Source organism: Pteronotus mesoamericanus, unplaced genomic scaffold (genome assembly GCF_021234165.1).
Source record: "Pteronotus mesoamericanus isolate MK-2021 breed Mesoamerican mustached bat unplaced genomic scaffold, CSHL_Meso_final scaffold_36, whole genome shotgun sequence".
NCBI classification, from domain to species: domain Eukaryota; kingdom Metazoa; phylum Chordata; class Mammalia; order Chiroptera; family Mormoopidae; genus Pteronotus; species Pteronotus mesoamericanus.
The window spans coordinates 7,716,177-7,851,421 of record NW_026555313.1 but is presented as its reverse complement, the minus strand read 5'-3'; the positions used below and the strand labels follow the sequence as shown (position 1 = coordinate 7,851,421).

The 135,245-nt window shown below is 37.0% G+C and overlaps 1 protein-coding gene and 2 pseudogenes across 3 annotated transcripts; 1 reads left to right on the top strand and 2 right to left on the bottom strand.

Moving 5' to 3' along the window:
• Positions 1-13,775: 13,775 nt before the first annotated feature.
• Positions 13,776-20,715, bottom strand: LOC129086107 (kelch repeat and BTB domain-containing protein 3-like; annotated as a pseudogene).
• Positions 20,716-38,778: 18,063 nt separating this feature from the next.
• On the top strand, positions 38,779-108,647 carry DCUN1D5 (defective in cullin neddylation 1 domain containing 5). Of its 3 annotated transcripts, XM_054592497.1 has the most exons (10): positions 38,779-38,840; positions 39,428-39,529; positions 54,873-54,997; positions 60,089-60,161; positions 86,858-86,928; positions 87,319-87,410; positions 103,507-103,615; positions 103,703-103,807; positions 105,378-105,480; positions 106,887-108,647. In XM_054592497.1, the coding sequence occupies exons 5-10, from the start codon at positions 86,887-86,889 to the stop codon at positions 106,940-106,942; spliced, it is 507 nt and encodes a 168-aa protein (XP_054448472.1). In that variant the 5' UTR covers positions 38,779-38,840; positions 39,428-39,529; positions 54,873-54,997; positions 60,089-60,161; positions 86,858-86,886; the 3' UTR covers positions 106,943-108,647. The 3 variants fall into 3 exon arrangements, with proteins under 3 accessions (XP_054448472.1, XP_054448471.1, XP_054448473.1); XM_054592496.1 differs by lacking the exons at positions 38,779-38,840; positions 39,428-39,529; positions 54,873-54,997; positions 60,089-60,161 and adding exons at positions 79,699-80,285; positions 82,331-82,422; XM_054592498.1 differs by lacking the exons at positions 38,779-38,840; positions 39,428-39,529; positions 54,873-54,997; positions 60,089-60,161 and adding an exon at positions 80,226-80,285.
• Positions 108,648-126,413: 17,766 nt separating this feature from the next.
• LOC129086106 (PAT complex subunit CCDC47-like) lies at positions 126,414-127,762 on the bottom strand (annotated as a pseudogene).
• Between the last annotated feature and the right edge of the window lie 7,483 nt (positions 127,763-135,245).

The following is a 135,245-nucleotide window of genomic DNA, read 5'->3' as shown; positions in this document are numbered from 1 at the left end:
TCCTCAAGTTTGCAGGTTACCCAGAGGAAGAGCCAGCCAGACAAGGGCCCAGGTGACACTTGCGGGCACAACCCGTCCCCGAGGAACAGCTTGAGTGCCTGTGACAGGCCCTGAAGGCCGAGGTTTACTCTGCTGCCTAACCGGCGAGGGGAACCCCTGAGGCCGCCAGCAGCTCCTCAGCCGGGTTACAGCGTCATAGCCGAAGACATGGATGCAGAGCGAGCACTGTGGCAGCACATCAACAGTGTTCTGTGGGCCCTCACGGAGGCCACCGCAGGCTGCGGTGCTCCAGGGCCCCTGTCGTCTTGCCCGCAGCCTGCTGCCAGAGCTGCTCCCATGGCCATTGCCAGGAGCCCTTCACCTACCAGCCTGCCAGGCTCCTCCGTAGTGAGTGCCGGCCCCTCGGCGTGCACGTGGCCCGCAGGCATGGCTCCCAAGCCTGCTTCCAGCATGGAGGTCACCCCCATGGACACCACCCCACCTCCCTACACTCTTTTGGCAGGGACTCACCCTGAATCTACAGGTGCAAAACAGGCAGCTGCAGCCACAGGCCAGGCCCCGTCATCGGCCCGAGACCAGCCAGCCCTGGGCAGCACCACACAGGCTGCCCTGGGCATGCAGGCCAGCACCAGGCCAGCCTCTGCTGCCATGGGTCCCTCTGGCACAGACACTCAGCGCTCTGGGGGAAGCTTGGGCCGGAACCCCCAGAAGGGCTCTCACGAGGGGAGCCTCCTTAGGACCACAGGCTCCAGTCCTCAGCATAACCCAGTGCTTGGCAGCACCGCCTCCCCTACTTTGAGTCCCATCCTCGGTGGGGCACCCAAGCACAGCCTCCATCAGTCTAGCAGGGGGCTCGGCACCATCACCAACAGCAAGGCTTCTAGGGGGGTGTCCATCTTGGCCTCTGCCCCCATCTACCCTGCCTCTGCCGTGGGCATGGCATGGACTGGTAGGACCACCAGCTCACCACACACTTTGGCAGTGAGTGTGGGCCCGTCAACGAGCACCTCCGCAGGCTTGGCTGCCCAGCCTGCTGTGACACCAGGGTCACCCCCGTGGATACCACCCCACCTAATTAGCTGTCCTCTAGGGGTTCTCATTGCCTCCCATAGGGAAAGTCTTGTGGTCAGGTCCCCGCCATTGCACAGCCACATCATCCCTGGGCAGTCAATGGAGTCTTCCCAAACAACTGAGAACTCTGTTGGAACCCCAGTGCAGAGTCTTTTGCCTGCGAGGCGCTGCAGAGGCAATCCTGAAACCCGAGACAGCGTCACGGCACAGGCTGCTTTCCGTGACCAGGGTTGGCCAGGAGGGAGTTGAAACTCTCAAGTCTAGTTCTCATTGTGCTGTGAAGGGTCTGAGAGGTTGTACTACTTGGAATAGGAGGTGGGAAATAAAGGGGAGGTTTGGGCCAATAAGAAGGAAGAAGCTTCATGGTCTTCCCAGGAAAGAAGCAAGCTGGCAACTGCAGGAACAAAGAGAGAGAAGCAGAATTGGTAAGAATCTGGATCAATGCGATGGCCTGCTTTGTCCTCTTACCTTATGCATTTTATGTGTGGCTTGAAGAGACCAAAGAGGACAGCACAGTCTCACGAGTGCTGATGCCAAAGCTGCCCCCGGGGTCTAGTGGCTGGGACGGGACCCCTGATCCCCAGAGCTCCCCTTCAGCTTGACAGGCCCTTCCCCTCTTGAGCGCGGCACAGGTCCTTCTGCTAGGGTTGCGGAGCCCCCCAGGGAAACAGGGGAACAGTTCCTCATTGAGAATTGATCCTTAGGGAGAATTGAGGATCGTTTGCTGAACATTCTTTCATATTGAAGTCAATAGTGTGTTAACTTTGTATTGTTTAGTATTGTCCCATTGTATGGATATACCAGTTTGTTTATTAACGTGCCATGAAAGATCCAACAGTTTTCACAATTTTTCCTCATGCTAACCACTCTAATAAGCGAATGTTGGTGTCTCATTGGGGTATTAATGTGCAGTTTCCTTATGACTACTGAGGACTTTCTTATATGCTTAGTACCATCCATATCTTTTCTACCTTACTTTAGAAAAAACAGGTATTTGGGTTTTGGGGATTTTTTTGTTTTTTGTTTTTGTTTGTTCATTTGTTTTTAATTGAAGAGTGAGTAACGTATTCTGGGCCCATATTCTTTATCAAAAGTGTGAGTCCTCCAATTTTGTTCTTTTTCAACACTGCTTTGGCCATTTGGGGCTCCTTGCAATTCCATGTGAATTTGATAACCACCTCCTCTATTGACGTAAAAGGGTGATGAAATTTTGACTGAAATCCCATCGAATGCATACGTACTTAGACAGTATTGACATCTCTATCATTTGTCTTCTGATCCAAGTCATTTGTCCAAATAAAGAGGATGTCATTCACTTTATTTGGACATTTTAAATGTCTTTCATCCATTCTTTCCCATTTTCAACATATAAGTCTTTCATATCCTTGGTTAAGTTCATTTCCAAAGATTTAGTTCTTTTAGATGCGATTGAAAATGGAATTGCTTTTTCCTTTTCTTCATGGATGGTCATTGGCAATGTAAAGAAACACAGCTGATTTTTGTACATTGAACTTATGACCTTCAAATTTGCTCAACATGTTTGTTGTTACCCCTAGTATATTTAGGGTGGGTTCTTTGGGTCATTATCTATCTATGGAATCATGCCATCTGCGATAGAGTTTTCCTCCTTCCTTTCAGACTTGGATGTGTTTTTATTTCATTTTCTTGTCTAAGTGCTCTGCCTGGAATTTCGTATCCTACTGAATAGCAGAGACGAACATGGACATCCTCATTCTGTTCCTGATCCCAGTGAGAAAGCTTTCAGTCTTTCAACATTGATGACATCATTATCTGGGGCCTTTGACAGGCTCCCTTTCTTACGTTGAGGAAGTTCCTGTCTATCCATGTTTTTCTTAGCGTTTCTCTTCTGCAAGGGTGTTAGAGTTTGTTAAATGCCTTTTCTGTATTATTGAGGTAATCAAGAGTTAATTTCACTCCATTCATATATCTCTAATATAGACTGATTTCCTTGTATTGCCCTCTTCTTGCATTCCTGGGATAAATCCTACTTACTCATGGCACATAATCTTTTTTCTACGCTTCAGACTGAGTTTGTTAGTGGTTTGTTGAGTCGATTTCCAACTATGTTCATCATTGGAGATTATAATTTCCCTGTGGTGTCTTCATCTGGCTTTAGCATAAGAGAAACACTGGTCTAACCAAATGAGCAAGAAGAGTACCGTTCTCCTCTCTTTTGGAAGAGTTTGAGAAACACTGGAGCTAATTCTTTTCAAGTGTTTGATAGTGTTCTTCAAGATATTTTCCTCTCTTCTTCATGCTAATTTGATTTTTGTTTTTATTGTTGCTCAAGGAGAGAGGAAGGAGGAGAGAGAGGCATGGATTGGAACGACGTACTGTCCTCACTGTGACTGGGGAAGAAGTCGCCACCTGTGCCCTGGTATGTGCCCTGACCAGGAATCAAACCCATGACCTTTCAGTCATGGGATGATGCCCCAGCCAACTGAGCCACAGAAGCCGGGGCTCCAGCCCTTTTTTTCCATCTAAGTGTTTACTGCTCAGTATTATTTCTCAGCACAGCATTTCCTGCATCCTGTCACTTTTGGTATGCCATGTCTTCAGTTTTCCTTGGCCTCTAAGCTCTTCCTGCATATTTAAGACAGGTGTATGATGTCTTTGACAAATTACCTGAACTTTCTCAGGAACTATTTCAGTCAGTACATGCATTCCTATGAATGGGCTATACTCTCCTATATTCTTTTGTAATTGGCTAATGCCTCATGATAGTCTTCTTGAGAACAGGGTGTTTGACTATCATACCTTAACTGTGGCAATCAGATTTTCCCATTGTCCAGGGTTTTACTAACTTTTTTGTTACTCATGAAGGCTCTAGGAGTCCATTCATTTCATGACCTTGATCATCTGTTTTGATGGAGAATGTATTTCTTGTTATGCCTGGTCACTGAAGACTTCCATAACTGGGATTCAGGGAGTGTTTTGACAGAGAATCCATGAGTACCAGGAGTCAGGGGAGAAGAGAGGAAACCTTTCTGAATCTTTGCAGATTGGCTGTGTGAGGTCTCTCTGTGAGCACTTAGCCAGGTTTGCCCTGAGCCTTCAGGACTAGCCCAAAGTGGAAGCTTGTGTTTTCAAAGGTAATGTTTGAGCAAGCATCTTCTTCTAGGCATGTATGTGACCTTCTAAAGTCCTCAAATAAGTGGGTGATTTTGAGTGCTCTAATTTCGCTCAAAATCTCCTTCCCCAGCTTCTCCTCCTAGGCGTTAGGCAACCTGCTGCGTGTCTCCACAGTAATCTTTGGCTCCCGGCAGTCGTGGTTTGCAGCCAGCTTAATGGTTTTAAGCAATGCCTGTAGCTTTCCCAGGCTTTCGGTAGCTTTCCTTTTTCCTCTTGACTATTTTCAACTGTGTGCCTGCAAGGATGCTCTGAGAGAGGAGATCCGCTGGGGTAGCAAGCTTCCCCAGACTTCCTGGGGAAAGCTTTGGTTGGCTTCTCCATGGATGCCACCTCCTCCTGAGACAGGGCCCTGCCCCGTGCTCAGGAAGGGCAGTCCATGTCGCTGACAGTGCTAATGGGTATACATATGGCTGGCAGGGTCGTACTGCACTGACTCCGACTCTGCAGTCACCAGGCGGCACAGTTTCCCCCCCACCCCCATCCACTTCTCTCTGTCTCTCTCTTTTCTCTCTCTTCCGGCCTCCGTGTGTCCTCCTGGTGAGTCTCTGGTGGGAACTTCATTTGCTCCTGATTGAGCCACTGCTTGATCTCCTCTAGAGCTGCCTTCTTCCGCTCTACCTTGTGCATTGGAGGCCTGTAAGTCAGAAGCATTGTGTGACCTCATGGGAGCTGAGCATCATCAGCGGTGGTTGCCATCTCAGCTTCTTCTAGTTGCCGTCTCGCCTTCCTGTTGCCGCCCATAACTGGGAGGCCTGCGCCGGGCTTCCACTTACCCAAGATGAGGAATGCAATGGATTTTTCTACAATGACTTGGTATGTTGAAATTCTACTTTATTGATTTCTTGTTTCTAACAGTTTTTTGGGTGGGGCCTTTAGAGTTTCTATAGAAAGGATCATATCATCTGCAAAAAGTGACAGGTGCACCTTTTCATTCCCAACTCAGACACCTCTTATTTCTTTCTCTTTCCTGGTTTCTGCAGCTAGGGCTGCCAGTAGTGTGTGGAATAATAGTAGTGAGAGTGGGCATCCCTGTCATGCTCCTGACCTTAGCAGAAAACCTTTTCGTCATTGAGTACCATATTAGCTGAGTGTTTGTCATATATGACCTTTATTATGTTAACATGTATGTAGGAGGGAGAAGCTGGGGAAGGAGATTTTGGGCGAAATTAGAGCACTCAAAATCACCCATATATCTGAGGACTTTCGAAGGTAACATACACGCCTAGAAGGAAATACATTCCTTCTGTAACCATTGTATTGTTTTCATAATAAGAGGATGTTGCATGTTATCATGCTTTTCCTGCACCTATTGTTACAATCATATAATTTTTGTCCAATGTGGTGTTTTCATTCCCAACTCAGACACCTCTTATTTCTTTCTCTTTCCTGGTTTCTGCGGCTAGGGCTGCCAGTAGTGTGTGGAATAATAGTAGTGAGAGTGGGCATCCCTGTCATGCTCCTGACCTTAGCAGAAAACCTTTTTGCCATTGAGTACCATATTAGTACCATATTGAGTATCACATTGATTTCTTTGCATATGTTGAACCATCCTCGTGCTCCTGGAATGAACCCCACTTGATCGGTGTTGCAGTGAATGCTATCTTTCGATAACATTCCTGTTGTATTGGATGTGCTGGTATTTTGTTTAAGATTTTTGCATCTATATTCATCAGAGATGCTGGTGCCTAGTTTTCTTTTCTTTGTCCTTGTCAGGTTTTGGTAGTGGGGTTATGTGGGCCTCATAAAATGTGTTAGGAGGTATTGCCTCTACATCCCATTTTTGGGAAAGTTTGAGCAGGATAGGTATCAAGTCTTCTTTGAATGTTTGGTAGAATTGATTAGTGAAGCCATCTGCTCCTGGACTTTTGACTTCTAGGGAGGATTGTGATGGTCGTTCCAATTGTTTAGTGTTGATTGGTCCCTTTATATTTTCCAGTTCTTTGTGATGCCTTCTCAGAAGGCTATGTTTTTCTAGGAACTTAGGCATTTCTTCCAGTATATTTCATTGGGTGCCATATAGATTTCATAGTGTCCTCGTATAATCCTTTGTATTTCTCATGGTTTCTGTGGTAACTTCTCTTTCATTTCTGGCTTTGTATGAGTCTTTCCTCTTTTCCCTTTTGAGTGTTGCCACAGGATTCTCAATTTCATTCATCTCTTCAGTGAACCAACTTTTTGTTGCCTTAATTTTTTGTACAGTCTTTTTGTTCTCTATTTCACTTAATTCTGTTCTAATTTTTCTTTTTATTTTCTTCCCCAATACTCCCCTGAGGGTATGCCTATTGGAGAGAGAGAGAGAGAGAGAGAGAGAGAGAGAGAGACATTGGCCAGTTGGCGGGTAGCAACTCCCTTATTCGCCATTATCTGGGGACTGTTCCTACAACCGAGGTTTATACTCTGACTGGGAATCTAACCGGTGACCCTTTGGTGTACAGGATGCTGCTCAAAATTATCAAGATGCTCAGCTGGGCTGCTCTAATTTTTATTATATTTCCTTCATTCTGCTAAATTTGGTCTCCTTTTACTCCTTTTTCTTTGTGGTTCTCTTAGACACAATATAAGCTTGTTTACCTGGGATCTCTAATTTCTTGATATAAGCCTGTAATGGTAAAAACTTCTCTCTTACTACCACTTTCGGTGCATCTGCAAAGTTCTGATATGATGTCACTTATAAGAGGAATAAAATGAGAAAAATATATTAATAAGGAAAATGGAGATGAGAAATGGAAACAGGGAACAGGCTGAAGGTGCCAGAAGAAAGCGGGTAGCAGGATTGATGGAAAAAAGTGAAAGTGGTTAGTCAAAGAATATGTCTGAATGACCCATGGAAATGGACAACATTGTGGGGAAGGTATATGGACAAGGGCTTCATGAAGGAGGCCAAAGGGGAAAAGATAGAGAAAACTGTAAGAGAATAAAGAATTAAAAAAAAATTAACAAGCCCATTCAAAACTTTTGAAAAGTCAAAATATTTCATAAAACGTATTGTCAATTTGCATTTCCTTTTAAATACATTTTGATCTCAACTTTTATTTCTTCTTTGATGTAGGTGTTTTTCAAGAGCCTTTTGTTAACTTTTAAAGTAGAGAGGGAGGATGCGTACATTATCAGAAAGGAAAGAGGAGTTAGCTCATACTCAAGAAAGAGAATGGAGCATACAAGCATTCTAGCAGAGACTAGGCAGCACCCAATTCAACAACCTCGAAGAAATGCACAAGTTCCTAGAAACACATAACCTTGCCACGTGGAGTCACAAGGAACCGGGAAATCTAAATAGGCCAATCAACAATGAGGAAGTGGGAACAACCATCAGAAACTTCCCCGAAACTGAGAAGTCCAGGACCAAGTGGCTTCATGAGTTGATCATACCAAACATTCAAGAAGACCGGATTACTATCCTCAAACTATTCCAAAAAGCTGAAAAAGTGGCAATACTTTTAACACATCTTAGGAGGCCAATGTAATGCTCCAACAATCACCTGCCAAGGATAACACACAAAAGAGAACACTGCATTTCTCTTTTCTGATATCTGATGAATAGAGATGCAAATTCAAATATAACAATACAATAAAAAGACAACATCATTGCAGCAGTGATCATGTTATTTTTGGGGGGTCAAAGATGTTTCTACATATGCTAATAAATCAATGTGATAGAACTACTTCAATAGCAAAATAAGGAATGAAAATTATATGACCATATTAATAGATGCTGGAAAATCATGACAGGATACCACATCCACTTATTATTAAAATATGCAATGCAATGGGTAGAGAAGGAAAAAGTACCTTGACAGAATAAAGCTCATATATGACAACCCCTCAGCTAACATCCTACTGAATGGTGAAAATGTACAAGATTTTCCTCTAACATCAGGGAGAAGACAGGGATGCCCACTGTCACCACCATGACTCCATACACTGCTGGAAGGCCTTGCCACAGAAATCAGGAAAGAGGAAGGAATCGATAGCATCCGCATTTGGAATGACAAAATGAACTTGTCATTTTTTTCGTATGATATAATTCTTTCTACTGGAATTTTAAAGACCCTGTCAAAAATCTCCTAGAAATTATTAATATAGTTAAGCTGCAAGGTACAAAATTCATGTTCTTAAATCCATTGCATTTCTTGTCTTTGGTGAGTGGGAACCTGGTACAGGCCCCCGGTTGTAGGCAGTTAGAAGAAAAAGCAAGATTAGGGACCACAGTGGCACATTCTCAGCTCCCAGGTGGAAAACTTGTGCCTTGGAGTAACTGCTTGGCTTCCATAGTGTGAGGTAGAGCATAAGTAAACAGCCCAGGAGAGGATCAAGCAGCAGCTCAATCAGGAGCAGAGGAAGCTCTGAGAAGAGAGTCACCGGGAGCATTTGCAGAGGCTGACAGAAAGCGAGTGAGGAGGTGTTGAAGTGGACCGGCTGGTGACCACAAAGTCATAGTTGGTAAAGTATGACCATCCCAACCACACAGTCATTGTGACCACTGTCAGCAACCAGGCCCTCTCCAGCTGGCTTCTCAGACTGGCTCCAAATATTGTGGTTACTGAGAAAATTCAGTCAACAAATAAAATATCTTCTCAAGGGGCAAATAGTGTGAATTACCAATTTAGCGTCTATTTCAAATTGCAGAAACTAAAATATAATGTTTTGACGGCTGGTTACAACATAAATGGTGAATGGTGTAACCAGAGAGTTTGTTAGTCCAGTATTAGTAATGAATTTTCTATATGGCTTGAAACTAGTAGATGTGTTTCCTGTAGTTGACGATGATGTATATATCTTTAGTTGCACTAAATGTTGCTTATGATGGATTATAAGTGTAACATTAATGAAAACAGTTGAATTGTTAACCATATGAGAACTTTGTTCTAAACTTCTGATTCGTTGGTCTGTTAGCACTGCTTGTATTTAGAGATGTTGGAGTGGAGGCCAGGTGGTTACCTGGGCAGGCCCCGCCTTCGGCGCTGCAGTGTGTCGGTCAGGTTAACCAGTACCTGTTGCAAGTCGGGTTCTGGAGTCTCAAGCCTAGGACTGAATTCCAGAACCACCACTCACTTGGCTTGATATTATGGAAGTCTTTACACTTCTTAAACCTCAGTTTTCTCAACTTTTAATTGAAATTAATACTACCACCTATTTGAGATTTAAATGAGATGTTGTACAGGCACATAAAAAGTACTCAAAAGATACTTGCTGTTATTACTATAAGGTTTTGTTCCTAAGAATTTATGTATCCAGAGACTTGATAATGTCATTTTGTTAAAAGGAGAGTGTGGTACTGGGAAAAAATAGATGTCCATGGGTATTTAAATTATGGTATGATTTGCCCCTGCTGTGAGTTTTTAAGATTGTTTTTAAAGTTCTCTGTCATTTCATTTCTGTTTTAGTAAACTAGGCATGTGGTTAATTGATTCAGATACAATTTTTGATATATGGATCCTGTAAATCACTTTATCTACTTTTAAAACTGGGAGGGAAGTAGGGAGGGGGCAAGGGAAAGTGGTGGGGGGTTGGCAGAGACAAATGTATTTGAAAAAACAAATTAAAATAAAATTTAAAAAAACAAAAAACAAAAAACTGAATATTGGTTTATAGAAGTGGCTTAATAAATTTTAAGGTAAAGTTGAGTTATTTTATAGAATTTTTTTACTCTAGCAAAAATTTGTCTACCGTCTAGCATATGACCATGCATGAATTTAATAGATTCTTAATAAATATTAACTGATATGATGATAATGTATAAATGATTTATACAATTTTAAAGCTATGATTTCTAAATTTTATTTTGCCTACTGCACATTTCCAAGAGGTACTTAGAGCTTTCTATTCTAAAAAAAATAACTTGAAGTGGCATACCAGTGGCGATTCTAGACAAGTATGCTTCTTCTTTTGATTATCTCAGAAGCAGATTGAGTCTTTGCAGGGATCATGAAACATCATGGTTAGTCACAAAACTTCGAAATAAATTAGAAAAACTACCGTCATAATTTTTTAATGAACTAGCTGTTTACAGTATGGTAAAAGAAGTTATTTTGCATTGAAAGTGATCCTGTTTTAATTTCCTTAAACTTGATATATATTCCAGGTTGAAACCTGTATTAGATTCCAAGGTTATTTTCAAGTTTCAATATGATTTAGAAGAGTTATCTTTTAATGTGTGTAATAGTATCATCCTCTGTTTATATCCCCTATTTAGATATTAAATTTGATTAAGCATCTTAGTGTCATCAAATATAACTTATTTATAAATACATCCAGATTTGTAAGAGATATTCTTTCAAATCACATAATCTTTAACTAGAATCATGACATGTAGCTACATTTGCAGCTATAAGAACAATTCAGAACGAAGTTTTAGATACTGGTCTTTCAGTTTTTAATATAAAACAAATCTGCACCTATGGTGGACAGAAGGAAAAATCCTTATTAACAGTTTACCATAAATGTCAACGCCATTTATAGACTTTCTCCTGAGTAATGAAAACAAACAAACAACAAATTTCCTTCAATAAGAATAATCCTGAAATGATGTGGTTCTAAGACTCAAGTCCTACTGAAGTCTTGAGTATGCAGACCCACTGAAATCAAGTTACAAAAATGCTGAATAAATTGGTGGAGGGAGCAATTAATCTTACATCAGAAAATTATTAAGATAAAAATGTATAAGTAAAATGTAAAAGTCTTTGGTTGTATAGGAATTTATTAGACTAATAATCTGCCACATGCCAGTTTTTGATAATTTGTCTCAGCCTAAATATGGCTTTCTAAAGTGGAGTAAAGTTGTTTTTGACATTGAACAGAAATCTGTTTCCTACAAATTTCAGCCTTCGTTTTTAGTTTGCCTTCTACTGGAAGACATATTTGAGTCTTACATATTCCATTCCAAATATAAGAAAAGATATTACAAACACTGGATCCAATTAAACTGAGAATGATGATCTAAAAGTAACATTATATGTTCAACAGTATATTTAGTCATTACATTTTTTTGCTTCCAAATCTCAAAATGCAAAATGCTTTCCTCTATTCTTGATTCTGATTCCCAAATGGAATAACTTGAGCTAGGTACACTCAGCACATATTTAATTGCTCTTTTTGGTGTCTGGGAAAAATAGAATTATATTGCAGGATGTGATCGCACTTTATCTGTGATAGAGACCTCTTTCCATTCCTAGACTAGAGTTTAGTGTTATGGGAATGTAGTAATTTTGATTATTCAAATATTCTTCATATGCTCAGTCTCCCATGCAATAGGTGAAAAAAAGGTACTCCACATTTTAAATCAAGTTTGAATATCACTCTAGGAATGCTCGTTAACTTTGAATTTATTTCATAAAAATGTTGAATTTAATCTTTTTTATTGTATATTTAATAATGCCATATACCTACTTTTAGTTTTAGAAGATATTACAATATTATAATTTTCTTTGTGTGAATAGTGCAAATGTAGTGGAGCAAGACAAATGATAAAGGATTAGAAACATTAAATAGAGTTTTTCTACAAGCCTGAAAGCAATATGGGTACAGAACACGGTCACTTTTTCTCTCACACTGCAACAATAGCTGAAGGGTGATAATGAAAGGAAATCAGACTTGAAAGAAAAAAAATACAACTTAAGGAAGATCCCAATAATAAAAGATTGTTCCCTCTTCCCTTGCCTCACAGGCAGGAAAAATAGTCCCTTTTGGGGGTACTGAGAATAGATTACTGAAGCTTGCATGTCAGAGATCTATGTATTAGTTTTTCTTTTCTGGAAGAGATTAACAATTCCTAGAGTCAGTAATTAAAACAATACTTTAAACATACTTTATTTATATATGCCTAAATTAACAGTTCAATAAATCCACATATGTATAGATCATCCAATGTTATGGTCTTAATTGTTTTCAAAGTGAGCAAGAGAGAGAGAGAGAACCAACAAAGGTCAGCAGGGAGAAAGGCTACTAGTTCTATAGGACAGTTTTTATGCAACTGTCATCTGACTAAGGACAGTCCCTGATTTTGTAATTGCATGATAATGTAGTCTAATATCCTGTTCTATATTGAAAAATATCTTGAAATTTATTACTGCATACATTTATATGGTAAAATAAAAAGATCCACACTTATGTGTATTTCCACTTTGGAACGTACTTCTAAAGAATATGTACATTTACAACACATTAACATTTACTACAGAGTGTGGGAAACTACAATTGATTCCAGAGACATCCAATCTGCACATTACCTGAGCTGTAAATAGAGAGTATTAAAACCTAAAATGCTTATATCTTTTAGGCAGATTAAAGAAACATCCTTTTGCAAAACAGAATCATCCTAGCTAAGAACATTGTTTGGATTTACAGTGATTAAACATCTAAAAAGAAGTAGGTTGTGAGTATTACTATCAATACCAAAAGCCCAGTCATTTGTTTTAAATTTAGAAAATAATTCACTATGAATAATTTACTAAAGTAATAAATCAACATGGTGCTTCACAGTTCATATATATCATCACAGAAAACTGATATGGGACTAATTTAAATGCTGAAATTCCTAATTGCCACACAAATTTGGACATTTGCTAATTTAAGAAATGCAACAAAAATGATCCACTTACCTAGAGGTCATGCTTTCTATAGCCTTAGTTACTTCGGAACCTGGCAATAATACAGAAAAAGTATTTTAGCATTACCATCTAAGAATCCAAGAACTTCACTCAAATGGGCTACATGTTAAGATAAACTCAGGTCAGTGTAATGTAAAACTAATAATTAAATTAAGAATGTTAATTTGTTGAGGTTGAGTCAGAAAATAAGAGAGATACGACACTGCTAGAAATTGAAGCCAACTAACCCTGCAAACTAATAGAAACAGCCATTTTGAAGGTATTTCAGTAACCGCTGATAGCATTATGAAACTATTACATGATGCATTATGCTCTTAATGAAGAGTTGAATCATAAAAAAATTTAAACCATGTTTAGTGTGCAGTTTTAAAGGCTGGGGAAACACATTGCATATTAGAAAAAACTTGTGAAAAAACTGGTGAAAGAAAAGGATTTAAAAGAAACTGACCATGGTCAGAAAGGATAGGAATTCTACAACTCATACATGTAGTAGCAAGGTAGGATTCTCACTCTTTATAATTTTTCACTTCATATAATATAGAGTATACATAATTCATTTTTACTACCTAAAGAGATTTCTCCAATCCATATAGTACTAATTTGTGAACTGTGTTTTGTTTTTACTAGTCTTTCATGAATAAAGTGGTTTAAAAATTAAAAGGACATTGAAGTCTAAGAGTTTTATTTACATATGAAAATACGAACTATTCTGGATTATATTCAGTACAATTTTTTGTAAAATGTATGTTATATTTTAAGTTTCTGGGAACTGCTGATTCTTATATAGTATATATTCACAGAAGATATCTTCTCTAATAGAAGATACAGTTTTAATTTATTAAGATATGAAGACCTTTTTACCAACTATTAATGTTAACAAATTTATTGTAGATTTCTGGAACTGTAATATTTTTTACAATGTCTAAGCATTGTAAAATGCTACTTTTAGAAATGACTGGAAAACCATGGGTCCCTGTATTTATTAAACTGAATCGCCTGGCAGTAAAATTCAATTAAGGCTCTTGGCATTGGTGAGAGTTTTTCCTACTCAGGCTAGACCTACACTGCATCTGTGATTTCATCTAATGTGATAATCACCACCTTATATATAAATTTTATCTTCAATTCCAACTGCACCCACATTAAAGCCTGTACATTCTAAAGATCCTTCACCCTTCTTGACACATGTACCTGGACAAAAACTATAAACCTTATAGGTGGAAAGGTCACATATATACAGTGTGCAGTTTATTGGGAGAGTTTTAATTTGTGTTGCATGGAAAAACTGTCCAAATTCTGCGACAAGTTCAGACCACTGATCAGTAGTAGCGTTGTATTTAAAAAAGCAATCAAGTGATGGGTTAAAGGCATCTGTAATCTCTACCTCGGATCCGAGAACATAAATGACATTTTGGCACGCACTTGCTTCGGGGTAGTATATGCCCCTGGGTAACGGGCTAACAGACGTCCGTTCTTTGGAAAGAGGGTTGTAAGATTCAACATCTAAGAGACTTTTAATGTCCTGAGATCCTGTAGTCTTTCCACCTATGACAAATAACTGATTAAGAGCCATAACTGATGTACGCATGGTTCTTGGTGTTTTCATGGTTGATACCAGGAAGAAATCATTTTTAACTGGACAGTGGCACCAGGTTTGATCAGTGGCATCATGATGTGACTCTGCAATATGAAGCCGAACTGTTCTACAACATGACCCTTTGCAGCTACGTGTCAAGAATATTTTTTTTCTCCATACCTCGACAGACTAGATCCTGGCAAATCAATCAGGTGTGATTGTGGCAGTTTTTTCCACAAATCAGTTTTAGTATTATAGCAATTTGTATGTTGATTTTCTTCATTTTTCCTCAGTTTTGTGAAAAACATGTTTTTTCAGTTGTGAATGGCCAAGCATCAGGGAAAAGTCCACCAGAGACTTGCACACACTTAACTGCATCCAAGACTATGTTAAAGCAGTTCGTGCTTTTGAGTAAACACTCTTCATTGATCAGTCTTGAAGTGTCTCCTCAGGTAATTGATATAATCTCACTTTTTAAATCAAATATGGTAGATGCTCCACACTAGGACTAAGATAGTTTACTGCTTTGTACAGTAACCATGAGCCACATATAGCTATTTAATCTTATATTACTTAAATAAATTTAAGTGATCAGTAATGATACATAGTGTGATGACTGCTTTTATGTGTCAACTTCACTGAGCCACAGGGTACCCATATAAAGGGTGGAAAAAAGTAGGTTTACAGTTGTTTGTATGGAAAATAATATAATAATAATAATACAAGAATAAACTGTGTTTCCTGTACTTGCAACTATAAACCTACTTTTGCCCCACCCATATTTGGCTAAATGTTATTTGTAGGTTTGTCTGTGAGGGTGTTTCTGGATGAGATTAACATTTGAACCAGCACACTGAGTAAAGAAGATTACCCTCCTTAATGTGAGTGGGATTCATCTAATCTACTGAAGGCCTGAAGAAAACAAAAGGCTAAGAAATGATTCTTTCTCTCTGCCTGATTGTCGTTGAGTGGGACATCAGGTTTCTTCTACTTTAAACTAAGACTACAACTACAACCTTACTATCAGCTATCCTGTGTTTCTCAGCTTTCTAACTGCAGATTTTGGGACTTCTCAGTCTCCATATATGCATAAGACTACTCCTTACAGTAAATCAATCTATCACTCCATCCATCCAGTCAGCCAGCCATCTCTCCAATTAGTTTGTTTCTCTGGAGAACCCCCAACTAATGCATGTGGCTAATGCCTACTGCAGTTTAGGGCACAAGTACAGCAAGTTCCACTCGATAGCTGATGTACTATAATATAAACAGTATGCCTGTATAGGAGTGTCTATGTGTATATGTGTGCATGCATAACAGGATGTAATCAGCAGGATTATTGGGAAAATAAGTTACCTGCAGTAACTTTGCGAGCATTGTTCTGAGTAGCTGTAAGTAAGGAGAAATGTTAAGAATAACAGTGGGTGTCATGGAAGGAAAGTGATAATGAGAGACTTGGGGGTTGTTCTAAAGTGGGTGTTATTACTTGTCTATTTCTCATGTCTAGCATTGGAACGATCTGTTACAGCAAAGTAGGACCTTCGCTCCATGGCCCATCTCAGAATGTAACTATAATTTAAAATTTCAATTAAGCTGCATTTTTTTCATGGCTGTGGCCAATTTTCTATTTCCTTAGAGTGTATAAATAAAACCCTGCGTTTTTACCCCTTTATCTAGCTTTTTTTTTTTTTTTTTTTTTTTTTTTTTTTACAGCTTTGAGAAGTGTTCTTTAGGGCAGAAATGATGGCTTGGTACCAGCATGAAAATCTATAGGTGCATGTACCAATCCTGTCTGAAGAGAGATTGCACTGAAATGAGGGGGGAAGTCCTCTCCTTTTTCATGCTCCCCCTTCTCAGAAGAAGCAGCACAGCCCCTTCCCCTTGATCTCTTTGTTCTGCTTTACCTCTATAGCTTTATAAAAACTGCTGCTTGCACTGTTAAGATCTTGGTTTTTTTTCCTTAAGGACATAAGTTCTCCATCTTCTTGCTGGCAATTTGAATAAAACTCTTTCCATTTTCACCAGCACCTGCCTCATAAGTGTGATTTTCATCGCTGCAGGCAGCTGAACCTGGGTTTGATTGCCAGAGAACCATAGAATTGGTTGGGAGACTTGGTTTCCACTCCCACCCAAGTCAGCAAAAGAATTCCACCTTGCCAGGGTGTAATGAGGTGCCTCAATTCTCCTCCAATTCTCCTGCTGGAGTAATGTCAGAGAAGGCTGAGTGGAGAGCCAGGACATTAATCTCTACAGAGTGGTAACAGTGTCCAACAATCACCTCCCCCTCATCATAAGTTGAAACCATGTGGCACATGGGGAGCCTGGACTTCTGCTCCCAGCTGGCACTAATGTGGGATTCCTCCGTCTCCTTGCTGGGGTCAAGTCAAAGGCCTAGTGTACAGTCAACAATTTCACTATCCCTTAGCAGCAACAAGCCACCCTCGCACAATGTAAGTGGTGACCACACGAGGAGTAGTAAGAGTGGTATCAGAAGATATAGAGAGGGAAGCCCGAACTCCCAATTCTGCACAGCAGTAACAAGGAGCCCCTCCTATCACAGATGACATCATAGGTGAGGGAGAAAATCTAGACTTCCACCCCAACCTGGAATTAATGAAGTGGTGACTTTAATTAAAGCAGTCACAGAAAACACCTGTTAAAATGCAAAATTTAAGTTCTAGAGTCTTACAACATAATATTCTATATATCCAAGAACCAGAAATATATCAAAGTTAATAAGAAAAAGTAATCAACAGATACCAACACTGAGATAACACAGATATTAGAATTATCTGCCAATAATTTTAAAACAATCATTATAGAAATGCTTCAATGAACATTTTTAAACAGAAGGCAAATGAAAAAATAGAAAATCTAAGTAAAGAAAGAGAATATATAAAGAAGAACCAAATGTAAACTTTAGAACAAATACAATAACCAAATATAATAAAGGGGGGAGGGGAAGAATCACTGAACTTGAAGAAAAACCAGAAACTGCACAATCTGAACATTGCGTGACAAAGTGAAAAAACAGACTAGAAATAGAAAAATCAGACTGAAAAACAAATTAACAACTTGAAGAACATGTGGGACTATAATAAAAAAAAGATAATACCCATGTCATCAAAGTGCCACAGGAGGAGAAAAAGAAAGTAGGACTAAAAAAGTACTTGAAGAAATAATGACTGAAAATACCCCAAATCTGGCAAAAGACATATACCTACAGCTTCAGGAATCTGAGTAATGCCCAAACAAGATAAATCTAAAGAAACCTATGCCAAGGAACACTACAGTCAAACTTTTAAAAACTAAAGATAACCCCCCAAATCTTGCAAGCAGTGTGAGAGAAACTCCTCACCTATAAGGGAAAATCCATTTGAATGACTGTGAATTTATCATGAAAAAAATACAGAGGTCTTAAGGAAGTGGCATAATATTTTTTAAAGTGCTGAAAAATAAGAATTGCCAATCCAGAGTTCTATAACCATCACAAATATCATTTGGGACTGTAAGAGAAATCAAGAAATTATAAAGTGAGGGAAAAAATAAGAGAATTTCTATGAGCACACTAATTCTAAAAAGGTGGATAAGAAGGTTCTTTAACCAGCAGTTTAATGATAAAAAGAATCTTGTAATAACAAGAGGGAAAATATAGAGTAAGATCAATAATATGATTAAATACAATTGAATTTGTATCTCTCCTTCCTTTTTCTAAATTATGTTTGATGGTTGAAGGAAAAATTATAGCACTGCCTAATGTACATATCAATGCATATAAAGAAATTATTTAAAACAACTATATAGTGTGTACATGAGGGAGAATAAAGGGAAGTAAAAGAGCATAAAGTTTCTACACTTTATTCAAATTGGTAAAATGTTTACAACTAGTACTGTAAAAATATATGTTACATATACACACATATTATATATTTATATGAATGATTTAATGCCTAAAACAACTACTAAAATGTTTATACATAAAAGTACACTCATAGTCACTATAGTTAGATCAAAATGGAATTCTAAAAATGGTTCATATAACCCATAGGAAACCAGAAAAAGAAAAAAATAGAAATTAAAACAAGAGAGACTAAACAGAAAACAACCAAAAAGCACTCTTAAGTATAACAAATTGGTAATTGCAATACATGTAAATTAATAAGTGTTAATGGTCTATATACATTAATTAAACAGCAAAGATTAGCAGAGTAGATTTAAAAAATAAAGACTCAACTTTAATTCCCTCAGGCAACTCACTTCAAATGGAATGATATAAGTAGGCTAAAAGTAAAAGGATGGAAAAAGAGACTGCAAGCATTAATTAAAAGAAAACAGGTATGGCTATATTAATGTCACATTGAGTAGACATCAGCAAGGAAAATTATCAGAGACAGAGAGAAATGTTACATCACATCAGTCTACCAAGAAGCAAACCTAAATGTGTAAGTACTAAACAAAAGAGCTGCAAAATATGTGAAGCAAAAACTGACAGAATTGAAAAACATACACATATACCATTATAGCTGGAAACATTAATACCTCTCTCTCTAAAAATTTTTAAAATATATTTTATTGATTATGCTATTGCAGTTGTCCAAATTTTTCCACCTTTGCCCCACTCCACTTGGTACCCCCATTCTCTCCAGCAGTCCCCTCCCATAGTTCACGTCCATGGGTCAGGCACATAAGTTTTTCGGCAACTTCAATTCCTATACCTTTCTTAACATCCCTCTGTCTGTTTTGCACCTACCAATTTGTACTCCTTAATCCCTGCACCTTTTCCTCTCTTCTCCCCCTTCCCCCTCCAAGCTGATAACCCTTCAAATGATCTCCATATTTTTGATTCTGTTCTTGTTCTGCTTGTTTTCTTAGATTGTTTTTTAGATTCAGTTGTTGATAGTTGTGCATTTGTTGCCATTTTAATGTTCATAGTTTTGATCTCCTTTTTCTTTTATAGTTCCCTTTACCATTTCATACAATAATGGCTTGGTGATGATGAACTCCTTTAGTTTTACCATGTTGGGGAAGCACTTTATCTGCTCTTTAATTCTAAATAATAGCTTTGCCGGATAGGGTAATTTAAGCTGCAGGTCCTTGCTTTTCATCACTTTGAATACTTTTTGCCAGTTCCTTCCAGCCTGTAAAGTATCTTTGAAGAAATCAACTGAACAGTCTTATGGGAATTTCTTTGTAGATAACTCTCTGCTATTCTCTTGCTACTTTTAAGATTGTCTCTTTATCTTTAAGCTTTGGAATTTTAATTATGATGTGTCTTGATGTGGCACTCTTGGGTCCAAATTGTTTGGGGCTCTCTGTGCTTCCTGGACTTGCATGTCTATTTCCTTCACCAAATTAGGGAAGTTTTCTTTCATTATTTTTTAGAATAAGTTTTCAATTTCTTGTTCTTTCTCTTCTCCCTCTGGCACATCTATGATTCAGATGTTGGTATGTTTGGAGATGTCCCAGAGGCTCCTTATTCTATTCTTGTGTTGTTGTTTTGTTTTGTTTTTTAATTCTTTTTCTTCTTGCTGTTCTGATTGAATGCTTTTATCTTCTTATGTTCCAAATTGTTAATTTGAATCTCGGCTTCATCCCCTCCACTGTTGGTTCCCCGTGAATTTTTCCACAGTGTTTTGAACTTTGTATCTGATAGGTTGCTTATCTCCATTTCATTTAGTTCTTTTTCTGGAGTTTTGTTCTGTTCTTTCATTTGGGCCATATTTCTTTGTTTCCTCAATTTGACAGGCTCCTTGTGCTTGTGTCTGTGTATCAGGCAGAGGTGGTTTGATTCCCTGTGTTAGTAACATGGCCTGTTGTAGAAAAGGCACTTGTAAATTGTGTGAGGTGCAGCCCAAGGTAGTCCCCAGGGTGGGGCAACCCATTTTACAGCTCTGTGGCTCTGCTGGGGGGTGGGTTCATAGAGGAGACAGTGATGCTGCTTGGCCTCTAGAGATAGCCTGAGAGGAAACTGTCTCTCCAGGACTTACTGTCTCCCTGTCTCCCTGTATACCACCTGTGCCCTTCCAGGTGTTGCCCTGGTGTGCTGAATCCCAGAGGGGGTGGGTCTGCGTGAGTCCTAAGTCCATTGGGGGCCACTAGATTTTGCAGACAGAAGTTATGGAGACTTATCTTCTTGTCACTGGAACCCTGGGCTGGGTGGTCTGGTCTGGGGCTAGGATTGCTCGCTCCCGAGTTATCCCTCCCAACTTTTATCCACCTCGTGTGAATGTGAGACTGCCCATTCTGCTGCCCCTCCTCACCTCTCTGCGCCTCCACATCTCTGCCCCTCTTACCCATCCAGATGAACATGGCTTCTTAAATCATTGTGTAGGGTAAGTGGAGTCAGTCTGGCTCTCTCACTCAGGTGTCTGGGTCACTAAGGGAAGTAGTTTCTCACAACCTTGAAGAGGTCTAATAAAGCAATATTCTCACAGCCTTAAGATCGTGTCTCACATCCTTGAGTCTGGGTCTGATAAATCGTTCCCATAACATGAAGTGGGCTTGCATGTGCAGTTCATGCTATGTTACCTAACCATTTGGCCTGTAGCCTGCTTTGTTCCTTCTAGAACTTAAGAAGGTACAGGCTTCTTAGTGTATGTGCAGACATAGACATGGGTTTGTGGCCTGCATGTCTCCCTCAAATAAAGGCATATCAAGGCATCCACACGGCTCTGCACATTTTCTTTCATCTACTTGAGTCTCAATTGGACCTTCCTGGCCTAGATAGGCTGCAACACAATTGGCATAGTGGGCAGGATTCTCGCCACAGTACGGAAATGGAGTCCCTGGGCTCTTCGGAGGGCAGTCTTGAGGGATGGCCCGCCACGGGGACGTGGCAACTCAGTGGCAAGCCTCCTGGCATTATCGGCCCTACCCAGGGAGTTGCCTGATGTCAGTGGTGCACCTTACGCCGTGGAGAAAGCCCTATGGAGGTTGGGGAGACCCTGGAGCAGGCCAGCACCCGTGCAGCTGTGTGGGCCGTAGGGTGAGTATTTCTTTTAGCCTTGCAAGCTGAGATGGAGGCCATGCTTTGCGATGCAGTGAAACTACGGGAGCTCCAAGGACAAGAGGAATCCCTGGAAGCCAGAATCAGTGCCCTGGAAGAAGGCCTGCATGCAGCGGAACAGTGATGCGACTCTCCAACTCCTGTCACTGCTGACGAGTCTGAGTCAGAGGAAGGTGACCTCGATGTGGAACCGAGTTCCCAGAAGCCTGCCCCATGGTGGTACAGAAGATGAAGTCACAATAGCCTATGGCACCTGGCGGTCAGCCAGCTGGTCCCCTGCAGATGACAGAGCATAACACGTATAGGCTCTATACACAGGCCGAGTTGGTTGATCTTTGAATTGCCAGCGACCCGGGGAACCCTTAGCTGCATAGCTCCTGCGCCTGTGGGACCTGGGGGTGGATAGTGTCATGTGTACTGATACAGAGGTGGAAAATTTAGCTTCCATCATGACACACCCTTCCCTGTGCTAGCGGCTGAAGAATAGCTAGAGACATGGTGGGGAACAGGGCTCACATACTTTGATGGAGTGGGTAATGGCGGCTATCCATACTGTCTGGGAAAATGCGGGTGACCTGCTGGACACAGTGAGCAACTGGCAGTCCATTAGGGACTTAGTGCAAATCCTGTGGGAGTTGGGCATGTGCCAGGCCATGTTCAATCCCAATACACAGGGCCCTGATGCTGACTTTTTCACAGCTGGAATGTGGGATCTTGTGCTCCAGCATGTTCCCCCTGCCTCCTTTGGCTCTCTGATGTCAATTCTCATGCCTTGTATCAGCCGACTTGTAGATGACATCATGACAATGGTTGCCAGTCTGGGAGAGGCAGAGTCTTGTCACCAACAAAAAGGAGTTCGTCTGGTTTCTCAGAGTCCTATTGCTCCTCAGTTGAACAGTGCCCCTGTGCGAGTGACCGGAACACAAGTGCGGTCAGATCTTATAGGGGCTGGAGTCAATGGCACTAAGATCCCTGAGTGTATCCTGGGTATTGATATACTCCAGGGTCTGTGGCTACACGAGACTCTAGGAGAGTTTCACTTGCCAGTGCCAGAGGTAAAACCCATTTTGCAGGGACACGCTAATCATCCCCACCCCCTGCTGTACAATTGCCACCTCTATGACAGGTGACTGTGGTGAAACAATACCGGTTGCCCAGGGGACATGAAGAGATTACTGCCACTGTGCAGGGCTGCTCACAGTCCTTTTAACTCCCCCGTGTGGCCAGTAAAAAAGGCACATGGAAAGTGACAGTTGATTACCGAGAGCTCAATAAGGTCATCCCCCCACTGCATGCAGTGGTCTCTTCTGTGCTGGACTTGGTGCACGGACTAACTAATGAGCTGGGAACCTACCACTTTGTAGCTGATTTAGCAAATGCCTTTTTCTCCATTGCTCTTGCTTGGAGAGTCAAGGTAAGTTTACCTTGGTCTGGGAAGGCCGACAGTGGACCTTTACAGTGCCCCCTCAAGGGCACCTGCACAGCCCAACCATCTGTCATGGGCTTGTGGCAGAAGACGTGGTTAAGTGGCTGTGACCTTCAGAAGTATATCTGTTCCATTACATTGAGGATATTTTGCTAACCAGTGATTTTCTTGCAGAACTAGAGAAAGCAGTGCCGCAAGTACTGTTCCATCTGAAGTCCGGTGGCTGGGCAGTCAACGAAACCAAGCTGCAAGGGCCTGGATTATCTGTCAAATTCTTGGGGTTGTCTCGTTGGGTAAGACAAAAGTCATCCCTGATGCAGTGATAGCCAAAATTCAGGTGTACCCGACCTCTACCACTGTGAAACAACTCCAGACATGTTTGGGCCTGTTGGGGTGCTGGAGAGCTATCATGCCCCATCTGGTCCAGGTAATCCATCCGTTGCATGCTCTGGTGAAGAAGGGGGCAAACTTGGACTGGACCCCAACCTCAGAACAAGCGTTCCAAGGAAGAAAGCACATCATTAAGTGTGCTCAGGCCTTACATGCTCTGGATCCTGCTAGACCCTGTGAGCTAGATGTGCATGTGACACAGAAAGGCTTTGGATGGGGTTTGTGGCAGCGATTGGAAAGACTACATCAACCCTTGGGTTTCTGGTCCCAACTAAGGAAGGGAGCAGGGGTACGGTACTCCTTGATTGCAAAGCAGCTGGCTGTGGTCTATGCTGCCCTGTTGGCCATGGAGGCTGTAACAGGAACTGCCCCATGGCAGTCAGGACCATGTGTCCCATTGCAGGGTGGGTCCGGGACTGGGTGACCAAGCCTCGTAGTGGGATGGCTCAGATGCCCATGTTGGCTAAGTGGGAGGCTTATCTGCCACAAAGAAGTACTCTGTCCAGTAGCCCCTTATGCGCTGAGCTACAGTAAGTGCTAGGTCCTGTCACTTCCATAGATGAAAAATCTACTCTTCCTGTTCTTTAAGAAGAAATGGAGCTAGTTCCTTCCACGAGGAGCAGGAACCTATTTCCTCAGATGCTTGATATACTGATGGGTTGAGTAGGGGTCAGCCTGCCATGTGGACAATAGCCGTAGACATTCAGTCAGACAGACATGATCTGGTTTGACACTGGTGTGGGACAGAGCAGCCTGTGGGCAGAACTCTGAGCTGCGTGGCTCATGGCTACTCATGAGACACCATCCCTAACTATTTGGACAGATACTTGGGCAGTATACAGGGAGGGGGCTAACGCTATGGATTTCTACATGGCATGCAAATAAATGGATGGATATGCACAGGCCATTGTGGGGACAGGCTTTGTTGCAAGACTTATAGGAGTTAGGCCACCATAAACAAATCACTGTATATCATGTTACTGGACATGCACCTCTTCCTTCCTTCCCCTGGGAATGATGGGGCTGGCACTCTAGCCAAGGTGCAGTGACTGGAAACAACACCTGCCAGTCTCTCAGGAAAGGAAGTAGCTCAGTGGCTACAACTTTGCCTCTTACATGCTGGACAAAAGACTATGTAGTCCACTGTTAAAATTTGGGGCTATTTGTCACCTTAGCAGAGGTACAAAAAGCTTGCAAGACCCATGTTTTCTGCTCAGCGGAACATCCCCAGAGGCCTGTGAGAAGCACCGCTCAGGTGGTGGGGGGATGGGTACCAGTGACCTGGTGGCAGGTGGATGTCATAGGGCCCCTGCCCAGTTCAGAGGGATATAAGTATGCTATTACAGGTGTGAACACAGCCACGGGACTCTTAGCTACTTATCCTGCGTGACACTCAGATCAGAAAGCAGTAGCAGCTGCCCTTGAGAGGTTATGTGCTGCTTATGGGAGATCCTTCATCATTGAAAGTGATCAGGGGACGCATTTTACTGGAGCCTTGGTACAGCAATGGGCTCGAGACCTGCAGATTGACTGGAAATTCCATTTGGCCTATCATCCTCAAGCTGCTGGGATGATTGAATGGTATAATGTCTCTTAAAGCAAGGCCTGAGAGCTACAGCTGCCACCTCTACATAGAAGGGATGGACAAAATGCTTATGGATGTCCTCTGGACACTAAATGAAAGGAGCCAGAGCAGGCGGTGGAAGCGCTTCTCCACTGGACTACAGCTCCTATCCAGCTGTAGGTGCAGACTAAGGATGCTCTGCTGAAAACAGGCATGGGAAAACAGGGAAATATCCTCTTGCCTGTTCCAGAGAACCTGGAGCGAGGGCAAACAGCCACTTGGACCTGGCCTTGGGAAATAAAAACCCCTCACATGCGTTGGGTGGCTTTTGTTGCTCCTTGGGGACAAGGGGTGGAGAGGAACTTGCAAAGTGCCCTGGGTGATTGGGACCTGGCCCCGTCTTAAAGGTGACATATCCAGGGCCAGCAGATGATGAAATGCTGCTTCGTGGCACCTTTGTAATTTCCTCATGGCCCAACATGAGATCTTCCCTGTTACTGCAAGTAGACGCTGAGCCCCTAGTTGAGACACGGAAGGTCTGGTATACACGCCCAGGAAGACCTCCTCTGCCAGCCACTGTCTTGTCAGCTGACCAGAAGCTTGCTTGTATATTACCTGATGGTCGTGACTTACCCTTACAGGTGCCTATAACTGCTCTGTTTTTCTGCCCCTAGGGTGCAAAGTAACACCTTAGTGGATTGGGTTCATACTTATGCCTCAGTGGCTAATCAATCAGTGTGCTGGGTCTGCACGGAAATTCCACTGAGCACCTCTTCTGGGCTTCCATGGCGTATTGCTCCTTCTTCCATTGCAAACTGGACTTGGCTCCAGAACCAGTGGAACAGCAGACATCCATTGTGGAGTGCCACCTGGACTGACATTTTGCTGGGGCAGAGCAGCAGCATGACTGGCCCCAGCTTCTAAGTGGCTACTCTGTATGGGATGGTTTGGGCTGGCTCACAGCTGAAGCTATGGAGCTGGCTGGACTAGCTCCCATGTGTTGAGAACCCCAAAGGACAAGCCCAGGTGGGCTGGACTGCGACAGGTCTGTGTCAGACTCTGACTCTGGAACATTTCTGGGACCCAGGGGAGAACGCATGGGCTGCAGTTCTAATGGAGCCCTCTGGGTGTGTGGCTCACATGGTGGCCTTACCTGCCTGGAAACTGGACTGGTCATTGTACATGGGGATGGTCCTATTTGCCAGCTCGAGTTCAGAAGACTCTTGTAAGCTGGCCAACAAATAGGGAAGTGTTTAAAGCGTGACACCAGGTGAAGCATACTCCTGAGTGGTACTATCCATTAGCTATTTTTTTCTCCTCAAGCTGCTTCTATAGTTGCTGAAATTGACATAACTGCTTTGACTTTGCACACTGCTCATGCACTGAATGCAACATGATTCATTAAGTCTGTTAAATGAGGAAATGGATCAATTAAGAAAAGTAGCCTTGCACAATTGTATGGCTTCAGGTATGCTCACTGCATCCCAAGGTGGGGTATGTGCCCTAGTAGGAGCAGAATGCTGTGTATATGTTCCTGATGTTCACCACAACATATGCCAAGCTTTTCAAGCATTAGCCTCTGAGACCCATACCATTGAATGCCTGATAGGTGATCCTTTGCAGGAATGGTTGGCATCCCTAAATACTGAACGGCAGTGAATCCTTGCTGTCTTGGGTGGCAGCACTTTTGTGTTGTCTGTTGCTGTGGCTTATATTGCTGCTGTGGTTTATTGGTACAGGGCTCTGCCCTCCTCGCCAAGGGAACTTTGTGGGAGATATCCTTGCATAGATTTTGTGGTAGGAACTCAGACGCAGTGGATTGTAGGGTAAGTGGAGGCAGTCTGTCTCACTCACCCAGGTGTCTGGGTCACTAAGGGAAAGAGTTTCTCACAACCTTGAAGGGGTCTGATAAAGCAATGTTCTCCCAGCCTTGAATCTGGGTCCGATAAACAGTTCCCATGACAGGAAGTGGGCTCCCATGTGCAGCTCATGCTATGTCACCTAACCATTTGGCCTGTAGCTGGTTTTGTTCCTTCTAGAACTTAAGAAGGCAGGGGCTTTTTAGTGTGTGTGCAAACAAAGACATGGGCTTATGGCCTGCGTGGCTCCCGCGAATAAAGGCATGTCAAGCAGCCCCATGGCTCTGTGTATTTTCTTCTGTCTACCTGAGTCTCGAATAGACCTGTCTGACCTAGATAGGCCTTGGTCGTCGGACTGGGTGAAATTTGGTTTGTAATTTAGTTGTAATTTTCACTGTAGTTGTGCATGGGGGTGAAGTGTGTTTACCTATACTTCCATCTTGGCCAGGAGTTCTCTCTCTCCAACATTAATAGAACAAGAAGACAGTAAGTCAGTAGTGATATAGACCTGAACAACACCATCAACCAACATAATCTAATCAATGATTATAGAACCTCTACCTAACAACAAAATACCCATTATTTTCAAGTGATCATAAAATATATACTGAGTGACCATATTTTTTTATCCTCAACTGAGGATTGTTTATTTGTTATAGAGAGAGATGAAAGGGAAGGAGAGAGGGACAGAGAGAGAGAGAGAGCGTACAAGACAAACACTGATGTGAGAGAGAAATAGTGATCTGTTGTCTCCCATATGCAACCCGATTGGGGGCTAACCCTGCAACCTATGTATGTGCCCTGACTGGGAATCAAACCCACAACCTTTTGGTGTATGGGATCATACGCCAACCATTTGATAAACCTGGCCAGGCTAAGAGTGACCCTATCTTGACCCACAAAACAAACCTCAAATAACTTAAAAGAACTGAAATCACACAGTCTATGTTCTCTGACCACAATGGAATCAAAATAGAAATCAATAAGAACAAGATGAGATAAAAATGTCCATAATAGGAAACTAAATAACACACATCTAAATAATCTATGAGTCAGAGAAAGTCTTTAGGGAAATAAAAAAAATACATTAAACTGAATACAAGTGGAAATACAACATATCAAAATGAGTGTGATGTAGCTAAAACAACACAGAAAAATTCATAGCACTAAGCACTTACATTAGAAAAGAATAAAGGTATCAAATCAGTAATCTAAGCTCCTACCTCAAGAAACTAGAAGAAAAAAACAACAAATTAAACTCAGTGCAGGCAGAAGGAAATGATGAGCAGAAATCTATGAAATTGAAAACAGAAAACTGCATAGAAAATAAATGAAACAAAGAGCTTATACTTTGAATTGTTTAGTAGATAAATCTTGAGCTAGATTGACAAAGACTGAAAGAGAGAAGATACACCTTACCAATTTCAGTAACGAGACTTCAAAAGGATAAGGGAATACTATAAACAATGCTACACATAATAATTTGATAGTATAGGTGAAATATACTAATTCCTCAAAACACACATATTATCACAATTCGCTCAAGATAAAATATAAAATTTGAACAACACTCTTAACTATTAAGGAAATTAAATTAATCAAAAGTTTAAAGAAGAATTAATACCAAATCTATATAGTGTCTCCCAGAATACAGAATAGATGGAAATACTTCCCAACTAATTTCATGAAGTCAGCATTATTGTGGTACCCCAAAGACAGAGAATACAATAAAATTCCTCAAACTCCAGAACAATATCCCTCACAATATAGGTATAACATTTTTTAATTAGCAAAAATAATTAAGGAATATATAAAAGGAATTATATACTATGACCAAGAAGGTTTATCTGTGGATGTAAATGTGTTTTAATATTTGAATATCAACCAATGTTATCCACCACTGAAGCAAGCTATAAAAGAAAAATTACATAATCATATCAACTGACAGTATTGTCATGTACAATTTAATAATGATACATTCAGAGAAACAAGTTACTAGGTGATTTTGTCATTGTGAAAACATCATAGCATGTACTTAAATAAACCTAAACGATATAGCCTACTACACACCTAGGCTATATGGTATACTATTGTCATGTACACAGTCTGTTGCTGACTGACATGTCATTATGTGGTGTATGACTATCAAAGCATTTAAAACTACAATACAATGACTGGCCTGAAGAATTCATTGGAGAACTCAAACATCACACTCAATCAAGCAGAAGAAAGAAACAGTGACTAAAAAGAGGAGCTCAAAGGAAAATAAAGAACGAAAATGAGTGAATAAAGCCTACAGGACTCATAGGACACCATCAAAAGAACAATATATGCATTATCAGACTACCAGGAGGAACAGAGAGAAGAAGGTACAGAAAGTATTTTTAAAACAATAATGGCTGGACTTTCCATGCCTGGGGAGAGAAATTGATGTCCAAAGTCATGAGGCTCAAAGGATCCCAAGTAGGTTTAATCCAGAAAGGGCTACACAGACACATATTACTGAGGTATAATGACATTGTCAAAAGTCAAAGACAGAATGCAGCAGAAGAGCAAAACATCAGATACATTCAACCCCATAAATAAATAAATACTTATTTATTTAAATATTTAAATTGATATATTTAAAATATTGAAAGGAGAAAACTTTATATATTTTAATATATTGATATATCTAAAATACTGAACGGAGAAAAAAATGATCAGCCAAGAATACTATACCTGGCAAAGTTATCTTTCAGAAACAATAACAGATAAAATTTTCCCCCAAAAAAACAAAAGCAGAGGGAGTTCATTACCGCTACACCTGCCTAACAAGAAGTACTAGAGTAAGTTCTTCAAGCAGAAATAGGATGCTAATTAACACCATGAAAACATATGAATATAAGAGTAACACTAACTGGCATGGGTAAATATAGAATCAAAGTCAGATTCTCTAGTACTGTAATGGCGATACATAATTTAATGACAACTCTAGTTTAAAAGTTAAGCAGCAAATATATTAATAACCATAAATATGATAATTTCTTATTGAATACATAATATAAAATTTATATCATTTGAAACATCAATAACCTAAAATATGGGGGTGGGTGTTGCGTTGCATGGCAGGGAGTGGGGGGTTGCGGGGCAGGCGGGGGTTGGGTGGAGCGCCACTCCTCCCAGGCAGGAACTAACTGCTGCGTTGGGGGGCGTTGGGAGGGTTGGGGGGGGTTGGGGGGGATGGAACACATCGCAGCGGGCGCGGTGCTCCCCGGATCTGAGGGCTACCATTGGAGGCCAGCTGGGAAGGGAGTCGGGCTCTGAATCCCACAGAGCCCATCCAGGGGTTGTCGCGGATGAGGGGGATAAACACGAGTCGTCGGAAACACTTCTCTGTTTGCGGAGAGAGGGGACATGGCACATCCCTCTAGTGGGGAAGGCCCGAGTCCCTTTGTTAAAAGGCTTTTATTGAAAAGGTTATCAGTGGGCCTAGGTTAACAGGAATGCACAGGTTATCTCATTACATCAGTACGTTAATATGCACAGAGAATGGGCGATGTTTTGAAGAAAACAAATGGCAGGAACACACCGATTTACAAGGGTCCAAGAGGAGACTAGTAAACAGGAGAGACGACTAAACATGAGAGCGAGGTAAACAAGAGCGCCCAAGGGTATAGGATTAGGGTCTGTGAATAATGTAAATTTCCTTTCCAGCATGAGCTGGCTAGAACTTTTGACAGAAGAACAAAGCACACTTTAAAGAATTTACCTGTAGGCCTGATTTCCCCAGGAACTGCCAGATCTGGTTCAGAACTAATTCGTGGTACTGTTTCAAGCCTGAGCCGGGCAGAGGGAGGGAGCTGCCAAGAGACCAGGAGACTTTTTTCTGGTAGAATGTGGGCTCCAGCCATGTTGAAGATGAGCCGAGGGGTGCGGGCCTTTTTGCCCTTTCTCCGTGTCCCCCAGTTTCTTGTCTGTTGCCAATATTTGATTGACATCTGTCTTAGGTTGTATACCCCAGCTTGAGCTAACTTACCCATTCTTTGATAACTGATCATCACATGGCAAAGCAGAGAGGCAGGAGCTACGCCCCTGCCAGGGAGGACAGGTCATGTCTCCTCAGGAGCCTGTTTCTCCAAGGCCTCTCTGATTATTTCCCTCCAGCCTGTCGGGGGGTGGGGGAGGGTTGCAGTTCCTGAAATCAGACAAGGTGTTTCCCAACAGGTGGGAACAAAAATGTCCAGTTTATATATGTTATCAAAATGAAGATAGTAGCTTAAAGGGTGTTATATTTTACATAAGCCTCATGGTAACCAATAAGGAAAAACCTGTAGTAATTATACAAAATATTGTTATACAGGAGCCTAACAATATTGCTACAAAAAGTTGTCAAATCACAAAGAAAGATAAAAAACAAGGAACAAAGGATCTACAAAACTGTCAGAACACAACATGGCCATAGCAAGACTTTACCTACCAAAAATTACTTTAAATGTAAATGGATTAAAGTCCCCAATCAAAAGACAGAATGCCTGAATGGATAAAAAAATTCAACAACAAGCTGCAAACATGAGACTCATTTTGGCTACAAAAAACATGCATGGATTGAGAGTAAAGATGTGGGGAAAGATATTTTAAGCAAATAGTAACCAAAAGAAAGTGGAGGTAGCTATACCTATAGCAGAAAAAAGTAAATCTTATGCTAAAACTTGCCAAAAGTGACAAAGAAGGTCATTATATAATGATAATGGGGTCAATTCATCAAGAAGATATTAAAATTATAAATATTCATGTATGCAACATCAGAGCATCATAAGATATAAAGCAAATACTAACAGAACTAACAGGAGATACAAACAGCAATAGAGTAATGATTGGGGACTTTAATACCCAACATTCCACAATGGATAGATCATCCAGACAGAAAGCCAATAAGTAAGCAGATGATTTGAACAACATTATAGACCACAGAGAACTAAGAGCTATTCATAGAACATTCTGTCCAAGAAGAGCAGAATAGTCATTCTTCTCAAGCAGAAACAGAACGTTTTCTAGGATAGAAAATATGTTAGACCACAAAGCAAGTCTGATCAAATTTAATAAGACTAAAACCACACCAACTCTGTTTTATAGCCACAATCATATTAAACTATAAATCAAAAATATCTTGAGCTCTAGCTGGGTGGGTCAGTTGGCTGGAGCATCGTCACATACACCATAAAATTGCAGGTTTGATCCCTGGTCAGGGCATCTACCTAGGTTTCAGGTTCAATCCCTGTTGGGGAGCATACAGGAAGTAACCGATTGATGTTTCTCTCTTACATTGATGTTTCTCCTCCCCCTCCACCTCTCTCTCTCTCTCTCAGAATCAATAAACATATCCTCAAGTGAGGATTTAAAAAAGTAAATGAAGTATAATCCAATTTTTGAAAAAGAATACATACCAAATGTTTACTGTCATTATCCTAGACCATTAAACTATGGGTAATTTTTAAAATTATATTAATTTTTCTATACTTTTCACAATAAATATAATTTTGTAACAAAAAGGCTGATTTTAAGAAAATGAATCAGTCAGAGCTTTAATATGAAAATTCCATCATATCTCCAACACAGTACCTATACTATGTGGCTGCATATTTGTCTGTTTTTCCCTTTGGTAGAATATAGGACGTGCCTTGTTCACAGTCCTTGACATAGTAGTAGAGCCACAGTTCACACCCAACCAGTCAGATTTTAGAGCTTCCACTCTAAACCTGAAATTCTCAAGGACAGGGGCTGTACCTTATTCATGTTTGCATTCCTGGTGTCTACCATGGTACCTAGCACATAAATGCAAAAATAAAAAGTGAAACAAAACTGCATTTTGAATTCTGCTAAAAACTTTAGGAATTTCAAAAATGACTAAGATCTGATCCAAAGAAGTTCATGACCTAGTGGGGCTGGGGAAAATTAGTGGAATACTCCAGTAATGAACTGAAGGGAAAGTAACTGACAATTGGGTATCTTATACTGAAACATTGGTATTAGAATGTTGAGAACTCTCTTTAGAATCTTGTATCTGCAGCATAGACTAGAATCTTCCTGGAACTCATGGTTATATGAAAAACCAAATCAAACTAAACAAATGTTGACCAATAAGGTACTGGAACTCAATCTGGCAGATGTCTAATGGCAATCTTTAAAATCTGGCCCAGGCTTTGTCCTATTTACCAGTTTACCAATCTAGTCATGAACCTAATATGAGGCATACACTTGTACTAGGAGAGGAGATATAAAACATAATGACTGCAATAAAGATGCAGAAGGTGTGCTGGTGGAATCTGTGGATGGCTAACAGAACTAAAGATTAGTTCATATGATAGATGCCAGAGTGAAGAATTAAAAATTATTCTATTATTTGAAACAATGAGCAAAACCAACAAGATGACATTTTCACTATCAGAATTTCCATTTATATTTTTAAAAAATCAATTGCCTAAGAAAATGATAACAATGATTGTTATTTTGAAAGACTCAGGGGTTTTAGCTGGCCTGAATCAAAGGAGGGACTGGTCAAAGCAAGCAGTAACCAGCACTGTTTACACTATATCTGGGCTACTGCATTCAGTTTGGGGAATAATACTTTAAGAGAGCCACTGACAAATCAAAGACCAGAAATGCACAAGAAGAAAGGGTAAAGAACTAGAAACATAGTCAGCTTAACAGTGAATTTGGGAATGTGGTGTGCCTGGAGATCTGAAGAAAGAATATGACAGTAGGTGTGTGTCTATTATTTGTAATGTCTCACACCAGGAATATAACTAAAACTACGGACAGGAGTCAGAAAGAAGCAGACATGAGGTCAGTGTGAGGACGCATTTTCTACTGATATGAACTGTCTCACATATACTACCTGGGAGATGTGAAGTGAAGCATGGAGCAGTAAAACAAGGTTCGATGCCATCTGTGAAGTGTCTAGAGATTACTGTACAAGGTGGGAAGATGAATTCATATGAAACTAAGATCCCTCTCAAATTTAAGATCCTAAGACAATGTGATCTGAGAGAAGATTAAATTATTTTCAAAGTTTAGCGAGGATCATGCTTTGTTCATTTAAAGAAGATCCATCACAGCTAAAACTAAATGTAAAAAAATTAAAACCAGAGTATGGTTAACCGATCCTTTATAAGAACTAAAGAAAGTTTTCTTTAAATTACCTCAGTCCTCTGGTTCATTTCCATAATAGTATCTTAAACACAGTGGCACCCACATGATCATTGACTTGATAGGTTAGTGCATGTATTTAATTATTCAAAGAAGCACTTCTAATTGACATTAATCAGCGGTGTGGATTTTTTTCATGTACTTTCAGCCTTTTGCAGAATAAAAAGCCAAGTATTCATTCTAGCTTTGTAATCTGATTTTTTCTAAGGAAAGTCACCTAATAAAGAGTTCCCCAGCCCTGTCTGCTGTGGCTCAGTGGAGTGAGTGCTAGCCTGCGAACCAAAGGGTCGCTGGTTCAATTCCTAGTCAGGGCACATGCCTGGGTGGCAGGCCAGGTCCCCAGAAGAGGGCGTGCCAGAGGCAACCACACGTCGATGTTTCTCTCCCTCTTTCTCCCTCCCTTCCCCTTTCTCTAAAAATAAATAAATACAATCCTAAAAAAATAAAAAAAGAAAAGATTCCCCAATATTCAATCTGAACAAAATCTAAATCCAGGTCTAACCCTCCTTTTGTATTTACTTTCATTCAGTCCTGAAATGATAAAAATGTAAAAGTGTACACATCGTTCATGATCAAAGAAACATATGGTACAGACCTCGTTTTTTAAGTTCATGGGCTTTCTGCTTCAGCAAAGTATGTATAGCACATGAGCCATGAAGTTTTCTTTCCTCACATTTCAAATTATTCTTTCATTATCTCTTTGGCAACTGCTCTCCTCATTACATATTTTTGTTCTAAGTTCATTTTATTCTAAGAATGCTATAAAATTCTTATTTCAGTCTCTTACAATCTTCTTAATTATTTCTATTAATTTTGCCTTTGAAAGTGTTATCTAAATATTTTTTTAATCAACTCAATGGCAGTTTTATAATCACAGCATTAAAAGTTGCATTTTAAAAGTCAAGCAATAAGAAATCTGATGACTGCAGTACTCTACCTAAGTAATACTAAAACCAGAGATGAAAAAGATAGTTTTTTTTTTTGTTTTTTTTTTTTTTTGCAGTCACATTTTTGTTTTATTGGGCAGATAAAGAGAGGAACCAAGCAAGTTATGTCCAAAAGCTGGGTAAGGCCTGAATACTTCCCAACTATCTGAAAAGATGTTGTACTTGAGGAAAACTCCATGTTCCAAGCTGTTCAACAGGGTGATGTCTCTGTTCATGATGTAGATTCTGTCATTATGGAGCACGCACATCAAGTTGAGATCCAGTCTGGGTGTGTTCTCCTTGAGGTAGAGCCACTGCTGGGTGACAGTGTTATAGGACTGCAGGGTGAGCATGTCCTCACTGGCTGCCCCTCCAGTTGGGCTCCAGTTCATGGAGATGATTCTCTTTTCTTCTCTTTTTGAGGAGAAAAGACTCTCTCTTCTCCCTCTTTTATTCTTTTTCCTGAGGTGGGGTGGTGTGTGTACATGTGTCAAGGGAGAGAGAAAGAGAAAGAAGAGGAAAAACAGGGAGAGAGAAAGAGCAAAGAAGAGCTGGAGTTGGATAATACTAAAACTGTTAAAATGTATTTAGCTAACATTTAATTAATGCAAAGGCACATAAGAGACAGACAGGGTTGAAATTGGAGAGGGAGAAGTAGATCTTTTGGGTTGATCCATGGATTCCAAGGTTGCAATACTCTTAACAGTCCATATTTACAACCTACCATAAGGCTCAGCTGCACACCCACTGCATTTCCGAGTCGGCAAGATTCATTTATGGCACAGTCCCTACTACCTCTCCCCAGTCTCTGGCCTTCCTTTATCTAACCTCTAGGCACTCAGCACCCGCATAGTGAACTCTAGTTTGCCAAAACCTTTTGGTCCTCCCCGCAATTCCCTTCATTCTTGCCCCAAATCAAATCTTACTCCCAGACTGTGCAAGTAGGTAGTTGGCCTGTTTATCTGATAACAATAATCAGATAGATATGTCCTAATTTCTGTTTGAAAGACATATTTAAAGAAGGTGTTTGTTAAGTCTAGTGGGCCTCTACATGCATTTTCTGGTTCTTGAGTAAATAGCTTTCTTCAGAGTTCCAAAGGAACCCCCAGAGCAATTAAAACACATTAATCTATCAGGCAAATATATATGGGAACAGTTTTTTAAAACTGGGGTACATATGTGAGTTCTTCCTGGTCTAGTTAGATGAACCCTAATATACTACTTCCACCAATCTAGAAATATCACCAGTCTTAAAGCCTCCCCCCCACTTCCCTTATAACTTTTGCAAACAATAAACTCACCGTAGAATAAGGGATTGCTTGGGGGAGTGAAGTGTATGGAGGGCTCAAGAGCCAGTAAATATTACATGTACACAAAAAAAAATACAACAAAATAATAAAAATAAAGTGTATACATATACATTATTTCATTTAAAAAGTTAAAACTATAGAAAAGTTGCAAGAATAATACAGTGAACTATCATATACTTTTTACGTAGATTTATCAATTTAACATTTTGTCACATTTACCTCATCTGTCTATCTTTGTTAAACAATTTGACAGTAAGTTGCATATATTGAAACCTTTTATCCTTAAATGTATGTGTATCTCTTAATAACCACAGCACAATTATGAAATTCAAGAGGCTTAACATTTAAATAATACTATTGTCTAGTATAAAATCCATATGTAAATTTCAGCAATTCTCCTGAAAATATTCTTTCATAACACTTTTTTCCCAATCCAGGGTCACACATTGCCTTTAGTGGCATGTCTCTTTAATCCCTTAAATCTAGAACAGTTCCTCAGCCTTTCTTTGTCTTTGATGACACTGAGATTTTTTGAGGGTACAGGCCAGTGGCTAGGTAGCATGTTTTTCAATTTGCATTTTTCCGATTATTCCTCTGTGATTAAATTCAGAGTTTGTATTTTTAACAGGGATACTACATAAGAGATATTGTGTCCTCAGTATCTCATCTCAGGAAGTGCATCATGTCATTTTATCCTGTAACTGGTGACATTAACTTTGATCATTTTGTTAGGGTGATGTCTGTCAGATTTATCCATGATAAAGGTACTATGTTTGTCCTTTTGAAATGAATAAATGAATATGAGAATACTTTGAGACTGTATAAATATCCAGTTCCCCAGCAAACACTCACTTAACCATTTTAACATCTATTGATAAATCTGAGTCAATTACTACTACAATGGTTGCAAAATGGTGAGTTTCCTACTTTCATTTCTTCTGTTAGTTCACATTGCACTGTCAGAAAGAATTGTCATCCTCCCTTTAGATTTAAAATTTTGAGAACTATGCACAGTAGATTCTTTTAAAAATTTATTGTGTTATACTTCATTTCTATCATTCATTCATGATGCTCAAATTGTCCCACATTTAGTAAGTCAAAATATATTCAAGCTAGCTCCTATTTCCTTTTATTCCCAGAAATACTTATGGTTAATTATTAATTTTAGTCTTTTTTAGGGTTATGTGTTTTAATTTTTTTCAATGAACTTACATTCAATATTATTTTGTATTAGTTTCAGGTGTACAGCATATACAATTAGACAATTAGATACTTTACATAGTATATAATTAGGCAGTTAGATACTTTACATAGTATTCCCTCTGATATTTTCAGTACCCAACTGGCAGCATACATAATTACAATATTATTGGCCGTCTTTCCTATGCTGTAATCTATATCTCCCTGTCCTATTTCCTTTCAACATGTCCTCATCATTCTTTGAAAATCTTGCTTTCTTGCACAAGATCTTTCAAAGGCGTTTAATACTTTCCCTTTCGCTGCCTTGGAATCAGTCATTTCTCCAAAGAGTTTGATTCTGTTTGGTGGAGAATGGCACTGAGAACCTAAGATCCGGAGGCACGTAATATACTTCAAAATATTCAAATAACACTCTAACTGTTTCCTTGGGTCACCATATGGAAGACTGTTGTGAAGTGCAGTCCAAACTCTAGCATTGCCTGAGTGACCCTGGCAATTCCTTTCATTCCCTGGAGTTTGATTCCTCATCTGAAAAGAAATTGGGATAAGTACGGAGTTCTTAACTTTGTGGGGGTCACCGACACGTTTGAGAATCTTGTAAAAACTACAGTCCCAACTCCCAGAGACAAGCTCAAGTAAGCAAACATTTGCATACGTTTTAGGGGGGATTGGGGCTCCGAAACCCAGATGAGGTTATAAATCCCTGCATTAAAAGATCTCTAAGTTCTCTTCAACGCTAACGTTCTGTTACGACCATGCTGCTGTCAGGATGATTACTCAGACACCAAATTGTGGAGGAATTTATATGGAAACAAAATGGGAAAAGGATACATAGAAAGAAGCCTGTGAGCCACGCATTGCTCAGCCACAGTTCTCTGTCCTTGCGAAATTTAGGACGTACTGAAGTCACAGGTGAGAGGTTTTGGCTGGAAGGTCCGGGGATGGGCAGAGAACGCAGGAACTGGGGAAGAAGACCGTAGGCCGGGTCCAGGTCGCTTCACGCCCTCCGCTGCACCCACCAGGGCTCGCGATTGGCCTTAGGCTGGGAGGCCGAGAAACTGGACGGGTCGGAGGGTACCCCAGCCCGGGGCGGCGGCCAGGCGGTAGGCAGAGCGGAGAGAGCCGGAGCCCCGAAGAAACGCGCTCTCCAGGCCCGGTCAGTCTTTTCTCCCTGCCTCCTCCAGCCGCCGAAGTCCGCTTTGCTCCGGTCGCTATGGTGACCGGGGGGGCACTCTCGCCCCCGCCCCTTGCGGCGGCCCTGTGACGTAGGCGCACGTCAGCTGCGGCGCGCGCCCGGCTGGGCCCGACAGGGCTGAAGGGACCGAGCGGAGGGAGCTAGTCCAGCAGCAGTAGGCTGAGCTCAGCCGCGCCGCCAGTCCGCCCGCGCTCTGGTCCGCCGAGCTTAGGAGCAGGGCCCAGTAGGGCCCAACATTGTCATGGCGGATAGCCGGAGGCACTTGCAGCGCTGGCGGGTCCCGGTTAGGTTCTTCGACATCGAGGGCACGCTGGGCAAGGGCAACTTCGCGGTGGTGAAGCTGGGGCGGCAACTGATCAACAACGCGGAGGTGCGGCCCGGGGCTCGGCTGGAGCGTCCGAGGCGACGGTTCGGGAGAGAAACTGTTTATCGAAAGGGGCGGATGCAGCGGGAGCATGGGGAGACCAGAGAGGCCGGGTCACTAGGTGAGGCGCGAGGGCCTGGGACTATGAGGACCCAGAAGGTGCAGGGGATCGGTGAGCGCCGAAGGGATCGGGGCCCGGTCACTTGGACCTGAGTGTCGTGAGATTGGAAGCCCGACCGCCGGGACTTTGCCTTCCCTACGCTACCCCGGTGGCCACGCGGAATTTCATCCGGAGCCTTCCACCCTTAACACTACCTGGTCTGCGGCCTCCGCTTGGGAGCCCAAGTTTCGCGACTTCCCTGCTTTCGACTGAGAGTGGGATGGGAGGGGAAGTCTCGGTGCTCCTGGGTTGCGCGGTAAGAGACGTCACCAGGCCCCTTAGTGGAATAGTCCGCCCTCGGACTCGGGAGACGGGGCATCGCGTGTGCCCGGTGACCTCGGCGTCCCACACAGCCCCGCGAGGAAGGGACCCCAGTTGCCGATAATGCCCGGACGGCCACTGCCCATCTTCTCTCCCTCCTTGTGCCCCACAGGGTCTCTGATTTGGTGTCGGGCTAGCTGGATCTCATGCCTGAGGCATTTTCATCTAACACTCCAGACAATAGAACTGGTTTGGCCATTTCTGCATTTGCACGGTAGGTGGGTTGATTTTTCTTATCCTGTGTTGTCCCTTTACCAGGTGTGCCTTCTGGCTGCGAATACGCGTTCCTTAACCCGCAGCAGATTACACTCTGTACTCATAAAGCCCTTCCAGACGGTGAGTTCAGCATCCCCCTCAATTGCACATTCTAATGCATCACACCCATTTTCTCACAAGTCTCTGTTCTTTCCTACCTCCTCCCCTTCCTTCCACTGCCTCAAGCTGCTTTCTTTAGGGTCTCTACTTTTAGACGTGCAAATTAAACACTTTAGAGAAACGGTTGAAACGAAACTATTCTTTAGAATAAAACCTTGTGTTTTTTGACGTACTCTACTTTGCCTTATTGTATTTCTGGAATTGCATCCCTTTTCAGTTGTTTGTTTCCAGTTTTCATCCTTTTCAGTTTTTCCCCATGTTAGTGTGGATGTCCTTGAACGTGGAATAAAATAGGACCTTTTTACTTTTCAGAATGGCAGTGTGAGGTAAAGGACATTTGAAAATTTGAGTGATTTTCGTTGCTGTTTTTTGTAGAGGTTTTGCTTAACTTCGTTTTTAATTTGTTTTTGTTAAGAAATCCATTTCCAAAAAGAAGGGGCCTATGTTAATTGCGTCATCTTCACTTTCCCACCTACCTTACTGATCCTGAAGTAACCCACATAGGACATCTTTTTAGCATCAGGACTAAGGTCTCAGGTTTTCCTCTCACAAATTTTTGTGTTCGCAATTTAGATTGTAATGATAAATAACGTGACTACAGTGAGATTACTTAAATCTGATCCTAGCATTTTTAAAGATTTAACTTACTTACATTTTTAAATTAATTAATTACTTTTTAAAGAAAAGGATAGGAGGGAGAGAGGGGGAGAAACATCGATGTGAGAGAGAAGCATTGATCTGCCACACCTGGAAACCCAGGCACTGCTCTGACCAGGAATCCAACAGGTGACCTTTTGCTTTGCAGAACGACACCCAAAAATAAAACAAAGCCCATGTTAGAGAGAGCTCCTGTAGAATTGTTGAACTATATATGGGTTGAATTCCAAACCCATCAATTCATAACATTTTTTCTCAGCAGTTCGTACCAGCGTTAGTAGCAAGATTTCATTAAAAGTCAGTTATTATTTATTAGGTGAATTTAGGTAATACAATAAGTACCACTTAAGTGGGACTGATACTGACATTTTGTTTTTTCATGTTAGATCTCTGTGTAAATTTTACACGCAAAAGGGAAGGCACGTGATGGTGAAATCCAGCTTCTTAATGTAATACTTCATAAAAGCTTTGCAGTATTGGTTTGTGATTTATGAATTAGAGTAGCTATTTTATAAAATAAGCATGATGGGAAAAGAATAATGGGATTTAGAGTGTAAAGCTATTTCAGGCAGTAGTGGTTGCTAGTTTGCCTAGCTACAAGTGTCCTTCAGTAGTATTTTATTTTACTTAATTTATTTATTTAAATCTTCACCCAAGCACATTTATTGGCTTTTAGAAAGAGGGGAAGGAAGGGAGAGAGAGGGAGAGAAACCAGAGTTAGTTCTTCCTTAAATGTTGGGTAAAATTCACCTGTGAAGCCAGACATCTGGTCCAGGGCTTTTGTGTGCTGGGAGTTTTTTGATTACTGCCTCAGTTTAACTAGTTGTTAGGATCTATTCAGACTCTCTGCTTCTTCTTGATTCAGTCTTGGAAGATTGTCTGTTTCTAGAAACTTGTCCATTTCAGCCAGGTTGTCCAATTTCTTGGTATATAGTTGTTCATAGTAATCTCTTACCATCCTTTGTATTTCATTGGTGTCGGTTGTTACTTCTCTTTCACTTTGATTTTATTTGAGTCCTCTCTCTTTTTTTTCTTTATGTGTCTGGTTAAAGGTTTGTCAATTTTGTTTATCTTTTCAAAGAACTAGGTCCTGGATTTATTGATCCTTTGAAGTGTTTTTTTAGTTCCTATGTCATTTAATTCTTTTCCAATCTTGATTATTTCCTTCCTTCTATTTGCTCTGGGCTTTGTTTGTTGTTGTTCCTCTAGTTCTTGTAAATGTAGGGTTAGGTTGCTGGAGGTTTTTCTCTCTTTTTTAGGTAGGCTTGTATTGCTATGAACTTCCCTCTCAATACTGCCTTTGCTGTGTCCCATAGGTTTTGGGTTGTTGTGGGTTTATTTTCATTTGTTTCCAGATACATTTTGATTCCTTCTTTGATCTCATTCTTGACCTGTTTCTTATTTAATAACATGTTATTCGGTCTCCATGTATTTGAATGTTTTTGGTTTTTTCCCTTGAGATTGGTTTCTAGTTTCAGTCCATTGTGAAATGAGTACATGCTTGGTATGATTTCAATTTTCTTGAATTTGTTGAGGCTTATTTTGTGTCTTACCATGTGGTCTGTCTTTGAAAATGTTCCTTGTGCATCTGAAAGAATGTATACTCTGCTTCTTTGGGTTGAAAGCTTCAGTATATATCAATGAAGTCCATTTGATGTAGAATGTCATTAAGGGTCACAATATCGTTGTTGATTCTTTGGAACACCTATCCATTGTTGACAGTAGGGTGTTAAAATCCCTTACAATGACTGTGTTGTTATCAAAAGCTTTCTTGAAGTCCTCTAAGATTTTCTTTATATATTTAGGCACTACTATGTTGGGTGCATATATGTTTACAAGGGTTATATCTTCTAGTTGTATTGCTCCCTTTATCATTATATAGTGTTCCTCTTTGTCTCTCTATGGCTTTTGTTATGAAGTCTGTTTTGTCTGATACAAGCATTGCCACCCTAGCTTTCTTTTCATTTCTGTTTGCTTGGAATATTTTTTTCCATCCCTTCATTTTCAACTTTTGTACGCCTTTTGTTATGAGGTGAGTCTCTTGTAGGCAGCATATATGCGGGTCATGTTTTCTTATCCATTAAGCTACCCTATGACTTTTGATTGGGGCATTTAATCCATTTATATATAAGATTATTACTAATAGGTACTTATTCATTACCATTTTTTCCCATACCTATTTCATTCTCTCTCGCTTCTCCTTTTTTTCCATTTTTTATTTATTTTTTATGTAATCTTTATTGTATTTTTCCCCATTACCATTTAGTCCCCTTATTCCTCCCTTCCGTCAGCAATCACCACACTGTTGTCCATGTCCATGAATCTTTTTTCCTTTTTGCTCAATTCCTCTGTCCCCTAACCTCCCCTGCACCCCCACTAGATGTCATCTGCTTTCCGCCTATGAGTCTGTCTCTGTTTTGCTTGTTAGATGAGTTTGTTCATTAGATTTTACATGGAAGTGAAATCATATGGTACTTGTCTTTCTTTGACTGGCTTATTTTACTTGGCATAATGTTCTCCATGTCCATCTATAGTGTTGCAAAGGGTAGAATTTTCTTCTTTATGGCTGAGCAGAATTCCAATGTATAAATATCGCATAGTTGTTTTATCCACTCATCTGTGGATGGACACTTGTGTTGCTTTCATATTTTGGCCATTGTCAATAACACTGCAACAAATATAGGGGTATTTGTGTCCTTTCAAGTTAGTATTTTGGGATCCTTAAGATACATTCCAAGAGGTGGGATCACTGGGTCAAAAGGCAGATCCATTTTTAATTATTTGAGTTATCTCCACACTGCTTTCCACAGTGGCTGCACTTGACTGCATTCCTACCAACAATGCAAAAGGGTTCCTTTTTCTCCACATCCTCACTAGCACTTGTTGTTTGTTGATTTATTGATGATAGCCATTCTGACAGGTGTGAGGAAGTATCTCATTGTGGTTTTAATTTGCATTTCTCTGATGATTAGTGACTTTGAGCTTCTTTTCATATGTCTATTGCCATCTGTATGTCCTCTTTGGAGAAGTGTCTCTTTAGGTCCTTTGCCCCCATTTTTAAATTGGGTTGTTTGGTTTTTTGGTGTTGAGTTTTGTAAGTACTTTATAAATTTTGGGTGTCAACCTTCTATCAGATGTATTGGTGAATATGTTCTCCCAGTCTGTGTGTTGTCTTTTTATTTTGTGGATGATTTCCTTTGCTGTGCAAAAACTTTTTAGTTTTACTGTAGTCCCATTTATTTATTATTTCTTTTGTTCCCTTGCCTGGGGAGATATAGCCAATACAAATGAACATTGTCTAAGATTTTGCTGTCCATGTTTTCTTCTAGGATTTTTATTGTTTCTGGTCTAATTTTTAAGTCTTTGATCCATTTTGAATTTATTCTTGTGTGTGGTGCAAGAAGGTGGTCTAGTGTTATTTTTCTGCATATGTCTAATTTTCCCAACACCATCTATTGAATAAACTGTCTTTAGCCCATTGTATGTGCTTGCTTCCTCTGTTGAGTATTAATTGACTCTAAAGGTATGGGTTTATTTCTGGGCTCTCTATCCTGTTTTATTGATCTATGTGTCTGTTTTTATGCCAGTGCCAGGCAGTTTTGATTACTTCGGCCTTGTAGTATAGGTTCATATTAGGTAGCGTGATTCCTCCAGCTTTGTTCTTCTTTCTCAAGATCTCTGTTGCTCTTTGGGGCCTTTTGTGGTTCCATATAAAGTTTTGAAATATTTGCTCTAGATTTGTAAAATTCAACATTGAAATTTTGATAGGAATTGCATTGAATCTATAGATTGCTTTGCGTAGTACGGACATTTTAATGATGTTAATTCTTCCTATGTATGAACATCGTAAATGCTTCCACTACTTTGTATCTTCATTTTCGTTCAGTGTGTTTTAATTTCCCAAGTATGAGTCTTTTACATCCGTGGTTAGTTTTATTCCTACGTATTTTATTCATTTTGAAGCACTTGTGAATGGGATTGTTTTCTTAATTTCCCTTTCTGTTGGTTTATTTTTGAAATATAAAAATGCAACTGATTTCTGGATATTAATTTTGTATTCTGCTATTTTGCTGAATTCATTTATCAGTTCTAGTAGTTTCTTGGTGGAATCTTTGGGGTTCTCTGTGTACAGTATCATGTCATGTGCAAATAAACACAGTTTTACTTAATCCTTTCCAATTTGGGTGCCTTTTATTTCTTCTTTTTGTCTGATTGCTGTGGCTAGGATTTCAAGTACTATGCTGAATAAGAGGGGTGAGAGTGGACATCCATGTCTTGTTCCCAGTCTTAAGGGGAACACTTGTAGTTTTTTGCCTGTTGAGTGTGATGCTGGGAGTAGATTTTTCATATATGGCCTTTATTATGTTTAGGTATGTTCCCTCTATTCCCACTTTGCTGAGAGTTTTTAATCATAAATGGGTGCTGGATTTTATCAAAAGCTTTTTCTGCATCTGTTGATAGGATAATGTGATTTTTATTCTTCATTTTGTTTATATGGTGAATCACATTTATTGATTTGCAGATGTACCAACCTTGCATTCTCAGAATAAATCCCACTTGATTATGGTATATGATACATTCGGGCTGCTAATATTTTCTTGAGGATTTTAGCATCTATGTTCATCAGGGATATTGGCCTATAATTTTCTTAGTAGTCTCTGGTTTTGGATTTAGGATAATTTTGGCCTCACATACTGAGTTTGGGAACCTTCCCTCTTAAATTTTATGAAATAGTTTGAGAAGGAGAGGTGTTACTTCTTCCCAGAATGTTTGGTAAAATTTTGTGAAGCCATCTGGTCCAGGAGCTTCTGTTTGTTGGGAGTTTTTGATTACTTCAGTTTCAGTAGGAGTTTCTGATTACTGCTTCAATTTCAGTAGGTGTAATCTGCCTATTCAGATAGTCTGATTCTTTTTGATTATTTTTGAAAAGTTGTATGTTTCTAGGAATTTATCCATGCCATTCAGGATGTCCAGTTTGTTGGCATATAGTTGTTCATAATATTTTCTTTGTATTTCTTTGGTGTCAGTTGTTATTTCTCTTCTTTCATTTCTGATTTCATTTATTTGGGTCCTCTCTTTTTTTTCTCGATGAGTCTGGTTAAAGGTTTGTCAGTCTTGTTTATCTTTCCAAAGAACCAGCTCTTAGATTCATTGATCTTTTGTATTATTTTTTGACTCTGTTTTGTTTATTTCTGCTTTGACCTTTATTATTTCCTTCATTTTACTCACTTTGGACTTTGTTTGTTGTTCTTTTTCAAGTTCCTTTAAGTGTAAAATTAGATAGTTTATTGGAGCTTTTTCTTGTGTTTTTTGAGATAACACGGGTAATACTATGCATTTCCCTTAGGATTGCTTTCCCAGTGTCCCACACATTTTGGGTTGTGTGTCCTCATTTTCATTTCTTTCAAGTTATCTTTCGATTTCTTCCTTGATCTTGTTGTTGACCCATTCATTGTTTAATAACATTATTTAGTTTCCACGTCTTTGCGTGTTTTTCAGTGTTTTCTTGTGATTGATTTCTAGTTTCCTAGCACTGTGGTCACAGAACATGCTTGATATGATTTCAGTCTTCTTAAATTTATTGAGACTTGTTTTGTGTCCTAACATGTGGTCTATCCTAGAAAACATTCCATGTGCACTTGAGAAGCATATATATTCTGGTTTAATGCTCTGAAAATATGAACTAAATTTATTTGAGCTAGTGTGTCATTTAAAGGTGTTGTGTCTCCTTGTTGATTTTTTGCCTGGAAGATCTGTCTATCCATTGAAGTCAATGGGGTGTTAAAATCCCCAATTATGACCTCATTACTATCTCTCCCTTTATGTTCATCAAGGTTTGTTTTTCATATTTATGTGCTCCTATGTTGGGTGCATAAAGGTTTACTAGGGTTATATCCTCTTGAATTGTTCTCCTTATCATCATGTAGTGTGGGGGTGTCCAACCTTTGGCCTTTCTGGGCCACACTGGAAGAAGAGTTGTCTTGGGGCTCACATTAAATACACAAACACTGATGAAAACCGATGAGCAAAAAAAAAGGTTTTAAGTAAATTTACTATTTTGTGTTGGGCCACATTCATAGCCATCCTGGGCCGTATGCAGCCTGTGAGCTGCGGGTTGGACACCCCTGATAGTGTCCTTGTCTCTTACTATAGCCTTGGTTGTAAAGTCTGTTTTTTCAGATATAAGTACTGCTGCCCCAGCTTTTTTTTTCTTTTCCAATTGCGTGAAATATCTTTTTTCCAATGTTTTACTTTTAGTCTGTGTGTATCTTTCCATCTGAGATGGGTCTCTTGGAGGCAGCATGTATATGAATCATGCCTCCTCATCCATTCAGCTACCCTCTGTCTTTTGTTGAGAGCATTTAAGCCATTTACAGTTAAGGTGATTATTGACAGATACGTATATAGTACCACTTTAATGTTAGAGTAATTTTCCTCTCCTTTTTTTTTTTTTCTCTTTTTCCTCTTAAAGCAAGCCCTTTAACATTTGTTGTTGTACTAGTTTGGTGTTAACAAAGTACTTTAGCTTTTACTTGTCTGGGAAGCTCCTTCGATTTTAAATAATAGCCTTACTGGGTAACATAACCTTCATTGTAGGTCCTTGCTTTTCATTGCCTTGAATATTTCATGCCACTCCCATCTGACCTGAAATGTTTCTAATGAGTAATCAGATGACAGTCTAATTGGTACTACCTTGTAGGTAACTCCCTGCTTTTCTCTTACAGCGTTTAGGATTTTCTCCTTGCCTTTAAGCCTTGTCATTTTAATTGTGATGTGTCTCGGTGTAGGCCTCTTTGGGTTCAACTTGTTTGGGACTCTCTAAGCTTCCTAGACTTAATGTATCTTTTTCCTTCACCAGATTAGGGAAGTTTAAGGTCATTATTTCTTCAAATTCTCGATCCCTTGCTCATTCTCTTTTCCTTCTGGTATTCCCATGATGCAGATGTTGTAATGCTTCATGTTGTCCAAAATGTTTCTTAAGCTCTCCTGATTTTTTAAAATATTCTTTTCCTTTTGCTGCTCTGCCTGGGTGGTGGTTTCTACCTTGTTTTCCAAAACATCCTGTCCTCAGCTTCATCTAAACTACTGTTTTATTCCTTTGGAGTATTTTTTGTTTCAGATATTGCATTCTTTAATCTGACTGGCCATTTTTTATGGTTTCTATGTCTTTACTTGCTGTTGAGTATCCTTATGATCATTAATCTAAACTATCTGGTACTACGTTGTTTGCCTCCATTTCATCTAGTTCTTCTGGAAAATTCACTTTTTGTTTTATTGGGGGTCTGTTTCTTTGTCTTCCCATTTTGGCTGCTTTGTATTGTCTGCCTTAGTTGTTAAACTAATCAGTTGTTAAACTGACAGAGTCTGGAACTCCACTCTTTGCAGCCTCCACCCTGCCAGCTGCGTTGGGCTGAGGTCGAGAAATCTTGCTGTGCACCTTCCTGATCTCTCTGCCCCAGTACACTCAGTGGGAGCAACCCGTGCCCTCAGTCCTTTCCCCTTGCTGGCAGGGCAGATGCATGCACGGTCCCTGCCCAGCACGCCTCAGCTCCCATTTTAAAAAGTCTCTCTGAGCACTCCCGCTGCAGCACTGAGTCACTGCCTGGCTTTTGGTACACACTGCCTCTCCAAAGAGCCAAACGTCTCACAGTCACGGCTGGCCACGGCCTGTCTCCTCCACCCAACCCAGGTGCAGATAGAATCCCTGTCTCTCTCCGACACTCTTCCAGTTGTTTGCCAATGAAGCTATGGATGTACTTTTGCGGGGGGAGGGGTGTGGTGGGTGTGGTGTGTGCATGTGTGTGTGTGCGTGCGCCCTGGATCTTCCCTACTTTGTGTGTCCAAGTCGCTCCCAGCCTGGGTCTGGGGGTCCTCTGCCTGAGAAGGGAGGGAGCTGCAAAGCTGCTATCTCTGACCAGGCTCCCTACAGCTGCAGGCACTACGCATGGAGTATTTCCCTGTCAACCTATAAAATCTCTTTACCGCCCATTGCGAGGCATCTTCTGTACTCCTCAGCTTCCAGACTTTCATATCAGCTAAGATTCCATGGCATGTTCAGTTTATTTTTTGGAAGAAGAGCCAAGTGTCCAAGTTGGTGCCAAGAGCAAGTAGACTCAGTTTCTTCCTACTTGGCCACCATCTTTCTGAATGTAGTCATCTTTTTTAATGCATTTTTCCATAGATGTGATAACATGGTAGGTCCACATACATAAATTGCAACTCTTTTTTCACTTATAGCCTGAGCATTTTGCTTATTTTATGTAACTTTATAAAACATGTTTTATAAAAACATTAAATATGTTTTATAAAGTTCTGTCTTACAGATAAACCATATTTTACTTAATAAGTTACTTATTATTGAACATTATATAGTTTATAGGGTTGACTTATGGTGAATAATTTTTTTTAATCCTTACCCAAGGTTATATCTATTGATTCCAGAAAGAGAGGAAGGGAGAGAGAGAGAGAGAAGGAAAGAAAGAAAAGAAAGAAAGGAAAGAAAAGAAAGAAAAGACAGAAAGAGAGAAAGAAAAAGAAAGATCAATTGGTTACCTCCCACCCCTAGCAGGGACCAAACCTGAAAGCTAGGTATGTGCCCTGACTGGGAATTGAACCTGTGGCCTTTTGGTTTACAGGATGCTGCTCCAACCAACTGAGCCACACCAGCTAGGGCTGCAGTGAATAATTATTGTGTATGTAACTCTGCATTTTTAATTTTTTTAGGAGGAAAGAATTGAGATTAAATTCCTAGAAGGGAAATTACCAAGAGAAGGTTATTTTTATGTTAATGAGTCTTATATTTTTAATCAAATTTATGTTTATTGAGAAATTTTAAACCATAGATAAATGAAAAGAATTACCCATAATGTGACCACCAGTAATAACTATCATTAGTTATTTTCAGATCTTTTCTATGACAGATAATTTAGTTTTCCTCAATACCATTCTTCTCTATTACTTAGCTAAAGAACACATAAACATTGTGGTCCATGGAATCTTAGGATATTTCACAGAGGTTCTGAAAATTACCTTTTTGAAATGGTACCTAGATGCTGGCTACTTACTTATCCATAAGAGAATGTGGAATGTAAAACTGATACCAAGGATATTCTGAACTCTTTTTTTTTTTTTTTTTTATTCTTTCACTGAAAAGCTCTCTGTGTGTATTTGGGGGCTCTTATATTTAGGCATAACTCTTTACTATCTTAAAATTGTAAGTATTTTTAAAGCTTTGCAAATAAAATATCAAAGTTGTATTTTTGGAACAAGGGTAAAAACAAGCGTAGGGTGTATTATTATACCTTGCAGTATTTATTGAAGAAGAGAGCTTATTTTTTAATACAATTGCATTTTATATTTTGCTTTAAAATTTTAAGGCTCTTCTTAGTAGACTTGGCATTAATCTTGTGCTGTGAAGTAGCCAGATTTCAAAAAGCACTGTACTATGTGTAACAGAAGGACTTGCTACTAAATAATTTATTCGCCAATATTTGTATCTAGGCCTGTTTAAGATCTTTGAGTGTTGAAATAAAAATAAGAGGGACAGTGTAGAAGTAGTGTGTTAGTAGTAAATAACACTGAAGCAGATGTTAACTGAGGCAGAAAACATGTTAATCCGTTCTGATTTGTTACCAGAAGAATAGCTCTTATTGTATAATTTCCTTATAAAGTTCCTCAAAGCCACTTTTGTTTGTGTAGTTTCTTTAAATGTATGAGATTATTATTTCTTTTATGAGAACTGAAATAATTTTTTTATAAAATTATTAAAAAGGGTAACATTACCATTAAATTAACATTTTGAAAAATGAAAATATTCCTTTTATCCATCAGCTACCACTATCTGATTTCTGCTCTTAACATGTAATCCCTGGTCTTCTGTGTAAATGTATATTTTATACAGTTGTTACTTTAGTATGTATCATTTTTTACTTAACATTGAAAACAATTTCTATGTATATAGTTTTAACTAATATTTAAATCTTATACCTTTTTTTAAATAGAACTTAGAAAATAAAAAAATCAAAATAATATTTCACAAATGGAGAAGTTAGTGTATTTGATAAGTATAATTCCATTACATTTTTCTTTTTTCTTATTAGAAAAGTATTCATGCTCATTGGAGTAAAATTGCACAATTAATAATGCAAAAAAATTTCTGATTTTTGTACCTACTGATAACATTTCATTATATTTATATCTAGTTTTTCCTAGTATTTTTCCTTGTGTTGAGGATGTACTGATACCAATTTTTAATTTAGTATTTTAGTATAAGCATTTCTCTATTACTAAAAGGAACCATTTTAATAGCTGTATTTAATAGTCATAATATAAACTTACAATAATTCATGTAATTATTTCTCAAATATTTTCTGTTTTTAATATTATAAGTAGTACTTTATTGGATGTATTTACACATAATTATTTATCATTTCTGATTATTTTTTTTTCAAGTAATTTCTCTGAAGTAGAATTCTTAGGCTAAATGTGTTGAATGATTTTTAAAGGTTCTTCATGATGTCATATTCCTTCTAGAAAAATTATGACATTTTATATTCCTAGGAGCAACTGTAAAAGTGGTCATCTCAGTGAACCTTAACTCGCAAAGATGTTTACTTTTTAGTCTTTATCAGTATAGTAAGTGAAAATGGCATTTTCTGAGATATAATTGACGTATTAGGTATTTTGTTGTTTTTAAGTCACATTTTCCTATTTCTGAGATTAGAATATTCAGTGTTTCTACTTTTTGTGGGATTTAGTTTGATAGTAACCATTCTAGCTTTTCCAATATGCCCTCCAAAGCTGTACAGGAAACTTTCCTTGTGAACTCTCACAGAGGAATATTAATTTTTCTATCTCCAATAAATTCACTGATGGCTATTTAAAATGCTTCTTAAGTGGGAATTAGAAAGTTGAATAATTTAGATAAACAACAACACAGGGATCCTTCAGTTTTGAGAGTTCCTTGCTTGACTGTCTACTACCATGCAGATTTTGTCTTAGGTACTGTGTTGGGAACTAAGTAAAGAAGAGATGCAGAGAGTAAGTTCCCAGAAATCTAAATTCATAGTTAACTTCAAAATGAACTATTGGAATACAATTCTTTCTCAACTGGGACTTTTGTACACCATTGGGGAAATCTCCAAATGCAGATCTTTGGTGGATGAAAATTGTTTTCTATAATGTGTTCTGTTTGTTCACACAGACCTGTTAAGTTCCGTGAGGGTAGGAATCAGATCTCATTTTTGTATCCTGGGCATAATTCTAGGCACACTACAGGTGTTCAGGAAATGTGTGAATAGTAGGCTCTTTGAAATAATGAAAAAATTGAACTTTAGTTGGAAGGCCTGCAGTTATTTCCCAATTAATTCACTTGAGCTTTAGAATCTTTGTAAATTGTATAGAACCTTTGAAACTCAGTTTTATCAACTCATGAGTGTACTGCTTTTTCCATTTACTATACAAAGTTCAGAAATAAATGACAAGACTTTGTTAAAATATGTTAAAGTATTTTATTAAATAGTGCTGTACAGTTGTGAAGGTCATCATCATCATTATATTTCTGAGTACTTTGTAAAGAGTCCCATTGTTAAGGAATTACCTAGAAGAGTATGGCAGAGAGCCGATTACCCAAAATCCACTGTCTCCTCTTCTTCCTGGACCTAAAACTGGACTGTTTTTGGTGCTTCTGGCATTTAGGTGCTTCTGGCATCTGGTCACATGACTGAGTTCTAACTAACGGAGTAAACAGAAATAATTGGCCCTAAAAACCTCATTTGAGGGATCTTAGTTTTTATCTTCTGTCTGTCTGGAATGGAGACAATGTTGAGGGGAACCAGGGAAGCCAGCCTTCAAAGGTAGGAGGCCTCCTTGAATATGCCTTCAGGGAATAGGGCCACCTTCTAACTTTTCACCGATTCAGTTTTGCTACATGAGCAAGAGATAAGCTGTCATGTTTGAATCATTACTTTTGGGGTCTTCTTGCTACTCCTACTATTATAAACAAGAAGCATGCTAACACACGCTCTATTTTTTTCTTTCGAGTTACACCTTTTTCCTAACATTATAGCAGCCTTGTAAACAAAGGATAACAATATAAAGATATCAATACATAGACTTGTGGTATATATATGTGACCCAAGATAAAATTGACAGAATTAGATAATTTATATTTTTTCACTTTTTTTTTTTATTTGAGGCTGTGGTTCCAAAAACATATAAAAGATGAGCTATCTCTTGGTAATACCTTGCTTTAGTTGGTATTTAGTATCCAGATTTTTTCTTTACCATTGAATACGATACTCGGTATAGAAGAGAGGATACAAAAAACCCATGTACTTATAAAAAATTGTGTATGTATTCTTACATGTTTAAACTTCATTCACCTTCAAAGTACTGTCCGTTCAATTCAATACACAGTTTTCGAACTCATCAATTTTGATGCCTTTTAGTGCTTCTGTTGCTTTTTTTGTTTGTTTGTTTCACCTTTTCCACATCGGCAAAATGTTTCCCTCTGAGGATTTTTTTCATCTAGGGAAACAAAAAAAGTTGCTTGGGGTGAGGGTGGGACACCAGGGTCATGCCATTTTTGGTCAAAAACTGCTGAATACTCAACGTGGTGTGGGCAGGTGTGCTTGTAAATCACCCATCATGAAATGGCAGATGCATTGAAAGAATCTTAAAAAAAAATTCACTGAGGCCAAACACAGCCTCTCACAACAGCACTATCTGGTACGCTGATATAGATGGGCTCCTGGCCTGGTAGCCCTCTATAGTAAGTTCTGAAGAGACTCTAAAGCTACTATAAGCACTCACCTGGTAGGGGAAGCCTGTACTACAAAGGTCCCACTGTCTAGAAGATAATTCTGGGTTTTTTTTGGGTCCCTCTTCATATGACATATAATAAATTTTCTTAATGACAGTAGTCATGCTGCAATTTTAAAAACCATAATCCTTTTCACTCCAATTCTTTTTCCCTTTTTACTGTATTTTGCTGGGTATATTGCACACTTTTTTGCCCGAATTTTTGAGGGAAAAAATAAGGATGCACATTATACATCAGTAAAAGTATTTCATACCATGGGTATAATAATAGGCATAATAATTCTGTGCATAATGCACACAAAAATGTGGGTGTGCATTATACACAGGTGTGCAGTATACACAGCAAAAGAAGGTAGATGGTTTGACTGATTTTGTTTTTAAAGTTTTTTGTTGGAGAGAGGTTAGTGGTGTGCACTCCAGAAATTGTAGGGCAGCACGTTTTCTTATATGTTTATGTTACCTTCCTAAGGAATATTGAGGAGATTCAAGTATACACTTTATTTTTTTATCTGTCAAATTCTAGTTATTAAAGTAAAAGATAATAATGTGCTGTATTCTCATTTCCAGCAAAGTTTCACACTTATTACTTCCTAGAATATTTTGATTTTAGAAGCAAGATACTAACAAATATAATCAAAATAGCTATCACAAAACCTGTGCACTTTACTGCCTAGCAAAAAAGATATCATCACTTTTCTTCTTAGGCAAAAAATTAATTTTACACATTATGTTTGGTAATCTGATTTCTTTGGGAACTTGAGTTCTTGTGGGAATTACAGTTAATTCAAATCAGGAAACAAGCTGTGGTGGCAAATTAATAATAGAAGTAAGGTAAAAAATAAACCTTACAGTGGATATAACAGCAAAGTACAGAGTAACAGTAAGGAAAGAAGAAAAAACTAACTGTATAAACAAGAGTCTGAAGGAATTGACAAGCTTAGTTCTATTTTCTTGGATAGCTCATAAGAGTCTTGAAGTGTTATAACACATACAATAATAAATATTAAAAATTACCCTGAAACAACATAAAACTAAATTATGTTCAGAATATGTACATAGGATATAAAGTACATTTTAGAGTCTCTTCAGAACTTACTATAATTAAATTTGGGGGTCGTCTAATTATCTGAACATTTTGTTTAAATCAGAATGGCTTACTACCTAAACAAATATCTATTATTTTTTTTTAATTGGGGTTTTTTGGTTGCATGAAAAAAAGTACATGATTGTTGATTTCTGATTACCCAGTCATTCACCTTGAAATGCAGTTCCTTCAAATTACTAATTTTGGAGTGGTTTGGGTTCCTATCTAGTTATGACAGGAACAGGCCACATTTTTAAAAATCGGATTTCTTTAAGGAAGTCAAAATTTAGTGTAATTACTAACATTTGAGTTTTTGCACTTTGATTTTGAAAACAAAATTTAATCCAATTGGCTCTTTTTGTGTAGAAGGATTTTAATACTTTATATTTAGCTTTTTACCAGAAAGGTCTATGATCTTGGGAACATATCACTTGCTTTTCAAAATCTACTACAGTGTCTTAAACAGATGTTTCAGAAGTATTTGTAGAATGAATGAGCATTGAATTTACATTGTTATCATAGGAACCTTCAGCTGAAGTCTCAGATGTCATTTATTTGAAAGATTCTAACTGGAAAATGTTAACCATTATATACAACTAACTGGATTTATTTGTTTAAGGGATCCAGATGGTGATAAAAATTATTGAAAAATCTCCGCTGGATGCAGTGAACCTTGAGAAAACCTACTGAGAAATGCAAATAATGAAAATGTTAGGCCATCCTTATATAACCAAACTTTATCAGGTATGACTTAGCCTTACAACTCTTCATGCTTCTCACATTGTTTTCTATTTTGCATCGTCATTTTTCTCTTTTATATTTGTTTTTTTAATATAAAAAGAGGATAATGTCATGCTTTTCTTAAGCTGCAAACATCTGTCTTTCTATATTTAAATTAAAAAAATTAGGAAAGTAAAAGCTACTAGTAGCTTAATTTTAAGTTGTCTCTCAGACTGAAAGTTCTTCCTTCCTTCCTTCCTTCCTTTTCTTCCTTCCTTCCTTCCTTTTCTTCCTTCCTTCCTTCCTTCCTTCCTTCCTTCCTTCCCTTCCTCCCTTCCTTCCCTCCTTCCCTTCCTTCCCTTCCTTCCTTCCCTTCCTTCCTTCCCTCCTTCCTTTTCTTCCCTTCCTTCCCTCCTTCCTTCCTTCCTTCCTTCCATTGTATATTTGTGATACCGTGCTTACACCTGCTGGGTTTGGGTGGTGGTACCATTAATGAGGACATGGGAGTTTTGCTTATTCAAAAAATATACCATTATTATTTTATGAAATACAAAGGCCAAAAATAGTATATTATCTAGTGACATACTTTGTAATACCATGAGCCAAATCATTCAATTTGTTTGGGTTATTTTATCAGACAGAGTACTTGAGTCACTTTTTTTAAAGCAATTTTATTAAGATACAATTTTTGTAAAATGAAATTGCACCTATTTTAAGTGTAAGTTATGTTTTCTAAAAAGATTTTCTCAGATTTTTAAAGAGTAATTCATATTTAGGAATGGTAATGTAATACCAAATGCTTGTAATATTTTTATTTATTAATATGTATAATTTTTTGTATTGAAAAGCTAGTTTTGAATTTCCTAATGTTGGCTTCCTGTCAAGATGGTGGTGTAGCCAGATATGGCTCTCCTCTGTACAACCGCATCAAAATTGCAACTAAGATATAGAATAACCATCACTCAGAAAAGTCAGAAATTGAGTTGAATGGAAGTCTGACAACTATGGAATTAAAGAAACCACATCCATCCAGACTGGTAGGAGGGGCTCAGACATGGAACATGTTTTATCCCATGTGTGGTGGATAAAAATTCAGTAGGGACATCCTGGGAGTGAGGAGTCCCAGCCCCACACCATGCCCTCCAGCCCAGGGTTCCAGTGCCAGGAAGGTAAGTCCCCACGACTTGTGGCTGCAAAATCTAGTGGGGATTGAGTCAGTGGAAGAAATTGCTGCAGTCCCAAGCAGTTTCTCTTTAAAAAGCCACATATGGACTCACCTATTCAGACTCACTCCCTTTGAGCTCCAGTGCCAGGGTGGCAGCCTAAAGGGTACCAATGGCGTGTAGGGGGAGGCTGAGGTGTCTGGCATCAGTGCAAGCAGAGGCCTTTGTCCCTTTTCTAAGCCCTCCTCTTGCAGAGCCACAGAACCAGCAGGCTGGTGCCATATTTGAGACTCCATCAACCTAACTAACACTGTTTGACCCACCTTAGAGATTCCTCAAAGACTGAGTCCCACCCATTTTTGGGGCCTAACTGAGCTGCTTTTCCATATGAATAACTGGTCTTAGCTCATGCTTCACAGCTTCCTAAATCCTATCAAACAAGCAAGAGCTGGCCTCTGTGAGCTCCAGGTCCAGCATTAAGCAGCAGCCAGATTAGTTTCACAGCTTGGCTTTGCCTGGGAATCTCCAAGCCCAGCACAAGTAGCAGCTTTGTCAGACTGCTTTATAGCTCAGGAAAGGCAGCCCCAGGCAAAACACAGGTGGGGGCTGACCTTGGCATGCACCACCCAGGAAACCCCAGGGCCAGCGCACCTAGTGGACAGCTACAGACCACTTTGGAGCACCGATGCCCTGCCCCCTGCACAGCTGATCCTCCATGGAGGGCAGAGGTTGGTGGTCAGTGGTCACAGCCAGTCCTTGTACCTGACTCGTCTGGGTAAATCCCTCCCACTGATAGGCCAACAGCAACCAAGGCTCAACTACAAGAGGAGGGTGTACTCAGCCCACACAAAGGGCGCACATTGAATACCCAGCTTGGGTGATAGGGGAGACTGTGCCACTGGACCCTACAGGATACTTACTACATTTTAGGCCACACTACCAAGACACAGAGTCAAAGCAGCTCTACCTAATACACAGAAATACACAGGGAGGCTGCCAAAGTGAGGAGACAAACATTGCCCAAATGAAAGTCAGATCAAAACTCCAGAAAAAGAGCTAAACGAAATGGAGGTAAACAGTCTATCAGATGCAGAATTCAAAACACTGATTATAAGATGCTCAAGGAACTTAGGACCTCAGCAGCATAAAAAAGATCCAGTCAGAAATAAAGGATTCACTAATTGAAATAAAGAACAATTTACAGGGAAACAACAATAAAGTGGATCAAGCCAAGAATCAAATCAATGATCTGGAACATAAGGAAGCAAAAAACAACCAAACAGAACAAGAAGAAGAAGAAAGAATCCATAAAAATGAGGGTAGTATAAGCAGCCTCTGGGACAACTTCAAGCATTCCAATATTCTCATGATAGGGGTGCCAGAAAGAGAAGGGAAAGAGCAGGATTGGAAATCTATTCGAAAAAATAATGAAAGAAAACTTCCCTAATTTGTTGAAGGAAATAGACATGCAAGTCCAGGAAGCACAAAGAGTCTCCATTAAGATGGACCCAAAGAGGACCATGTCAAGACACATCATAATTAAAATGCCAAGGGTTAAAGATAGAGAATCTTATAAACAGCAAGAGAAAAGCAGAGAGTTACCTACAAAGGAGTTCCCATGAGACTGTCAGCTCATTTTTCAAACTGCAGGCAAGAAGGGGCTGGCAAGAAGTATTCAAAGTGATGAAAAGCAAGAACCTATGACCAAGATTTTTCTGTCCAGCAAAACTATCATTTAGAATGGAAGGGCAGATAAAGGGCTTCCCAGACAAGGTGAAGCTAAAGATACTCATCATCACCAAGCCATTACTGTATGAAATGTTAAAGGAACTTATTTAAGAGAAAGATCAAATTTATGAACATTAAAATGACAACAGATTTACAACTATTAACAACTGAATCTAAAATATAAAAACAAAAACAAACTAAGCAAACAACTAGAACAGGAACAGAATCATACATACGGAGATCATTTGGAAGGTTATCAGCTGGCAGGGGGAAGGGAGTGAAAGGGGGAAATGGTGTAGGGGTCAAGAAGCATAATTGGTAGGAATAAAATAGACAGGTGGATGTTAAGAATAGTATCAGAAGGGGAGAAGCCAAAGAACTTCCATGTATGACCTGTGGACATGAGCTAAAGGGGTGGGGGCATTGCTGGAGGAAGAGGGTACCAAGAAGAGGGGGCAAAGGAGAAAAAAATTGGGACAACTGTAACAGCATAATCAGTAAAATATACTTAAAAAAAAGAACTAGTTTTTAACTAAAATGTTAGAGTATGCTAGCATATGATTTTGATCTCTCAAGTATGATGTGTGCACCTAGTGGTATGCTGGGGTCTGCCTGTACTGGCTGGTGAGAGTAGAATGTTAAATTATCATAAAATTGGCAGGTTGATTAAGTCATCTTAGTACCTCAAAATCAGTGATGGTAGGAGTATATATACCACAAAAGTGGGTTTATAAGTGAGGGCCCTTTTTTTCCCTCTCAGAGATGTAACTCTAGTACTACTGTGGGCACAGTGTCCCTTGGGGTTTAAGAAAATGTTAGAACTTCTAATTATGTTTATTTTTTAGATTTATCTCCTTGTGTGCATTTTTTCATATACATAATGTATATACTGTGGCACAAGTATGTAATTTGTCTCTTAATGTATATATTCATAAATACATATACATATTTTTATGTACCTGTACATGTACATGCATAAGTACATATATATCTATATTTGACTAGACAATATTTTATTCATAGAAATTTCAGTTAAAATGGTGTGGGACTATTAGCATTACTGTTAGCTAAAAATCAGAGACTGTGGGGTGCCACTCAGAACAATTCCTGAAGTTCTAAAACTATAGAGGACCTCTTTGGTCAAATTTATATTAGAGTATTTCTTCCTTTTAAGTTTTTTTAATAAAAAGTTCCTAAAGAGGATAGTCAGAAGAAAGTAATCACATTCTTAGAGGTCTCTGATGAACCATAAGCTAAACTAAAGTTAAAATTACCAGGCTTCACATGATAAGTCTGTGTTTATTTGAACTCAATAATCAGTTAAATGATTTACTGTTTGATTTGTTTAGACCCAAATTGTAGGTAGCTCTCAGTTTGCTGGTCTGATAGGGAATAGTCCTACACCTGCATGTGAGAGCAAATTTATGTTAGCCTCTTAGTACCTAGCAATTCAGTTTTATGCTATTAGCATGTGCCAGTATATAAAATTATAGTGTTACAGAGAAGCAATTTAAAAGTCACTCCTTTTGAATCTATAAATTCATTTCCTTTTGGTTCAGCATAGTTTGAAAAATCAAGTTTATGACCATGACAGGATTCCTTTCTGAACATGGAAAAACTAATTCAAATAAAAGGATATAGCAGTGGGGTTATGAAGAAGCTTTTGAATAGTGTTTTATAATAATAATTCTGTTACAATATTAAAGTATAGTAGGTAATAATCACATTCTGCCATACGAGCTAGGCTACAGGCCGAATAAACTGAGCTGTATTTTATTATCATTTTCTTAATGAGAGCCTACCATGTAAACAAGGCTAAAAAAAGTCAGCGAGGAAGTGGTAAAACATTGATCTTCAAAAGTCCTGTTACCTGTATTGATATTTTTCAAACTTGAATGTCCATAGTAATCACCTGCAGATTTTGTTAAAATGTAAATTCTGTGTCAGTTGGTCTAGGGTGCAAGCTGAGATCCTACATTTCCAGCAGACACCTGGGCAGTGCTGTTGCTGCTCGTCTGTGGACATGCTTGGAAGAGCAAGGATCTAGATTTTTCACCAAAGTGTTAGCATCAGGATGTTGTGTTTTGTAAATTTTGCCCGCTTTCAAATTATTTATAACTTTTGACACTTTTATTAATAGTTTTAAAATAAGTAACTCAATAGAATGTTGTGTGGTAAATTGCAGTTCTTTCCTGACAGACTAATATGGAATTTATATCAATAGGTAATGGAGACTGAAAACAGGAGACTGAGAACATGTACCTCATGAAGATGTGCCAAAAATGGAGAAATTTTTGGTAAGCACTTTAATTTTCCAAAATTTGAAAATGTCACTAATCCATGAATGGAGTTTTTTCTCTTCTTCTCCCTGTTTAAGAGTTAGTTGCATGAATTATAAATTTGTAAGGATTAGAATATAACAAAATACCCAGTAAGCTAAAAATATGGAGTATAATTTATTCTCTTATAGTTATGATATTAAAGGTACTGCTTAATTTTCTCATCTGTGTAACGTTTAAAGAATCAAAGAAAGGGAGAAACCTTGCCATACTACAAGGGAGATTTTCTCTTCTCTTTTTACCCACCTTTTTAACAAATATATATTGAGCTCTTACTATGTCCCAGGCATTGTACTGTGTATAAAAGATACAGTGGTGACCTAAATAACACAATCCCTGCCATTGTGAATCTTTAAACAGTTTAGTTAGCCCTTCACTCCAGCTGTAAGACCTTGGCCAAGTCACTATACTTTTCTGGGACTCTTAATTCTTTTATCTCAAATAAGAAAGTGTTTGAGTAGTTGGTTTCTCCAGTCCATCCCAACCCTTAAATATTATAAATATTTTATTAGTTCTAGCTTTCATGTATTTTATTTTTACTCTGTGGAGCCAGAGCATTCTAGGTAATTAAATATTTCTGGTTTTTAACCTGAATTTAAGTTCAAAATTGTTTTTTAAACCCTTTATTGAGGAATAGTTTATGTGCAATAAGTTGCACATATTTCAGTGTGTAAAGTTCAATAAATTTTACATATGTAAAAGAAACCATCACCACAATCAAGATACACATCACTCAAATGTTTCTTTATGCCCTTTGTAATCTATCTTGTCCCACCTCACCACCAGGCAGACATTGATCTGTTTTCTGACTCTATAGATTAGTTTGTATCTTCTAGAGTTTTATATAAATATAATCATATCCTATGTGCTCTTTGGTTTATTCCTCTCAGTATATTTTAACATTCATCCATTTCTTTGTATGTATCAACATGTCATTTTTTATTAGTATAGTAGGTCCTATTATATGAATGAACCTCACTTTGTTTATCGATTCATGTATTGATAGACATTTGGCTTGGTTTCATTTAACATAATATTCTCCAGTTCCATTTTTGGTTCTTACACATGAATTGCAGTGGATATCCATATACAGGTCTTTAATTTATAGTCTACCTTCAAGTAATATTTAGTACTTTGCATTTAGTAAGTGTAATAACCTTAAAATAATATATTTCTATCTTACCTCTCTGATCTTTATGTTCTTGTCAAACATTTTTCTTACACCTGTTTTATAAAACACAAAGTGTAGTGTTGATATTTTCATCTAAAAGGTCAATTATATTTTAAAGAGATTTCAATAATTTTTAAAAACCGTATATATTTAGCAGTGGAGTTATCATTGCCACATCCCTATATGTAGATGCATGTTTTCATCTTCATTCCTTTGTGTATATTATTTTCATCTGGTGTCATTGTTTTTCTGCCTGAAGGATTTTCTTTACCATGTCTTGTAGTACAGGTCTGTTGGCGATGAAATCTTTCAGCTTTCGTAAGTGTAAGATAATCATATTTTGTCTGTTTTGAAAGGTATTTGTATTGGGTATATACGTATTTGTGGGTTGACTTTTTTCCTTCGGTACTTTAAAGACCTTGCTTCACTGTCTTCTCATTTGCATTATTTCTGACAAGAAATCTGCTGACATCTTTCCTTTATTTCTCTGTATGTAATATGCTTTTTTTCTCTGGCTACTTTTAAGATTTTCAGTTTATTGCTTTTTTCAGCAATTTGATTATGATGTTCTTTTGTGTGGTTTTCTTCACCATTCTTCTGTTTATCGAACTTCCTGGATTTGTGAATGTATAGTTTCCATCAAATTCAGAAAATTTTCAGCCATTATTGTCTTAACTAATTTTTTGGCTCATTCCTCTTTCCTCTTTCTCAGAGATTCCAATTATGCATATATTAGGCTGCTTGAAATTGTCCCACAGTTCACTGATTTACTTTTCCTTTTAAAAAAAATTCCTTTTCTTTTTTTGTTCTATTGTATTTTATTATTTATTTGTAATTTTTTAAAATTGTTCATGTACAGTTGTCTCCATTTTCCCGCCACTACTTCCCCCTGCCCCACCCACCCCCACCTCCCACCCACAATCCTTCCCTACTTTGGCTTTGTCCATAGGGCCTTTATACATGTTACTTGACTTGACCCTTCCCTTTCTTTCTTCTATTACCCTGCTCCTTCCTCCCTGCTGGTTACTGTTGGTTTGTTTTGTCTTTCAATGTTGCTGATTATATTTTTCTTGCTTGCTTGTTTTGTTGATTAGGTTCCACTTAGAGGTGAGATATGGTATTTGTCTTTGGCTGCCTGGCTTACTTCATTTAACATAATATTCTCCAGTTCCATCCATTCTGTTGTGAAAGGTAGGAGTTTCTTCTTTATTTCTGCTGCATAGTATTCCATTGTGTAAATGTGCCACAGTTTTTTGAACCACTCTTTTACTGATGGACATTTAGGCTGTTTCCAGGACTTGGCTATTGTAAGTAGTGCTGCTATGAACATGGAGGTGCATAGGTTCCTTTGGTGTTTCAAAATTTGTAGGGTATAATCCCAGCACTGAAATCGCTGTATCAAAAGGCAGTTCCATTTTTAGTTTTTTGAGGAAATTCCATACTGCTTTCCACAGTGGCTGCACCAGTCTGCATTCCCACCAACAGTTATGTGTACTAGTGTTCCCTTTTTTCCACATCCTCGCCAGCACTTGTTGTTTGTTGATTTGTTAATGATGACCATCCTGACTGGTGTAAGCTAGTATCTCATTGTGATTTTCATTTGCATCTCTCTCATGGCTAGTAATGTTGAGCATCCTTTCATATGTCTCTGGGCCCTGTGTATGTCCTCCTTGGAGAAGTGTCTGTTTAGGTCCTTTGCTCATTTTTTAATTGGATTGTTTGTCTTCCTGGTGTGGAGTTGTGTGAGTTCTTTATATGTTTTGGAGATTAAAGCCTTGTCCGAGGTATCATTGGCAAGTATGTTTTCCCATATGGTTGGATCCATTTTCATTTTGATGGTGCCTTCTTTAGCTGTGCAGAAGCTTTTTAATTTGATGTAATCCCATTTGTTTATTTCCTTTGCCCTAGAGGATGTATTGGCAAAAATATTGCTGCGTGGGATATCTGAAATTTTACTGCCTATGTTTTCCTCTAGGACTTTCATGGTGTCATGGTTTGTAATTAAGTCTCTTATCCATCTCAAGTTTATTTTGGTGTATGGTGTAAGTTGGTAGTCTAGTTTCATTTTTTCACATGTACCTGTCCAGATCTCCCAACATCATTTATTGAAGAGGCTATTTTTACTCCATTGTTTGCTCATGCCGCCTTTGTCAAATATTGACCAGAGACATGAGTTTATTTTTGGGTTCTCTATTCTGTTCCATTGATCTATGTGTCTGTTCTTACGCTAGTACCAGACTTTTTTGATTACAGTGACCTTGTAATGTAGTTTGATATTAGGGATTATGGTCCTTCCTACTTTGTTCATCTTTCTCAAAATTGCTGAGGTTATTTAGAGTTGTGTTTGGTTCCATGTAAATTTTTGAAATATTGGCCACACCATATTAATTGCTGCAATGTTTTGAGCAAGTTTGTCTTTTTTCTTTTTAAAATTGTTGATTTTTAGAGAAAGAGATAGGAAGTGGAGGTGGGGAGAGAGATCAGTTTGTTGTTACACTTATTTATGCATTCATTGATTGCTTCATACACGTACCTTGACAAGAGATCAAACCTGGAACCTTGGTGCATTGGGACAGTACTCCAACCGAGTGACCCGGCCAGGGCCCTCTTCCTTCTTCTTTTTTGTTCTTTCTTTTTCTTCCCTTTTCTTTCGTACATTCATTAATTCAGTCAATCAGTCTTTCAGGAAATCTTTATTGAAAAATCAACTGTGTGTCATGCACTGTTCTATGTGGTAAGAGTGCCACAATGAAGAAAACACAAAAATTGCTGTTCTCATAAACTTTACATATTAATGTAGAAAGAGAGATGATAAATAAAATAAGAAAATTGTATAGTTTATCAGATGGCAACAAGTGCTGCGGAAATAAAAAAGCAAGGAAAGGGGCATAAGGAGTGGGGAAGTTGATTACAATATTAAGTAGAGTGGTCAGGGAAGGTCTCCCTGATATTTGAGCAAAGGTTAGAAAGCTCAGTCATATAGATATGGGGCAAAGAGGGTGATCCAGAGAGAGGGAAGAGGAAATGAAAGGTCCTGAGGCAGCGTGTTTGGTCTGTTCAAAGAATATGGAGGTCAGTATGGCTAGAGAGAAGTGAGCAAGAGCGAAGAGCAAGAGTGAGCAAGGAGGAAAAAGAGTAGGAGATGAAGTCAGACAGGTACGTGGGGGACAGGAGTGGGGCAGATTTGGGGGCTTTGTAGGCCATTGTAAGGACTTCGACTCTTACCTTGAATAAAATAAGGGAACCAATGGAGGTGTTTGAGCAAAGAAGTGATTACATCTAATTTGACATTTTAAAAGCATCTTTCTGGCTTCTGTGCTGAGAATAGATTGCCGTAATTTAGGGTGGAAACAGGGAAAACAGGTTGGAGGCTGTTGTCCAACTGAGAGATGATGATGGCTTAGACCAGGGTAGTAGTGCTGCATTTAGTGCTAAGTGGTCAGACTTAGGATGTTTTGAAAATAGAACCAGTGGGACCTTTTGACAGATGACACCACCTAAATAGTGAGTATCATTAGGGAAGATATCAGGGTCTGATCTCTGAGGCACTCAAACACTAAAAGATTGGGGAAAGAGAATGAACCAGCAAAGGAGTCAGGGAAGAAAACCTAGGGAATGCAGTCTTCTGTAAACCAAGTAGGACTTTGGTACAGAGGCATTTTGGAGTGAAACAGAAGGAGGATGCATCTGTTCATATAGATTTGATTCATTCTGTAATGTAGCAGATGAAACATCAGGGAAAGAGCAGTACATTGGACACTGTAGTGTTGGGGGAAAGGTTTAGAGCAGATCGTGGTGCTCAGGTGATAGTCAAAGGATGAATAAAAGCATGATAATCAGCAGTGAGGAAGCTCATGATAGACTAAGAGTCAACAATGCTTTCCAGCCCAGGAGGAGAAAAGGTAGATAATCTGAATGACCCAGGTTGGGGATTAGAATGATAGAAGAAAAATGCACCTAGGAGTTGCAGTGGCCAAAGAGGTGAGAGTTGAAAGGGCTGATGATGGGATCCAAGTTCAGGAGGGAGACAAGTGAAGCAACAAACTTTACCTATTAATGTAAGCAACAGTTCAGTGGTTTCATGAACTGAAAAAATAGTACAGTGAAGTGATGATCGTTATGAAAAAGGAGGGATACTTTTGGGATAAAACATCCATATACAAAAAACCCCCTCTAACCTTGATCCTGTACATAATTTCCCAGCAGCTTTACACTTTCAGGTACTCTTCTGATGCTGGCATCGACGGCCCTAACTGCCCTGGTAATTCTGGAAGGGCCTTAGTTCTTTACACTCTCCTCAGCTGCTCTTACTTGCCATGGAGAGAGGTTTCCTTTGCCATCTGGTTTCCTTGCTCCATCTGACTAGATTTACACCAAAAGAGTGATTTTGGCAACTTGCTGGTACTCATCTACAGTGCTTGATTAATGCATTATGAGGCTGTGGTGTTTATGCCCTTCATTTTTCTTTGGCAATTAGATTGCACCTTATTCCATAAATGGCTGATGTACCTTTATAGGAGAATAATACAGAAACAAGAATGGTAAAACATAAATAAGAGTAAAGAAGTGATTCAGAAAATATATATAACAGTAGAAAACAATCGTGAGAGGTGGGGGAAAGGAACACAAAAGTCAGGCAATAAAGGCCCAAGAGCTTCAGATTTGGCTCCAAACTTCCTGGCTGTCACAGTGAAAGAATAGGTAGATACATACAGAATTCTATCTAAGAGAAAGACTGGTGCATATCTCTCAAAGAAAACAAAGCTTTTCTTGGTAGTAAATTTTTCCTTTGAGATTTTTTATAAGAAGTACTATTTTAAATGTACTTTTTTCATATTTTAAAAAACAAAAATCTGATCAAAACTATTTCAGGGACTTCCATTGTTTTTGAAATAAAGTCCAGGATTCTTAACAAGGACAACAGGGATGATTATGCTCTATACACCCAGTCTTAAGTACAATAACAATAAAGATTATCATTTCTTGAACACTTACCATGTGTTGGGCATTAAGCTAACTCCTGTGCATGCACTATGTTATTTTGTCCTTTCAAAACTCTTTTTAAGATAGGGACTATTAATATCTCTATTTTACAATAGAGAAAACTGAGGCACAGAGAGGTTAGACAATTTGCCCAAGTCACAGAACAAGTAAGGCAGTAAGTGGAAAAACCAAGACTTAAGTCTTAGTCTGACTTCAAAGGCTGAGATTTTAATGACTACACTATACTACTGGGCTGTATGCCTCCTTGAAGTCCTTTGAATTTTATAAGCTTATTCTGCCTTGGTGACTTTGCACATTACTGTTTCTTCTGCCTGAAGGATTCTCTGTCCTCCCTACATCGCGTTAAGCATGTCTGTTAATTGAATTGAATTTTGACTAGGTATCATTAATTTAATGTTATCGTTGAAACTAAAAATAGGCAAAACATGTAATAGTTTTAAAGTCTGCTATGGTGGGTAATGGATGCACAAAGCACTTGAGCATTCAGTACTTTGGAAATTGACCAATGGCCTTACTACCAAATCTAATGACCAAATCTAATCAGATGATCACAAAAACCCATAACTAGGCTGATCTCCATACTGGTTTTCTTTTTTATTTCTTTAAGTTTTTTTATTGTTCCAATACATTGGTCTCCATTTACCCACCACCATTCTCCCCTGCCCCACCCACCCCTACCTCCCCCCCTCAATCCTTCCCCACCGTGGCTTTGTCCATGTGTCCTTCACACCTTTCCTTGATCTGGCCCTTCCCCTCCCCCTCCCCACTACCTCCCTCCCATCCCTGTCAGTTTTTTCTTTCTTTCAGTGTTGCTAGTCATATTTTCCTTGCCTGCTTGCTTTGCAGATTAAGTTCCACTTAAAGGTGAGATCATATGGTATTTGTCTTTCACTGCCTGACTTATTTCACTTAGCATAAGGCTCTCCAGTTCCATTCATGCTGTCACGAAGCGGGGTAGCTTACTCTTTCTGCTGCGTAGTATTACACTGTGTAAATGTACCATAGTTTTTGATCCACTCATTTACTCATGGGCACTTAGGTTGCTTCCAGCACTTGGAAGTCAGACAATCCAATTAAAAAATGGGCAAAGGACCTGAACAGACGCTTCTCCAAGGAGGACATACACAGGGCCCAGAGACATATGAAAGGATGCTCATAATCACCAGCCATCACAGAAATGCTAATTAAAACCATAATGACATACCATTTCACACCAGTCAGAATGGCCATCATAAACAAATCAACAAACGACGGGGGCTCGCAGGGTTGTAGAGAAAAAGGAACCCTAGTCCACTGTTGGTGGAAATGCAGGCTGGTGCAGAGACTGTGGAAAACAGTGTGGAGTTTCCTCAAAAAGCTAAAAATGGAACTGCCTTTTGACCTAGTGATTTCACTGCTGGGATTATACCCTAAAAATCCCAAAACACCAATTCAAAAAAGCCTGTGCACCTCCATGTTCCTAGCAGCACAATTTACAATATCCATATTGGTTTTCAAAATGAAACTTGTAAATTTCTGATTCTAAATCTGTGCTCCCATTTATCTGGAGGCCTGGAGAGCCCTGTGCTCTCTACATATCCAAACCTTTTTTTTTTTTTTTTTTTTTAAGAGGACTCTCTGAAGTTCCATCTCTTCAGTAAAGGGTTTCTGAATTAATTCTATTCACACTGATTTTTCTTATGAGAGCATTGCAGTTCTCTTTCCTATAAAACTCATTTTGGAGTTTATCTACATACTGCCTTTCATTGTTATTTAAAGTCTTCATGTGTACCTTTTTATCTCTACTAGATTGTAAGCTGCTTCTGAGGAGTTAATAATACACAGCTTTTTATATACACTTATTGAATGAATGGTGTAGTAGTCTTAGCGAAGCGAACAGAACACTGCCAGGTTAAGTAATCTGAGGTAGTTCTTTGTTCAGTTTTTGAAAGAACTTTGCTGTTGGTGTAAATTCCAGAGATATACATGAATGAGGATACTCTGGTTTCTCTTCAGATCGTATAAATCTTTCGCCTTTTTAACATGAATGAGAAAATGCTAATTGAATCAAGGGAGAAAATTGGCTTACCTTAGTATACTGAGCTGTTTTTGAGTGCCTACTGGTAGTTACCACCCTACACTTACATTATTTCTTCCAGCTCCATATCTCCCTAGTATAATGGTCAATAATGGCATATGCATTTAATCTGAGCCATTTTTGTTTTCCAGTTCTTACATAGCAGTTGGTGCTTATCTCTGAAAGATACTAGTGTTCCTATCTGGTAGCATTGAGCAGATAATGGCAAATGAATTTGCAAAAAAAGCCTTAGGTTATTTATAAATACTGTATTTGATAATCTGCCACAGTGTTAAATATAGAAAATCCTATTCCTAAAAAAACTGAGTAAAAGGGAAAATTTTTTCTAACATACTTAGATATGTGGCATATATTTCATTTTTGAAGTGAGTCCTCTCAGCATTTCTGTTGCTGAGAATAGTATTATTGTTACTGATTTTGGAAAATTCAGATTGGCTTAGAATGAGAAAAGCTCTGCTATACGTTCACCTGTTAGTTTATTTCCAAACACATTCTAAGTGTCCAGTATGTCTCATGCTGCAAAATATGAAGGACTCTGAAGAAGAGGAAAGCTAGAAGACTCAGAAACTGTCATAAGAATGTTTTGCATCTACATGGTATGAGGAATTTGATTTATAACTTTTGTGATTTGATTTATAACCATCTCCTAGGACAGGATATAGAACATTTCCATCATCCTGGAAAGCTCCCTCATGTTCCTTCCCAGGCAGTATCCCCACAAGAGTAACATTAGTCTTAATCCCTGTCACCACAGACTAGTTTGCGTGTTTTCAAATTTTAGATAAATGGAATAATACTCTTTTACTCAACCTTTTTTTCTTGAGAGTCATCCTTGTTCTTTTATATATCAATAGTTCATTCTTTGTCATTACTATTATATATTTTAAAGTTTACCTTTTTTCACAAAAGTGAAATGTATTGAAGACATTTTGGAAAATATATAAAAGGTGAAAGTGGGGAGAAGGGAGAATAAAACTCTTTAGTGTCTCTATGAAAAATAATTCTAAGTTTTGGATTGTTTTCTTCTACTTTTATTCTTTGTATATATAGTTTTCCAAAGTTGAAATCATGATAGTTGTTATATATCCATTTTTTATTACATAACGTAACAAGTATTTTATATTATGTAGTAACAAGCAAGGCCAGTTGTCTTTCTGCATAGCCCTGGCTGAAATTACTAATGGGCTGGAATTTTCATTTACTCATTTAGTAATTCAACAAGTGTTTGGTCAGCCCATGTTGTGTGTCAAGCACTGTTCCAGTCAAGCACTGTGCCAGTCACTGTTCTAGGTGCAAGGTGTAAAATAGTGGACAAGATTGGCAAAGTCTCTGCTCATATGGAGGTCACAATGTACACTGGGGAAAGATGGACATTAAACAAGTAAACAAATGTTCAGGTAGCAATAAGTGCTATGAAGATAATACATGGATATGAACTATAGGAACTCTTATATACTATTGGTAGTGTGTAAATTATTAAGTGAGGTCAAAAATAAATATAGCCTGCCTTAACCAGGGTGGCTCAGTTGGTTGGGCATCGTCTGCAGAGTGAAAGGTCCCCAGTTCAATTCCCAGTCAGGGCACATGCTTGGGTTGCAGTTCAGTCCCCGGTCGGGACACATATGAGAGGCAACCAATCAATGTTTCCCTTTTACATCGATGTTTTTCTCCCTCTCATTCTCCTTGCCTTTCCCTCTCCCTAAAAATAAATAATAAAATACATACGTACATAAATATATCCTGTGACCCAGAAATTTCACTCTATTTCACGTACTTACAAACTAAGATACACCTAAAAGAATGTTCATAACAGTGTTGTTTTTAAAAGTCCAGCAACATCAAAAATGTCCAGCAAAGGTAGAATAAATACATTGTAATATATTCATACAGTGGAATACTATACAGCAGCAAATCCCAATGTACTACACTCTGAATGATTCTTAAAAATATGTGTTGATGGAAGAAAACAGACACAGAACACATTCTATTTATGTAAAATTCAGAAATATGCAAAAATTAAGATATATTGTTTGGGGATACATACTTAAACAATAAAATTATTTTTAAAAGATGAAGTGATTACCATAAAAGTCATATAGTTACCTCTGGGAAGAGGGAGGAAGTTGTGATTAGGAGCGGCAATGTGGGGGAGGTACTTCCGGGGTGCTAGAAATGTTCTATTCCTTGACCTTAGTCTACTAATGGCAAGGACTGTAAGAGGTATGGCAGAGACAGTACTCTAAACCTGCTCTCTTTTAAAATAAAGAGAACGCCAGTCTTGGGAGAATGTTTTTAAGTATAGTTTTGTGATGTTTTATACCTCTTATAAAATTGAAATCTTTGGTTTATAATTACTTGATAGGAGTTTTGTTGAATAGTCATAATTTCTTTTCATTGACAATTTATCTTACTGGTATTGAGGAACCATGTGGCAAAGGACTTACTGGCTTTTAGTTTCTGCACATCAGTTCCATTCACATTTTATTGGCCGCACAAGGCATATGGTCAGTATAACTGCAAGCGAGCAGGTAAATACCTTGTGCACAAAAGGAAAGACAGCTGTAGAATATCTGAGAACAGTCTTAATGATTAGCATATCTTCTAATATCTTTCAAATTACGAAAAAGAAATCTGCTGCAACTAAGCAAAATAAACTCTACTTTCTCTCTGCCATTGTAACCAGTAATGTTCTACAGAGTGGATGCTCTAATGACGGAGGACAGAGTTCCCACCTGATCCTTGGCCACATGTAGTGTAACAAATTAAAAAAATTTTGTCTTCAACAACTGAGCTATTGGCTCCTTTGTTGCTATGGCTTAATCTAGCCCATCTAGACTGCTACAGACAGCACTTGTACTTATCACCTGCACTGCCCCACGCCCAGGCCCTGTTGGCATGTGAGTTTGTAAAGATGCTTTACATAATGCTGTCTTAATGCTGTTTTTTGCACCTATATCAAATTGTGTGATAATTACTTGTCTGATATAGTGCTTTTAATTATGCCTTTCAGTATAATGAAGTACGCTAGGTTGTTAGTATAACGTTTTTTCAAGACATATTAGTAGGTAATCTTCCCCTTTATAGTGATGGGGATTATTCTTTTAGATGCTTCGATGCTGCTTTCTTTACTGTGTGCACATTCTCGCTTACCTTTTATTTGCAGGAGTCTTGTAACGGAATGCTTTTTAATAGTATTTTTAAAAAATACATAACCACTGATGTCAAGTGCTGAAGAGAAAGCTTTTTTAATGCCAGGGCAATTATTAATAAAAGTTCACATAAACTATTATTTTGAGTCTTTTATTTTCTATTTCTATTTCTGTTTTTATGTACGTAAAATGATTGTTGAATAACACCAGAGCTTTCTACTTCACAGCCGAGCATCTTATTTTGGATAAATTGTGTGATAAAATAACCTTCTGACATCATAGCCTGTTGCTATGAGAATAGAACATCAAAAAATTGGCAGTGTCAATACATTCAACAGGGTAGCTCAGAATAAATTTAGAGGAAAAGAGGCCAAGTTACAATTTCCATTTTTCATGCCTTGCCTTGGCTTCGATTCCTGAAGATATCTAACAAATATGGTATTTGAAAATTTATACCATTAAGAAACATATTCACTGAAACAGATGAAAGTTATTCTTATCACTTAGCTAGTATAGTTGTCAGAAATGGGGTTATGAAGTCAGTGAATCATCTCCTTGTGATGCACAGACCTTTCCATCAGGTTCAAATGTGGGTCCTCAAGGTACAGCGTATAAGCAAAAGATAAATTATCTGAGCTTTCTGCTGGGGAAACTGGGGGAGATTGATGATTGCTGGATGTCTTTTTTAGTCTAGGCCCATGGTTTCATTAACAATACAATTCCCTTAAAAACTTAGTAGGCTTTCTGATATATTTACTTTTAGTTTCAAATTCTAAATTTCACATTCTAGTTTTTCCCTTTTTCCCTATATATAATTCTTAAGAATGATTTATTTCTTTGCTTCCTCATACAAATGCCCCTCTCCACTTAATGGTTGGCTATCTTGACGCTGTCCGAAACAGCAGGTTTGGATGGCAAAGTTAAAACCCATAATCTGATCTTTGCAGAAAGACTGCATCACATCACACCGCTACTCTCCCTCTACTTCTCGCAGAGTAAGAGTCTCATCAGGCTTGCCAATCCACCTTCTACTTCTCACAGGGGACAGTTTTACTAAGTATTTTACTGAGGTCTCCAGCTAATCAGCCTGCTAGTGTTTTTTATTTTTTCTTTCCTTTATTATTATTTTTTTTTGCTGTCTGAATACTTATTTTATAGAACATATTTTAAGTTTCTGTATGACATCATCCTCCTTTCAAAAACCAACAACTGTATTCATGTGGTACTCATTACTGTCATTTACAAAATGTCTGAATTTCCCTTTTATTGGCACATGACATTGTGCTTTTTTGCTTTTTTTAAAGATAGGCATGACCATTTGACTTGTGATCTTTGAAATGTAAGTAAAAGTGATGTACCACGTATGCACAGACACCTTAAAAGTCAATGTATAATCATGGTTTCCTTCCACTGCTGATGATCATGGAAGCAGAAGCATAAATCATGATGAAAGTTTATCAGCCTAGCTCCCTGAGGAGCACTACAGCTCTAGTCTTCTGGATGGCATACCATAAATAAGCAATAAACTTTTGTTATAAGATACTGAGATTTTGGCGTCATTTGTTATTTTAACATAGCCTAGTCCTGACATACAGTCAAGGTATTGCGAATATTAACAATAAACAACCCCAAAATTTCAGTGGTTTTACATAATAGAATTTTATTTTTCCTTCATTTGACAGTTCAATGTAGTATTTGGCAGACAGTCTTCCTTGTGATGATTCAGGAATCTAGACCTCTTCTATTCTGTGGCTCCACTATTCCCTAGATGATAGAATTCTCTCCTGAATTATTTTGAATCCAGCTGATTGATTACATAGCACCTTTTTATGGCAATTCCTGATTGCAAGGTAGGGTGGGAAATGTAATCTCTCTCTCTCTCTGAAATATGAAATGAGTTTTAGAACATATAGTGCTCTCTGACACATAAACCTGGAGCTTCACTGAATGAACCTGTAGGTTGTCTAGGCCTTGACTTGCTTTTAAGGTGTATGGAGGGCTGGCTTCATCACCGTGCAGTGTGGAGGGCCTCATGCTTAGAAGAGTCTTGTGCTGGGCTTAATGGTCATCTGCTCTCACAGATCATTAAACAATTTTTGAACAAAGGACTCAGCATTTTCGTTTTTCTCAGGGCCCCACAAATTATGTAACTGGTCCTAAGTGTATGTATCAGAAGGATGTGCAGATGGAAGCTTTAGCTGCATACAAAATGTGGAAGAGTTCAGTGAAGATTGAGAATTCTTTTGCTGTTTGGCCAATAGAAAATATCTTGAAAAAATTTTCATGGTTATCTTTTGTGCACATTTTTACTCATGACCTTAATAGTCACCGTCATTGCCTCAAGAATTGACTGTAAAATCACAAATGAAAAACAGTTGAGGTTTAGTTTTTTTTTACTTTAAAAATATGCTTTGAAACCTCATGATATTAAAAAAATGCCATTGAAAGCCAAAACTTTTGATTCTCATAAGCCGTATTTACTTTAGAGACAAGAAGATTCTTGCAAATTAAAAGTGCAGGCCCTGAAAGAAGCAGAGCATAAAGTTTATGCCATAACAATTGAGGGTCATGTTGGCTAGGAAGGGGTTCAAGAGTTGGACAGAGCTCCAACTTGGCAGAGATCTCTGTGAAACTATAGATGAGGGAGGAGACCTGCAAAGAACACACAGAGAAGAGCAGGCTCAGCATTAAGCAGCACCAAAATTGCCATCGCCAGTGACCACAGCGGTGTGGGTGCCAAGTAAATGAGCCTATTTGCAGATCACTTACTGTCTTTCTAGAAATCATTGCTTATGAACTAATCTGGTTTGTGCTGAATAGTGAGGGACTTCAGTAACTGCCCACATGTCACCTATGGATTTTTCTAAAGATATGTTGCCTAACCATGGCCTAAGAATTTGCTGAGTCCCATTCAGACTTCCCTATGTAGACAATCCTATTTTCAGTGGTTGGGAACTTGGTTAGGGTCCCTAAAAATACAGACAGGGTCATTGACATTCAATAAAGGTAGTGGTGACCTGAAGGGAAAGACCCATTAGCAGAATTTGGGTGGAAATGGAAAACAGAGTAACTGTTTTCCAATTACATGTCCCTTTTTTGCAATCCCATCCTTTGATTCTGTGAATAACTTCAAATAAATCCCCTTTCTAGACTAGAACAACTTTGTTTTTGTAGCGTATATACCTCAAGGACTCCAGGTGATACATAATTATGTACCCCTCAGCAGTTTAGATAACTCGTTCACATTTGTTCCTAGTTTTTCAACAATGTAATGCTGTGATGTGTAGATAAGGCATCTATTTTATTATACAAATGATAAAACTGAGTCACATGATAAATGTTTTATTCAGGGTTGCAAAACTTAAAGAGGCAAATCCATCAGTCTAATGATGGTCCTCATTTTAAGAAACTAATTCCACTATGCCATCTTTCCTATATTTTTTTGGAAAGTGTGACCACCACCCATATGAGCTTAATTAAAACTATGAAAATGCTTATGAGAACCCACCTAAACACAGCCTGCCTTTTGGTCTCCTCTACCATTCATCCAAAAAGAAGAGTTCCTCTCTGCACCAAGTCATCAACACAATGTATTCTCTGCCAGTAGTAATTTGATTTTGTCAATTATTCTTCATTTGGGGTACATATTCATATACTGGAAGGCGAATCAGGTGTCCAGCACTAATTCCCCCCTGAAAATTAATTGTTAGTCCTCCTGGTAAGGTTTCAAGTTGAAAGTGCTTAATTTTTGGCCACTTGATAGACAAGACAGCACTTTCTACTTGTGATCACACATTCAGAATTTTACGAATTTTGGCCTTTCCAAAGGCACTCAACCAAGGCAGCTTTCTTCAGTTATTAGCCCCTTTCTTCCTGTACTCTACTATTTGTAAATTTTTATTTCTTTCTGTTCATTTTGACTTGTTAAGAATAAACTTCATTTTAGAAGAATTTTAGTTTTACAGAAAAGTTGCAATGATAATACAGAAAGTTCCCATATATTTCACACCCAGCTTCCCCTATTATTAACATCTTATAGCAGTATGGTACATTCTTCATAATTAATGAATCAATATTGATGATAAAGAATGATTATAAAGATGATGACTATTATTTATCCATTTATTGAGAAAGAGTGGTAAGGTTCTAGGACACATGGGTTGAGAGATATCATTGTGACCATCTTTGGAAAATACAACCTGTCAATGTGAGGTAAAAGCAGAAATCAATCTTCTGGTTTTCCCTACTGCCCCTTTAAAACTTCTCTGTGAATTCTTTCCCAGATCTTGAATTAAATTTCATTCCAATACCATATCTTTTTAGTGCCCCTCTCTCTGCAGTTGAATTATACATTCCTATCCTAAGGAACTCAGGTGTAACCTTAGGTGTATGACTTAAACAAAAGTGATATGTCATTTCAGTAGAGAGCCTTTAACAGCCACCATAGGGCTCACTATGTTTTCCTTTCCCTTCATCATGGTAACCAGTAATGTTAAAGAGAATGGCCACTCCCTCAGTCTGGACCAGAGTGAACCACAGCCACAGTCAGGCTGCACTAGATGTGCTCTAGCACACTGCTTAGGATGTAAGGGGTATGTGGCTTGTGTTACATAGTTCTGCACTCTTGGGCCTCTCCAAAACACCAGGAGTTTCAATGGGCTTTGTTGATGCTCCAAAACAGACCTATTTTAACATCCCATTTCTACTGTTCTCTTGAGTATTCTTTCTCAGGGTTTATGTGTATGGAGATACTTTACAAAATTTTGATCTATGGGGTTGTTTTGAAAATCAATTTTAATGTATGAACAGGGAAGTATCTGTATAAATTTAGGACCACAATAACATGGCATTTCATAAATCACTGAATTTCTGTGTTCCTTGTTTTCCTGGCAAGTGGAAATGCCCTATTTTAAAGAGGTGTTAAGAAAATATAAGCTATGTATAGACTATCAATCAACACATTTTAGGGCACTATATTTGGCTGCTTTGATACAGGTAACTATTTTAAAAGATCTTTTTCTTAGCTTCATTGTGTAACCTCAAAGTGCTAAGGGATGCATGTATAACCAACATGTCAAATAGATGACAAAACTATGACTCAGTCTCAGTCCTTCTGCCATCTGCCCTGTTTGGCAGAAATATATGTCCACTGCCATTATAGATGGCTATTACTTAATTTCTTTTTCTATACCCTTCTCTGTAATAGTAGGATAAGATGAAGGATAAAGGAAGTTGTGTGTCTTACCTAACATCAATATCTGAAACCAGAACGTGAGTTTCTGCTTAAGGTAAATGCTTCATCCCTTGCTTTTCTTCTCATTACTTTTCTTTTCCTTTTTTTTTCCACTTCAACAAGGAACTACAGTACTCTCATAGTTTCTTTCTCCATTATAGGTGTCTTCTTGATGGAAAATCATGTACTATCAATGTGTTGATGAGCAGAAGATAAGATTAAAACCACGTACCTAGGCATTTCTATACTGCTCAAAGGGATAATGGAATGCTCCATTTTGAGGGTATGGTGGTGGCAGTAGGTATTGATCAGAGAAGGCAATAAGAAAATGATCTACAGGACTCTGGAAATCACCATCCCTTTATTATCATTAACGAGCATAGATTACTGACCGACCCTATTTTCGTTTATAAAGTTCTCCCAAATGCAAACAGGCTGTGTATATACTGTGCCCCTCCAGATTGTAAACCTCATGAATGCAGGTGTCATGCCTGCCTTTTATATCCCTAAACAAGAACAGTTCATGGTTTAAGTGATCATTAAATATTGTTTGAATAACAGACTGAAAGAATGAATATTATACATAGACCCAGCCTTTTACGTTTTTTCCAGAGAATTCCGTACATACTTTTATCCAGTCATTGCATTTTGCTTCGTCTCCAGAATCTCCATGTGTGGTATGGTCTTCTTCCTTAGGTCTGGAAGTGGTTCTTTACGGTCTGGTGGCCTATGAACTAAGAGAGAATTAATTATCTGCTTTCCACTCTTGCATAATCAATAGTGGAGAAAGGGACATGATAACCACAATAAGTATTACTATTTAGTAAAGAATGGAAAACACATAATAGTCAGTTGGGCCATAGCAATGCTGGTATCCTGGTAGACAGGCATTATGAAGGATCCTTACACCTAGATTCAGCCTTAATTCTGCTCTCTGGGAGGATATCCCTTGAACATTGTCCTCAGAGGTCTTTGTCTTCATTATTTAGATATTTATTCCATTTCTTTTGTCCTATTTGTGAAAAGGCATATTTAGCTTTTATAGCTTGCTCCTTGAATAAACAAGCCTTGTTAGTTTCTTATACTGTCTTACCATTTTTTGTTTTTTTTGGTTTGACTTTTTATATGAATTTTACTGTGGAATATATAAGAAGGGCATATATTTTAATTGTACAGTTCAGTGAGCTTTGACAAGTATATACACCACCTCAATCAGGACGTAAAATTATGTCTATTATCCAAAATAGTTCCCTTGTTTCTCTTTGCATTCTTCCCTCAATTACCACTCCATCACAGTCCCCAAGCATTGCTGATACGCTGTCCTAAAATTAACTTTGTTCTAGAATTTCATCAAATATTCAGCTAGTGTTCAAATTTCCAATTGTACTATAAATGTCATAATATTGTTCAAATTGTTTGGCTTAAGATTCAAATAAGAATCCCGTATGGAAAACGACTGATACAAAATTTCTTTCTCTTCCTACCATATTTTGCTGCATATAATGCTCACTTTTTTGCCTAAATTTTTGAGGGAAACAGAAGGGTGTGCATTATACATGAGTACTACTAATTCTGTATCTATATAAATTTTTAAATTTACACTTATGTATTAAAAGTGTAACTTTTAAAATTCTTCTGTAATACAAAAAATTATAAAATTCCTTTATAATACAAAAAACAAGTATCTAAGTATAAATAAATAAGAAACTGAATTCAAAAATTAAAATGAAAGGTTTTTTCCCGTAAAGTTTGGGCCAAAACTGTGGGTGTGTACTATACATGGGAGCGCATTATACACAACAAAATACAATAATTTGTTGCTTAATCTGGGTCATTTTTATTGAAAACTTTCTGACAGTCTAGATCTTGCTGATTGCATTGCGTGTTAATATGTCCCTCTGTCCCTATTTACAGATGGTTTTTTTTTTTTTTTTTAGAGACTTGTTCTTACTCAGATTTGATGTTTTAGCCTCATGCGTTTTTTAGTTGAATTACAGCATTCAGGAACAACATTCTTTCGGTGGTAACAGACAACTGCATGAGCAAAATAGTGAGTTTAATGGCTCACGTAACTGACCTTCTTAGGGCATATCATGGACTCAGGCTCTATATCATAAAACCCTGCATTTTTTCCCCCTGCCTTTTTGCTTAATTCAGTTCTGGTCTTGTCTGAGTTTTGGCTTCATTCTCCACATCCTCTTAGGTTCAAGTCCATAGGAAATAAGTTGCTTCCTGATGGTTCAGCTTCATGTCACTGGCACTGACTGATCCACTTGGTTTAGGTCCTATATCCTTGTGAACTAATTAATGGCCAAATGAGAGCACCAACGTGGAGGCTAACTAGAACAACATGGACTGTTACTGAATTTAAAGAGTTTTTTTTCGTCCTCTACAATTACACTTTGGTTTACAGATGTGAACTTAAATATTAACAAACGCGACTTTCTACTATACGCAACAACTTTTATTTATGAAAAATTATTTTCACTGAAGTGAAGGTGGAATTATTACAAGTGTTTTGGGTAATAATGTTTGGAGGAAGGCCCCTTAGAAATGTTCCCCAAATTTCTTACTAGGTCAGCGACCACCTACTGTCTCTTGTCTGAGAGTGAGAAATGGTAAAGTTTAATAAAGGAAAGAGGTCAAGGACGACAATAAAGGGGTGTGAGGGTGGAGGAATGATCGTGGCCCATAAAGGAAATGTTCATTCTTAACGAATGGGTAACAAGGTGAGGTTACCGAATGGGAAAACTCATAACTTTAACTTGGTTTACTGTACCAGGTTATTGTTAAAGCGAACTGTATACTACTAGTGGTTTCATAAAACATTTCTTAGAGGTAACTTACCAACATTAGGGCGGGGTGAAGTTTTGTTAGAAAGGCCGGGATACCCTGGACCACCAACGGCGGTCAAATGGCAAAAAAACACCCCGATTTCTCCACTCTGGCAGGTACACAGCATCCTTCTGTTTAGGAGCCGGCTAGCTAGTTGCAACAGGAGCCACGCCCATCCCGGCGACCAGCTCGGCGTTGCGTCACTTCCGGCCCTTGGCGGGGCGCATCCGGGTCAGAGTGAGCCTCTAGCTCTCGGAGTCTGGTGGAGGTGTCGCGCTGTCCGCTTTCTCCCTTCCCGGTGTGACCAAGCCGCAGTGTCCACCGGCGAGCACTGACCCGCCCTGCCCCGAGCAGAGAAGGACGAGGAGGAGGAGCGGCCGGACGCCGGGCTGGGCCGCTGTGGTACGGGCTGGAGACTTTGCTCCTACGCTTGCTGCTGTCTCTGGGAACCGGGTGCCAGCACTGAGGAGGCTTCAGTGGACAGCAACCCCCTTCCCCGGCTCCCCTGCCCGCCCTGCCGGGGAGGGCGGAAGATGCCGGTGAAGAAGAAGAGAAAATCCTCTGGGGTGGCAGTGGCGGAAGACGGGGGTCTCAAAAAGTGTAAAATCTCCAGGTACCTCCTTCCCCCACCCGTCTATTTTTCCTCCTTTGCTGGATGGCTAGAGGAGAAGGAGGTGGGCCGGGTCTCCGAGGCCTGAGCTGAGAGGTGACTACCCCGCACCCCCGATAAATGTACGTGGTAGGCGCAGAACACGGCGAGTGTCTGCGCCGGCCTCCACCTCGTGTTCGGTGTGTGTGCTTTCTGGCGCCTGTGGAGCGACTAGCCCAGTCGCCTCGCGTTGGAGTCTTACGTGCCCTGGAGGGTGGGGAAACAGGAATGCGTACGTAAATTGCGCTCTTTCCCCTTACCCTACTCCCTTAACCCCTCCTCCGCCTTCTCTTCAAACAGATCTGCGAAAGGGTCACTGTTAGAATTTACTATTAGAATTTCTTTGTAGAGTGTGAAGAAAGGAGCAGAACAGGAAATCTTGACCTGACAGCTGCCATGGGAATGATAGAAAGGGAAGCTCCGCGTGTTGTAATTGGCCTCCAGATTTAATGGTATAACCCGGAGGATCCCATCAGTTGTTGTTTTAAATCGCAGGAACCCAATTTCTGGAAGTATAGTGCCTCCACCTGCGCCACGTCCCTATGTGCCGAATTGGGAAGGCCCTCCATGCGTTTTGTTTTCTAGTATTCAGGGTGTTATTAGCTCTCAATATAAATATTAATAATTGAGAGCTATTGTACTCTGTCCTCTTGGAGAAAAAGAAAACAAAGCAGAGCTGTAGATAGAGCTCTTTAATCCCATTGTAGCATGTCATTGAGGCATCACAGCAACATTGTATGCTGCAAAAAATTACTGCAATTTAGGTGAGAGAAGCGGATTTTTGAAATCTCCTTATGGAGTGTCCTCGATTATATCTGTGGTTGGCACTTGGTGTGACAACTTCAGATGCTGCCATTAAAAGAAGACTGTAGCCAGTGCTAGAAAGAGGAGATAGCTAGAACTTAGAGTTGTTTAAAAATGTGAGAGATCTGCTTAAATATGTGAGGTAGGTAACTTATTTAGTCTGCATCTTCCTTTTAGTAATAGATTCATTTTTCCCCCTTCATTATGCTGTTTGGGAGAACAGCTTAAATATATTCCTAGAATTTGATATGGTTACTCCAGTAGCTCAAAATATTATGAAACGTGCCGATTAGTTTTGTATTATTTTAGATACCTTAAGCATGTAATGTATCAAAATTATTTAAATACTTTAAAATAGTTGAGCAGTCATAAGAACTCAGGTGATACTTTGCTTTATCAAGTTAAACTTTTTAAATATTGATATACTTATTTTACATTACGTTACTCAACTGCAGAAGTTACAGCATTTCTGTGTCATTGTGGTAGTAATGTAACTGTTTGAGGCCCTGTAGAAAAGATTCTCTGAAGTTCATTTTATCCTAAAGGCGGTTTATGAACTTCCCAACTTTAAATGACTTTATGGAAAAGATAAATAGAATTGAATTAAAGAACTTGATCCAATTATTTGTACTAATGATATGTTTTAAGTTTTTTTTTTTTTGTTTTTTAATTGGTGGAATTTAATTATACCCTTACATCTTGAATCGTCTTTTATCATTAAATATCTATTCAATCTTGGTAGATGATAAACAACTCTAAATATAGAGTTTTACTTTGAAGTATTGATGGATTATCAAAATATACTTTGTAATATTTTGTTTTCAAATGTTTATTATGTGCAAGTATAAATTACATGTAATTCAGAAGAATCATAAAGATTTATACTTTCCCAACTACCAGTTCTGCACTGAGACCATTAGGTTGGACTTCTGTTTGGTCTTTTGAAATCTGGGGAAATAATTTTTGTTGATATTTTTGGAATTTGATAGTGAGCAAAGTAGAATTTGGGTTTTGTTAGCTACAAGTTTTTATGTATAGACTACTGTATCAAATTGCAAATACTTAACTCCACTTTTTTCCCCCCATAACACCAGCTGTTAAAAAAAACAACTTGATTTAGTTTGATATGACATAGTTCATGTTGAACTTAGCTTTTCACTAAAAGTTGAGACAATAAATTCTTAGGCATTTGTGTGTTTTCTAAGCTATTGCAGATCCCAACCCCCTGCTAGACTAATAAGTGGAGAGGAACATTTTTCAAGCAAGAAGTGCCTGGCTTGGTTTTATGAGTATGCAGGTAATGAAAATAATAATAGAAGATAACAGTCACATGCTTTAAAACTTTTTTTTGGTTCATTTATTTAACAATTTATTTATTTCAGGCCTGCTATGTGTTAGTGCTGTGCACTGGGATCAAAGTCAAGACTGAGGATTGTGGGTAGGCTAAGAATTTGGTGCCCTTTCAGGCTTGGGCTTTAAATACACAATTCAGTATATATTTAGCGAGGGGGGGTGAAACTCATTTACTATTAATACAATTTATAAACAGATTCACTTCTTGGTTTACATTCATTGGCTAAAGTACAGTTGGTATTCTGGAAAACAAAGTATTTGATACAACATTTTATACTATACATAGTTCTTATTTTTCTTTTCAATATTCTTTTGAATTTTTTTCAACTAGAAACTGACATTTTCTGAAACTTTTGGGAGGCATAGTAAAAGATTCGAAACTCAGGCATATCATCACAGAACACATCCTTTAGTAATTGCTATTTAGGCGCTAACATCTATGAGAGATGTACTAATAAAAAAAGGAATGATAATACAATGCAATAAGTATTGTATTGGGAAGATGCACTGAAATTTCTTAAGAGGACTATATAACCCAATCTTGAGAGTATCAGGGAAGGCTTGAAGAAGCTCACAGACTAAATCCTGTAAGTGATGGAAGTAAAGCTTTCGGCTTAGGGTGGGGTGAAAATCAGTCACTTTGCTGAAGTGTTAAGCAAATAATATGAAAAAGAACACTTGTTTCCTATTTATTACTAATTTCTTCATAAGCATATATGAATTTTTTTTCCATTACAATGTTTTTGGTCTTCTAAAATTACTGATTTTAAAGCTCTTTTTTCTCACCTTGTTTCCTTTCTCTTTACCTACCTCTTTTTTTCCTCTCTTTTATCATGATCATTCTAAGTGTTTGTTTAAAATAAAAAAGTCTATATGCAGTCCTTGTATTATATGTAGTGTAATCAAGTTAAGGCTTCAAGTGTACTCTGAACTTGAGAGATAAGTTTAGGCTAACTGTAAGACTATGGTGGGAGGTGGGGCAATAATTTCACTGTTAGGATCCCAAAAGTATAATTTAAAAATTGTTTAGTAACAGAGCAGATTCTTTCTAGACCAGAACAACTGCTATTATTGGCATCCCAAGACAACCTCTAACCCAAATTAAATGAAGGGAATTCATTTTATTACTGAACTCCATTTAAAATGTAGGCCCATTATTCAAAATGCCAGTTTTATTGTTATGCATGATATAGAATCAAAAGGTCACTCATGTTATTTTACTTACAAAGGTAACTAGAGTTCATAAAATTAGTCTTCTTTTTTTCATTTATGCTTACTTGTTTTACCTCTCCTAGGGACTTTCCTGGTTAACATAAGATTATAATTAAACATTTGTTTCCTGTACTAGCATTTTTGTAATAGCCAGCATAGTAATTGCTATCTTTATTTTAAAATTATGCTAATTATATAACTTTTTCCTAATGACCATTCTGTTAAGTAGGCAGTGTTACCCCTGTGCTCTAGATAAGAAAACTGATACTTAGATTAAGTAATTTGCTTAAGAAAACACATGCAAAGCACTTAGTACAGTACCTGATCTATAATCAGAACTCAGTAACTGTTAGCTATTGTTAAAAGAGTAATAGTATCACAGTATCATATTTACTGGTTGTGTATGTTTGCAATACCGTTTCAAAATTACCAGTATAGCTCCTTTGTAGCTCATGTTGAAGATGCTGTGTCATTCATGTAGCTTAGTTTATTTCCTTATCTGCTATGGCTGTCATAGTTTTAGGCTCTGTGGTCATAGCTGGGAACATTTCTTTATGGTTATTAAAAATCAGTTTTCTGATTTTCTTTTTTTGTTTTAATATATTTTACCACTAACCTTGTTAATATAAGTAGGACATATATGATAAGCCTGATGGTTTTGTCCTTTCACAAGACTTCTCATCTTGACTGTTAGGTAAGTTAGCAAGGATTCAGTAATATACTGGGCCTATTACTGAACAAAAGTATGGACAGTGAAAAGGAACTTTTAAAAGTCTTAGAAAGAATCAAAAATAGGGATAGAATTGCAGTCCTAATAAAGTATCCAGCTGGTAAACTAATTTTCATAATTTTCATTTTCATAGCTTCTTAAATTGATTGGAAACCTGTTTTGTTTTGTTTTTTTTTGTTTTGTCTGAAAGTTAGTTCAGTTCAGCTCCCTGGGAGAAGTTTTATTGGAAGAGTATGTTTTAAGAAGAACCAATGACATTATGCGATCTGGGAAAAGATCATTAGACCTTGTTTTAGACTTAGACCTGTTAGTGTTTGCATTACTGCGGGAAAGTCACTTAAGGTTTACAGAAAGGTCTTACAAGTATCTTATACGTTTTAGTGTAACATAATTTAACTTGATTCTAATCTAATTTGAGTCACTAATCTCAAAGTATCTAGGGAGGCTCTATTGTATAACAGTAACTGATATTTCTGGACATAACTTTTCAGCTTTCTTTTCTAATTATTATTGATGGCAGCTTCAACAGCAAGTCAGCTTTCTTGTTGCATATAAAAATGTAGAATATATTCCTATCATGCTTAAAAAAAAACCTTTGTTTTCTTCTGTTAAATTTTTTATCTGATGCTAATTTCATCCAAACTACACATGACATAAGGATGTACATTGAGATATATTTTTACCAGCTTTATGGTATTTGTGTGCTTTTTAAAGTACTTAACACATTCTCATTAAAAAAAAAAAATTCTCCAGGTATATATTAGGAAGTGAAAGCTTTCTATAATTGTCACACCGTTCCCCATTTAACACCTCACTGCGTAAATAAGTGCAGTACTTATTTAAACCAACAAATTTAAAAAGGGTTTCGGTTCAGAACACACTATCTTAGCAGCCTGGGTCTGATTTGAAACTGCAGGAGTATATTGGCCACATACTTGCAGGCTACAGTCTTCTATTAAGAAAAATCTGAGGACATTAGCTTCACATTGCACTTGTGAACTAACGATGGTGATGTAAAATGCCACCTAAGCAGCTTTAGTTTAGTCTATAATTTATGAAACTGGAGTAGTTTTAGTCCTTTAAGAAAGGAAAACAAGTTTCCATTGGCTAATTTAACAGTGATATTTTAAAACTATATTTTCAAAGCCAGATGTGGTAAACATATTTCTATCACATTTCATATTGATTTAGTCTTTTTAAATTAAATTAGAAATATAACAGTTTTTGTTATGCAACATAATGATTTGATATATGTATATATTACAAACTGATCACCAAAACAATTCTAGTTAACATCATATCACGTAGTTACAAAAACATTTTTTATGATGATATCTTATAAGATGTACATTTTAGTGACTTTCAAGTATACAATACAGTATTATTAACTATAGTCACTATATTATACATGGCATCCCAGGACTTATCTTATAACTGGAAGCTTATATCTTTGACTACCTTCACCTACTTTTGCCTACCCTGCACTCCCACCTCTGGCAACCACCAATCTGTTCTCTGTATTTATGAGTTCGGTTTTTGGGGTTGTGGTGTTTTTTTGTTGTTGTTGTTGTTTTTAATGTACAGTTCACATATAAGTTCATTACTCATATGGTATTTGTCTTTTTTCCCCTGACTTACTTCACTTAGCATAATGCTCTCATGGTCCATCCATGTTGTCACAGATTTGTTTTAATTTTACCCAGTCACAAAAAATACTTAATATAATTACTATATTTTGGGAATCTGATAAAAAAATAAGAATTGGTGTACTGACTTATATTTAGCACTACTAAAAGAGAAAAATAAGAGTCAAGTATTGTTAATTATTGGATAAATGATAGACAAGCTAACGGAAGGATTAAGCATTTGTTTCTACATTAAAGTGACGTAACTGATGCTTTACTGTGTATTTGAGATGCAAGATGATAAGAAAAATATTCTAGAATGGGAATGTAATAATTTCCTTAAGTTATTATTTTTATAATATGTCTATCTTTTTATCAAAATTTTTATTTGTGTATATTCAAAGGGTAATATATGGCCTTCTATTTTAGTAATTAAACAGATATTTTCTGATGGTTGTCTTAAATTGTGTATTGGTGCTGGCACATTTTAATAGAGTAAGAAGCTCAAACCTTCTTATGTTTCTTTATGCATTGCCAAAAATTTTTGTTAGAGAAGGCTGTCAGTAAATACTTTATAATTGATATTAATGCTGTTTCATTTTTTATTTTCTTAATTTTATTTTGTAATGTATTCAAAGAACATTTCAAAACATTGAAAGCTCTGTAGCATATATACTTATAAATATGTCAAATTCAAATTCAGTTATTTGCGGAAATGTTATATTCATAGATGCCTTTAGCACAATGGCTTATATTTTTTGTTGATATTAAATTACAACAATAAAATATATAAATTATTTTTGTCTTTGAAGGTCCTGATGAAGTTGTAGGGCCAGAAGGAATGGAAAAATTTTGTGAAGACATTGGTGTTGAACCTGAAAATGTATGTTTTATTTCTAAGTAGAATGGGATACAAGTGGGGTATAGCATATTCATAAATTTCTAAAAATTAGGACACTTTAATTTTATATGAAGATTTATTATTGTATATTTTTATTTAGAATAGTTTTAATCAATTTAAATTGGGCATATGTTCTCTTTCTTGATACAGATGTCATTTGTAATAGAATGAGGTGATTCTGTCTTCCAGACTGTTAGAACTTTAAAGGAATTGGTCCATCTATATTTCTTTATAGTTAATAATTCCAAAGGTTTTACTCTTTAATATTTGAAAGAAGTACATAGCTGTATAAAAATGCTCTCCATGATAACTGTAGTCATGATTATCTCTGTGCTGACTTTTCCCCTATCCTTTATGTTCTGTTCTTTCCAGATTATTATGTTAGTTTTAGCGTGGAAATTGGAGGCTGAAAGCATGGGATTTTTTACCAAGGAAGAATGGTTAAAGGGAATGACTTCATTACAGTAAGATATTTTTTTAAAAAACAAATTTGATGGGCTCTTTGAAGATCTTAATATTTTGTGCTTTGTAATTTTCAGGAGTAAAGTTTCATTTTATGTAATCAAATTGGTTTAATCTGTAACAGTCAATTTAGGATTGACAAAATTTATGTTTTGGTTTGGCAAAATGAACAGGTCCTATTAAAATTTATTAACTCTTGGTGGGTAAACTAGGTATCCATGATGAACGTTTTTTACTCACAGGTTGTTGGAGCAATAAAGGATTTTCTTCTCTGAATGTATAATTCTACTATGTAAGGAGTTTTTCCTGGCGGGGGCAGTGCTAAGCTCTGGGGCCTCCTTGTCTCCTCTTTAATTTTATACTTGATCTAAAAATGAAATTTGGAGATAGAGTTGTATGGCACTTTAATTCTTTTTGGCCAACTGAATCTCCTAAAGAACAAAAGTACTGCTGTTTGACTCCTCGGCAACTTTTAGCCATTTTACAGTAGCAGTAGGATGCTTACATACTTTCATAAACCATGTAGTTGCTTCTTTATAAAAATAATTTGATTTTGGCTTTCCAGTATAAAGTAGGCTTAGTTTCAGAATCAGTTAGTAATATTTGTGGTAATTTTTTATCATGCTTCTGGTATTCATGCAGGATGTTACCAATTATCAACATTCCAAAATTGAGGAATCATTAATTTATATTTTTGAGCCCAAAACTGGGCATTTATTAACCATATGGTTTCCCGTTCTGATTATGCTTTTATTAACACATTTAACTATTCTTTACTCCTTGTTTGCCTGTCTTTAAATTTCAAAGTACCTCATTATTTTTTAAGTGTATTTGTTCATATAAAACTTAAATTTTCCTATTTGAATTTTTAGTGTCTAATGCTTTGTAATTCTGTTTAACCAGCATTAATACACAGATTATAGTTAGGCAAAAAACTTGCACACGTAACGAAATAATTTTTAGAATAGAACCTAAAATCAGCCCTCTCACTTCCATTATATATAGGTGAGATAAAGAGTCTGAGATTCAGAGAGGTAAAGAAAATATTTGCTGAAGTTTACATAGCACCTTCATGGCAGAGTCGGGACCTAGAACTTAAATGTCATGATTACCAGTCTACCATACTGTACTTTCATTTGTACATTCTTTTGTATAGGTGTTAACATTCTTTATAAAACAGAAAGCCATTATTAACTTTCTAAATCATAGTATTTACAACTAATACTGAATTCTTTTGTTTATCAAGGTGTCATAAAATGCTGTATTAAAATGTTGATTCTGAAATTCTTTGGCCTATTTCCCACCTTTAATTACCTTTATAGATAAAGGTAAAATACATATACAAAAAAGTGGTCAAAGATTATAAACTAATTTTCCCATAGCTCAGTCTGTTTTATTGAAATGTGTTTCAGTTCTAATATGGCTTATTTAGCATTGTAACTGCTTTTTGTACTACTATTTACTGCTTTTTTGGTAGACTTTTTTTTTTAATATTCTGGCTAACGTCTTAGTGTTTAAAACAAAAAGTTTTTAATTTATGTTTTTACATAACTTGGTGTAATATATATGACCTTTGTATAACAGAAATGTGTAAAACAAAGTATTTCTAAAATTTATCCTGAGTAACAGCATATGGCGTTGGGTCCAAGGATAAAAATTGACTAACCTGTGAACATATTTTTATTAGAACATCTTTCCTATAGACAGTTCACAAGCTATACAGAATAAAAGTAATTATGTAGCACTTAGAATTGAGTTAGAGGTTTCTGTTTCATTCATTTATTATTTCCTCTCTATCCGCCTAAAACCCTTTGTTGAATAACCTTAAAGCTAATCAAATTAGGCAGGCACACTTGACTGCAAAACTACTTGTTTTTTCCCCATGATATAGATTGCTATGTGAAGGATAGTTGACCCCTGAACAGCGCAGGGGTTAGGCAGTCGAAAATGTGTGAGTAGCTTTTGACTCCCCAAAAACTTTATTAATAGCTTACTTTTGACTGGAAGCCGTATTGATAAATAGTCAATCAATTCATATTTTGTCAGTTTTATTTACTGTCTATTGTATTCTTACAATAAGCTAAGCTACAAACAAAATGTTATAAAAAATTTAAGGGAGAATACATTTACTGAACATTTCTCTATTTCTCCATACCATATGCTATGCCATTGTTTTACACGGTGACCTGTCTGTCACTACCTACATCAATATTGTTTTATATGATACAAAACACTATGGATGTTATGTGTCTTACACTAGACATCAAAAATGAAAAGATAATAGGAAAAAAATTCATATTTATTTACAGGTATAATAATTTATGCACTGATAATGCAGAAGCCAGCCCTATGATTGCTTTATAGTAGCTTAGTATAATCTATGTAATTGCTTCACGTAGTGAGTAAATCTCCAAAAAGTTTCCAACATGTTTATTGAAAAAAAATTTGCATCTAAGTGGACCTGCACAGTTCAAGTATTGTTGATTGCATTTTGTTCATGAGTCTGTTGGCTAAGTCTTCTCACACTCTAAATCTTTTAAAAAACAAAGAAAAAACACGCTAGGAATAAAATAGTTTAAAATTTAAACTAAGACAAAGAAATCTAAGTTTAAATTTTTAAATTTATAGCTGTCTACTATGTTTAGTTTTATATAATAACTATAAAATGTAAAACTTTACAGACTTGATTCCATTTATAGATTTTTGATATTTTTGGAATTTAAAATAACCTGGGCATAGTTATTTTATGGTCCCTAAATTATCTGAATATAGTTATCAGTTGTTTCAAGTTAATTAATTTTAACCCTTAGAAAACTTTACTAGAGGTCTGCTAAAGAATAGAAACAGCCTGGGAGTTAAGGCATAATACCGTGGTCAAGGATAGTGGACTATAGTAATCATGATTAACTAAAATCTAATTGTGTAATGCTTAACAGTATTTAGAATAACTTTTTTTTACATTCATTTATTTTAAACCTGCTTATTTATGCAGACTTTTCAAAACTAAGTTGCCTTTCTCTTTTATGTGAAAGAATTTACGTTTAATTGGTATATAATTTGACTAGAAGGGCCTAGGGGATGTAATTGTTATATTCTTTCTAAGTAGTTCTCATCATTGTTTAATAATATTCAAAATTCTCTTCAAATTCGGTTTAATTTAGTAGAGTTTCATATTAAACACCTATATTATATAAGGTACTGTACCACTTAATAGTGATTTCATTGAGGCATAAGTATGGCTCATGTCCTCTAGTTACATTCTAATAGGGCAAGGAAGGCATTACAATACCAAAACCATAAATCCAGGTAGAATGTGACAAGTGCTAGGTTAAAAATACAAAATACTGTGGAAACACAGCTGCTCATAAAGTTAATTTTTGCTGAATAGACAGGAAACTCTTCTTAAGTGTGGCATTTGAACTGGACCTTGAAGATGAATAGGATTTTGATGGTTGAGGATATAGGAAAATATTGTTTCTGAAGAGGAAGTTGTAGTCAGAGCTTTGAGAAAGGAGAGCATATGTTGGAAGGAAGTAGTCTGGTTGTTAAAATCAAATGTTAAATGAAGAAAATTGATAGAATAGTTTTAAATTCCAGATGGTTGAGATAATGGCTACATTATGGAGGGTTTTGGCTAACATGTTGAGAGTCTAACAGATACTGGGAAGCCCAGAAATTTTTGAGCACAGAAATCATCAAGATTTGGGGGATTGTTTTCAATAGAGCAGTTGTTTGAATGTTCTGAGGTTCTTTTAAGAACTTTATGAAAACTGGACCTTATTTCCATTAATTGCACATACGCTGCTACACATAAAATATTGCATGTGGATCTTCCTCTCCTTGCATTTATGGATTCAGTGTTCCATAGATACTTGCAAATTTAGAGTGGAGAACTTTTTTCATATATGCTAGCTTTGGTTTTGGAACAAGGGTGGAATACAGTGATGGCAGAGAGAACTGTGAGCAGAAAATGTTGAAAAGATTATACTTGATATTATAATAGTGAAAAAAAAAGGCAAAGGGAAGAAGATAGCATCTGATAAGAATGGTGGTAACTAAGCTGCCTGTCAGTAGGTTTCAAACTGTATACCATATGGTCACCATATTGAGCCCTGGAAATTGAAGATTAAAGGTCATGATCTAGCATGACTTTCTTGAGGGGAGTGAGGAATGGGGACATTAATACTACCTTTTTTGGTGGGTGTGGAAGAATGGGGTATGCGGGATGCTGTGGTATGTAACTATCATTCGTTGAGGGTTTGGGGGCTACCTACTGATTGCCATTAGTATCCTTTCTTTCTCTCTCCCCCAGGACCATCATAATAATTTTAAATTGCACCCCCTCCACATTTCCAAAAATCCTCCAGAGGTGGGTTGTATTTTTCTGGTCGATAGACCTGATTCACAGGAAGTTCTAAATCCAGGACTTTGAGAATAAAATTTTTCCTGCTACACATCACTCTGTCAGAGCATACTTACTGGGACTTACTGATTACCAAAGGGAACCTCACTTAGATCTAATATATAAGTGAGAATTTCTTTTGAAGGTCTCTAATGAAGCAGAAATTTGAAAGCCTCTCTTGTTAATAATAAAGGTTTATTCTGCTCTCCAAAAGTAGAGAGCATTCTTGTGAAACCTTATGGAAGCTGAAATGGCATAAAGCAAAGAGGCAGTTCCCATTAATTTATATGGGAAAATTTTTTAGCATTCCCAGTCCCCCTAAATAATGTACCAAATCATACCAAATACACTTATTTATGTTGAGTTTTATGCTAAGCACTAACGCCCTTATGAGCTCTCTTCGACTTTTCTGATACCTTAGGACAAATTTTGCTAATGGGTGGGTGCACAAAATAAGTCAAGATAAAGCACAGATGGTTACAAACACAGTCTTAACTAAGGCAATCTAATGCTGAGATGGTAAGTGTAGTTCCTGGGGAAGAAGCTTGGTGGCGCTGCTTGGGATGCATGCTACCTCTATGAAGGATGGCTCCAAAACATACCGACTGATTCTTAAACGCAAAAATCCTCTTTAGATTTCTTTTGGTTATTGAAAACAGATAGTGCTATGTAGGCCTTTCATAAAAGTGAAGTGGCATAATGAGAACTTTAGAAAAGCAGAGATACCTGTACTCAGGAAATCAATTTCCAAATCCTAATGTTGAAATTTAAACCCATTGTCACTTATTCTAACAGCAGTAGCCTTGGAGAGTGGTAATATATTATGCCTGTGTTCCCTAAAATCTGTGTGATTTTTTTTGTTACTCAAAAAACTATCTTTTGCTTTCCATGACTTAATAATTAAGTATTCATTATTTCTTCTTAGTTCAGGGGAAATATTCTTTGTAAACTTCCTAAGTTATGAGGTATTGACAGTAATTCTTTTGAGTCTTGGGCTAGATTTAATCTAAGAATTGTGGTAGTGACTGCTTGGGTGTATGTTCACTGGTTTTGTTAGGTCTGTTCACTGTCTATGATGTTGGTAATACATGTGGAAGTTTGCGCTCTTCAAGTAAAAAACATTAATTCTCAGTTATTTTATTAGATTCTTTGCTAGTCAAGATTTATATAGTCCATTAGGAATGGTATGGAATAGTTTGGAGAGAGCTGCCGTATGTAGGTGACTTTTAAGTTATTTGCCTCAAAGGGAGAGCATATCACAGGAACTGTGCTAAGCATTTAAGATATGTGTGCTCATTTAATCTTACAGATTGTCTATTACTATGTTGTTTATAATGAGGAAACTGAGACTAAAAAAGGTTAAGTAACTTGCCTAAAGCCACATGACTGAAAATGAAGAAGTTAGAATTTTAAACACTCTCTCTTTGACCTGAAACTTTGTTCTTTACTTTATCGCTATCTTAAATTTATTAAGATCACATCCTAATTAATACTGTTTCCTTGTATACCTGTGGAATGTAAAATATTTGGAAAAGATGGTAATTTCTTGGATTCTTAGTGACTTGCCTGCTGCTATTTAAATGCACTTTACAGTTTTGCTTGAACTACAATTATTCACTAACTTTTCCCCAGATAGGAACTTTGAAACTTCTTATAAGTTATAATTTATTTGATTATAAGAAATCTAATTTCTTGTTTTTGGTATTCATATTTTTATTTAACAGATACTTTTTGAATGCTTATTTATGCCAGGCCCTGTGTTGTGGTAGGAGAATGATTTTTAAACTCTGGTGGAAATGAGAGGAGGTTTCCTTTATCTTTTTTGCCCTCCTGAATTTCAAGTCTAATAAGATTATACTTGAGATTTGGTGTGAAAATATGAACCACATTACTAAAAAATATGAAAAGTACTGCATTTTTTGCTTCAAGAAGCAAAAAAGAAAATTTCTCCTACTTAAGATAGACCATGAGAAGGAAGGAAGTAGTGTAACTAGTTGATTAAAATGTAATTCGCAACCGTTAACTCTGCAAATCTGGAAGACTTCATATGCAGATTTTCAAACAGTGTTGTAGTAGCATATAACCTGCGAATTTGTTTCTTTTGCATATCCTTCTGGTACAAGTTAACTGCCTGCATTGCAGCTTTCATTAAAGCTTTATTTTTCCCTTAATGAAGAATTTTTACACTAGTAGAAGCCACTTATTGAAATAGTAATGAATTTTTAATAACTAATAAGAATCTTTCTTGTTTCTGCATGAAACACATTGCACATTCATTAATATGTAAAGAACTAGGCCCCTCACAAAACTTAACTTACTCAAATTTTGATTTCCATTTTTGGCAGTATAGCAGACTAAATGTGCAGACACCATATCTCGTGTAAAACACTTAATTGTTGTATAAAATATTAAAACATCTTTTAAAAAGCATACCTAGACTTGACTGTAAATGAAGGAAAATAATCAGGCCAGAAATGATGAGAGGTGGTGACTTCATAGAGATCTATGGGATTGGCATTTACCTGAGGATACATACCTGTTCCTAGTCAGGGTCTGGCTATGAACTTTTTGTTGTGCATGTTGAAAACAGGACACAAATTGCACATTCTGAGTTGGGTTAGAATCAGAATAAAAATTCCCACATTAGATTATTAATGCAAAACCTACCTAATTGATAGAGATTTGATGCTTTGGTGTGGTTCTGCATACAGTTGGAGGTGAAGGGCTTCCTCTTGAGAGAATTCCTAGTCAAAAGATTTTCCTCTCCCAGACTTAGGGGTGAAATTCATTATTTGTATGATGCAAATAAAGATGTATTTTAGAATTTAGAGTTGTATGTATAATGGAAGTAGTTCTGTATAAGAATGCATTTTGAACAAAAGCCTCAATGTCTGCAGAAATAGATTCAGTGATCATTACTTAGCAATTAGCAATAAAAAAAAAAGTCACTGACCATATTGGGAAACAAATCTTAAATTTCAGAATCAGTCTTTAAGACTAGTATTTTGAGGGATCACAATATCAGTTAAAATAACTACATTCGGTGTGTTTAAAGAAAAAGAGGAATGGTTTCAGATGATTAGATATCAAATAATTAAATTTCTAAAAGTGAAAAAAGTATAAAAGATTTAAAATTCAATGAATGAATTATAAAGGAGGTGTAGAGGAAGTAGGAATCAGTGACCTGCAGTATCTGACAGTATTTGAGGAAAATAAGAGAGGCTAAGAGACAGTGGGTAATTTTTTTACTGATGACCTTTGAAAGTTTTCTCTGTATGCAAGATATAAGTTCTTCATTGAATATGTGTCTTGCAAATAATTTGTCCTACTCTGTAGCTTGTGCTTTGTACCTCTGAATTTTGGTGAAGTTTAATTTATCAGTTTTTTCTTTTATGGATTCTGTTTTTTGGTGTCCAGTCTAAGATTTCTTTGCCTCTTCCTAGTGCCTGAGAGTTTTCTCTTACGATTATTTTTTTAGGAGATTTATATTTTTACATTTTATATTTAAATTAATGATGCATTTTGAGTTAATTTTTTAAAAAGGCGTGAAACAAGTTTTGGTTTATTTCTTTGCGTATGGATAATCCACTTGCTCCAGTAGCATTTGTGGAAAAGCTCTTCCACTGAATTGCTTTAGCACCTCTGTCCAAAGTCAGTTGGACATATTTGTGTGGGCCTGTTTCTTTGTCCTCTTTTCTGTTCTGTTAATCTGTGTACTCACCTTCTACCAACATCACAGTCTGCTTTGCTGTAGCTACTAAATCATTTTTGTTACTATTAAAATATAATTAATGTACATTATTTTATTAGTTTCAGGTGTACGACATAGTGATTAAACATTTATACACCTCACAGTGTGATTACCACAATAAATCTAGTAATCATCTGTCACTGTACAGAAGTATAACCATGTCATTGATTGTATTCCCTATGCTGTGTGTGTGTGTGTGTGTATTCCCTGTATGCACTGCATTCCCATGACTTATTCATTATATAACTGAAATTTTGTACTTCTTATCCTCCTCCATTTTTTTCACACCCCTTCTTCTTCTCTGACAACCATCAGTTCTCTGTATCCATGAGTCTGTTTTGGTTTTGTTTGTTCATTGTTTTGTTTGTTTGGATTCCACATATAAGTGAAGTCATGTAGTATTTGTCTTTCACTAACTTATCTCACTTAGTATGATACCCTCTTGGTCCATCCATGTTGTCACAAATGGCAAGATGTCATTCCTTTTTATGGCTGAATAATATTGCATTATCAGTGGACACATAGATTGCTTCTATATCTTGGCTGTTGAAAATAATGCTGCAGTGAACATGGGGGTACGTATATCTTTAAAATAAATCAGTGTTTTCATTTTCTTTGGATAAATACCCAGAAGTGGAATTGCTGTGTCATACAGTAATTCTATTTTTAATATTCTAAAGAATCTACATAGTGTTTTCCATAGTGGCTGCACTAGTTTACAATCCTACCAACAGTGTACAAGGCATCCCTTTTCTCAGCATCCTCACCAACATTTATTTTTTGACTTAAAATTGTTATTAAACTTTCTGGGGTTATCATTGGTTAATAAAATTATATAGGTTTCAAGTGTACAATTATATGATACATCATTTGTATCTTGCATTGTGTGTTTACCACCCAAAGTCAATCTCCTTCTGTCACTGTATGTTTGACCTCCTTTATCGTTTGCTACCTCCCACACCCCCTGTCCTCCAATTCCCTTTCCCTCTGGTAATCACCGTGCTTTTGCCTGTCTTTTTGTTTGTTTTGTTAGTCGTTTGATCATTTGTTGCTTTCAAGTTTATATGCCACTTATGAGTGAAATCATACGGTTCTTGGCTCATTTCACTTAGCATAGTATTCTTGAGATCCATTCCATGTTGTCTCAAATGGCAGTATTTCATCTTTTTTATGGCTGACTAGTATTCCTTTGTATGTATGTAACACATATTCTTTATCCAGTCATCTGTTGAAGTAAACTAAGGTTATTCTCACATCTTGGCCACTGTGAATAATGCTGCAATGACGATAGGGATACATATATCTTTTGGAATAAATGTCTTCAGATTTTTGTGTATCAGAGGAGGGGTTGTTGGATCATATGGTAACTCTATTCTTCGTTTTTTGAGGAACCTCCGTACTGTTTTCCATGGTGGCTATACGAGTTTACATCCCCACCAGTAGTGAGTTCCTTTCTTTACAACCTCTCCAACACTTATTACATGTTTTGTTGATAACAGCTATTCCAACAGGTGTGAAGTGGTATCTCATTGTAGTGTTGATTTACATTTTTCTCATAGCTAGTGAAGTTAAGCATCTTTTCATATCTCTTTCTGTTAGCCATTTGTGTCTCTTGGGTGAAGTGTCTGTTCAGGTCCTCTGTGCATGTTGACATTTCGATAATAACCATTCTGTATGTGTGAGGTGATATCTCATTGTGGTTTGGATATGCATTTCCTTGAAAATTAGTTTATATTTAACATCTTTTCATATGTCTTTTGGCTATTTGTATGTCTTTGGCAAAATCTCTCTTCAGGTTCTCCGCCCATTTTTAACTTTTTTTTTTTTAAATGTTGAGTTGTGTGAGTTGAGGTCTTTATATATTTTGGATATGAACCCTTATTTGATATATCATTTGTGAATATCATCTCCCTTTCAGTAGGTTGTATTTTTGTTTTGTTGCTGATTTCCTTTTCTGTGCAAAACTTTTTAGTTAGATGTAGTCTCATTTGTTTATTTTTGCTCTTGTTGCTCTTACCTGGAGAGACATCCAAAAATATATCGCTAAGTCCAGTGTCAAAGAGTGTAGTGCCTACATTTTCTTCTAGGAGTTTTAATGGTTTTTCAGGTCTTACATTGAAATCTTTCATCTGTTTGGATTTTATTTTTGTATGTGGTGTAAGGGAGCGGTTCACTTTTAATTTTTTGCGTGTGTCTGTTCAGTTTTCATTGAGGAAACTGCTTTTTCCCCATTGTATATTTGTGTGAATACTATTTATACTAATTTATCATTTTTCAAAATTGTTATAATTATACCTGCTCCTTTATATCTACAAAAAAACCCAAAAAACACCTTTTTGAGATTTTGGTTAAATTCCATATGAATTTGGGGAAAATTGACATCTTTACTATTTGAGTTCCAATACATGAAAGATATATGTTTCCATTTTTTTAGGTGTTTGATTTCTTTCATCAGTCTTACGTAGTTTAGAGCATTCAACTCCTGTGCATGTTTTGTTAGAAGTACATCTAAATATTTGTATTTTGAGCCACTAGTATTATAAATATTTTTAATCAGCATTTACATGTTCATTACTAATATATAGAAGTACAATTGATATTTGTATGTTTGTGTTGTATCCTGTGACCTTGCTGAACTTACCTTTTGCTAAGGTTTGTGTATGTGTGTATTTTGTTGATTACCTACTTGGATAATCGTGTCATACGGTTATGCCATAAAATAGGGAAGTAGGGAGAAATTTATTTATTTATTTAGTCTTTATCGTCTTTTCTTTTGTTTCCTTCACATGTTGAATTGGCCAGAACTTACACATTATGTTGCATAGTGTGGTGAGAGTGAACATCCTCTTTGGCTCCCCAGTTTAGAGGGAAAACATTCAGTCTTTTACCATCAAGTACGTTAGCTGTAGGTTGTTTATAGATGCTATTTATCAAGTTGAGGGAATTATCTTCTATTTCTACTTTTCTGTGAGTTTTAACATAAATGAATGTTAAATATTTTAAATGCTTTTTTGCATTAAATCATATAACTATGTAGTTTTTCCTTATTATCTTGTTAATATTGTAATTACATTGATTTTTGAATATTGAGTCAGTCTTGTGTACCTGGAATAAACCCCGCTTTTTCATGGTGTATAATTATTTTTATATAGCTGAATTGTATTTGCTGGCATTTTGTTAAGGATTCAGGAAGGATATTGGTCTGTAATTTTCTTTTTCTTTTTCTTGTTAATTTACTTATTTAGATATAATTGACATCTGACATTATATTAGTTTCAGGTATACACCGTAATGATTGAATACTTGTATATACTGCAGCATGATCACCACAATAGGTCTAGTGAACTTCCATAACCATACATAGTTACACCGTTTTTTTTTCTTGTGATGAATTTTTTTTTTTTTAATACTGTCTTTGTCTGGTTTTGGTGTCATGGTAATGCTGGCTTTATAAAATGAATTGGGGAGTTTTTTCTTTTATTTTCTAAAAGAGATTTATTTATTTCATATTGTGTCTGTTTTGGTAGTTTTGTTTTTTTTAAGGACTTGGTCCATTTCATCTATGTTGTCAAATTTATATTCTTTTGACATCTGTAAGTCTGTAATAATATTCCGTGTTTTATTTGTGTTGGTAGTTTTTGTCTTTTTTTTTTTTTTTCTTTGTCATCTTGCTAGGGACTTGTCAGTTATATTGATCTTTTCCAAAAAATCAATTCTTTGTTTCATTGATTTTTCTCTCTCGTTTTCCTGTTCTCCATTTCATCATTGTCTGCTCTTAATTTTTTACTTTCTCGCTTTAGGTTTATTTTGCTCTTCTTTTCTTAGGTTCTAAAGTTGGGAACTTTGATTTTTGATTAAGATTTTTTTCTCTTTTCTAATGTTTGCATTTAGTACTACCCATCTCAACCCTGCTTTGTGTCTCACAAAATTTGATATGTTGTGTTTTCACTTTCATTCAGTTCAACATATTTTTTGCTTTTCATTGAGAGATGCCCTCTTCTGTGGATTATTTAGGACTGTGCTGTTTATTTTCTAAGTGTTTAGAGATGTTGCTGTTATCTTTCTGTAATTTCTAGTTTCGTTTAATTGTGGTCAGAGAACATATTTTGTGCTATTTCAATTCTTTCATATCTGTTGACATTTGTTTTATGGCTCAGGATATGGTCTCTCTTCTCTTACATTCCAAGGCACTGGAAAAGAATATGTATTTTGCTGTCATTAAGTAAAGTATTCTATTATTGTCAATTAGATTTTGTTGGTTGATGTTGTTACAGATTACTTCTGTATGTTTGCTGATGTTCTGTCTAGTTCTATCAGTTGCTGAGAGAGAGGTTATTGAAATCCCTATAATTGTGGATCTGTTTATATTTCTCCTTTCAGTTCTTAAAAGTTCTTCTCATATTTTGTGGTTCTTGTTTGGTGTGTACATATTTCGGATTGTGATATCTTGATGGACTCACCTTTGTTTTTCTTTTATCAGCATGTAATGTTCCTTGTTGTGATAATTTTTTACTTTGAACTCTACATTAGCTGATACTAATACAGTCATTCCTCCTTTCTTACTGTTTCCACAATATGTCATTTTCCATTTTTTTACTTTTAATCTGCCTTCAGATCAGTTTCTTTTTTCTAGATTGCATATAGTTGGGTCTTCTTTATATATATAATGTCCATTTCTGTCTTCTAATGGTAATCTTCAGGCTGCTGACATTTACTGTAAAGGGCTTAAGTCTGTCCTGTGTTTTACAATTCACAAATTTCCATTTGGTTCTTTTTTACATTTTATATTTTTTTTCCTTAGACTTTCTATCTTCATTTTTTTTATTGTGTTCATAATTGATTATTGAATCATTTTTATAACTGCTTTAAAATCTGTGTCAAATCTAAACATGTTTGTCATTTCTGTGTTTGCATTTATTGTCTTTTTTGCATTCTCTCTAATATCTTGGCTCTTAATATGACAAGTGATTTTATTTATTATTGAAACCTGGAAATTTTGAGTATTAATGAAATTCTGGATCTTATTTAAACCTACTGTTTTTTTTTTTTTAAATTATTTATCCTTAGAATGAGAGAAACATTAAAATGCTAGAGAAACATAATTGGTTGTTGCCTTTTGCTCGCCCCCAACCCAGGCATGTGCCCTGATGGAATTGAACTGGAGACCTTTCAGTTTGTGGAATGATGCTCAACCCCCCCGCACCCCTCACCCCCAAAAAAGCCACAATAAAAGCCACTGAGCCACACCAGTTAGGGCTAAACCTACTGTTTTAATTAGCTTCCTATAATGCCACTTCGACATTACTTTCAGTTGCAGGTAGAAATTGAAGTTCCTTACTCTTCATCCATTGACATCTGAGGAGGGAGGTCCTCATTATTGTTGGCAGGCATGAGAGTTCTAGATCCCCACTATATACCTTCTTGTTCCCCACGAAGTCTTCACTAACACAAGTAGGGTAAAAGCCCTGACTCTTCACAAGTCCTCCTTTGACACTACTGAAGGACAGAGGAGTATTGGCGGCTTCTTACTACCTGGTGAGAAGATAAATTCGTGTTCCCCATGTGGTTTCCATTGACACTACGGGAGTTGAGAGGGGGGCATCCCTATTCATGGTGGACCTTTTAGGTATCCATTCAGTCTTTGCTGGCAATGGAGGGATTGTTTTGGTGGGTTTTTCTTTGTTTTATTTTTCTGTCTGCCCCATTGGCATTTCTGGTTTGCCGACTCCTTTAGCTAGGATAGAGGAGGCAAGAAAGAAAACCCAAGAAACTCACTATTGTATTGCTTCTCAAACATCTGCTTATGCCTGTTTTATATATAATGTCTAGGGCTTTTAGTTGAATTGGCTGGAGAGGGAAAAATACATTTACATCATCATCCTGGAAGCAGAAGTTATTTATTTTATCTATTTTTTTTTAACCTTCTGTGCCATACCGCCCTCCCCTCTCATCCCACTCCAGTTAGTTCCTCATTTCTCTGCCACCTTTTAGGACCAATTTCTTGGAAGCACATGTCTATACTTATTTTCTCTAGTTCCTCTTTCTTCCTTCTCTTTTAAACCTATACTAGTAAGACTTACTGCTACCACTCCTTTGAAATCACTTGGCAAAGCATCATTTACAAGTAAATAATCAAAGTAGTGACAGTTAATCAAAACTGTGGCTGAAGCTGAATTTATACTTAGAGAAAAAAAGCTAACTTTAGAGGAAAAAAACTATGAAACTGAATGAGCTAATATCTAATTGAAGAAGTTATAAAGAAGATCAACCCAAAGAAATAAGGCAAAAGAAGATAAAAAGATGTTTATTAGTAAAATTAAAAGCAAAGCTAAAATTGAGAGAATTAAGAAATTCTGATGATAGTCAAGAAAAAGCAAAAGCAAAAATACAATGCATATTAAAAGTTATTATAAATAATTTTAACAGTATATATTAAATAAAATTGTGTGAAGCAAGCAAATTATCTGAAAAGTGTACAAACATGACCAAAAGTGATTGAAAATAACTGGAAAATCTGAATGGGCCAATAACCATTAAAAAGGCTGATTTACTGGTTAAAAGTCTCCCCCCCCCCTCAGTGAAAGGCCCAGTTGGTTTTTCACTAGAGCTTAGACAAATGCTATTTCAAGTGGTCAGTAAACTTTTTCAAAAGAAAAGGTAGTAATATTCATTTTATTTCTTCTGAGGCTTATGTTACAAATTTGTTACTAAAACTATCAAGAATATATACAATGAAATTTACAAGCCAGTGTCACATAGGAACATAACAAAAAATCTAGCAGTGGGTTAACTGGTAACACCATCAAATTTGGCTTAAGAATGCAAGATTTAAGCAACATTAGGAATTTAATCAAAATATTTGCACCTTAATAAAATAATGAGTTACTACCACATGTCACATTGTTGATTTAGAATAATGAAAATGTTAGTTAAAACAGAATGCTAGGTATCTGTACAATGTGATGAGTACTCAAATTCAGTTTTGAGTGAAATAACTAGATCACAGTGGGTGGCACAAATAATTTGAAGGGAGTCATATGGTCTCACAGAGATGGCAAAATGTGAGGTATTGATGAGTAATATTTTGTGAAAATATTGGAACAGCATTTCAAGTAGAGGAAAATAATATGTACTAAAGCATCGTTGTGGCATTTGGGTATGGTGACATATAACTAGAGCACAATAAGGATATTGGGACCTGGCAGGAGATAAAACAGGAGATTTGGGCCAATTGCAAAAGGCTTTGTCTGCCTTGCTTTTTGTTAAGTAAGTGGAATATATCAACCCAATGAGAGTCAAAGTCAGTAAGGATTTTTGAGCATTCCATTTATTTCACTTCTTATATTTAATGTCTTGTCTTTAGAAGTAACATATAACTTATTTGCATTCTTTTGCATATACATACACCTTATTTTATTGAGGTCAGGTGCTGCCACTGATTTTCCTCAATTTTTCACTAAAAATGTAGGAATGGGCATTTATGAGTGAACCGCTAATATATATTAGTTTCTTCTATGCAATATTTTAAACTTTTAAAACTACTCATGGCTAATCTTTCACCAAGCTGGTGCCTAAGACTTTCCAATGAAATAATGTGAGAGGCCTGAGTAATTTCATTTGTTCTGTCATTTGCTAACTTTATGTGGTAAAAGCACATTTTACTGCATCTCACTCTGAGACATTTTTTATTTTATTAGAATTTTTTGATTTTTTTTTTAAAAATTGGAGTGAACTTTAATTGGTTTCTAGGTTTTCCCTTTTTTGTTGCATTGGTAGATACAAGGCAACAAGTTTGTTGTATTGAATTTTGAATCAGAATCTTAAATCTAAATTAATGACTTTATATTGCTCTCAGTTTTTTCCTTAACAAATTCCTTTAAACTTTCTAAAAATGCTTTTATTTAATTTTCTTGATTATATAATCTGTTTGATTTTTAAATTTAAGGTGTGACTGCACAGAAAAGTTACAGAACAAATTTGACTTTTTGCGCTCACATTTGAATGATATTTCTTCATTTAAGAATATCTACAGATATGCCTTTGATTTTGCAAGGGTAAGTGGAATATACATGTTTTGTAATTTTAATATTTTTTTAATCTTGAGACCACACTTAGGAAAATTGTTTTTACTTATATTTTAGGATAAAGATCAGAGAAGCCTTGATATTGATACTGCTAAATCTATGTTAGCGCTTCTGCTTGGGAGGACATGGCCACTGTTTTCAGTATTTTACCAGTACCTGGAGGTATGTATGTTTTTCTTTTATTTTGAAAATATTATTTTAAAATTTAATCTGATTGACAATATACCTTTGGAAAAAACAAATAGATTTTTAAAACTGCACATTTAAAAAAACCTGCTTTAGGAGAAAATTTCTTTTAAAATATACATATACCTGCTGTCATATTTAGACACAAGTTCATGTTTTGTAATACATTCTGTACATAGTTATTTTAATTCTATCCCTTGCATGCCCCCCTGCTCTCCACTAAAAAAGAAACTCAAGAAATAATTTTAACGTAGTCTTCACACAAAAGTAGATTTTGGGGCTTTCGGCAGGAGAACATTAATGATAGTGCACAAATCTCAAGTTTCTAAATCATGTTTCTTTCTGTTACACAGGGTCTTAGGCTGAAATTCACATAAGAACCAGTTACAGCAATAGAACTTTCCATTAAGGCTCAATGTAAAGAATTTGAATAAAGCTTTTAATCTTCGATTCCCACAAATATGACAGTGGCTCAAATGGTGTACTTAAATATATTGCATACTAAAAATATATACTGAACTTACAAAGAAATTATTCTTTTAAAAGGTTTATATACTATAGCAGTGGTTTTAAGATACTGCTCTTTTTTTCCCATTGCTTCCTTTGTTTTCCTATCAGTTATTGTGCCTTTTTAGTTTCTGTGTTTTTTTTATATAGTTCTCACCATTTTTTTAATTAGATCTTCTGCTTTTTGCTTTGAAAATAACTTCTCATAAAGCTGATTGTTTATCATAGCAAGTTCTCCAGAGTATTTTGTTTAAAGCTTGTGATAAGAGACGATGGTAGGGAAGGTCTTCAGTGAATGGGTTTAATTTACACTTAACTCTTTCAGCCTAATAAAGTAGATGTTTCTGATGGGTGTTATCAGTCTTCCTCTTATTACTAGTTTTCGCAAAAATAAATATAACTGAATATAAAAATACTTCCAAAACGAACTAAGAGGACTAAATATCTTCAGACACCTGTTATCCAGTGGAGGGTGCTTGACATACTATCTTTTTAAATCTTTCGAGCACCATTTTGAATTACATTTAATCCCCATTAGCAAATGAGGAGATAGGTTCTGTTGTTAAGTAACTTTCCTAAAGTCACTCAGTTAAGGGGCAGAGTGGGATTTGAACCCATGCCTATAGTCTTTCCAGTGCCTCCAATGGTGCCAGCTTCAAAATGTGTCTCAACACTAAATGTCATTTAAAAAAATGAATTACTGGGAAGCAACAGAATGAGAATTTATTGGTTGTAGGAAATAGTGTATATCTTGATCTCAAGATATGTGGTTACCAAGTATATACATAGGTAAAACGTTCATTAGTACCCCGATGCTCTTGTTGTTCTTCAAAAATGAAAGAAAAATAAAGGAAAAAATAAATAGGTGACATTAAAATGTAAATGCCCCTCGAGATTCTCTTAGATACACAAATAATTTAAAAGAGGAATAAATGTTTTAGGGACAACCAAATTACGAAATATAACTAGATGTATTGATGTCAGGCCCTAATAAATAATGCTTGTTCTGTAATCCAAATATTTATATTATTTTCCTCAGCAATCAAAGTATCGTGTTATGAACAAAGATCAATGGTACAATGTATTAGAATTCAGCAGAACAGTCCATGCCGATCTTAGTAACTATGATGAAGACGGTGCTTGTAAGTATGTTTTCCTGTGAAAATAAAAATTTTTAAACTGTTAAATGAGCATATGCATTCCATAAAGGATTTAAACTTCGTAACAGAAACTTTTATTATTTAATCATGTGGGAAGTGTAGGGGAGGCAGGAGTAAGAAGGTAAGCGAGAGCTTAGATTGAGCAATATTATAAAATCTATGCTGATACATGAAATATTTTTAATTTCTCAGTAACAGCATTATAAAGCTTAATTTAAATTATAGTTTCTGTATCTAGAAGCTACAATTCTGCTTCATTTCTGCCTTTCCCGGCATTTTTCTATGGAAGGAAAGTATATTCATGATCGTAAAAAATAGGAAAGCAAAACATCACCTGTAATTGAAAAAGCTTATTATATTAACTGGAAAGCTTTTTCTAGAATCTGACAAAACTGTACCTGTATTCTTTCATAGGAATTAGTGGCTGGAGCCAAGTAGTGGCTTATGTTGGACTTGTTTTCCAGTTTGATGGTATTGCAAAGCTAGGTTACTTTTCAGTTGCCATTTATTATTGCAAGAGAAAAATAGAGACTACCACAAGGTTGTTCATTTTAAGAAAAATAGGGCAGTCATATTTCTTCGTGATAACGAGTTTTCGAACAAAATAAAACCAGAGGCATGGATACATGGAACAGACTGACATCTCAGCAGGATGGGGTGGGCGGAACTGCAGAAATTAGCCAAAGAACATATATGCATAGCCTATGGGCACAGACAGTAATGTGGTGAAGCCTGGAAGGGTGTGCTGGGTGAAGAGGGGAGAAATGGGGGGCATCTGTAATAGTGTCAACAATAAAAGTAAAATCAAATACATTAAAAACAAAAAGTAAAGAGTGATGTCATTTAAATCACCTACCTGGCTGACTTCTTTAGGTAAATGAGTTTGAACCCCCTGAACTATAAAAATGTCTTTAGCTCTTAGGTCAGGTATTTATTAGTCACTTGCTTTGTGTTCAGATTTAACTGGAACTATATAAGGCTTTAATATGGCTACCCCTAAAACAAGCTCATGTACTTCTTGGTGAGGTAACATAGAAATACCACATTTAACACTTTTCATATTGTTTAATAATTAAGTGGCAAATTCTGTGAGCAATTGGAAAAAGGGAGAGGTTAACATTGATTTAGTTATTGGAGAATTCATGAAACACTTAAAACTTGGCAGGGAAGTTGCTGCAGATACCCACTGTGTAAAAATCCCTTATGTCAAAAAAAAAAAGAGAAGAAAAGCTAGGACAGCATCATTAAGTTGAAGATGAGGCTGGAAGCAAAACACCTGAATAAGGGAAGGGTCAGTTCCTTATTATCATCACAGAGCTTATGAGGAGTTTGTCTTATAGAGAGATGAGTTCACTGAATTCTAACAAAAATTGTTTCTTTATTTCTAGGGCCTGTTCTTCTTGATGAATTTGTTGAATGGCAAAAAGTCCGTCAAACATCATAGCAAGAACTATCGTGGAGAAAATGCAAACCTTTTGATTCCTATGTGTATACGAGTTAAATGAGATGAGGAAAAAAAATCCAAAGGGTGCATTTTTATTCATATGAAAGACTTCTCATAGTACTTTTTTTCCCATTTTTTTAAAGGAAATTTTCTTGTTACATGTGATGGGCCTTGTGCCACACCTCTTCTGAGACTGAATATTGAGTTTTTGTTTTGAGTTATGTTTATTACATTTATTTCAGAACAATAAAGATTCAGATTTGTGATAAAGGCCTTCAACTGAAGATGTCCGTTGAGTGTCAGAGTGGTATTTATTTTTGTAAATTTTAATTCTTGAATTTTAAATGTTCTATTCACCATGAATTTGTGGAACCTTAAAGATTTTAAATAACTTAATATTTGGCAGTGTAGCCTGCTGATAGTATGGCTTAATGTCTTCATCTCTGCTCAGTTAGAACAATTATTGGCCTTGACTTCTGGGATGATAATATTCTGATGCAGCTAGTACATTTTTGGATATTGAAAGTGCTCCACCTTTCAGCTCTGGTTTTCTGTGAAAGCTGCCATGGTTTGATACGTATACTTTACTTGAAAAGTTTAGAATTAGAAAGATGATGTCTAGTCATTTTCTTTTCCAACCATTAACTAGTATTGTCAGCATAAATCAGCATTCCATGTATATTCTTAATGTGAATTTTAAGTTTTCTGTATTGTATCATTTTACAAGTACCTTTTATATTCGAAAGAATGCAAGGCTCATATATTAACAGTCTCAGAATCAGACAAATCACACAGCCTTATGAGAGAATGAAGATCAATATTGAAGTTGCAGAATCATCATTATTATTGTTAGTGGCATATGTATCCATTTAACTGGCATTTTGAGAAACAAGGAGTTGTGTTGAGGTCCTTTTTTTTCCCCTCAAGAGAACCTTCTCTGATGTTGTGGATTTAATTAAGACATAATAGGAAAAGAAGGTAATAGAATAAGGAATTATGAGAGAACTCTGGACATAATTGTGCCCAACTCAAAGTTGCCATTTACATTCTTTCAATCACATTTTTGCTAATTATCGCAGTTTTCTGACTGTTGGCAATAAAGTATCGTGAGGAAAGGACAGCCTTTTCTAATTCACATAGAAAGCATTTTTTGGACTAGCAGCAGGGCTGTTTTACATTCCTTTTCAAACCATCCAATATCCCAGTCATAGGAAAACTTCACAGTCATAGTCCAGTCACAACCTTAATAACATTTCTAGTTTCATTGTATGAGTGGAGAGAAGTAAATAGAATATTTTCCAATAATAAGGCCATTTCTATTGGGATTTAAGGTGAAGGTTGATTTTCAATGGTGAATTTATTTAATGAATGATTTTTCAGTATTGATTACTTAGGGGAGAATAGCATTTTAAAGATGTTTGTGGTTTGCTTTTTGGTTAAGATGGGAGAAAATGATTACTATTTTACTTGCCTTCTTAATGAAATTACTTTGTAAAACACAGATGCAATAGTGGGAAAACAACTTACTAAGTATTAGAATCACTGAATTACTAGAATTGAGCATACTGGCAGTGTTATGGTTTAATGTTATAAATGATATTTTAGCCCTAGCTGGTGTGTCTCTGGATTGAGTGCCAGCCTGCGAACCAAAAGGGCATGGGTTCAATTCCCTGTCAGGGCACATACCTGGGTTGTGGGCCAGGTGCCCCAATAGGGGGTGTATGAGAGGCAACCACGCATTGATGTTTCTCTCCCTCTCTTTCTCCTTCCATTCCCCTCTCTCTAAAAAATAAATAAAATCATTAAAAAAAGTAAATGATTTTAATATCAAATTTATTGTAAGTAAAGTGTCTAGATTATTGGACATTTAGATCTATAATTTGACTCTTTTCTCTGAGACACAACTGCTGAACTTGAAGATTGTTGCCCACTTTTGCTTAATTCCAAAACATACAACTGAAGTGAAATGTTACAAGTTGTCATTTTATAGCCAGAACTAATGGTAATGTCTTTGTCTTTGTCATCTTCACTATTTGAGTTAAAAAAACAAAACACTTAAGACTTACAGGTGACCTTTTACAAAATGTATATGAAACTATTTACTTGGCTTACTTTTGCAAAGATACCTTTAACACTTTCTGAATATGAAAACTAAAATGAAACATTTTTTTTCCCTTAAGAGCCTAATCCTTCCCAGGTCCATGCTTGCTTTCCTCTCTTCCTCCTTGTTCTCGTACCTCCTTAGAGGCATTCACTTACTTTGGAGATGGAATTACTCTGCCTCATTTGTCAGAATGTGGGCTTGACCTTTCTTGTCATAACTTTCTTAATTTATATTTGAACAGCATTTAATTTATTGGGAAACATATGATTAAAACATTAAATGGTGTAAAAGGACATGATTAAGGAGCCTGTGGTATAAAAATGAAGTCTCCTAAATATCGTGGATCTTGTTTAGTTAGTTAGCTTTAAGTGCCTTTCCAGAATCCTGTTGTAAAATTTTCAGGATTTCTTTGTATGGGATAAAATGCTCAGTGGTGCTTTGTAATTGGAAATGACTTGCTTCTTACAGAATAGCATACAAATGTAGTATTACTACTTGAAGAAAGTAGAGCCAAGTGTTGATTCTCATCTGTGAAAGGATGGAGAAATTTCCACGCCCCCCCTTCCCACCCCACCCTGACCCCTTGGAGTAAGTAGTTTGAACAAGGCCTGGTATTAAGTAATCGGAAGGAATTCGGGTAACAGTGTTACCTTAATTGGACATACAAAACAGTATATTGTGTGCTGAACTGTCTGCGTTACAGTGTTTGTTTTTATTGTCTAATGATTTCTTGTTTTTTAAATGCTTCCAGTAAAATTCTTGACAAAACAGTTTTGACAGTAATAGTATTTTTGTGTATAATGCATAGGGTTTGTTGATTTGAGTTTTAACTCTACTAAAGTACTCTGGACAAATGTTTCTTAACTTGTAATTTGAGGGCTTTCCATGGCGATATTAGATTGACTCAGGAGTATTTCTCTTAAGTACAAATGTCTTTTCATCTAGTAAATGAAAAATTTATCTTTAACAATAATTTGTCATCACTTTGTGCGGTGAGGAGAGGAAGAGTAAAGAATTTTAAGATAACTAGAGTTCTTAAACCATACAAGTTATGTACCATAGCTTAGATTCAGAATATGAAGTGTACTAACAGTGAAACATTTAATTTGAACTAAGTATTTCTTCAAAATATGTTCTTCCTGCATAATTGTTCATGTAAAATTCTGAAAAGATTTATTGAATTTTATTTTGTGCTCATCTTGAGAAGCAAATAGAATGTTGATTTAATTTTGCTGCTCATGTAAAAGTGTATTTAAAACTTGTGATGATAATTCAGTCTGATAGTTTTGGTTGGGCTTTTATGGCTCATTATTGGCTCAAGTTTTGTAGCACATCTCTCATGTGTTTACCACATGTCTAAAGCATCATAGAAATTGACATTATAGTACATTTGAATTATTTAAGTGCATTTGTTAGACTAAAAGAAAGGCAAAATAATCTCCTAATCATATTCCTAAAGAATTCTTATTATTAAAGAGCAATTCTCCCTTTTTGGGAAAGTACTATTTCTTGAGTGATACTAGAAGTCATTACAAGGGAACAGTTTCAAGAACAGTTCATTTTCTCTTCAGGAGAGAAGAGAAATAACAGCAAAATCTCAGAGATTTCCTCAATAGGGAAGGCTAGTCGGAAATATTCGGTATCATAATTTTTTAATGAACGTAGTTTTATTGCTTTCATAAGTATTTGGTAATAGCCAGACAAAAAAAGAGATTGCTTTTAAGACTTGATCTTTCTGTTAACAAGACGTAGTTATTTATGAGTAGTATTGTGGAAGCAAAAAAAGCAGTCTTAACTTTAATGGTAAATTTATATAGATTACTGATAGTGGAAAGGATGAATTTCTGTCTGAGCCTTAGGTAAATTATCACTAATTCACTCTTTAATTGTAGAGATTGTTCTAGTGAACTTTTACTTCACTGCAGCAAATCTTAAGAGCTTTTAAAGCACAATTTAGTTAACCTTTTTCCAAGCACCAACCTTAATAAAAAATCAAAAATTTGCTCTGCCCACCTTACAATTTTTTGTATCTTACGTAGGTAGTACTTCCCTTTGCTCCTTTCCTAGTTGAAATTGGTTTGACCAGTTTTGTTTTTTCCCAGACTTCAAATACAGCCTTGGCTGGTGTGTCTCAGTGGATTGAGTGCTGGCCTGCGAGCCTGCAAATCAAGGGGTCACTGGTTCGATTCCCAGGTAGGGCAGGTCCCCAGTAGGGAGCGTGTGAGGAGCAACCACACGCTAATGTTTTCTCTCCCTCTCTTTTTTCCTCCTTTCCCCTCTCTCTAAAATTAAATAAATAAAATCTTCAAAAAAATTTTAAAGTAGGAGCAAAAGTTTACTTAGAAAGTCATAGAGGTAGAAGTGAGCCAGGGAAGAAGTGAGCCAGCCAGGCAGTGAGGACTCAGGAAACAAGTTACAGAGGCAAAAGGTGTCCGTGGAGCTTAGGAGAAAGGCAAAAGGCTTGCCTGGGGGAAGGAGAGGGGAAGAGGTGTGGGCACCCTCAGAGAGAGTGCATGCCCCATTTTTTTTTTTTTTGTATGCTTTGTAGTTTACTAGAACCTTTTATAATAAAGCCATTTTTGCTTGGGTTCTTGTTTACCATGTGTTAAATATTTTTTAAAAATCCAGTAATAGGATTAGACTTTGATATGAATATGGAATTTTGGTCTTACAATACCAGTATTATTGGAGCTTTGTTGTACTTACTTTATGGAAATGCAGTCTATTAATGGATGAGTTATAATTAAATAGTTTGATTAAAAATTTATTTCTTCCAAATTATATCATTTTAAAGAACCTTTATCCTGCATTTTGGCTTTCACAACTTTGAAGTATGAATGAAAATTGTTCTACATACTTCATGGATTGTTTTTAAGTATGAAGATAAAATCGTGGACATTATGAAATATTCAAATAACCATACCTATAATTATTTTTAAAAGATAACAAAAATAAGCCAAGTGGGCATTTATAAAGCTAGATTTACCCCAGACGTGTGTCTGTGTGTGTGTGTGTAAATTGAGTATTACTATTACTCATAATTTTTCCTTGTAGATGAAAGACCTACTTGAACAACTTGAGATTTTCAGACAATATTAACTTCCTAAACTTAGAAAATTAATTCTTGTGAATATTGAATTAAGTGGTTTGTTTACCTAGTACTCTACCTGTGTTCTATTATGCAAATTAAATGGCTTATAGCAAATTCATGCACAATATTTTTATATGCAAATATAGAATTCTTACCTGTTTTGGATTTATATCATTCCTTGAAAGTACTTTAAGCCCTGTCTGGTGTGGCTCAGTGGCTTGAGCATGGGCTTGCGAACCAAAGGGTCGCTGGTTCAACTCCCAGTCCAGGGCACATGCCTGGGTTGCAGGCCAGATCTCCTGTGGGGGCGTGCATGAGAAGCAACCACACATTGATGTTTCTCCCCCTCTCTTTCTCCCTTCCCCTCTCTAAAAATAAATGAATTAAAAGTAAAAAAGTACTTTGAATATTGAGGGAGTTTATAGGAGAAGTACTAGAGAAAACTTACTTGGTTTCCTCTTTGCAACGTCCTTGTTATGCGACTTAGATATGTCACTTGACTCTGCCATCTTCAGTTTCATCTTCTGTAAAACTGATGATAATACCTATCATATTGTTAGAAAGTTCTAACAGGGCTGTATCCGTAACACTTAGTAAATGTTAAATGAATACACCTTAATATTTGAATTAAAAACAATTAGCTAACATTGTTTTCTCCAAAAATTATATTTTGTATAAACTAAAATATCTTGTATTTCCTGTTTTATTCTACCATATATTTTTATAATCAGACTTATTCATATTCCTCCTGGACTAAATATTTCAATAAGTCCCAAACATGTATTATTGTTTTCAAACATGTATGAGAAATAATTGTCTATTCTGTACCTAAAACACTTCCTGCTACTTTCATAAAGTGTTTTAGGCACAGAATAGACAATTATTTCTCATCCTTAGGTGATTTTCATTTTAATTGATAAAATACATAGTTTATCATACAGTAACAAGATTTTAAGTGAAAAGTTGAAGGGGTCTGGAAGGTACATGAGTATGATACTGCTATTTTAAATAGTAAGCAGGGATCTGATGTGAACAATTGAGCCATGTGCACATCAGGGAGAAGAGCTTTCCAGGCAGAAGGACTAGTACATGCTAAGGCCCTGAGTTGGTAGTGTGCTTGGCAGCAAAATCACTGTGCCTATAACAACTAAGAAGAATACTGCCAGAATTAGAAATTGAAGTTAGAAAGATTGGGAGTAATGATTGTGCCTGCTTGTAGGTAATCATAGGACATTGTAGGCCTTTCTAAAGATTTAGATTTTTATTGAAGTGGGAAGCTATTAGATTTCTGATCAAAGCAAGGTTAGAAGTGGGTAGTATGAGTAGGGTAATATTTGTAGTAGTCCAGATGAGAAATGGTACGGTTTGAATGAGGCTGAGGGTAGTGGAAATAGGTGGTCATATTAAGATTTTTATAGAGCCAGTAGTATGTGCTGATGGATTGATGCAGGGTATGAGACAGAATAATCAAGAAAGATTCCAAGATTATTGGTTTGAACAAATCGAAGAATGATGCAACATTAACTGAGATGGGGAAAACTTAGATAATGGACCAGGTTTGGGGTGGGGTGCAGGGGGATATTAGAGCTTAGTTTTGAACATGCTATGATGATTAGGCCTATTAGCTATGCTACAGGAAATACAGAGCAGGCAGCTGGATATTTGAGTCAAGTTCAGGGGAGATGTCTGAGCTGGATATGTGTGTGTGAATAAGTCATTGGTGTACTTGTGTACCTGTTTTAAGTCAGGAACTAGAACTAAAAGATATATTAGTGAAATTGAGGACTGACATGGTTTTTCAAGAAGGGCAATGTTAACATATTTACTACACAAAAACGATTTCTATAATGTTACGGAAGCATTGATTGCTTTAAAAAGCAAGATTGATAATATAAGCATATGGCAAATTTAAAGGGGGGATGCCATTTTGTTTTGAGAATACAGTTTTACATTTAAGAATATATCAAGTGCTATGTTTTGGGGGGGTGGTTGTAGTTGGAAATTGCTATTGTTTCAATTTGACAGTTTCAGCACTAGAGGGCAGGCTTGCTTCTAGAAGCAAGAGCAGTAAATTGATTTTTAGTTCAAAGTAGCACCTATATTTGATCCCATTTAATGAATGCACTTGTTTCTCAGGTGACAAGTTTACTATCTACTGTTCCTAGGAAAGCATAAAATAAGCATAAAATATAGTATATCTGGGCCTGGTGGTTGATACACATTTCCATATGAAGTACAGGGAAACTCAAGTGTAACTACAGTTACACTAAGATCTTAAACAACGATATGCATGTAAGAGAATTTTATACCTGTCAGAAGAAACTCCGGACATGAAAACATTTATTTAGGAAATGTATAGAGTTGTTAAATTTGAAATGTCAACTACGATAAGAGTTGGGGGCTTTAAAGATGAGTAAATTATAGTCCCTGCCAGATAAGCTTGGTACAGCATCTTAACAGCACTTAATATCTTCTGTTGTATCTATTTAGATGTCTTTTGTTCCTTCAGTAATAGAAATCCTAATTCACTTATCTTTGGTACTTCCAAGTGTCCGTCATAGTGCCCGGTACTTAAGTTATAGTGTATGAATAAATAACCAAAAAAAGGAAAAAAAGGAAAAACGTAACACGGAATTGGAGCCTTTGCAAACATCTTGCAAAGGTTCTTCTATTAACAAACTTAGAAACATTTTAAAAGTTTAAAATCATTTGAAAGTGGTGATAGAGGTGATTACAACTCTCCATCTTTCTTCCCACTTCTCTTTTTAATAGTCTTTATCTACCCCCATAATCAAGAGTACTTAGTAGAAATAACCTGTTGGCATCCAGAGAGAGTGGGTGATGTAGCCTTTTATGGTCACGAGTGAAAGAGAAAGATAAATGCGCGAGATAGGCAGCTCTTCCTGTCTGGCGTACATCAATTTTGAGAAGTTTGAAGTTCAATCAGGCTTTCTGGAATGAAGGCACTTTTCTCTTTTTCCCACTTTTCACCCAGGAACTTTGCCCACACATAGTTCCTCTGCTCTCCTAGTCCTTTTAGGGTCCCTACTTCTACATGATAGTTCCTCAGTTTCCTTATCTATTACATGAGAATAATGGTCCTCACCTCATAAAGTTTCAAAGATGAAATCAAATAATTCATGCTGTAAATATTAGCTACACTGTTCTCTAGAAAAATAGATCAATTGGACTTTGTAGGATGAATTTGTGTTCACTAACTGTTCTTAGTAAAATAAAACAAATGGCAAAAATGGTTCACTAAACCAAATACATTTAGAATTGCAAATCTCTTAGGAAATTAGTGTCTAAGGTCAATGGTATAAGCTGACTTGCTTTATTTGTTCCATTAATGGCATGTAATATAGTGAAATGGTTCTTCAAAGGGGTGTTAATAACTGAGGTGATCAATTTAGAGTGCACTTGTACCAAGTAATAGTTGCTCACTAACATTAGCTGACATAGTTGTCTTTAAAAGTGGATCAATTTGACCTCATAGAACTCTTGTTTTAAAAAGACATATTGAAAAGTATAAAGCCAAAATAATGTAATATCTTACTACATTGTTTGATTCTCTTAAAGCTGTTAACTTTTTTTAAGTACCAAAAGATATTTTACTTAGAAGTGCAATATTTAAAACAGAAATAACTAACACGTTCTCGTCAAAGCAGGAAGCTCTAAGTCCTACCCTACTCACCACCCTCACTGCTCCTGTTACTATTGAGAATCCTCAAAGAAACCCCTAGCTCTCTGATCAGCATATTTTGAAAATCACTGCTTACAAATTTGCACCTTGGCCTGCCAAACATTTGAATTGAGTAAAGAGAAAATTCTAACTCTCTTAAGAAATTTCTATTTTATTCTCTATTTATTTCTATTTAAAAAGCAGCTGACATTTTAGAATGGAATAAGACAAGATATGTTTCAAGCATCATTCTAGATGTTTATACTAGAACTATAAAATTTATGATAATTCTATTTTAGGTTTATTATCTAGAATTGATCTAAAATGGTGATATGAAAGAAGTGCCAGGGAAGATTTGGAGTAGATAATGAATGAATGAATGAATGAATGTATGTCTACAGATAGAGGCCTAGTTTCTAGTCTCTGCCTTTGAGGGAATATAATCCCCAAGGGGAAACAGCTCTGTGAGCAGGGATCATATTCGTCGTTTGTTCCCCACTCTTGTCCACCACATAGTAAGTACTTAACAGATGTTTATTGAATGAATGAAAACATTTACAAGTGTGTCATCTCTTCTAAACTGCAAGTACTTTAAAGATGGAACATGTTCCATTTATCTTTTTAGCGCCCAGTGGCAGCATGTGGCCAGTAAATTAAAGAGTTTACTTGTTTAATTAACGAGTGAATAAAGAAATGTACACATAAGTACAGCAAAAATTTATATACAGGGTAGGGGAAAAAATAGATTTACAGTTTTGAGTACATGAAACAGGAGTTTACTCTGGTAGTATTTGTTTTCCATACAAACAACTGTAAACCTACTTGTACCCCACCTTGTACGTACATTCCCTTTAGACTAAGATTCTTGAAGAAACGATGTCTTCAGCTCTTAATATAGTGCCTGACTCATAGTAGGTTGTCAAAAATGTTTGTGGAACTTAAGTTTCAGTAGTACCAGAGTAACCTCACATAACCTGGCAGTGTCCTTATATTCTTTAATTTTTAGTAATTTCAACAATGTAATAGGGGAAGAGATAAGAATAACATCAACAAAACACCCAAGGAGATTAGATTGACCTTATTCTTGTACTTCTGGAACAATAGGTGATCTTCATCAAATGGCAATGTCCCAAGGAGAGTCCCAAAGTAAATGTAATACTAGGTACAATCACAGTACAGAGATACACAGGGGTGGGCAAAAGTACACTTACAGTTGTGAGTATGCGAAAGTTTATCCTTGTAATATTATTTTGTTCTACTTGTTCATTTATTTTGTAGGTTCAATTGTTGATGTATATGTATTGCCATTTTAATCATTTTTTATCATTTTTTTCTTAAAACCCTTCAAAGTTTCATGTAATAATGGTTTAGTGGTGATGGACTCCTTTAGCTTTTTCTTGTCTGGGAAGCTCTTTATATGTCCCTTGATTGTAAATGATAGCTTTGCTGGGTAGAGTAATCTTGGTTGTAGGTCCTCACTTTTTACCATTTGTGATTATTTCTTACAACTTCTTCTGGCCTACAAAGTTTCTGTTGAGAAATCAACTGATAGTCTTATGCAATCTCCCTTTTAGGTAACTATCTGCTTTTCTCTCCTTGTTCTTAAGATTCTCTCTTTGTTGTTAACCTTTAGTATTTTAATTATGATGTGTCTTGGTATGGGCCTCTTTGGGCTCATCTTTTTTGGGACTCTCTGCTTCCTGGACTTGTATGTCTATTTCCTTCACCAAGTTAGAGAAGTTTTCTATCATTTTTTCAAATAGGTTTCCAAAGTTTTCCTCTCTCTCTTTCAGCACCCCCATGATGTGAATGTTGGTATGCTTGAAGTTGTCCCAGAGTCCCCTTACACTATCATTTTTTAAAATTCTTTTTCTTGTTGTCTAATTGGGTGTGTTCTGCTTCTTTATCCATCAAATCTCTGGTTTGCTCCTCTGCTTCATCTACTCCACTGTTGATTTCCTGTAAAGTAGTCTTCATTTCTGACTTTTTTTTTTTATGTCTCTAGTTCCATTATTATGTTTCCCTTGTCCTTGTCAAAGTACTCACTGAAATCAATGAGCGTCCTTATAACCATTTTGAACTCTACATCTGGTAGATTACTTGTCTCCATTTTGCTTAACTTTCTTTTGTTCTTTTCTTTCATTTGGGCCATGTTTCTTTGTCTTCTCATTTTGGCAGCCTCCTTGTGTTTGCTTCTATGTATTAAGTAAAGCTGCTATGTCTCCAGGGCTTGGTAGAGTGGCCTAATATAGTAAGTGTTGTGTAGAGTCCAGGGGCGCAGCTTGCCCAGTAACCTGAGCTGGGCACTCCAGGTATGACCCTGTGTGGGCAGTGTGCACCCTCCTGTTGTATTTGAGCCTTGATTGCTGTTGGCACATCAGTGGGAGGGATTTACCCTCAGGCTAACCAGCTGTGAGGACTGGCTGTGACCCGCAACAACTGACCTCCAACCACTGTTGAGGATCAGCTGTGCAGGGGTACATACCACAGAACAGAACTTACTTCAGTGGGTCTCTGGTGACTGCTGAGTCTACACCTTGATTGTGTTGCTAGTAGAGGTGGTTGGGTGGTTCTTGGATGTGGTCTGAAGCTGTCCACTGGGTTTGCTGGCTCTGGGACCTCCAAGAAGGTGCAGGCTCAGGTCAGCCACCATCTGTGTTCTGCCCAGGGCCACTAGCATGAATTGCAAAGCAATCTACAGATGGCTGCTACTCGTGCTGGGCTTGGAGGTGCTCAGGAGAGGCCAAGATGAGAACTGGCATCTAGTGCCAGCCCTGGGGCCACTTAGCAAGAGGTATCGGGCATGTTGAGGCCAGATGCTGCTTGTTTGAGATTTTAAGAAAGTCTACTTATAAATAGACAAAATTTATTTTATGACTGGAGACAGATCCCACTAAGCCTTATCTGAGTTGGTGCTAGTTGAACAACATGAGCAATGTGTTATTTTATGGATTGAAGTGGTCAAGATGACTTCTCAGAGCTGGTGAGACTTGAAGAAGGTGGAGGCGGGGTACTTTGATATTTTAAGAACGTAAGTTAGCAGCAGAGAAGAGTCTGGAGGCAGGATGACCAGTAAGGAAAGCACAATGTAGAAAAAGCCTTGGGCTTGGAATGCAAAGGTGTGTATTCTGAGTCCTTGTTTTGCTGATTGCTGGCTATGTGGCCTTGAGATGGCTGTAGCTGCCTTTTCCTCTTCTGTGAAGTGGCGGTAAGACTGATGTGCATATTGACACTGTACTTCAAAGTGTTTGTAACATACTGAGTAAAACCTAATGATATGTTTTGAATGCAGTGGGTTCCAAATGTTTTCTGAGTGACAAAGAATAAATGATACTGACTAATGAGAAGAATGGAGACACTTGAATGTCAGCTCCTACATCTGCCAGGAAACTTGGCAATTCTTGTGGGCAGGAAGAAAAGTAAATACGTGAAGTCACTGAATCTCATGATCAGAAAAAAAGACTTTGGATTACTTGGAATCTCCTAGGAGACTCTAAAGTTGTGTTAGAGGTGAAGAAGTCATGAGCTCTTATGACATTATTTCTAATGTTCTGCCTTATTTACTGAAAAAGGCAAACCACAAGATTAACGATGCAGGAATGGATGCTTCATTTACTTTAACTGTTTGCATCTTTACTTACTAATGAGTTACTTTTTTCCTTAACTGGTAATTTGTTTTAAATTTGGTCCTAAAATGGTTTCATTGACAGTCTATCTTATGCAATAATTGAAAAAAAGTTGAGTCCATCAGCTGAATAAGGAAGATCTGATTATTTTTGAACTAGATCTTATCAACTGGTAGTAAGCTTGATCTTTAACTTTATGATGTAAGATTATATTTATTGTAACTTCTCCATTATGTCCAAAAGCCAGCACCTTTGTCTCTGAAATATCCTGTATCTCTGCTGCCTACTGTAGTAATTGAGGATTTGCCTCCTTATTCTGGATGTTATTATTTTTAAAGAAACATTCTTCTCTTCCTGCTCCTCTTTGAGCATTACCAGTTTTGTGTATACTTTTATTAGAGTGTTGATAAAACCATGTAATAATGTCTAATTTACATCCTGTGTTCTTATCTGTGATCGTGAGAGCAGGGATTACAAATTTTTGCTTTTTTATCCTGCACCATTCAGAACTACTTTTGCCTTTTATTTCTCCAGAGTTCAGAACTATAGGGGAAGCATTCAATAAATAGAACAGAAGAATAAATGAAGATTAACAGGTACTTATCTGTTCAATGATTTTGCCTGTGTAAGATGTCTATAGTTTGTGTGTTTGTTTTCCATGGGATGGCCAACATTCCAGTACAGCCCTATTTTCAATGTTGATCTATTAAAGTAATAAAACAAATGTAAATAAAAGTAAGAAATGCATATTAAAGTAATTATGACCTTTTTGCCTCCCAAATTGGCACAGGTTTTTAAAAATTGCTAATACCCATTGCCAGTAAGAACACAAGGAAATAGGGATTTTTATATTTTGCTGAAGGGAATATAATTGTCAGACACTTCCCTGGACAGCATTTGGAAAGCTACATTCAAAAGCCTTCATTATGTTTATATCCTCTTGCTCAGTAATTCAATGCCTAGTAATTTACCCTAAATAATAAATCAGAAATTTTCAAAACATCTTTATCATAACATAGTTTATAGATAGGCAAAAAAGGAAATAACCAGAAATTGGCTATATAAACTATAGTATGTATATTCATACAATGGAGTACACTGCCTTGAGAAATTCATGCTGTATCATCAAAGGTGGCAGGGGACAGGCTTTAAAGCAGGATGTACAATTAGTTACTCCAGTATATATGTAAATGTACAAGAAAAAGACTGAAAGGCTATATACCAAAAAGGGAAAATTAGTAGCTTCTTGATGATAGAATTACCAGGAATTTTAATTTTTACTTCATTCTCTATTTCTGTAATACAATGAGTATATTACTTTTGTAATTTAAAAAAGTAAATAAAGGTTATATAAAGAAGCATACTTTCTCCTTTGCTGATTATATATGTCCTCTCGGTGAAGGAAGAGGGACCAACCTTAAAATGGGAACTTTCATCTGGACCCACAGACCTTTTTCCCTACCGATAACACCTAAGTAGCCTGTGGTATCCACAGGATACAGTGGAGCGCTATACAAAGGTAACACTGATTCATTCATTTGGGAAATATTTATTGAGGCCCTACTGTGGCTTAGGGAATTTGGATATAAGGATAAGTGTCAATTTCTTGAAGGCTAAATTGTAGTTTTTAAACGAAGAGTTCAATTAACTATCTAGTCCAAATCTCTGTCTTTGGAGACAGAGAAACTGGATCCCAAAGATTTGCCCAAGGTTGAATGGAGAGTATATAACATATCTAAATCTGAATTCAGAAATTTGCTTTCTAGTCCAGTACTTTTTCTGGTTACTTGGGTGTCTCATTTTGTAAAGAATTTATCTGTACAACTGTAGATTCTCAAAGTAAAAAATCATGCTTGTATCTCCTACAATATCTTTAATTAGCAGCCTTAACTTGCTTTACTTTGCCTCAGGATTTGTAGTTAACTAAAGATTTATATTAATGAATCTTTAACTCTTATTAGTCATTGCTAAGCTATTTCGCTCTCAAATTATACATTTGCTTTATTTTAACCTCACAAAATTGGATGAAGCTGGCTAAAACTATCCCCCGCCCCGGCCCCCATCTCCATCAAATAATTGCTTCTTTCTTTTAGGGAGGGGCCATTCATTAGTCAGTAATTTATCCACCTAATACATTTACATTATACATGAAGATTATTTAGGTAGATTTTGGCAACTCCTGAAATACAATATAAAAACAGCGCAGCACTACACTACCTGCAATTTATCAAATGTACTTTTCCTTCATATGCTACTCTTTCCACCCTGAAAGTCCTCACTTCTTCACTTACCCTTCAAAACCCCAACATCCTCTCTTACCTTCTATATATAGCATTGATCATGTCACATTGTATTATTCTGAGCTCCTTGAAACCAGAGATGTAGTCTTTTATCTTCCTGACATGTTTAGTACAGTGTGAGACCCATAACAGCTACTCAAATGTATCCTTGTTTTTAGGATGAAGAAATGAGTGATGGTATATACAAACGAATTTCCTTACATGTCAAAAACTAAAGGTTAGTTTGGAATGAATTGTTCTATGCTGGTTCCTTGTGATCACCATTTCTTTATTATTATTCATTGATCTGGTATATATTTCTCCTGGGTTGAAATAAAAATCTCCAGAAGCCCCTTTCTTTATTTTTGAAAAATCAGGAAAAATGTATCACCTTTCCAGTTCTCTAGCAACTGAGCTGTTCTCCATCTTTACCTTAACGTTACAAGTTATGTTTTGGTTATTAAATGTGTATATTCACTGCCCTGGCCAGGTGGCTTAGTTGATTGGAGCATTGTCATGCACACCGAAAGGTTTTGAGTTCAATTCTGGGTCAGGGCACATACCTAGGTTACAGGTTCAGTCCCCAGTTAGGGTGTGTACAGAAGGCAACTGATTGATATTTCTCACATCGATGTTCCTCTCTCTCTCTCTCTCCCCCCTCCCTCCCTCCCTTCCTCCTTCCCTCCCTCTCTTACTTTCCTCTCTCACATTCCTCTCTAAAATCAATAAACATATCCTTGAGTGAAAATTTTAAAATGTGTATATTCACTGAGTTTTTGTTCTAGATATTTAGATTCACTTCAGAGCAACAGTGTGATATGGTAGAATGATTATCACACAGAAAGATGAAGAGGTGATTCTAGTCCAAACATAGCCACTAATCTGATGTTTTACCTTAGCCATTTATCATTCCAACGCTTTAGTGTCTCATCAGTAAAGCAAGAGCATTGAATTCATTAATCAAGGTCTTGTTACCCTCCAGGATTCTCTCAAATTCTACTGGCTCTCTTAGAATACTGAGACCCCATCTTAGCTTTCAACGAAATTGAACAATCAGACTTGACTTCAAAGGTCAGTGCTCAACCCAGTGTGGGAGTCGGCTCTGCAACCCTGATTTGTCCAGGCTGTGCTTGAAAATTTTCCGTAGTTTGATCCTACTTCCACAAAAGGCATCTCATTCTGCATGAAACAGCTTTCACTGCAAATTTTTCCTGACATCGACCCTAGATATGTTTGTTTCTCTGTAACTTCTATGAATTGGTTCTGGTTTTGCCCTATGGAATGGAATTCCTCTTTTTCACATGACATTCCTCCAGATATTTAAGACAATAGTAATACCCCAACCATGAGTCTCTGTTCTCCAGGTTAAAAAAAATGTAGTTTCTTTAACAATTTCTCATATGACCAGATTGCTTTTTATTTCTGCCTCAGCCTGATTGTATGTTTGCACCTTTGTGATTTTGCTCATGCCATTCCGTTGGCAATACCTGTCCTCCCTTTCTCCATATCCTGATTTACTCATTTGTCAAAACCCAATTTAAACCATTTCCTCTTCCAGCTGTATCCTGTACTCTGACCTCCGTGCTTTATAGATGCTTTACTATGTTTTACATAGTCTTTACTATAGTTATTTTATACTGTATTTTGTTGTTTTTTTAAACATACCTGTATGCTTTGTGATTGAAGGGACCTTAACTGACTTGTTCATAGTACCTGGAATGTAGTGGACATGCATAAGTGAGTGAGTGAGTGAGTGAGTGAATGAATGAATGAATGAATGAATATTTTCTAACATAATATGGGTTGAAATACAAAGTAGGTTCTCAGGAAGTGTTTACTGAAGGATAAATTAATTCATGGATGAACAAATGAGTGCAACTATTGCTTTGGTGTACTTTATGATGCTTTGAATCCTCCTAAAATATTGTACCTAGGAAGAAACATAAAATTCCAGATGTGATACAACCAGTGTGGGTGTAGAGGACTGGTTACCTTACTCTTGAAATTACCTTCTTTTAATTTCACGTTCACATTAACAGAGAAGAGAGAAACTAAGTTAGGCCTACCCTTAGCTCTCTGAGACATTCTTTTATTTTTCACTTTGTATTTCCTCTTGTCTTTCATGCTTATCTGTGTAAAACATGCTCGCCTCCTTTGTCTTTATTATAACTGATTGTGCTTAGGATGTGGTAACTTCATTTTCAAGGTCCATCTAATGCTCATGAAATACCTTTCAATAACATAAAAAAGTTAATTACCTGTAAGACAAAGAAAAGTGATTATATAGAAACTCTCTGTTTTAAAGTGATTGAAGCTTTTTTAAAAGTAAAAACTATAATTTAAAGCAATCTCAGTAGAGATTTATGTGCAATTTGCTCAGGACTACGTAGAATGCTATTTCCTCCAATTTTTAAAATATAAATAAATGTCATCCATACCTTTCACATCTTATCTTTCTAAGCAAATGGAAATAGTTAAAGGTGGTAGTCACTGAATGGATCAAGATACCAGTGACACAGAAATATAGAGTATAGGTTTGTGTGTAGGAATAACAAAAATGCAAGGTGAAATGACACCAACTAATCCTCTAAGTGCCATGAGCTATCTTTTTTCTTTGATTGGAAAGAAGCCATGAAAAAAAGCCAGTAGGGCTAAGGAAAAACTAGCAAATTGTTCAGACACTTTGTATATGCATATATACAGAATGGAAAACCAAACAGGAAATACTTCAGAAATATAAACAAATACTTATTGCATTAATTTATTGGAAAACTATGTTATCTACAACCCAGTTTCCAGAGAGTAATTAAATAGAAAGAATGACAACTAGGGAAAGAATACAATGAGCCAGATTTTAGCAATGACACACACAGCCTTCAACTTAAATTGTTAAGCTTGAAAATCAATCACTCAATGACTTAAAAAATAGAAATGGCCAAGGATTTCACATAATACCTAAAATAAATAAGATCAGCAGAAATGAGCATTTCAATCAATAACTACTTCTTTTAAATATTAATATCTATGCACTTTTAGGAGAATGTCTCCATGTTTTTATGGCAGATGAGATAAATATGTCAGGGGAATTTGTATATCCACTTTATGTGTTGGTCCGACCCTTCCAAAGTCAGGCTAGAGAATACCAGTCCACTATAAACTAGAAAATTTGTCCACTAATAACTGAGAGTCCACTGTTCTCTTTGCCTTCTTATAACCCTTACTTATTAGCTGTAAAAAAAAGTTCTGGATTAGAAGCCAGATGGTTTGCCTGAAATCCAGGGATTGTCATAAGGTCCTAATAAGATAAGGCATAGCAAAGCATGGTCTGTAATCTAAAATGCTATCCATTACTTTCAAATGGTATTAACATCAATACTGCCATGATTAACTATGTGAGATGTATAACTGCAAATTTATAGAATTCCAAACTTATTGATTATTAGATGTGATTAGAAACTAGTCTAATGAATATGTCACCTTAAATTTTCTACAACTGTGATTAACACAGTACCGATCATTTAATGAACTTTTTTTTTTTTTTAAAGACAGTGGTTTGAACCTTTTCAGGCAATGAAGAGAAAACTTGTTTGGTATATACGTGGGGAAACCAATTTTCCAGGAAGACATTTTTGCTAATGTTAAAGGGAAACTTGTAATTACTAAACAAGAGTGGAATTTGCATTTAAGTCCTTAATTTTTCTTAGTAAATTTGGGAGAATTCAAAGATATTTGGAATTGTAAATACTATCCAAAAAAGTCACAAAAAACTCAATTGCCACAAAAAAAATCATGTTGACTTTCTGAACTGATGGGAAGTTTAAGTAAAAGAAGCTGTAATTCCTAAACGCACTTGGCTTGTTACTGATAGATCTAACCTATTACCATAAATGCAAGATTACAGTAGATATATTTTGCACTAGGTCACTAGTTCACTTTGATTGGCATCGCTTATTAAATTCTTGAGTGGCTTTCTTCTGATACTGTTCTCTGTGCTTCCCCCTGCTGTACATTGCTTGATTTCTCATTCTCTTACACTGAGATTTAAGTTTATATATTTTGTTTCTTATCAATCCTAATATTTTTAAAAGGTATATGTAAGGCATATATATGTAAAGTTTGTAATGAAAACTCAGTGGAAATTTCCTAATGGTAACATTTAAAATTTACATTTCAACTGATTGAATGTACTGTTCATGGAAAATAAGAGCTATTTTCTTTCTTTAAGAAAAAAGAAAGACACTAAGCAATGTTTATTGTGATATTCCAAGAATTATTTGTGGAATCTTGGTTTAGAGTCATTTTTTATAGCTATTTTAACTGCCTGCTTTTAAACAAAAAACAATCCAATTACATATATATAAACTCGTAATATTTCCTCAAATATCACAACACTAAAAGCACTGATGACTCATAATTTTAAAAACATTTTAAAACTGCACAGATTTTAATATAGCATTCCTTTCATAAAATAATCAAAACAACTTGACTATCTGGAAGAAAATTACTAAAACCAAGTCCTATCTTATCTATATATAACCTTATAATACTCCAAACAAAAAACAGATGATGAAATAAGGATTTCTCAGTCACTGAAAGGGTTTGAACTTTAAAATGAGAAATGTATTTTTTATGTTTCCTGTGAATTTACAGTTTACAGGTAGCATCAGGACTTAGATCTCTAGGATGACTTTACATGGCTTTCACCTTGATTTGTTTCATTTTCATTTTCATTTTGCTCCTTTTCCAATTTCTTTTGCTTACGCCTCAAGGCAGCCCCCTCCAGTCTGTGCAGTTTCTCAGGATCTTCCTTATTTATGATTCACTCCTCTGCTCTTTTCTTCTCCTCACGCTTAGACTGCTACTTCCTGTCTTTGCACATGCGTCAGCTTCAAGAAATTCTCTTTGACTTTAGCTTTGTTCTTATCTGTTTTTTGTTTGCTTTCTCTTTTGAGAGACTTTTAGGCTTTGTCAATAGAATAAATCACCTTGTTCATCAGAGATAGCAAAGCCTCCATATCCTTTGGGTAAATGTCACCTGAGCCAGGCATATTGTAAACAATAGTGCCTTCTTAGTGTCAGGTAGCTTTAAAGGGTGACCTTCCTCTTGCATAATTTTTGGACCCAAGAACTGGTCTGAAAACTAATAGACTCAATCTTGTCAGCATAGTGTATAAAAAAGTGAACCTTCCTTATATCCATCGTTCCTTGTATGACTTCTCCCACCTCTGACAGGATGGCCAAGAAGTCTGGAAGTCCATACTTTGCTCCAGACTTAGGTTTGTCACTGCAAAACTCACTCCTGCATCTCCTCCTGCAGTCTCACCATGGCTTTCCAAGTACCAGCAGCAAACACATAGATATCCAAGTCCTCATCATTCATGGTTCCCTTTCATTGCACTTGATCACTCACAGGCCTCACAGTCAGGGCCAGGACACTCAGTAAGTTCTGTCTCTCAAGGAGCCTGAGCTGAATAAGCATCCCTTCCCAGTGCACTTAACCAGAATACCCCAGGTTGTAGATATGCTCCTTTTCCTGGTTCAGCTGTTCCTGTGCTTGTGGCTTCTGCTAAGGCAAAGCTGCTCTCTAAAATCTCCCTGTGAGTGTTAAACCAGGCCTAAGGCAAGGCAACTGTTTTTATTCCTTCCAATGACATAGGGGAGGAGAGCAATCACCATCAAAATCTCTAATATAACTCTCCCAGCTGTTCTGGAAGTGTGTGCGAACATCAACAATTGTTACTGGGTCTTTATCTTATCTAGAAGAAATACCTATTTGTCTTCATAACCTTAAAATTCTTCATCATTGTATGGCTCACTCTGTCTCCCTCGTGGGTACTTTCATCCTCCAAATCTCCTTGGTTTTCACCCTACCCTCCCAACTCCCCAGTGTCTTTATCATTTTCTGTGCCACTGAGGAGATTCAGTAGCAGCATCTGCTGTGATATCCTCAAATTCAGCAAAGCATCATCATACTCTATGTCTTCCTCAGCTTTGACATGCCCAGCTTGGCCTGCCGCTCTTCCTGTAGCCTCCTCCATCTGTTCAGGGCTATTTTCCTCAAGCAAACTTCTTTGATGCAGAAAAACAGGAAGTATTGAAAATTACTGAATGAAATTAATCTTTGATTTAAAACTCCTAGTTTTAGAGGGTCATGGGCTGTTAGGAACTCTTGGGTTCCTATGCCACAGTAGTTCATAGAAGATTAAAGGAATTAATACGTGTAAGTGCTTGGAATAATACAGTGTCTGATATGTGATATGTGCTCAATAAATGTTTGCTATTTTCTTCTGATTATTATTTTAAATAAACAGGGGTATTCAGGGAAGAAATGTTTTGTCTGCTTAACAGTAAAAATTATCCTTCTTTCTATATGGAAATTTATTTTCCCCTTATTCTCCTTGCCCTCTTCTCCTTTCTTTACTGATTTTCATTGTTGAAAAACTAAAACTATGGTTTAGTGATCCCAAAATAACATCTCAGTTGAACCTGGCCATGTGTCAGCAGCCTGTGAGACAAAATAGTGTGTTGTGCTTTTGCTAATATTCTTATCTCTAATAATCCAGATTCTACCTGGTCTCCATGCTCCAACTCTTGCTCTTTTCCTAGATCATTCCAGAGCACATTAAGTTTCATTAAACCCAGCGCTTACTGTGTATACCACACATTTATTGTTTTCTTTGCGTATATTTTATGGGTTTTTGTATTTTCTCTAAGGTGATGTTTTAGTTTCCTCAATGGCTTAGGCCTCACTCTGGCAGTGACCCACCATCTCCTTTCCTCACTGCCATCAGGTATCTACCATAGGGTTATACACATAATAGGTTCTCCTTAGGAAATGCTCAATGAGTAGATCCCCTTAATTCAAATGGTTGTTTTGATATCATGTAGTGATAACCTAATTATACCAGAAAAAAGTTTCTCTTTTCTAATATGTAATTTATTCTACCATCCAAATTATATTCTTTTTGTCGGAAAATTTATCTTAGAAGTGATCCTAACTCATTCCTTTTGCATTTAAGTTCATCATCTGGATAAAATGGAAGTAGGAAATGTGATAACGATCATGGTTAATTATTTTCATTTTTTAAAAAAGTTATTTCATGGAGATTTTTAAAGGAATTTATATTTTTTGTTCAAGGAATTTTAAGAGTTTGGAGTCTGTGATTGAAGAAGCATGTTCCCAGGTAAGTCCTAGACATTTGAGAGTTGAGCATTTATTGTTTTGGTTCTTAATATGTTAGAAAATGAATTCCTATTTTTGCATTTCTTGCTATACTTTGCATTATGTGATTTTTAAGCTCTTTGAATAGAATATTGCTTGGTTCAATAAGACAGCTTTTTCTGAAAGCTGGCAACTTCCGTGTGTTTGTATATAATTTTATCTTGCCATGGCCAGCTGGTAGTCCTGTAGTCTCTAAATGTTAATGAAACCCATCTTCCATTGCACTGTTAACTACAAGTTTGTTTATATCTGACACCCCCCACCTATACCAGACTATAAGTTTCTCAAGCAAAGATGGGTGTCCATGTTACATAATGCTTTTGGTACATAGTAAATGTTTGTTATAAACATGAAATACATTTAATATTGCTATTTCATATATATGTCATTAAATATATATTAACATGGGAAAACATCTACACATAGATTTACTTACATTTCTTTGGTATCTTTAACCTTTCTGAGTTCATAGTAGGAGTTGAATGTGAGTAAACCACACTATATTCAATAAGAATTCAGTTTTTGTTAATGATTTAAAGTGAGAACTGAGCAAATATTTAATTTATATATTAAAGCAAGCAGGAAAAAATAAAACAAGATTTTACCCAGTCTTATTTCTGGCAGAACAGCTCAGCAAGGCTGAACAAGTTTTTGTTTACATACTTGGTTTCCATAGCTGGATGAGCTTATGTACAAACCAAAAATCTTTCACAACCAGCTGAAACATTGTCTCCTGATGTGTTCTTATTTCTGGCCAGAATATGAAGTTGGCAAAATTATCTAAAACATTACATTCTAAACCACTTCAGATATAGCCAAGAAGCTTGATTTTCAAAACAGAAATGTGTAATGGATAAATCTGCTAAGTGGGAAATTCCTTATTTTTTTGTCAAATGATTTCTTTTTCTCTGATTATAGGCATGCTTAGATGGATAATATTTTGGATGCATAAATCATTATAAAACAAGCCCCCCACCCCCATGCTCATTTTATTATAAGAGCATCCAACAGACAAATATCTCTTTTTCTCCGGTTCTGTCAGACAATAATAATCAAGTACAATTTGCTCAACAATGTACAAACATCAGTGAAAAGAATAAACTTGAGATTGAGAATTCAAGCTCAAATAAACTTTCAGAGAATGTCATACTTTAGGCTTGTGAATTAAAACATCATCCTGTTCTTACGCAGTTAAGCCAGCATGGTCGCCCTCAGACCAGCTAAATCCTGTGAACACCAAGAGATGTTCTACTGGCCCTCCTCTTTCTCTATTTCCAGGTCCTGTCTGATTGTCATATTCAGTTCATACCAACTATCTCCAAGGAACTCCAGGTACCTCTTATACTTAAAGAGGAGAAAGGAATTAATATTTATTGAGCTCCTAGTATGTGCTTAGTACTTTAGAAATATGATCTCATCAAATTCTTACAATTGTTGAGGTGGATTTTATAATCCTCAGTTGACAGGGAAAATTTATACTCAGAAAGATACACAGATGATACCAGAGAACTAGTCCTTAATATCAACACTTCTATTTTAAGTCTCGGGTACTTATCACTGTTTCAGTATCTAGTACCACACAGTAAATGGTCAGTGAACCTTTGCTAAATGAATGGATTCCATGGATGACTTGCATCTTTCAAAACCACCCTCCCTTTCTCCTTTTCTCCCTCCTTCCTTCCTTCACTTTCTTCATGGTAAACATTCATTGCAGTGAATTTAGGGAATCACCTCCTCTATGAGTAGAAGTCACCACCAAATTGTTCCTGACACAAAGTCCTCCAGCCCTTGTTTGCCTTTTTCTGGGAAAGGAAGATCATTAATTTGTGAGGCAGTCTGTTTTACCCTTATTTTTAGAAAGGCTTTCCTTATACTGAGGTGAAATATGCTTCTAGGTGGAAGGATGGTATGGTATCATGTGAAATGCACAGGTCTGGTGTTAGAAAACTAGAATTTGGACCCCAATGTTTTCACTTTAGGCAAGCCACAACCTTTCTGAACCTCTTTCCTTACCTGTAAAATGGTGGTAATTGGTTGTGCCTGCATTGCCTAACTCTCGGGATCATAATAAGAACCAAATTATAATATATAAGACAGTTCTTTGCAAAGAATAAACCCCAACAGAAAAGTTAGTTGTTCCCATTTTACCCTCTGGGACTTCATAGAACAATTCTATTCATTGTTAAAGGAAAACAATTACGTCTCATTACATCTTCATTCCTGTAGACCTTTGGAGTTCTATTTCCTTACATTTTTAAAAAATGTAAAATGGATGGGTTTCATGTAAAAACTCCTCCTGGTTGCCTCCTGCTGAATCTTCCCTAATATGTCACCCTGCCGAATAATTTTTTGCCAGCACAGAATGTATTGTCATAACACTCCTTGGTTTAGATATACTGCTTTGCTAATACAACCTCAAATTACACAAGTGATTTCATTCATTACACCTTATAGCTAAGCTATGTCGACGTTGTGTTTGATTAAGAGTCAGTTTCTTTTCACATTAGCTACTGTCAAGTTGGGTCTTCCAGATTCTGTATTTATGCAGTTGTATTTTTTAACCTAAATGTGTGATAGGTCACTGAATTTGTTTATATTTAATTCACCTTGTCTTTAGCCCATAATTCCAGCAACTACAATTTATTTGACTTCTTTTTTTCAATCCTCACCTGATGATATATTTATTAATTTTAGAGAGAGAAGAGGAGGGAGGGAAGAAGAGGGAGGGAAGAAGAGGAGAGACAGAGAGAGAAACATCTATTGGCCACCTCCCATATGCATCCCAACTGGGGAGATTGGTCACCTCCCATTTGTGCCCTGACTGGGGATCTAGGGATCAAACCTGCAAGCTTTTGGTGTATGGGATGATACCCCCATCAATCGGGCCACTTGACCAAGGCTCAACTTCTTTTTACCTACCAATGAACAGCTACTTCTATTGAGTTTTATGATATCTGCTAAAGTGATAAACAAGTCCTTTCTAGCATTAGATATATTATTGGTAAAAATGTTGAGTAAGATAAGGTTTGCAAAGAACACTGTGTCTTCTTCTTAAAGATTTTCCTCTAATATTGATTATTATTATTGTTACTGAAAAGCTTATTGCAGTTATTTGTAATAGAATTGTTTCTCCTTTCATAGATTCTGAGACCACTTCTTGGTCATCTTAGTATCTCCAAGGCTTATCATAGTAGCTGCTAATGAGTTTATAATTAGAGAATGAATGAATGAATTGACATTAATCTGTTAAGTAATATATTTTAGGTATGGCTATTCAACCAGATATACACCCATCTTCCTTGGCCAACATCCAACTTACATTTTGTTTTCTTTGTTTTAATTCTTAAAAGTAGTAGAAGAGAGTTGGTCAGAGATATTCCAAATCAATGGAAGTATTCCTTTGATCTAATTATTTAATAACCCTTTTATAGAAGGAAATTAGGTCTGCTAATATGACATGATTCTAGTGAACTCATCCATACTTATTTATAGTTAACTCCTATTTCTTTCCTAAGTATTCACATATTTTCTGTTTAATTATATTTTTTAGACTTTTGCTTTATTGTCTCCTTAGTTACCATGTGTACCTCCCTATGGGATGTACATCCATGCAAATATTCTCTTCTCCAACACCTCCATGCTCCCCATTTCTGCTCCTTTCTCAGCTCAATCAGTCTTTTCAAGTTAAACAGTTTTTTTAATGCCTTATTGAGAACAGGCACCTTTTTATCTTTAGTTCTTCCATTTTATCCCTCTCCTTTCCTACCTGGATTCTTCCCTTCTTTGGACTGAAGTTAAATAAATACAGTGTGTTAGATATAATTTTGTGTCTCCAAATTTTATTTTTTATGAAAAGCTGAAAGAAACACATTTTCTCTCCACCTAAACAAAACTAAAATCTCTGAAACCAATTCAATTACATTTTGTTTAAATTCTATTGATACATGAGTGGGTCCAGTAGTTCTCAGATGGAGAGCCTTTTCTTTCTAGAGAACTTACTGCAATTTGGGTGATCAACAAAAATCCAGAGAAGAGACTTTTATTGTTCTCTTGTGATATAAGACTAGTTCTATTTCCCTGAATAGACTGAAGACTGAGAATATTGTATTAAATCATTGTGAACTCTGTCTTATTTACCGTCAACAGTTAGCTCTTGAGTCACAGTTTAGGTTTTGTCATAGGAGAAAACAGGTTTGTCTTAGGCTGATATTCTGGGAATAGAGTTAAATGAAGCCATTGACCAGCATTTGTGTTTAGCTTAAGGAAATATCCTCCTTTTTACTGAAATTGGATACACAATCCTCTGCTATTTCCTGTATTTTGATAAATCGTTAATATTCACTGGGTTGGAAAATATGTGTCATTTCCTTAAAGGCCTAATGTGATTTTAATCTGAAAGTAATTAGTAGCTGCATTACTTTATATATATTCATACATTTTACCAATAGTCTTTACTGGGAATTCCATGGGTACCATTAACAGTATATTATGTTTTGATACATGCCAGGTTTTCAAAAAGTTTGTCCATTATGATAATATCTTTTATATTTGAGTTATTTTGAGTGCAGCTTTTTAATTTTCACTTAAGAAATGTATGAATTTGTGATAGCAGACTCAAGAGTTGGGAAATTTTAATTTTAGGTAATAGTTAATAAGCCTCATAGTTAATGCAGGTAAAAAGCTATTGTTTCAGGAACTGAAGGTTGGGCCCACCCTGACTCCAGGAGACCAAAAGCGATTGACCTTTGTGCTCCAGAAGAGACCATAAGCAATCAAGGTGGTATCTGAGTCACTGTGTCCCAGGGAGAGACAGTCCATCGCCCAAGACACAGGTAAAGAAAATCACCCGTCAGCAGGTGAAAGGATGTTAGGGAAATTGCTGGACTGCAGCCTTTATCTGATTAACCGCTTTCCTGAATTCCAAATCCCTTACCTACACTTTTGCCCCCTTCTAAAAAGGGCTGGCTTGCAAGAAAATGTAAGACTGTCTGCTAGGGTACATAACTCATTGTCTTCTCAGATCACTGGCCATCTGAATAAAAAAACGCCCATAAATATTCAATCTGTGCCTCTGCTATTGTGTCTGGTAGGTGGCAAGCAGCCCAAATGCTGGCTTTTCCAGTTTCATATTTTGGTGACTCTGCTGAGACAGACTTTGGGACTCTCTGGGAAGTCTGGGTATTTGGTGGGGAGTCCCATTGGCTGCCTGGACCGAGGGGCCCTGGGGGTGCGATTTGGAGACTCCCTAGCATCTGCCAAGTGATTTCACTTCAGAAGATCAAATACGCTTTCTGGTTCAGGTTACAATCCTGGGTCAAAACTTAGATGGTCAGTAATTAAGGTGCCTCTGGTTTACAGAGATCTGTCTGATAGAATGGCAGGAGGGAAGCTTCCATTCCAGGAAACAGCCCTTTGGAGCAAGTTTTAGCTATTTGGTCAACCTATGTTTATAAATACATGATTAAAAAGAGAATGGTTTTTATTGTAATACTGTTTGGCTTATGTATTGTATCATCTAGACTCAGGAGAGCGCTGGCCACTGAATGGGTCTTTAAATTACTGCACTACACTGTAGCTAGAGTTGTTTTGTCAAAGATTGGGGAAGTGGGACAAAATGCCTTAACTAGAAACTTTCATGAGTTTACATAATCAGAATGCAGGATTAAAAGGAAATAGATGAATGGTCCAGAGAAAAGGGAATTTCCCTGTGAAAGACAGCAGAAGCTCAGAGGAGAGGGCCCAGGAAGATCTAGATATTATGGCTGCTGTGAGCACGATCAGGGTTGCCAGGGACCTCCAGCCCTGGGGCATCTTCCTCCTTACTTGGCTGAGGGAACGGGAAAGTGAGCTTGAACTGGCCTCTCCGTCTAGAACCACCAGGGAACCAAATTCGGTGGAAGAAAAGCCCCTACCAGCACAGGGCAGTACCCTTTGCGAAAACTTCCAGCATGAGTAGGGCCAGGGGACCAGCCTGGTGGATATTACTGGCACGTGCTCCGTTTTCTACATCAGATCTGTTAAACCAGAAAAACTCTGAAAGGACCAGAATATATCCCTTTAGAGTGGACAAAGGAATGCACTCAGGTTAAGTCCCTGAAGGCTACCTGGCTTCTGTACCAGCCTTGAGGCTTCCAAACCTACTAAAGCCCTTTCAGTTATATGTTCATGAAAGGCAAGGGCATTGCCCCAGGTGTCCTCACCCAACTGCTTAGTGACATTGCATAACCCATCACTTATTTGTCAAAGAAACAAGATCATACTGTCCAGGGGTGGCCAGCATGCTTGAGAGCTGTAACAGC

Bases quoted from the DNA above. Each gene is read 5' to 3' on its own strand.
- DCUN1D5 (XM_054592496.1), top strand. From the start codon at position 80,206: ATGCCGGTGAAGAAGAAGAGAAAATCCTCTGGGGTGGCAGTGGCGGAA. The intron at 80,286-82,330 runs GTACCTCCTTCC...GTGTTTTCTAAG, and splicing joins AAAAAGTGTAAAATCTCCAG to CTATTGCAGATCCCAACCCC. The intron at 105,481-106,886 runs GTAAGTATGTTT...CTTTATTTCTAG, and splicing joins CTATGATGAAGACGGTGCTT to GGCCTGTTCTTCTTGATGAA.